Source organism: Orcinus orca, chromosome 15 (assembly GCF_937001465.1).
Source record: "Orcinus orca chromosome 15, mOrcOrc1.1, whole genome shotgun sequence".
Taxonomy (NCBI): Eukaryota; Metazoa; Chordata; class Mammalia; order Artiodactyla; family Delphinidae; genus Orcinus; species Orcinus orca.
Genome location: NC_064573.1, coordinates 89417339 through 89561517, shown reverse-complemented (window position 1 = coordinate 89561517; position 144179 = coordinate 89417339). Strand labels below are relative to the sequence as shown.

Below are 144179 nucleotides of genomic sequence, written 5' to 3'. Positions count from 1 at the left end.
CATACAGTAATTGTCTTTCTGTGACTGGCTTATCTCCCTTGACATAAGGTTCATCCTTGTTATAGCATACTGCAGAACTCTCTTCCTTTTAAGGCTGAGTAATAATTTGTATGTATGTATCACATTTTGCTTCTCCATTCATCCATCCATGGACACTTGGATTGCTTTCACGTTTTGGCTACTGTGAATAATAATGCTGCTGTGAACATGGATGTAGAAATATCTCTTTTAGACCCTTCTTTCACTTCCTTTGGGTATATATTCAGAAGTGGAATTGCTGGACCATATGGTAATTCTAATTTTTAATTTTTTGAGGAGCCATGAAACTGTTTTCCATAGCAGCTACACCACGTTATATCCCCACCAGCATTGTACGTGTTCCATTTATTCCACATCCTCGCCAACCCTTGTTATTTTCATGCTTTTTTGATAGCCATCCTAGTGAGTGTGAGGTGGAATCTCATAGTTTTGATTTGCATTTTCCTTATGATTAGTGATGTTCACCACCTTCATGTGCTATTGGCCATTTGTATCTTCTTTGGAGAAATGTCTATTCAAGTCCTTTGACCACTTTTGAATAGGTTGTTTTGTTGTTGTTGAGTTTTAGTTCTCTATATATTCTGGATATTCATACCTTTTAAGATATATGCCTTTCAGATATTTTCTCCCGTTCTGTGAGTTGCCTTTTTACCCTGTTGATCTTGTGTTTTGATGCAAAAAAAATTTTTTTTGGTTGCGGTAGGCAGGCTCCTTAGTTGCGGCATGCATGTGGGATCTAGTTCCCTGACCAGGGATCAAACCCTGGCCCCCTGCATTGGGAGCCCAGAGTCTTCACCACTGTGCCACCAGGGAAGTCCCTGATGCAAAATTTTTTTTTAATTTTCATGAAGTCCAATAGGTTGACTTTTTTCTTTTGTGTCATATTCAAGAAATCACTGCCGAATCTAACATCGTAAAGCTTTTGCCCTGTTTTCTTCTACGAGCTTTATGTAGTTTAAGGTTTTACATTTAGGTCTTTGATCCATTTTGAGTTAAGTTTTATATATGGTGTTAGGTACAGGGCCAACTTAATTCTTTTTCATGTGTATATCCAGTTTTTGCAGCAGCGTTTGTTAGAAAGAGTTTTATTTCCCCATAAATGGCCTTGGAACGATTGTCAACAATCATTTGACCATATACACAAGGGTTTATTTCTGGACTCTGTTCTATTTTGTTGTCACTTTTATGCCAGTACCACATTGTTGCATGTCAGTACCACATTGTTTTGGTTACTGTAGTTTTGTAGTACGTTTTGAAATCAGGAAGTATGAGTCTTCCAGCTTTGTTCTTTTTCGAGATTATTTTGGCTATTCAGGGTCCCTTGAGCTTCCATATGAATTTTAGGATGGGTTTTTCTATTTCTGCAAAAAACGTCATTGGGATTTTATTAGAGATTGCTTTGAATATGTAGATCACTTTGGGTAGTATTAACATCTTAATATTAAGGAACATAGGATATGTTTCTATTTATTTATGTCTTCTTTAATTTCTTTCAGCAAGGCTTTTAGTTTTCATTCTACAAGTCATTTACCTCCTTGGTTAAGTTATTACTTCTTTTTGATGCTATTATAAGTGGAATCTTTTTCATAATTTGCTTTTTAGATTGATCATTGTTACTGTATAGAAATGCAACTGGGGACTTCCCTGGTTGCTCAGTGGTTAAGAATCCACCTGACAATGCAGGGGACACAGGTTCGGTCCGTGGTCTGGGAAGATCCCACATGCCACAGAGCAACTAATCCCGTGTGCCACAACTACTGAGCCTGCGCTCTAGAGCCCACGCACCACCACTACTGAGCCCGTGTGCCACAACTACTGAAGTCCACACACCTAAAGGCCGAGCTCTGCAACAAGAGAAGCCACTGCAATGAGAAGCCCGTGCACCACAACGAAGAGTAGCCCCCACTCGCCGCAACTAGAGAAAGCCCACGTGCAGCACCAAAGACCCAATGCAGCCAGAAAGGAAGGGAGGGAGGGAGGGAGGGAGGGAGGGAGGGAGGGAGGGAGGGAGGGAGGGAGGGAAGAAAGGCAGGCAGATGATTTTCATGCTTTGACTTTGTATCCTGCTATTTGCTGAACTCATCTGTTTTTGTTGGATTGCTTTGTTTTTTGAATCTTTAAGGTTTTCTACATATAGGATCATATTGGCCGTGAATAGAGATAAATTTACTCCTACTGCTCTGGCTAGAACTTCCAGTGCTATGTTGAATAGAAGTGGTGAAAGCCAACATCCTTGCCTTGTTCCTCATCTTAGAGGAAAAGTTTCAGTCTTTGACCATTGACAATGATGTTCACCGTGGGTTGTTAAGATACAGCTTTTATGTTGAGATACTTTCCTACTATTCCTACTTTGTCGAGTGTTTTTTATCATGAAAGGGTGTTGAATTTTATCAAATGCTTTTTCTGCATCGAGATAATCATTTTTAAATGTCATTCTGTTAACGTGATGCACTACATTGAGCAGTTTTCAAATGTGGAACCATCCTTGCATTCCAAGAATAAATCCCATTGGTCATGGTGTATAATCTTTGTAATAAGCTGCTGAATTTGACTTCCTATTAGTTTATTGAGGATTTTTGCATCTCTGTTTATAAGGGATACTAGTCTGTAGTTTTCTTATAGTGTTTTTGTATGGCTTTGGTAACAGAGTAATGCTGGCCTTATAGAATGAGTTAGGAAGTGTTCCCTCCTCTTCAGGTTTTTGGAAAAACTTGAGAAAGATTGATGTTATAACTCCTTTAAATATTTGGTAAAATTCACCAGTGAAGCCTGGGCTTTTCTTTTTGGGGGAGACTTTTGATTACAGACTCAATCTCCTTATTAGTTATAGATCTTTTCAAATTTTCTATTTCTTTGTGATTTAATCTTGATACAAATGAAGATGGAATTGTATCCATTTCAACTAGGTCATCCAATTTGTTGGCATACAGTTGTTCATAGTATTTTCCAATAATCATTTTTGTCTCTGTAGAATCAGTACTAATTTCCCCACTTTCATTTCTGAGTTTGGTAATTCAAGTCTTCTTTTTTTTCTTAGTCCATCTACCTAAAGCTTTATCCATTTTGTTGATCTTTTCAAAGAACCAAGCTTTGGTTTCATTGATTTTTTTTTCTATTGTTTTACTAGTCTCTATTTTGTTTATCTGTGTTCTAATCTTTTTATTTCCTTCTTTTTGCTATCTTTGTGTTTAGTTTGTTCTTTTTCTATTCCCTTAAGTTGTAAAGTTAGATTGTTGATGTTTCTTGTGTTTGATTTGTTTTGTTTTGTTTTGTGGTACGTAGGCCTCTCACTATTGTGGCCTCTCCCGTTGCGGAGCACAGGCTCTGGACGTGCAGGCTCAGCAGTCATGGCTCACAGGCCCAGCCGCTCCGCAGCATGTGGGATCTTCCTGGACCGGGGCATGAACCCGTGTCCCCTGCATCAGCAGGCAGACTCTCAACCACTGCGCCACCAGGGAAGCCCGATGTTTCTTGTTTTAAATATAAGTGTTTATAATTGTCAATTTTACCCTCAACACTGCTTTTGCTGCATCCCATCGGTTTTATGATGTGTTTTGTTTCCATTCAAGTCTAAGTATTTACTAATTTCCCTTTTGTTTTCTTTGATCCATTGGTTGTTTTGGACTGTGTTGTTTTAATTCCCACAAATTTGTGCATTTTTCATTTTTTCCCCTTTTATAGTGATTTTTAGCTTCATCCTGTGTAGTCAGAGAAGATATTTTGAATGATATTTGTCTTTTGAATCTATTGAGACTTAATTTGTGGATTGCCCTGGAAATGTCTCATGTGTACTTGAGAAGAATGGTAAAGTTGCAGGATACAAAATGCACAGAAATCTCTTGCATTCCTATACACTAAAAAGAATACAAATTGGAAAAGAAAAAGTAAAACTCACTATTTACAGATATCATGATACTATACATAGATAATTTGATGAAAGACATGAATATAAACATCAAAGAAGCTCAACAGACTCCAAAAACGATGAACTCAAAGAAACACACACACTCAAATTTTCAATAGACAGAGACAAAGAGAGAACCTTGAGAGCATCAAGAAAGAAATGACTTGTTTCATACAAGGGCTCCTCAGTAAGATGATAAGCAGATTTCTCATCAGAACCTTTGGAGACCAAAAGGCAATGAACCCATATATTCAAAGAGCTAAAATAAAAAAAACAAACTACCAGCCAAGAATCCTATATCTGACGAAACTGTGCTTCAAAAGTGAGGTAGAAATGAAGACATTCACAGAAAACAAAAGGGAGTTTGCTACCACTACACCTTGCTTGGCAAGAGATGTTCAAGGGAGTCATGCAGGTGAAATAAAAGAACACTAGGTAATATCTTGAAGCAATCTTGAGAAAGAAAAACGGAGTAGGGAGAATCAGGCTCCCCAACTTCCGACTACACTACAAAGCTACAGCCAACAAGACAGTATGGTACTCGCACAAAAACAGAAATATAGATTGATGGAACAGGAGAGAAAGCCTACATCTAAACCCACACACCTGTGGTCACCTTACTCTATGACAAAGGAAGCAAGAACATACAGTGGAGAAAAAGAGAGTCTCTTCAATAAGTGGTGCTGGGAAAACTGGACAGCTAAAAGAATGTAATTAGAACACTACCTAACACCATACACAAAAATAAACTCAAAATGGATTAAAGACCTAAATGTAAGACCAGACGCTATAAAACTCTTAGAGTAAAACAGGAAGAACACTCTTTGACATCAATCACAGCAAGATCTTTTTTGACCCACCTCCTAGAGTAATGAAAATAAAAACAAAAGTAAACAAGTGGGACCTGATTAAACTTAAAAGTTTTTGCACACCAAAGGAAACCATAAACAAAACGAAAAGACAAACCTCAGAATGAGAGAAAATATTTGCAAATGAAGCAAGGTACAAAGGATTAATCTCTAAAATATACGAACAGCTCATGAGCTCAATATCGAAAAAACAAACAACGCAGTCAAAAAATGGGTAGGAGACTTAAATAGACATTTCTCCAAAAAAGACATACACATGGCCAAGAGACACATGAAAAGATGCTTAACGTCACTAATTATTAGAGAAATGCAAATCAGGACTACAATAACGTATCACCTCACACCAGTCAGAATGCCATCATCAAAAAATCTACAAACAATAAATGCTGGAGAGAGTGTGGAGAAAAGAGAACCCTCTTGAACTGTTGATGGGAATGTAAGTTGATACAGCCACTATGGAGAAGAACAGTATGGAGGTCCCTTAAAAAACTAGAAATAGAACTACCATATGGCCCAGCAATCCCACTACTGGGCATATACCCTGAGAAAACCATAATTCAAAAAGAGACACGTACCACAATGTTCATTGCAGCACTAGTTACAATAGCCAGGACATGGAAGCAACCTAAGTGTCCAACGACAGATAAATGGATAAGGAAGATGTGGCACATATATACAATGGAATATTACTCAGCCATGAAAAAGAACGAAATTGGGTCATTTGTAGAGATGTGGATGGACCTAGAGTCTGTCATACAGAGTGAAGTAAGTCAGAAACAGAAAAACAAATAACGTATATTAACGCATGTATTGATATGTGGAATCTAGAAAAATGGTACACATGAACCTAGTCCCAGGGCAGAACAGAGATGTAAACATAGAGAATGGATGTGTGCACATGGGAGAAAAGGGAGGGTAGGATGAATTGGGAGATCAGGTTTGACATAAATACACTACCATGTGTAAAACAGATAGCTCGTGGGGACATGCTATAAAGCACAGGAGCTCAGCTCAGTGCTCTGTGGTGACCTAGCTGGGTGGAAGGGGGTGGCAGTTGGAGGGAGCTCCAAGAGGGAGGGGGTATATGTATACATATGGTTGATTCACTTCGTTGTACAGCAGAAACTACACAACATTGTGAAGCAATTATACTCCAAATTTTAAAAATAGAAATAAGTAAATTAAAAAAAAATAAATTTGAAATTTCATTTTCAAGTTTGGTGTCCATTTTTGAAAATTGTAGCCATTCTAGATGTGTAATGGTATCTCACTATTTTAATTTGCAATTCACTAATGATATATGATGTTGAGCATCTTTACATATGCTGATTTACCACCTGTGTATCTTCATGGTCAGATCCATCACCCACAAAGTCGCTGCTACTTAGAGCTGTTGCCTTTTTTATTTCACCAAATGTTAATGTCTTCTCCTCAGTGGTACCTCCTGGTGCATTCAAGCAGCATTGCTTGCTTCCCCCTTTGTGCCCATGTTCTCTGCATGTTCTTTTCTCATAGCATCTTTGACTGCCTGTTACATTTTTATGGGTTTAATCTTTGCTGTTCTCTGCAATGCTGAACACTTCTGTCTTTCATCCATTTTATATTACCTGCTCCTAGTTGAATACTTGGCACATGGTATTCTTATATGCTGAAAGACAGGTTAACTGATTTAATGCATATTGATGGGATATTTTCAGTAAACGTTTGCTTTTCTCTCAAAGTAGAATGTAAATAATGGACACCCTTAGCAGCCTTTTGTTTACTACAAACTCAGTAAAATGATTTGCAATTGAATGGAGATATGCTGTTTCAGGGACCATTGTCATTCATGGATGTGTTTGTGGACTTTACCTGGGAGGAGTGGCAGCTGCTGGACCCAGCTCAGAAGCACCTGTACAGGAGTGTGATGTTGGAGAACTATAGCAACCTGGTGTCCCTGGGTATGTACCACCTCCCTGAAAGGAGTGTGTGTCATCTCCAGGCTTCCCCTTCTTGGGTGCTGAAAGCTGGGGCACTTTCGTAAAATGCTTGGTGATTTGCGGCTTATATTTAGAGGCCAGATTTTCTTATTCTCCCTTTGGCATCAGAAGCTGCTGGTTGAATGGTGTTTACTTTGCCAAAGTGCAAAAGGGCAGCTTCATCACGCCGCCTCTAAACAGAGTCTTCCCCATTCTGCTGAATCCCTGGATCCTAGGCAGTTTTGGGCCAGGTTGCCTGTGATTTTCCGTTCACGGGGTATCAACTCACCAAACTAAATATCATTTTCCAGTTGGAACAAGAAGAGCTGTGGATGATGCAAATCCCAACTCAGGGCCATCTGGGTGAGTCGTCAGGACATTTAGATCTTTTCCTCCTTACTCAGAATTGGTGTGAGTTCTGATGGGATGTTCCCTTTGTGTTTGTACTTTTGGGTCATTTGTAACCATTGTCTCTTAGTTAATCTCCTCTGTGGCATTCTCAGCTTCCTTCTTACTTTCCCGTGGTGATAGATTCATTTCATTACGCATTTAAGCAAGCTTTTCCTCTTTACCTCTTTTCATGTGACTTTCACACCCCTTCTACTTTTTTTCTATTTTTCTAAAATTACTTACATTCATATTCAACACAGTTCCAATTTCCTTCTCCTTGAAACCTACGTGTTAGGAGATTCTACCCTTTCTGCTTCTCCTTCCTAATGGCTTTGTCATCACTGTTCTTTCTGAGTGTATTCCTGCATCATTTGATAATATCAGTTCTCTTGCCTGAAGCCTTTCCCCCACGCCTTACCCAAGTGAACCCCATGGAACCCACTCTCACACTGCACGACACAGTGCTTATTCTCCTCATGCTTTACTGCCCTCGCATGCTGTTTCCTCTGAGTCCAAAGGGGTCTTTCTTATATTCCCCACTTTCCTCGTATATTGTAAGTTTTAAAAGACTTCCACTCTGAAGATTTACGCTTTTTCTTTCTCTATTGGTGACTGACAGCCCCATCCCTCTTTCATGTGCCCTTTGGTACTGGGTTTGATTGTTCCACCGGGCATCTTCCCTGCATGGGCCACTCCCTTGTCTCATTTTTCAGAAACTGGAATTGGAATGTCTCTTCTGCTGCCCCATAGCTGTATGATAACTTCTCACCTTCCTGGTTGTTAGTTCTGTTATGCTCCTGGATCTTCTTCCTGGCACTGGGGCGTGAACCTAAATATCCTTTTTATGCAGTTCTCGTCACTAGTCTTGCTATAATCTGTTAGTATTTTGGTCCTTCAAAAATAAGTCTTTTAAGGCCTCCATCTTCTCAATTCCCACCTCCTTCTCATTGGGAATGAGATCATTCCCAATATTATCTTTTTTTTTCTTTTCTTTTCTTTTTTTTTTTTTTTTTTGGCTACACCACACGGCTTATGGAATCTTAGTTCCTGACCAGAGATTGAACCCGGACCCTTGGCAGTAAAAGCATGGAGTCCTAACTACTCAACCGCCAGGGAATTCCATTATTTCATTTCTTGCTTATTCTACTTATTAGCCAAATTTATACCTTTTACTCTTTTTATACTGTTAGTTCATCCTGATGTTACTGTCAGCTATATTTCCCTAAGCAACTACATATTCTGTCATAAGTGTGGCAGGATGAATCAACAGTTAATCTTTGTATTATTAGGATTGTTTCAGCTACAATTTTTGATTAGTCCAAAATCAAACTATTTAGGCAGAAGTGATTTATTACCACACATCACAAAATGTCCTGATGTGGGACTGCTTGACTTACTAAATCCCCAAACGGCTATCTCTGCCTCGCCATTCTAACTATGTCAGTATTTCTCAGATTTCCTCCCCTCATGGTCACCAGATGCCTCTTACAGTTCCAGCCAACACCTGCAGATATACCAGTGGGCAGTGGAATAAGAAAGACTGTTTCTTCCCACATGGCCCTTTTAATCAGGCATTAAAATCTATTTCAGGAAGCCCCAGCAGACTTAACATGTTGAGCAGGCTAGATTTTTATCACATATCCCTGTGTAAAGAAGACTCTGGTGAGGGAAACGGGGCCATCACTGTCGGCTCAGCTATATCATGCTTCACTCTCGGCAGGGGTATGGAAGTGGGTCCCATTTTCCTAACTGCAGCACATGGCCTTACAAATGGAAGTAGGAAATAAGATCAGGTTTCTGCCAGCCAGGAAAAGGGCAGCAGAACGCCTGGGTAGGCAGCACTGTCCACCTCCATCTACCTCTCTGGTTAGGCATCATCCAGTCGCACCCTTCTTTCCATCCATTCATCTTCAAAAATATTCTGTCACCCCTCTTGTCATTCTTCTAGTATATTAATGCAAGTCTAGGATCCTTGTTTCTAATCAGACGTGGTGGTTCCTCATGTTCTGGTGATCTATAATTAAAGATAAGTTATCCACGTACAACCAGCCAGACAGGTAGAGTGGCAGAGAGAAGTACAGCGTGGGTACAACAGGAACCTCGTTCTGGGAGAGCAGCAGGAGTGGCACAACAGAGAAGCATTGGAACCCGGGCTGGGCAGGCTGTGCCGGGGCTTCCTGCTGTGGCCGTGGCCTGGTGAGCCCGGGTTCTGCTGGCTTAGCATGATTTCCTCTTCCATTGTCTTCTGTGGCTAAACTCAAGATGGGCCACAGCCAGTAATCATGTTTAATACAGTCTTGAATCATATTTAAATAATCTTTAATCTTGTGAATTCCTCTCTTCTACTCACTGACTCTGGTATTCTGTCCTTATTTCTTGAATTCTTTGTGCTCTTCCTTGAGATACCAGCAATGATCTAATTTTTTGCAATTATTTTTGCAAAGAAAATTCTCAACAGCAAATTCATTAGATTTCCTGGGAAATCAAATGAAGGAAGCCAGAGATGTGGGAACCAAGGGAAAATCAGCAGGAGTGTGGTGCCAGCAACAGAAGGATTGGAAGGGTGAAGTACAGAAACTGACAGATTCAGTACCCATGAACTTTCAGAGTCTACAGGGACAACACTGACAGCCAAACATGAGCAAATATGATTTGAGGGCAAAGGTTAATTACTCACTGGCCTGTTTTCTTCTTGATGGAAACACTTCTGACTTTAAGACCATGTATTGGGTTGGCCAAAGGTTCATTCAGTTTTTTCCATAAGATGGCTCTAGTAGCACTTAGTTGTCTTTAACTTCATTCAAAACAGTTCTGTTAGATTGTATTGTGACAGCTGTCGTATCAGCATGCATTAAAAAAAAATCAAAATTGGTGAATTATTGTGTAGCCCTTTTAATATTGAAGATGGAAGAAAGCAACACTTTTGGCCTATTATACTGTATTATTTCAAGAAAGGCAAAACTGCAACTGAAATGCAGAAAGGGATTTGTGCAGTATATGGAGAAGGGGCTGTGACTGATCTAACATGTCAAAAGTGGTTTGTGAAGTTTCATGCTGAAAATTTCTCTCTGGATGATGCTCCACTGCCAGGTAGACCAGTTGAAGTTGATAGCAATCAAATTGAGACATTAATTGAGAAAATTAATGTTATATCACAAGGGAGATAGCCGAAATACTCAAAATATCCAAATCAAACATTGAAAACCATTTGCACCAGCTTGATTACGTTAATTGCTTTGATGTTTGTGTTCCATATAAGTTAAGGGAAAAAAACCTTCTTGACTATATTTCCAAATGCGATTCTCTACTTAAATGTAATGAAAACGTTCCAGTTTTAAAACGAATTGTGACGGGCGAATGAAAAGTGGATACTGTACAATAATGTGGAAAGGGAGAGATCGTGGAGCAAGCGAAATGAACCACCACCAACCACACCAAAGGCTGGTCTTCATCCAAAGAAGATAATGTTGTGTATATGGTGGGATTGGAAGGGAGGCCTCTATTATGAGCTTCTTCTTCTTCAAACCAAATGATTACTTCCAACAAGTACTCCTCCCAATTAGACCAACTGAAAGCAGCACTCGACAAAAAGCATCCAGAATTAGTCAACAGAAAACACATAATCTTCCATCAGGATAATGCAAGACCATATGTTTTTTTTGATGACCAGGCAAAAACTGTTACATCTTGGCTGGGAAGTTCTGATTCATCTGCCATATTCACCAGACACTGCACCTTTGGATTTCCATTTATTTCGGTCTTTACAAGATTCTCTTAATGGAAAAAAATTCAATTACCTGGAAGACTGTAAAAGGCACCTGGAACAGTTCTTTGCTCAAAAAGATAAAAAGTTTTGGGAAGATGGAATTATGAAGTTGCCTGAAAAATGGCAGAAGGTAGTGGAACAAAATGGTGAATATGTTGTTCAGTAAAGTTCTTGGTGAAAATGAAAAATGTATCTTCTATATTTACTTTAAAACCGAAGGAACTTTTTGGCCAATCCAGTAATAGCCAGTAATACTCCCTCCAAAGCCATTGTAATGGTCAGACATGCTCATGTTCATTTCTCACTGCATGGGTGTGGGTACTGTCCCAGTTGGGAATTGATGTTTGGGAAAATATAATTTGGAGGTTGTGTACAAAATGAATAAGACGGTTCAGATTTAGGATATAGGGAAACCTGAAATGAGGTATTAAGATCCTGTGATGTTGCTATCTTCAAACCTGACCTGCTTCTATGTTCTCTTAATACCCTTTTCTGTCCATTGCCTTGGTCAGCATATTACTTTGGGACACCTAGGCCAAGTCTACCCATTCTCTCTTCTATTCAACCTCCAAATATTTGTGATTATGACTGAGGACTTAGTCCTCTGTCTAGTTCCCTATTCACTTTGTATTTTTGGATTTTGGAGATTTTTTATGTTTAAACAGCATTCTGTCCACCCTGCCCCTTCTGTTTTTCATTTCTCCCCACCCCGAGAAAAACAATTTCATCTCTTTTAGCTCTTTCTTATGGTATTTACCTCCATGTTTTCTAAATAAACGACTTATTCTCTTACACCTTGATTTTCTCCTCTAATTATTTAGTATGAAGGGTAAAGATTTCCTCTTCTCCAATATACACACACTCTCTTCCCATACCTCCATCATCCTAATCAAGCTATTTCATACTTAGATCAGTCTTCAGTTTTTATATCTTTACGACCATGTAATTTCTTTTCCTGGGCAAATCGTGCGAGTATACAATGGTTAGTTTTGTTCATAACTCGTTTTTTCTCGAGTTGTTTTATTGTCCTACAAAGTTTTCTATGTTATCATTAATGTATTTATAATTAATTTAACCCCAGACTCGTCTTCACATGTCTAAATATTCTTTTGGTACATTCAGCTAAATTAGTGACTCTGTCAATTTCATCTTCCTAGTGACATCACTCCCACGTTATTTGACTTGCCCCAGTGTAACCTGATTTTTCTCAAGAACTGGTTGTACAGTTTTTAACCTGGAATCTCCTTTTAGATTTTCTTTTCTATTTTTATTGTGTCACCTTTTTTCTTGGTTTCTTTTGTTGGAACACCTCTCACGGTAGCTTCCTTTGAAAGGGTGCATTTGATATAGATTTTGCGACCTGTGCCTCTAATTTACTCCTGAATCCTCTGTTTTTTCTCTTCTAGTGATGCTACTGAGAAGTCAGATCCATTCTAAATTTTGATCCATTATGTGAAACTTTTTTCGTTTCTCTGGAAGCTTTATTAGCTGGTGCTGTCAGTGTACTGAAACATCTCAGTGGTATTTCTTGTGAATTTATTTTCATCTCTTTAAGTATTCAGTGGAACTTTATTCCCAGGAGGACTGTAAACAAATCTGCAATGGTTCTGCTCTTTCTCCTGAGCTTAGACAGTGTTTGGCACATAATAGGTATTTAACAATTATTTGTCAAATGAAGCCTATGCTCAGAGATCCCTTCCCACTTCTTTAGATTTTGCTCATTTTTCCTTGTTCTTTCTAAAGAAAACATTATGCAAAATTTTGAAACTCAAGACTACCTTTATTTATTGCCAGTTCCCTTTGCCTATTTTCATGTTTTGTTTTCCTTTGTTTTCCCCAGAGCCCAGGAGTCTGGGTATATTTACATTTGAGATTTTATTTACATTCAGAATTGATTTCAGAAACTAAGAAAAACATCAGGACATGACATTTATAAGGCAATTTTATGCTGTACTAGGATCATGTTACTATTTATATCGTGAGTATTTTCATTTCTAGATGAAGTCTGGGAAATTGATGGTTGTATGGAATGGCATCAGGAAAATCAAGGCAAGCTGAGAAGTATGTCAAAACGCTATCAGTGTACTGCATTTGGAAAACTATGTCTTCTTCGTACAGATTATGTTTCTTCAAGACAAAAACTTTAGGGCTTCCCTGGTGGTGCAGTGGTTAAGAGTCTGCCTGCCAATGCAGGGGACATGGGTTCGAGCCCTGGCCTGGGAAGATCCCACATGCCGTGGAGCAACTAAGCCTGTGCACCACAACTACTGAGCCTGAGCTCTAGACCCTGCAAGCCACAACTACTGAGCACATGTGCCACAACTTCTGAAGCCTGCGTGCCTAGAGCCCAAGCTCTGCAACAAGAGAAGCCACAACAATGAGAAGCCCATGCACCACAACTAGAGAAAGTCCATGCACAGCAGCGAAGATCAAACACAACCAAAAAAAGAAATTTTTTAAAGACAAAAACTTCATAAATGTGTCACAAATGGAAAGAGTTTGAAATATAATATAGATTTTAGTAATAATAATGTTGGAAAGAATCCTAATGGGTTTCATGCACATAGGGAATCATCCTTCCATTCTAAACATGAGCAAGCTCTTACTGGAATAAAATAGTGTGAAAGTAATGAATCTGGAAAAACTGCCAACAGAATGTCACAGCTCATATGCCAACAAATACGTATGGGAGGAAAACCCTTTGAATGCAGTTACTGTGGGAAGGCCTTCAGCAGCAAGTCATACCCTGTGGTGCATCAGCAAACTCATTCAGAAGAAAAACGCTACAAAAGTAGTAGATGTGGAAAAGACTTCAGCAGCAAGTCCTACCTCATTGTTCATCAAAGAGCTCACACAGGAGAGAAACTACATGAATGCAGTGTTTGCCAGAAAACTTTCAGTTTCAATTCACAACTTGTTACACGTTAGAGAATTCACATGCGGGAGAATACCTGTGAATGCTGTTAATGTGGGAAAGTCTTCAGTAGGAAAGACCAGCTTGTTTCACACCAGAGAACTCATTCAGGTCAGAAACCCTATTGGTGTCATGAACGTGGGAAAGCTTTTGGTTTGAAATCACCACAACTCATTATACATCAAAGAATTCATACAGGAGAGAAACCTATGAATGCAGTGATTGTCAAAAAGCCTTTAATACAAACTCAAACCTCATGGTACATCAGAGAACCTATATGGGAGAGAAACCTTATGGTTATAGTGAATGTGGGAAAGCCTTTACTTTCAAGTAAAGTACATCAGGGAGCACACACTGGGGTAAAACCCTATGGCTGTAATCAGTGTGTGTAAAAGCGTTCAATTTGAAGTCACAGCTCATTGTACATCAGATAAGTCACATAGGAGGGAAACCCTATGGATGCAATGAATGTGGGAAAGCTTTTAGGATAAAGTCCTACCTCATTATACATCAGAGGACTCACACAGGAGAGAAACTCCATGAATGCAGTGAATGTCGGAGAGCCTTCAGTTTTAATTCACAACTTGTTATACATCAGAGAGTTCACACAGGGGAGAATCCGTATGAATGCAGTGAATGTGGAAAAGCCTTCAGTCGGAAATACCAGCTCATTTCACCGCAGAGAACTCACGTAGGGGAGAAGCCCTATGAATACAGTGACTGTGGGAAAACTTTTGGTTTGAAGTCACAGTTCGTGATACATCAGAAAACTCATACAGGAGAGAAACACTTTGTATGTAGTGAATGTTGGAAAGCGTTTAATACAAAGTCAAGCCTTATTGTACATCAGAGAACCCACATAGGAGAGAAACTCTGTGGTTGTAGTTAATGTGGGAAGGCCTTCAGTCGGAAATATCATCTCATCTCACACCAGAGAACTCATGCAGGGGAGAAGCCCTATGAATGCAATGACTGTGGGAAAACTTGTGGTTGGAAGTCACAGCTCCTGATACATCAGAGGACTCATACAGGAGAGAAACCCTTTGAATGTATTGAATGTCAGAAAGCGTTTAATACAAAGTCAAATCTTATTGTACATCAGAGAACCCACACAGGAGAGGATCCCTATGAATGCAGTGAATGTGAGAAAGCCTTTAACAGAAAAGATCAGCTCATCTCACATCAGCGAACTCATGTTGGGGAAAAGCCTTATAGGTGCAGTGAGCGTAGGAAAGTCTTTAGTAGCAAGTCATACCTCATTATACACATGAGAACTCATTCAGGAGACAAACCATACGCATGTCACAAATGCGCGAAAGCCTTCATTTGGAAGTCACTTCTCATTGTACATGAGTGAACTCATGCAGGGGAAAACCCTTATAAATGCAGTCGATGTCAGAAATCCTTCAGTGAAAAATTACGGCTCATTATACATCAGAATGAACACAAGAGAGAAGCCCTCTCAATGCAATGAGTATGAAAAATCCTTCATTAGGAAATCTCAGCTCATTGTACATCAGAGGACTGATTAGGGGAGAAACCTTATGGGTGCAGTGAATGTGGAAAAACCTCTCAGAAATCAATTCTCAGTGCACATCAGAGAACTCATACAGGAGAAAAACCCTGTAAGTGCAGCGAATGTGGGAAAGCCTTTTGTTGCAAGTCACAGCTCATTATGCATCAGAGAACTCATACAGATGAGAAACATATTGGTGAAGTAAATGTAAGAAACTTTCTCTCAAAAGTCAATTCAGGGCTTTCCTGGTGGCACAGTGGTTAAGAATCCGTCTGCCAATGCAGGGGATACGGGTTCGAGCCCTGGTCCAGGAAGATCACACATGCTGTGGAGCAACTAAGCCCGTGCACCACAACTACTGAGCCTGTGCTCTAGAGCCCGTAAGCCACAACTGTTGAGCTCATGTGTCACGACTACTGAAGTCCACGTGCCTAGAGCCCACCCTCTGCAACATGAGAAGCCACCACAATGAGAAGTCCACGCACCACAATGAAGAGCAGCCCCCACTTGATGCAACTAGAGAAAGCCCGCGCATAGCAATGACGACCCAATGCAGCCAAAAATAAATAAATAAATAATTTTTTTTTAAAAAGTCAATTCACAGGAATTCCCAGAAAATTCGTACAGGAGAGAAACTCTATAAATGGAAAAATCTCATGGTACACCGTGTATGTATAGCATGTGGAGGGGCATCCAAAGAACACTGTTTTTTATGTACACCAAAAAATATCAGTAAATGTACACAGGAACCCTATCAATTCAGTGAACCCTATGAAAGTTCTCAGCAAGAAGTCATACCATTTCATTAAGTTTGCGCAGGTGAGGAACAATATGAATGAAATGAATGTCAGGAAGTCATTTTCTAATATGCTAACATCCACAAAGAGGAATCCCATAATGCAAATGAATATAGAATACAATCCTTTGAAATTCATAATTTAATAAGAATTAGGATTTTAATGAGAGAAAATATAAAACGAATGAATTGCACGTATTGGAAGCTCATATCTTGGAGAAACCAAGCTAGAAAAAAAAAATACAAGAAAAGAAGATTTTATGAATGTTTCAAATGGGATAAGCCTCAGCAGAAAAGTTTACTTCACTATTATTTTGGTTCACTTAGAAAAAATAATTTCCTTTACAAATTACTTAAAAGTTGTAAAGATGGGGCTTCCCTGGTGGCGCAGTGGTTGAGAGTCTGCCTGCTGATGCAGGGGACACGGGTTCGTGCCCCGGTCTGGGAAGATCCCACATGCCGCGGAGCGGCTGGGCCCGTGAGCCATGGCCGCTGAGCCTGCGCGTCCGGAGCCTGTGCTCCGCAATGGGAGAGGCCACAACAGTGAGAGGCCCGCGTACCACAAAAAAAAAAAAAAAAAAAAAAAGTTGTAAAGATGTTCCAAACTTTTAGGAAAAGATGGAGAAAATGTTTAAATGTCAATGATATGCATGTTCATAATAGAACATAAAGATTTTTTAAAGTGTGTAAGTAAATGTAATAACCAGGAAAACAATAAGGATTATATCATAAGACCTAGGATGTTTAGGTGTTATCTTTCTCTGTACTGTAAAATATGCTTTGTGTAGTCTGCTGCCATTATTAATTAGTTCCTTCTACATAGATTACCCAGAATAGCTTTAGTTATTGCCACTTTTTAATCAAATTATCAAATTACAGAATTCTCATCATTTTAATTATAGCAGTGTAATGGCAATTCTAGCCAATGTGTGAGAAGAAAAAGTTGTAAGGACTTGGGGGTTGGGGCTGAAACAAAAATCCTTTTGTTTGGAGATGTGATTGTCTATTTAGAAAAACCAAAATAAGCTACAGGCTGTAAGGCAAGGAGATGTTTTGCACAGCTCTGAGAGCTGGCAGCTTGGCTGTGAGCACAAGCAAATCTTTACAACGTCTCCACACTCAGATTCCAGGCCCTGCCGAGGGAAACATTCTGATTTGCCCTCAAAATATCTGAAGGCAGTTTTGCACTAAATCAACCAAAAGCTTCAGCAAAGCTCAGACAGCTGAAATACAGATCAAATTGATTCAGCCCCACCCTATCTCCCAGCCTAAGAGCTGACATTAGAAAATATGTGCCCTTTTATGGAAGAAAATATATATTCAGAGCAAAGAAAATTATCAGGAATGTATAGGTACCTTATATAATGAAAAGCATCATTTTACCAAAAAGACAATTCTAAATGTACATGCACTTAACAAGAAAGCTTCAAAATCATGCAAAAACAGAGGTGAAATGAGAAATATACTCTACCATTTTAGTTGGACACTTCAACAGTTATTTCTCAGTAATATAAGTTGGAGACCAAAAATCAGCAAGGCTATAGAAGCACTGAATAATGCCATCAACAAGCTGGACCTGGTAGACATGTCTAGAACATCCAACAGCAGAATACACATTCTTTTCAATTACATGTGAAGCATTCACCATTACAGATCATGTCCTAAGTCATTAATCCTAAAATTTTTTTAATAATTGAAACCATGCAAAATTTCTCCCATCTATAGTACAGTTTAACAAGAAACCAATTGCAGCAAGAACAGAGAAGTCTCCAAACACTTGGAAATTAAGCAACACAATTCTAAATAACTCATGGGTCCAAGAAATTTCAAGCATAATATGGAAAATATTTTGAATTATTATTATATATGATGTGTACAAATTAAAATACAACATATATCAAAATTTTTGAGATGCAGAAAAAGCAGTGTGTAGAGGGAAATTAATAGCATGAAATGCTTATGTTAGAAAAGAATAAGGGTCTCACATCAATAATATAAAGTCCTACCTTAAGGAACTAGGAAAAGAAGAGTAAAGCCCAATGTAAATAGGAATGAAATAGTAAGGATAAGACCAGAAACCAGTGAAACAAAAACAGTGGAAGGGGTAAGCATCACAAAACACAGATTTGACAATTTTGATGGACTAAATTCTTGAAAGACACAAACTACCAAAGCTTACTCAAGAAAGGGTAACCTATTACAGTTCTTAAAGAAATTAAATTCAGTTAAAAATCTCCAAACAAAGAAAAATCCAGGCTCAGATAATTTCACTGATGATTTCTAGCAAATATTTAAGAAAGAAGTAATACCGATTCTATACAAACTCTTCCAGAAAATAGATGACAAATTCTTAACTCATGAAGTCAGTATTACCCTGATTTTTTTTTAAAAAAAGGATTACAAATTGTTTAAAAAACTACAAATGTTCCTCATGAACATAGATGTAAAAGTCCTCAAAACTAGTTAATTTAATCCAGCAATATATAAAAGGGTAATACATGAAGGCAAATTGGAGTTTATCTTGGGAATACAAAGCTGAGGCTGATTTGATATTCAAAATCCAATCACTAATTCATACCTGACCAACTAAAAAACAAAAATCATATGGTCACATCAACAGGCATAGTAAAAGCATTTGTTCAAATTCCATAACATTCATGATTAAAAACCTCAGCAAACTAGGAATAGGAAGTATCTTCCTGAAACTAATAAAGCACATCTGAAAAATGTCTACAGTTAATGTCGTAACGGTCAAAGAGTGAATAGATTCCCCTAAGATTGAGAACAAGTGAAATATATCCACTCTCACAACTCTCTTTCAACACTGTACTGGAAGATTTAGCTGACTACATAAGGCAAGACAAAGAAATCAAAAAGATAGAGATTGGTGGGAATTCCGTGGCAGTCCAGTGGTTAGGACTCCGTGCTGTCACTGCTGAGGGCGAGGGTTCAGTCCCTGGTTGGGGAGCTAAGATCCCGCAAGCCACGTGGCATGGCCAAAATAAAAAAGGATACAGATTGGAAAGGAAGAATGACAACTTTATTCAGAGACAGCATGATTGCCTTCACTGAAACTCCTTTTAAAACTTTACCCCCAAAAAAGGCACCTTGGGGAGGGCGGCTGGAGGAAAAATTGGGAGATTGGGATTGACATATATACCATACTATGTATAAAATAGGTAACTAATAAGGACCTACTGTATAGCACAGGGAACTCTACTCAATACTGTGTAATGACCTATATGGCAAAAGACTCTAAAAAGAGTGGATATATGTATAACTGATTCACTTTGCTGTACAGCAGAAACTAACACAATACTGTAAATCAACTGTGCTCCAATAAAAAGAATTTTTAAAGCCACTTAACAAGTCAATTTAGCAAGATAGCAAAATACAATTTTTAACTAATAGTGTTACTTTTTAAAAAAATATTTATTTATTTGGCTGCACTAGGTCTTAGTTGCAGCATACAGGATCTAGTTCCCTGACCAGGGATCAAACCTGGGCCCCCTGCATTGGGAGCGTGGAGTCTTAACCACTGGACCACCAGGGAAGTCCCAACTATTATCTCTTTAATTCAACACTGAATATTGGTGGTCCTAACCAGTGCAGTAAGTTTTTTTTTAAGTGTGAAGATTAGAAAGAATGAAAGAAAACTTGTCATTCCTACACAATATGTTTATGTACCTAGAAACCCAAAAAGAATCTACAGGATCTGTTAGAATTATGTGAATTTAGCAGAGTTGCTAGATACTGATAAAATGTCAATATACAAAAGTCAATGGTATTTCCATATATTACAAAAAAATTAGATAATGGAATTAAAGTATCATTGACAATAGCATCATAAATATCAGAAATAAGACTAAAGAAAAGTCTCTATACAGAAAACTACAAAATACTGCTTGATATTAAATAAATGAGATCTATTTTATATTTGAGAATTGGGAGACTCAATATTGTTCTCAAACGTTTCCCAAGTTGATGTATAAATTCAGTGTCATCTCAGAGTCCTAGTATGCACTTTTGTCAAAATTAACCAGCTGATTCTGAAATTCATGTAAAAGTGCAAAGGGTGAAGTATACCAAAGACAAAGAGGAGGAAAACTGAAGGATACACACTGAATATCAACTTATCCCATGATTAAAATAGTATGGTTTTGTGTAAAGTTGGACAAACAGACCAATGAAACAACAGATCAGAGAGCCCAGAAGCAGACCCACACATGTACCATCATCTGATTTAAGACAAAAAGTGCCACTGCAATGCAATGGTGAAGATTCTTCAATAAATCAGATAAATTGGATGTCCTATGGGGTGTGTGGGGGGTTGACACACCCATACCTCGTACCATAAGTTAAAATTATTTCCAGATTAATTGTACACCTAAATGTAAAGGGGGAAAAAATAGACCTTCTAGGGTTACATGGGGGAAATTTTGTAGCATTTGAGAAGGCAGATCAAGTGCCAAAACAGGCAAAGCTAACATTTGGTGACAAGTCCAGGGTGGTCACCGTGGGGGGATAGTGACTGGAAACCAGCATGAGAGAGCCTTGAAGCGTGCTGGAAACGGTGAGGACACAGTATCTGCATGTATGGGAAAATCAGAGGTAAACCCTAAAATCTGTGCACTTTATGTAACTTACAAGGACAGAAAATCAAATTCATCAAGAACTTACACAATGTGCTTTCATTTTCTTGGACTTGTATGTTTGTTCAAGTTTTCACATGTAATATTATGTTAATTTAAAATGCTCTTGGTTAAGTATCTATTTAGGCTTGTTTCAACGACAAAATAGATTGATTTTTTCCAGCTCTTCACAGAGTAGGCAATCAACAGGTCCTGAGAGGATGGATCCCTCAAACGGAGGGACACTCACTCATCTGTGATGTCAGTGTGCAGCCTGGGCCTGGAGTGTAACAAGCATGCTTACTGAGTAACGAGAATGTAGTGCGCAGCGAGACCTCCCTCCTCTCCCACCCTCCGAGTCAGTGTGCTGCTGGGTGACGTGAAAACCAACACTTGGGGGCCAGATGGGAGCGGGCTAACCTCAAACCCACCCTCTACCAGTTCTGTGACTAGACCAGTGACTTAACCTCTCTGATGGGCATCTTGTCATATGGGAATGATGGCAAGATACCCACCTCACAGAGTGCCGCATGCTCAGTAAATAGACCCTGGGCTTTGAGTCCCTGTCCCCCTCCCTGCACCTGACCTACCACCAGAGGGAACGAAGGTTTGTAGCAGGTGAAATGGGCCTTGTTTGGGCACAGCACCACTGCCCAGCCACCTTTGAGCCTGAAGCAGAAGGAAAAATCGATAATACTCATTTCATCTTTAAAAAAATTTTTAAAACATTTTCTCTAGCAAAAAAAAAAAAAAAAACATTCCTAGTGCCTCTGGGTCAGTATGTTGGGAGGGTTTTCCTGTGCCCTGCCCCACCTGCATCTGCCATCTTCCAAGAAAGGAAGGACAGCTGAGCCACTCTTTCCAGCTCTTGTTTACGTTCCCTCTGTCCTTCTCATCACTCTACCCAAGACGTCACACATCCCCTCTCTTTTTCTGTCAGGCATCGGTTTCCCAAGGGTGTTCCCCAGACGGCCTGCTCCCCGTAGTTCTGTGAACCCACGAACGGCCCAAAGGACTGGTCTCCCATGGCTACAAGCACCCCAATATACAGACAGATTGGGCTTCGAGAAGGCTTCCTGGGGCAGTGCAGGTGGGCAAGCAGCTCCCTCAGGGGGACCTCTGGGAACGAAGGTAGTTCCCTGGAGGGAAGAGGGGTTCAGGGTGAAGTAGAGGTTCTTAGGAGGCTGTATCTAGATGGGCTTGCAGCCTTCCGTGGATCAGGGATTTTTAAAAATGTGTTCAGCTACTCATTATGGGGGAAAGTACATGAGTGGCCAGGACATTTCTGAAAAGGAGAAGTCCTAAGGGGGAAGTTCCCAGATTTTGAACGTGTTAAAAGTGAACAACGCCGGTAAGAAACAAAATGGTAAAGAAGACAGCGCGTGCAGGGCACGGGCTCATTTAATGACCTCAAACCAAAGGGGAAAGAGGGCCTGTTATTATTACAAATCATAAACTTTACCAAGAGGAGAGAAGGTACAGGATCAGTACCTTGGCCAAAGTCACACAGCTATTAAGCAATTAAACTGGGAGTCCGCCCCAGGTAGCCTGGGTCCAGAGAGAATAGAAAATCCGGAAATAGCAGGTAAGTATGCCTTAGGGTGCTTTATGTGGTAATGATTGCATTTCAGACTAGTGAGCATGGAAGAGAGAGGCAGCCTCTATTTACAGTGCGTGTTGGATAATTACCTTTTGGCCTACCTTTTGTTGGAAGATCAGACCTCTATTAAAAATGAAGCTTATGGGGCTTACCTGGTGGCGCAGTGGTTGAGAGTCCGCCTGCCGATTCAGGGGACACGGGTTCCTGCCCAGGTCTGGGAAGATCCCACATGCCACGGAGCTTCTGGGCCCGTGGGCCATGGCTGCTGGGCCTGCGTGTTCGGAGCCTGTGCTCCACAACGGGAGGGGCCGTGGCGGTGAGAGGCCCGCATACTGCAAAAAAAAAAAAAAATGAAGCTTATGAAGAGTTTCTCGATTTAGAATACTTGAAATTATTATGTGCTTACGTTAAGAACGTATGCTTTTGAGTCTGACAGTTAAAGGAGGCCACTTATTGGTTGGAAGTGTTTTAAATGCACTTGGACCTATTTCCTTTTTAGTAACAAGGGAACATAACTCGCTCAGAGGCGGCTTGGGAGGCTCAAATAAGACAATGTGTGTAAACAGTGACTTCTCACCTGGCAGCCAAAAAAAGTAACTGATTTTATAACAATGAACTAGAATCATAAAATTTGTTGAATTACATTTAAATTTAATAACGTAGGTACTTGGACATTTTGGTTTCCATTGAGGTTTTAACTTCATTGATGCTTCATGGGTGGAGTGCAACCAGGAATATTCTCACTGAGCACCAGCCGGTCCTGGAGAAAGGGCCTGTGATCACATTCCCACAACAGGAGGGTTTCCTGCAGCAAATCTCCAATTTCCTCTCTGTTCACCCATATCCGCCTTAGTATACTTGGACGGTGGGGACTGCTTCCCCCAACCCTGTTGTCAATGTTTTTTCTCTCACTTCTTGAAAAGAACCTTAAAACGAGAAAAACAGAAGATTGTCTTTTTATAAAAATTAGGAAACATGGATAAGCAAAAGAAGAAAATTTTAAAGCCAAATAAAAGTAATACAACAATAATTTTGTCACCCGGTGGCAACCAGGGTTTAACGATGTGGCATACATCATTTTGTGTCTGTACTTTTCAAACGGGCTCGTCTCACTCACATTGCTTTGTAACAGCCGTTTTCATTGTACAATGTATCACTAGTCCGGTCAGGAAGCATTCTTTCTCCCGGCAACTACTAATTACCCTCCAGGAGCCCATCCTGTTTCTGAAGTGTGATGTGTTAACCAATATTCCACCGGACTCTTGGGTCGTTTCCAGATTTTCAAGTGAACAAACGCTGAAATGTTTCTCTTTCTGCCTAAGTCTTTTGCATACGTTCAGGCATGAGCTTTGACGTCAGAGAATTTTTGCCCTGACCACCCTTTCAAAAGCAACTCGAAACCCTCCTGGTCTCCTCTCTAGAGCGCCTTCCGGCTCGCTGTGTGCAACATCTCCCCAAACTAAACTGCACAGGGGAGAGGCCAGACCGTGTCCGAGCCAGGACGGTGGCACTTCAGAGGCTTCCCCCGCGTGGCTGACCAGGGTCACCGAGAACTCGGGTCCCCAGGCCTCCACCGTCGCGAAGGCCTCTCCGCCGCGCGCAGCTGCGCCCCAGGGTCAGGCGGGGGTGGGATCACCGGGGGCCTCCGGCTGGGGCTGCGGGGGCACGGGAGGGGCGGGGGTGTCTGCCCCCTGGGCTACGACCCCAGCCGGGCTTTGTCTCCGCAGAGCTCCAGGGCGGTGGCGTGGGGTTAATCCAGGGTCACAGCTTCCTCCTACTGCAGGGGCGGGGGTCGTGGCGCCCTCTCCTCCACCCCAGCCCAGGACCCCCAGGACCCCGGCTCTGCTCCTTCTGGGGCCTGAGGACACGCAGAACCAGGCTGCATGGCGCCTCTGACGCCCCGCCCTCGCCCCCCAACCTGTCGGCTCCCGTGCAGCCCCCCGAATGCCACGGACCCCCGAGAACCTCTCGGCTCCCCAAGAACCACCGGAATGCCCCGAACCCAGGTGGGCGGAACCGCAGGCCCCGGGACTTAGGGGGTGCAGGGCACGGGCGGGGGTCATCGGGCGGGGCCCTTGCAGGGATTGGCGGAGGCCTGGATACTCTGTATCAACCGCGCCTTCCCGCCGCCTCCCCGGACGTGCGGGCGGAGCACGTGCGCGCCGAGCGCGGAAGCGGCCCCGGGCGCCTGGCTGGGGTGTGTTGGTGGCGTGCGGATGAAGGTGAGTGAACGAGGGGGTCGTCCGGGCGACGGTGACTGAGTCCGGCGTCCGCGGCCGGCCGCCGGGGAGGCTTCTCGGGCCCCGCGGGGAGAAGGGCGCCGGGAGAGGTCCGGCGGCGCAGGGCCACGGCCAGACGGAGGTGTCCGGGCAGGACGCAGGGCATAGCCGCCTGCCCCCCGCCCCCTCTGTCCCCGCCGGGCCGGGTCCCCTCAGTGTTCGGGGTGCCCCCCGAACCCACTTCCTTCCCGAACTCCAGGACCCTCTCCATGAGCTCGGCCCTTGGCCTCCTTCCCGCCCTTCCTGGAGCAGCGTGGGGCGGGGCTGTCGGCGCTGGGGGACACCCGGGTCGCTCGAAGGGTGCGGGGTCGCGGGCCTCCTGCCAGTCGCGACGGGAAGAAACGTGGGGCCCCGAGGCAGGAGCCCGTGACGAGGCGCTGAGGCTCGGAAGCGGCGGCGAGAGCGCGTCCCCTGGCGGGCGCCCTGGAAGCCCTGCCGGGAGGAAAGAGCTAGAAGCAGGCCAGACCCTCCGCCGGGAGCGCGGCAGTTCTACGCAGGTTGTCTCAACCCTTGCGGACGGCGGTTTGGCAGCATCGACTGAAAACGCGCCCTAACCCTCGCCTCCAGGATCCTGTTCCACAGAAGTGAGGTAGTTGTGGACACAGGTCTGCACGTGCTGTTTGAAAAAGCGATCGCCAGCCGCCTCAGCGGCCGCGGCTGGCAAGCTGCCGGCGCCCGTTATGGCCGCGCCTCGCACGGGTGCTTTGCAGGACCCGGCGCAGACCGGGAGTCATGCCTGCGGTGCTGGGCCGACTGAGTATCGCCATAAAAAAAACTCCCTCTGCTGTTAAAACTTGGTGTCTGTTTGCATAGTTAGACGGTAATTTTTTAGAACACTGCAAAGCCTTCGGTCCAGCTTGCCGTGGCTCACCTGTTTGTGTCGGGGTGGGAGGGCGGCAGAGCGGGCTTTGGGGGTGCAACGGGCCGCACGGAAGCCAGTCTGGCCAGGCCCCCGCCCTCGGGCCTTTGCAGGTTACCTCAGCACTCAGCCTGTGCCCTCACCGGGCAGAGCGGGAAGCTTGGTGCCTGTCCTGCCCGCCGCCTGCTGCACACGGAGGGGTGTCGCTCCCGGACTTTGCTTTGCACGTGTGAGGTCCCCCAGCCAGTAAACCACTGAGGTCTCCGCGGCGGTCGCTGACTCCAGGCTCGCTCTTTGGTCTTGAGGCTGGGCAGGCCCAGGGCTTGCAGGCCTGCGGAGTACAGCCCAGCGGTTTGTTTACAAAGCGTTTGCTTTTCTATCTCCGTGTGAATTGCCTTCCTCCCTTTCGAGGTCGCGAATCACCCTCTCCCACGGGCTCTCTGGTCTTTAGCCGAGGATGGTATTTAGGGTGAGGGCCTGGGCCTGGGCCACCGCTGGAGGAAATCAGGAGGGATGTGTTTGCGCATCATGTGTTGCGTCAGGTGTGGTTCCAGCGTGTAGGCCCGGCTGCAGACTGCGCAGGTGTATACCTTGCTTCACGGTGTGCGTGGACGGGGGCGTCTCCAGCAAGGCTGTGTCTGAGCGCGCCCGGTGACAGCTGTGGCCCTGGCAGGGTTTACCTTTGTCGCGCCGCGGCCCATGGGACTGCAGGTTCGAGCTGTGTGGAGGTGTTCTCACATCCTGGCAGTGCACACCTGGGTGTGCACACCTGCGGGCGTGCGGCTGGAGTGAGAGGGCTGCGGGAAGGACTTCTCACGGAAGTGACACCCCTGGGCTTGGTCCCTGAGTGGATACACGCGTGCTGAGCCAGGTAGCAGCTCCTGGCGAGGGGCTGCAACAGCATGGGCACTTGTGGGGCTTGGTCTCGGTGTGTGACTTGGAGGGCACCCGCATCTCTGCCTTCGAGTAGAACGTCGGGGAGCACATCCGGCTGTCTCTGACGGTCGTCATCATCGTCCGGGGAGAGGACAGAGGGAGCCCTGGTTCCAGCATCCGCTTCTTTTCTCGGCCCCAGGGGTTCTTAGTGGCCACGGTGCCACCTCAATACCCACCACCACCTCCTTCCTCTGTGAGGGTCAATGCTGTCTTCTCAGAGAGGTCAGGGACCACCTGCAGGGCTTGTGAGCGGGGCAAGAGCTGAGACACTCACGGGAGCTGAAGCTCGGGAGGTCTGAGCTGACGAGGCTTTTGTCGCAGGGATCCTGAGAGGGACGTGATGACCAAACCGGGAGCCCTTGATTGACCCCCTTCTCTCCTCCACCTCTGAGAACAGAAGACTCCAGCAGTCCGCAGTCCTGTCCACGGCACGGGTACCACCGTGATATTCTGGGTAACGGACGCCTGGCTCTGTGGGGTCAGCTGCTCTGACTTGGACTCTGTCCACGCTGATGCCCGAGGGCAGGCGCGCCGAGGCCGCACAGCCAGCGAGGTGGGGCAGGGAGTGGAGCCAGCCCCTCAGCCCTTCTCCGGGGACAGCTGACCTCGCCCTTGTTGATGCACATCTGTTCTCGCCCTGCCCTGAGGCCCAGGCCCCCCAGGCTTCGCAGCGCCGCAGCCCCCCAACCCTCCCCGCAGTGTTCCTTTGACCCAACCCCCTAAAGACGGCGGAGCGTCACGAGGACCTCTGCCTCATTGTCACCAGCAGCACCGTCCAGCTGGAGCACCTGGCCAGCTCGTGGAGACCTGTGCTGCGTCCGCCAGGTAGAGGGGAAAGCCATTCTGGTCCCCTCTTTCTGCAGCTCCTCTCGGTGGGAAAAGTCCTCTTCTTCCTTGACAGGCCACGGCTCCATCTCCTTGGGCCTCAGGCACGGCCTTCCCCCACAGGATACCATCCTTATTCTCAGCCTCTCAGAAGGAACGTCAGCCCTCCTGAATGGCTGTGGAGTACTGAGCTGGTAGGGAAATCCGGCAGCCTCCCCGCCCAAGCATGGCTTTTAACATTGGGGTTGGTGCTCAGGGGAGGGGTTTGCTGTGACCTCATAGAGACTTTTCCAGCGTGGGCACTTTCTCTCTCCTCACCCTCGTAATCCTCCAAGCTCGGGCTGATGGGAGGACTAGAGGCTGGCACTCCCAGACGTCAGAGAGGAGGGAGCCCTAAATGCAAGCAGCCTCCTGTTGTGTTCTTGCTGTGCCCGTCCCTGGGAGCCGCTTCCTTCCCCTCGTGATCTCCAGTCACTTCCTACCTAATGCTGGAAGGACATGGGGGCAGTCAGACTGCCTTTATTCTTAAAGGGGCAAGGGCTGAGATGTGGTCCCCAAGGGCTGGAGATCCCCAAATTGGTCAAGGGTGGCTTAGAAGTGTGGGTGACGGTTCTCCTTGGAGCTCCTCCCCTTCTCTGCCAGCCGAGGCCCTGTGCTAAGTGTCCCCGTCCCCAGCCTGAGGAGCTGCGGGTTCTTTGTGAAACCCCACAACCGGGGGGGCTGCAGAGAAGGGAGGGTTCGGGGCAAATGCAAGGACTGGACTTACCTCCTTAGGTGCCACAGTCAGTTGCTGGACAAGGATTTATTTATAAATATATATATATATATAAAAATATATACGTACCCACTCGTCACGGCCATCTTTGTTGTAACCATTTCTGTGTTTATAAATACATTATTTCTGGGGGAAAAAAAAAGGTGATGGTTTCCAGCATTTTGGAGAGTTACTCAGTTTTCTTGGGTCTCTCCCAAGCATACGTTTTATTAAACTTTTGTGTGACTTTCTCCTGTTAATCTGTCTCATGTCAGTTTAAATCTTAGACCAGCCAGAAGAACCTAGAAGCGTAGAGGGAAATTCCTCCCTCCACAACATCAGCGAAGCTTTCAGATTCTCCTCCTTAGTTCTCCAAGGTCTTACCTGCAAAAGTTCTTCTCCCACTACCAGAACCCTGGGTCTCCCTCTGTCTTCCCCTGCAGTCCCCCTTCATCTCTGTTCTCACAAGCAGCTCTCTGTGAAACCAAGTCCCCCTAAAACCGAGCTCCCCTGCCATGCTGATGATAAGCCTCTCTGTCCAAAACTTTACTCCCTTTCTTGTCCCCTCTGACCTAATCCTTTGCTCACTGAGCACTCACCCCCAGAGTCAGATGAGGTCTCATCATCAACATACAAAGTCGTGGTTGTTTTTCTCCAGGGCAAGATGAGCTCACGGACGGCCAAGCCATGGATCTCCAGAGTGGCAAACCAGAGACATCCTGAGCCCCGAAACTACGACTAAGAACTGTCACAAGGGGACTTCCTTGGTAGTCCAGTGGTTAAGACTCCACACTCCCAGTGCAGGGGGCTCAGGTTCGGTCCTTGGTTAGGGAACTAGAGCCCGCAGGCCGCAACTAAGGATCCCGCAGGCCGCAACGAAGATCCCGTGTGCTGCAACTAAGATCCAGCGCAGCTAAATAAAAAATATTTTTTAAAAAATGTGTCACAAGATGATAATTAACCCCCTTTCTTCCCCTTTAAAAATGGTCAAGTTGGAGTGGATCCGAGGCTTGTCGCCCACTCTCTTGCTTGGTGCCATAAGCCCTTACTTTGCTGCAAACTCCCGCTGCAGGGGTTGGGCTTTCTGTGCCACAGACGTACGAGCCCAGTGCTGGGCCACGTCAACTCCACTCAACAAAACAAAGCCCTCTGTGGCTGGCCTTCCTCATGCCCTTGCTTCAAAGACAGCTGCTCTGGGATTATCAGCATTTGGGGGGTCGTGTGCACCAAGAGAAGGTTCTCGCCCTTCTGTCCCCAAACAATTGATCAAAGATTTCACCGGGCAGATCCTTTGCGGGCAGAGTGAGCGAAGTGGGGTAACGGTGCTAAGGGTCAGGAAGAGATTCTGCTTAAAAGAAAGCAAAGCACGACATCTGCCAAAGGGACCTGCCCAATCTGTCCTCTTGGTCTCTGGCCTATCAGACGTGCTCCATGCCCTTGGATTATGACATGAGAAAAGCGTGCCATCTCCTAGTCAAAAGCCACTGACCCAGAAGTGTTGGACCCAACTTTGTGTGCCTGACGCACAAATGAGGCCAAACAAAGGGAAACACCCGCGTTTGGAGCAGAGAGAGTTCTGTTAACCTTAAGCAGCTTTTGTCAGGAAAGAGCTCTGCAGGAGGCCCCATTTGTCCTACCACTTCAGCAAAGCTATATTCTAACTAACCCAAGCACATCTTCCAAATGTTTTGATCACATAATACTTTGCCTAACCTGTTGGTTCTTTCCTTAGATTAAAGAAATATAAATAAGTAATCAACAGATGATTGGACCTTTTCCCCAGCTTGGCCTTCAGTAACCTCACGAGCAAACTGAGCAGGATAGCATCTAAAGAAAGGTCACAAGGAGTCCACACGCCTGCACACAGTGGGGTGTGGGATGACTCGGACCCCCTACCTCAGTGATTAACTGAGATCACTTCACCTTTTTTGTGGCTGAGCAAACTCTTTGGAGTTGGTTTTGGATATGAGTTTGCCTTCTCCCTAGACTGCCGGCTTTCTTATTAAAGCAACTTTTCTGTTCCGACCAGCACTTGCCTCTGGAATATTGACAAGCGGCCAGACCTGGGCTGTGCACCAGTCCAGAAGATGGGGGATGCAGGTTTGTCTCAGGTCCATCTTGCTGGCTAGCCAGGTGCAAGGTCTTTAAAGGCAAAAAGGGTAAATGAGAGGGGGTCTTGGTGATTTCAGCTTCCTGATGAGACCTCAGTTGCAGGCTTCCCGGCGCCATCCTATGACTCGATGTGTCATTGGTGATTGTGATTGAGCTTCATGTCCCTGAAAAGCAAACTAGAAAATCATGGTCTCGTCATTCTTTAACCTGTTTCTAGGAGAGAACAAAGGCCACGGTTGAGGCATTTTATTATTTACTTAGAGCCTATGTGATGGGTTAGCAATTTTAATTCCTGGTTGGCCCCTGGTGTTTCCTCTGACACCATCTGGGCCTGCTTTAACTTCGTTTCTGCATTCCCTATCTTCCCTAATTAGTAACTACATGTGTCCACTCTTCAGAACTCAGGAAAGGCCTAGGAGAGTAAAGCCTTTCTCTGCAAACAAGAAATGGGGGACATGGAGGGTCTTTTGAACCCAGAAGGGCTCTGCAGGGTCCTGACCAGTTCCTGCCCCCCGCCCCTTTTCTTTGATACTCCTCAATCCTGAGGGGAACAGGGGCAGGACAAGAAAAGGGATACACTTTTGTAAAGAAAGGTTAATCATAAACTCAGCAGGGGAACTTGGTATCAGAAGCTTGATTTAAATACATCACCTTCCTACCATGAGTCCAGTACCGAGCTAGGGACAGGAGGGTACAGCAGAATATTCTCTCCTCCTGAAAACTGTCAACTTTCTGGAGACTCCCAGCCATGGGATTCCAAGAGAACAGATACTACAGGAAGGAAGCAGACCAGCAACATGTGACTTGAAGATCAGAGCTACAGAAACTCAGAGAGGGGAGTGGTCAGGATTGGCTGGAGCTGTCAGGAAAGGCTCCAAAACGCAGCGGGAACCTGACAAACTACCTCAGCCAGGTGACCAAGGTTAACAGTAACAGTGATACGTGTCTCGAGAGCCTACTGCCTTGATATAAAGTGATGGGAAAGCCCCTGACCTCTGTGATCTGCTTCCACAAAACCCATAACCCCTCTCTAACCATGAGAAAAACACTAAGTAAATCCCAGTGCGGGACAGCCTACAGAGTACCTGCCCAGCCCTCCTCCACCCTGTCATGGTCATCGAAACAAGGAGGGTCTCAGAACCTGTCCAAGCCCAGAAGAGCCTAAACAGACATGATGATCACATGTCATGTGGTGCCTGGATGGGATTCTGGAACAGAAAAAGGTAGAAGGAAGGGAACTTGAATAGAATAAAATATGGATTGCAGTTAATAATAATGTTTCAGTAGTGCTCATTAATTGTGACAATTCTGTAGAAAACTAGAAAGAGAGGGAAAATTAAAGTTAAATAAAAGAAATGTTGCTTCAGATTGGAAACCTAAAAGAAATTGGTGATTTCCTAGTAAAAATACACAGTAACAAAATGGACCCAAAAATAAGAACAATGTAAACAGACCAATTAGCATAGAAAAGCTAGGAATGGTGCTTAGAAATCTCCCACTAGAAAAGACCCTGGACCATTTGGGTTCACAGTTAATAGCTGAGTGTTAAGTGACCTTTAACAAATTCTGATTTTAATAACAAAGTCTGATATGCTTACGTATTTCATTTAGTGTAGGATGTCACTGTTTACAGAACAGACATACTTTATGTAATATTACAAATATGCTGCCTATTAAACTGACTTTCTCAACAAAAGGAAAAAGTTGTCAATGAGCTTACTTCCATTAAAGCCAGAAAGGAAAAATGTTCATATATTCTCGTTTTGGTGTAAAGACTGTATTTAAACTTAATGTTGTGAGTTTTAACACACCTCCTTTTCAACGTGTCGATTAACGTGTTCAATGGCATCAACACTGTAACAAGAAAGGGCCATCAGAACACTCACGAGGGCAAGAACACAGGGGTGCTGGCCCTCGGGTGGCTGGTGGGGCCGGCCGGTCCCTGGAGCACGCACCGCCCTTCGGAAGTACCACCATGACCCTCTTCTGTACGAAAAATGCTGTGTGCCCTGAGTGACAGTGCCTTAATGCGGGGATGCTTTCGTAAAATACCGTTGAACCTTGAACAACTCGGGTTTGAACCACTTGGATCTACTCACGTGTGGATTTTTTTAAATAGAAAATGGTGCAGACCGGATCCACCAACGCGAAACCAGGGTGATGGAGGGCGACCGTCAGTCATACTCCATTCTGACGGCAGAGGGTCGGCACCCCAGCCCCGCTGGCTCAAGGGTCGACTGGAGCCCTGATGAAATTCTAGTGAGAAAATAAAGAGAAACCCTGGGGCAAAGCCCCGAGGACGAGATTCCGTGCCCGTGTCCAAGACAGACGCCCGCTCTCTGCTTTCCCGGACCCTGTCCCCCGAGTCCCGGCTGGGGACAGCACGGGCTCCGCAGGCCACCAGAGGGTGGCATCTTGCTCAGGGGAAGGACACTGCGGTGTCGTCGGGACCACGAATGAGGGCAGGCATGGCTCACCCACAACGACACAGCCTTGGAGTGGCGTGGCGCTCAGGCGCCACCAGCACCAAGTGCGTGACTCAGATGAACACGGTCCGGCCACACAGAAGGGCTCCCAGCTGTGTAATCCCGCAGGGGCCCAGGTCAAGCCGCACGAGCCCCGCGGATGCTGTTACAGACACACAGGCCCGGGCTCCCCAGGGGTCGGCTCCAGAAGCGGATCCACACTACACTCGCGCACACAAACACACACACACAGAAAATGCCTTGTGAGTGAGGACCGCAGCTATGCTGTCCCAAGACAAGAGCTACCAGAAGCTGGAGGGAGCCCTGAATCAGATCCTGCCCCTGGTGCCCTCAAGGCCTTGCCAACACCCAGATGTCACACTTCCATTCTGCAGGGCCATGAGACGACAGATTTCTGTTCTGAGCCACCTAGTTTGTGACACCTCGTTGTTTGTTTTGTGGCTGCACCGCACGGCTTGTGGGATCTTAGTTCCCCGACCAGGGATTGAACACGCACCCTCAGCAGTCAGAGTGTGGAGTCCTAAGCACTGGACCGCGAGGAAGTCCCTTGTGGTACTTTGTTACAACAGCCCTAAGGGACGGATACAGGCACCCTCTGCTCTGTCCCTTTCTCTCCAGACCATGGTGGGTGAGGGTAGAGGCAGGGCCCTTCACAGACAGACCAAGGCCACCGCTGGCTGGTCACTCTGGCCCTGTCTGGGAGCTCTGGACACAGCTCTCGGCCTCCGGGGGCCATGGGAGGATGAGGGGGCTCCCTGGAGCTGGTCGCGCCCCCCCCACCCCGTTCCTGGAGCCCAGAAAGCCCGGGAGTAGCCAGATCCCATCCCTCACCGTCCTCTGGGCCCCTCCCCCAGCCATCAGCAGGTTGGAATGGCCGCTATCTGCGTCTTCATCTCAGTAGGGGAGACACAGAAAGAGGCACTCTTGCCTGGTCACTGCATCTCACCAATGTCCCCTGGCTTAGGCTGGCCCTTTCAGGAAGGGCAAGCAGGACAGACTGTGGGACAACACCCTCTTCTCAGAAGGGCCTGGGGTCAAGCCAGGAAGCAGGAAGGGAAGTGGTGGGCAGGAGGCCTGATTGGCAGGACGCGGAGGGCAGAGCTCCCTCCCTCCAGGTGCTCTGTGGAGGAGGGGCGAGCCTCTTGCCTCCTTCCCTACATCTGACGCAGCATGGGTGGCCCTCCGCAGGAGGTCCGCTCTGTCAAGGGTCAGCTCCAGAGACTTTAGTCCATTTCCTCCAAAGCAGACCTGATGCAGCTGGCTGAGTCAGGACTCTGGGACTTTCAGGATGGAGCCCAGTGTCTGCCAAGGGTAGGAGGGAGGAAAATGCCCTGGGGGTCCTCATGAGACCCGTTCACCAGAGTCCCGCCTCTGACTGTGACCAGTCCCCACCCAGGGAAACCAGGGTCTGCTGGCCACAGGACACCAGGACAGGCCCAGAGCTCTACATGTTTCCTGGGAAGGTCGAGGAGGGCACACCCTATAGCAGCCCAGGGCATTATAACCCCTAACCCCTAACCCTAAAGCACGTTCACTAATTGTGCCGACATGTTGTGCAGAATTTGAATGAGGGTGAGTGCGTTTGAAGAGCGTGCTTCACGCGGGGACAGGTTGTGTGGGTAAAGAGTGGGTACAACGCATTGTGGAACTCAGTTATTTACATCAATCACCGTTTGGGTGAAGGGTAAGTCATAAAGTTGAAGAGTGACTCTTGGTGGCGAGGTGTACACTGTGTGCATGTGCGGGGAACGTCGGTGACGTCTGAGATCCCACACCTGGGGTAAAAGGGAGAGTAAAGTGTTCACGAATTCTGAGAATTAGGTAAGCACATGAGGGAAACTAATGAATTAGTTAATAGAAAATTTGATGAGAAACAGGCTATTTACATAGCTTCAAAGAACCACCCCCTAAAATACTTACACAAAAAGAGGAACTTTACAGTGGAGAAACTTGGTCGGCAACACCCTAACCAGGTGATGGAGATGCGCACCATCAGCAGTGGGGTGAATGACAAGGACACGTGCCGCCCAGAAGACGCAGTAAGGACCAAGCGTCACTTCTGGGATCTTCCGTCCAAATGCAAACCCCAAATCACAAGGAAACGTCAGACATGGCCACTTTGGGGGACGTTCTGCAGAGTAACCAGCTTGCAATACTCAAGCCGAGGTCATGGAAGGCCAGGAAAACCCAGGGACTGTCCCAGGCTGAAGGGCACTGAAAGCCCTGTTGAGTAGAGGCAGCCAGTGCTATGGGGCAGATTTGGATTCTCTCACATCCAGGGCATTACTGGGATGACGACCTGAACTCTCATGGGGTCTGGCAAATTAGGAGGCAGTAAAGCACCAGGACTGATTCCCTGATTTCCATGGAGGTGCTGTGCACGTGTAGAATTCCTTATCTGAAGGAAGCACATAAAAGTATTAGGGGAATATGATGGGGCAGCAGGTCAGTAACTTGTTCTCAAATGGCTCAAGGGAAAAAAGATCTTTGTACCCCATTTTCAACTTCTGGCCAGTTTTCAATTGTTTCAAAATAAGAAAATGTTCTCAAACTGAAAGGTCCGAGTTTCCGGGAACCTGGAATGTGAGTGGCCGTCCACGTGGCACCCCTGTCACTCGTGATGCTCAGCCCTGCTTGTGGTTCTGGCAAGGAAGGTGGGACGTGACGGGATGCAGGAGTGCTGGTGGTCTCAGCTGAGACACCGCTCCCGGGGAGCTCTCAGTGTCCGCTCAGGCGTCCCAGGCTCTCAGCTGCTCCCACTTCATCCCACTCCCCAGCAAGCACCTGGAAGCGCCCCCGTGGTCCTCTGCCCCTCCCCACTCTCCTGTGAGCCCCAAGGGCACAAACCTGACTTTGCTCCCCACTGTACCACTTCTGTCGACCAACAGGATGGGGAGGTGAGGGTCAAGGGCCCATCCCCGGGGAGGACAGTCCCGGGTGCCAAAGCTCAGCCCCTGGCCTGTGCGCTCAGCACACCGCTTCCACCTTGGGGGCAATTCCTCGTTCCCGGGGCAAAATGACCAGGCAAGGGGCAGAGCGCAGAGATGCCCACGGGACGCTGCTTATAACATGGAGCTGGTGGAAAGGATCCGAATATCCCTCACCAGGTCCTGATGCATGGAGTAGTGCCCTCGCGCTGTGCAATGGGGGCCAGGCCTGGCAGGGGCAGGTATCCGGGACAGTTAAGTGAATGGGGGAGGGGCGCGTCAGAACATTAAACTTTAATTGAACAGAACACTTGGTCGGCAAACACAACGGATCACAACAGCGAGGGGAAGGCGCCTCGCCCCACCCAGCACTCTCCTGCGGTGCATGTGCCTGTGGGCCGCACTCACCACGGGGCTGGGCGGGAGGGTGGCTGCAGTGCCACACCCTCCTCTCTGGAGAGGGGCCTGCCTGCCCAGGAGCTTGACTGCAAACTGCTGCTGCCTGAGTAGAACAGACCCACCTTGGACTTCTGACTTCACAAATGTTCCTCAGATGCTTCTTGCAGTACAGGGAGTTGCCAACCAAACTATTCAAACATGGCAGCCCTTAGTGCTTCTCAGCAGAACCCCCAGGGAACTCTGGGGACCTCCTTCTTCTGTAGGGACAGAGCTCTGCAACTTGTGTTACCAGATTCCACACTTGCTCCCCTGGAGCGCTGGCCAGGCTCCCGAGGGGCAGCTCAGCCCAGGCTGCCCCCTGAAAGCTCAAGGAGCATCCTGGCTCCCCAGAAGGCGTCGCTGGAGGTCTGGCCATCGGGCCACTGCACCTGGAATGCCAACACAGCATCACACATGGAGGTGCCCTCTGTGGGCTCTGCCTTCCCATCCGGGTCACCCTGATCCTGGGACCCGCCCCCTCTGGACTCCGCCCCATGACACCTGCCTCCAGTTCTCATTCCACCGAAGTCCAGCCTCGAGGAATCCCTGCCCCATGTTCAACTCTGTCCATTTTATTCACTCCAAAGTCCCAAGCTGAGGACCCAGGAGTTAGGAGGGAAACCCACGGTACCTCATAGGAAGGCCTCACCTGGCTGGAGGGCATGGGCTGGCCCAGGTCCATGGCCGGCACGGGGCCAGGGAAGGCAGGCAGGGCCGGGGCCAGCTCCGGGGGGCTGGAAAAGGGACAGTGTCAGGACAGGCCCTTTTCCAGGCCCTGTTTGAGGCTCACACTGTTTACTGTGAGCGCCACACCCTGCGAGCTTTCTGCCCATCAGAAGCCCTTCCTGGTGCCGGACTCTCTTTTGGGAACGGCCTCCTCCTGCAGGGCCCTCAGGTGTGCAGGGTGCTGGAGGGGCCTGTGTGACACCTTGAGCAGGTGGCTCAGGTAGTCAGAGAGCACATCAGCACAGGCTCACGGAGGACGGGATGGTAAGCAGAGATGTGAAGGAAGAAAAGGAACAGGCCTGAGGTGTGACGGAGCCCAGAGGTCCTTAGGACCAAATCCGGGGAGGCGGCAGGGGACGCAGATGCAGCTGCTCGGGACAATATCATGCGGTCCCTCAAAGTCAGACCACACTCACCCTGTGACCTACTCATCCCACCGCCACGTGCACACCCCCCAGAGACACGAGGGCAAACACGCAGGCCACCACGCGTCGGGAACGTGCACAGCAGTCCCAAACCAGGAGCTCCCAGATGCCCGCCAACAGGTGACGACAATCCACACCAAGGGCTCGGCCTCCGCCATGAAGAGGAGGGGTGCGGACACACACGGCAGCGGAAGCAGGTCTCACAGGAGTCAGGCTGAGTGGAAGAAGCCATACCCCAAAAAAGAGTCTACGCTGTATGAGTTCACTTATATGGAACTCTAGAAAACGCAGCTAAAGAAAGCAGGCCCTCGGTCCTGAGGTGGCAAGGGTGGGAACAGCCCCGTGACCCATGACTAGCAGCACAGCTATGGTTTGTAGGATACGTAAGTCACGCTTGGAAAACTGTCCTGTGCACCATCTAAACATGTTGGTTTACTTTATGCCAACTACATGAAGCAGTTTTTAAACAAGGAATCAAGGTTACCAGATCAAAGCAAGGATGAGCTGGGGCACTGGAGTCCCAGGGTGATACAGCCAGTGGAGGGGCCCAGCAGGCCATCAGCGGCCCTGTGGCTGCTCTGTGTGGCTCCCGGTCATAAATGGAAAAGTGAGTCCATCAGCATGGTCTGAATTTTCCCACCATCTGGCTGTTTCCACAAGCAGAGCCTCTGACTTGGGAGGCTCCTCCCCTTCTCTCCCATGTCCCCCAGTAATTCTTCCCTCACTGGGCACCTGGCCTTCTGCTCCCAGACTTGGGAGACCCCGAACCCTGGGGACCCTGTCCTGCGGTCCCCATCATAGATTCCCTCTCCACCGGAGGACCCCTGGCCCGACATCGCCTCCTGTGAAGCCTCTGGACGCTGCCATGGCCGTCCCAAGCCCCTTTAAAACTCCAATTTGGAATATACAATCAGGATCTTGATGCTGTCCAGAAGCTAAAAGCCTTTGGGGAAAAGAAAATGCCTGAAAGAGGCTGCTGGGGCCCAGGGAGAGCTCTGGGGACGCGTGAAGGCCTAAGCACCACCCCAGAACGGATGCCCGTATCTGCTCCAATGCTTGTCTGAGGGAGAGAGTACCACCTTCTTTCAGTAGATGTAGGATGGGGGACTGTTGAGGTTTCCAGAAATCCATAAGGAAAGGACGCACTCTGCACCGTTGGAGATGGTGAGTGTGCACCAGGCACCCTGCCCACGGCCCGTAGGAAGTGTCACCTGAGCCCTGTGGCTCTGCAGCTTACCTCTGGGTGAGGGTGAACTCGGGAGCCTGCAGTGGAAGCCGGGGCACCAGGAAGCCGCTCGCCTGTGGCTCCGCTTGGCCACCGCTGGTACCTGGACCCTCCTCCAGGTATGTGCTCCGGGCGTTGCTGCTGGGAGGGTCAGCTAATCCTGCACGGGAAGCAATCCCACAACCCAGTGCTGGGGGAAGGGAGCACAGTCTACGTGCAGCACAACACAGGCCTCCGTGGAGAGGCAGCCCCCAGCCTCGGCTCCTGCGCTGAGGGAAAACAGCCACCACTGCTGATCTCAGTGGCCTCTGCAGGCTCCCAAAATCCAAAACAAGGTCAAGTTTTGCTGACCTCAAATTTCTCTTTGTCATTCTAGATCTCATGCCAGCCCCAGTGCCAAACAAAGACTCAGCACCCCAGTCCGCCCTACGCCCACCACGGCTGTCTGAGGAGAGACCCCGCGGTGTCCCCCGTTCACCACAGGCTGGCCCAGCCCACGGCCATTGCCCCCCCCTTTCACCTTGGGTTTCACCATGATTTCACTGCAGTGCCAGGTGTTACTACCTTACCTTGCCTTTTCTCTCTACTTAAAATATTGTAGAAAATCTCTCAGCGTGTCTGTCTTTCACCCTAAAAGGCAAGCCCCTGTGGACGTGATCAATTCTGGGTCGACAGACGTTTAGGAGCAAAGTGAGGTAAGAAGGAAGGTCCATTGCTGCCCTAAGTCTATCCAGGTGGTAAAACTAGCATGCATCCCCGATCTCAGACCCCAAACAACAGTCCTCCCTCCTGTCTGCCAGAGCCGAGATCTTCCTAACCATTTGGTGCATGACTCTACCTCCGCCTTCTGCTGTTTCCCCTTTCCTGCAGAACTTTACAGATAGTCTGAGGTCCAGGAAATATGGTTAACTGCTAATTTGAACATTTCCAGTTTACACAGAATAAATCAGTGGGTTTTATCTTCTTCCTCCAAGAAAAACAGAAATAAAAAGCCCGAAGCCTAGAACAAAGGGAGTGTCATGGGAAGGGTAATTGGCAGGTGGGAGATGTCCATGTTCTGCAGATGCAGGGCACAGGTCTGATCCCATGGTGGGGGCTGTCTGAAGGGAAGCTGGGGCATAAGCAGGGGCCAAGGACCCTGAGAGGTTTGCAGGGAGGGAGGGAAAGCAAGGTGCTCAGGCAACCAGCAGGGAGCTCTCCAATTCCCAGAGAACACACCCCTCACATAGGCTGGACGCGGTGTGAAGACCAGCTTCCCTCCTCCCAGTATGAGGCTGGCCACTGCCCATCCCAGCTCCAGCCTTGTTAGTAAACATGGACAGGAAAAGGTCTCTGAAATCAAAGACCAAAGATCAGATGGAAAAGCTGCCTCAGAGAAATGAGTCTCCAGGCTCTTCCTCTTTGGGGCACCTCTTCCTCCTCTGTTCAAGGAAGGGCCTGAATCCACAACCCCAACATTCCCCCCTTCAGGCAAGAAAGCACATTTTCTGAAACTACTAACTAGGATACTCGGAGAAATATAAGATACTGCATCTATAAAAAGTAATACAATCGGGGCTTCCCTGGTGGTGCAGTGGTTAAGAATCCACCTGCCAATGCAGGGGACACAGGTTCGAGCCCTGGTCCCGGAAGATCCCACATGCTGCAGAGCAACTAAGCCCGTGCGCCACAACTACTGAGCCTGTGCTCTAGAGCCTGCGAGCCACAACTACTGAAGCCCATGCACCGAGAGCAGATGCTCTGCAACCTCAACGAGAAGCCCGCACACCACAACGAAGAGTAGCCCCCACTTGCCACAACTAGATAAAGCCCGTGTGCAGCAACGAAGACCCAACACAGCCAAAACTAAATAAATAAATTTATTTTAAAAAACTTATTAAAAAAACAAAAACAAGTAACATGATCTATGAAGAAAGGAAAATCAGAAATAAGAAAAGAGAGCTTGGGGAACTTCCCTGGTGGTCCAGTGATTAAGACTCCATGCTCCCAATACAGGGGGCCCAGGTTCAATCCCTGGTCAGGGAACTAGATCCCTCATGCCTCAACTAAGAGCCTGTACGCAACAACTAGAGACCCCACGTGCCACAACTAAGACACGGCACAGCCAAATAAATAAATAAATAAAATTTAAAAAAAAAGAAAAGAGAGGTTGGAGTTCTCTTAAAATGTATAATTGTCAAAATATCAGAAGACAAAGTTTAAGACAAAAGCACATACAATAAAAAAGAAATTTTTTAAAAAAGGTAAGCATTTTGGGAGATTGGTCCAGGATTTCCAACATCCAAATAACATTTGTGCTCTAAAGAGAGAACTGGAAGGAGGAAACTATCAAAGAAAATCACAAAAAGTGCCCAGAGCTTAAAGAATACCTTGTTCTCTGGTTCTTTAAATTGAAAAGCTTAACAACAAAGTGAATTCAAAAGACTCACACCTGGGACCATCACTGTGAAATTTCAGAACACCAAGACTTCAAAAATAAAAAGCTCCAATAAAGGAAAAATACGTGAACATCAGAATGACATCTAACTTAAAATGACAACATTGGATGCTATAATTGGATGCTATGTTGCTTTCAAATTTCTAAGGTAAAAAGTATTTTAAACTCAGAATTCTGTCCCTGACAAGTCATTAATCAAACTTGAGGGCGGATTAAAGACAATTTCAGAAGATGCAAGGAAACAGACACTACCTTGCAGGCACCCTTTCTTATAGAGTTAATTAAAGACATTCTCTAACATAACAAGAGTCAAGAAAGAAAGAACAAGACTTGCAATTAAGGAAACGCTGAAGCAAACCCAGGGAAGCAGTTAAAGGTGCTCCTGGGATGACGGCTCCACACCAGACTGGGAGCAGGAAGGAGGCCCTGGCAACAAGTCTTCAAAGGGGATGCTTAAGACACTGCAAGAACTTAGGAATGTGATAAAAGCAGACAATGTAAGAAAAAAGGGAGGCAATGACAAACTACAAGACGATCTGTATGGGACCACAGAAGACTAAGAAATTTAGGTGACAAGCTGAGTTCAGCGCCAACATCCTCCTTAGAAGCTGGGATGTCACAAGATGCTATCGTGTTTGGTGCACGAAATATATACCTGAATACGTATTCTTTAAAGGTATTTATAGCGACAGTTACAACTAAGGAAGAAACTAGGAAGAGAGAGCTAGAGGTCTGAACAGCTCAGCCCTCCTCCGTTGTAGCAGATGTTGACTGGTTAGTTACAGGGACTGGAGTACAGGGATGGCAGCCATTTCATTTCATTTTAACTCTTTCCTCACCATCTTATTTTTTTAGTCACGTGCACATTTTATTTTGAAAACAAAAATAAAATGAAAACTATCCAGGCTGTTGGTGGGAAGAGCCTGTTCCAACTGCACTGGTTTGGGGTCTAATCAAATATAAGAGATTCAAGCAGAAAGTCCTGGCCCCTCAAAATTCTTCCCCGTCAAATAACATACAAGCAGTTGAAGCATCTGATGTAGAAACACATAGTCTGTCTAGCGTAGACCCACCTGTGGGGCTGGCCTCACCAAGGGCGGTGATGGACACAGCCAGAGGAGCATCTGCAGGGCGCATCGTGAGGTCCAGCCCGTGACTGTGGATCAGTGGCCTAGTCTGGAAGGAAACTTCCTTGGAGGATTCCAGTGCAAGAGATGTCAGCCACGACACGGGGGCACCCAGAGAGGGGTCCAGCATGTCGCTGCCAGCAGCCAGAGGGCAGAAACCAGAGCCAGGGAAGACGGGAGGAAGAGTGGCAGGATCGTGGCTAGGCCCCTCCTGGTACATCTCACCACCCTGCAGAGACCTGGGGAGCAAAGTGAACACCATCCCTCAGGCTGGGGTAGTGGGGCCTGGGAGGAGATTCCAGCCCAGTTTGGGAATCTGGGCTCCGGACTCAACGCAGCCACAGATGGCTGTGGGGTCCACCCCAATCACGCTGCCTCCACAGTTCTCCCTGGGGCTACAAGGGTTCCAGAGACACAAAGAATACTACCCCTGGAAACCTAAGATACATTAGCAGTTTATTTACAAAGCCCTTCAATGAAACATTGCTCCACAATATTGAAGGCTGAAAATGATTAGCAAGAACCTAACAGGTGAATGATTAAATGAAGGTGGATCTTAAAGGAGTGTTAGGCAGCAGTCAATAATTTAAAGAATTAAAATATTCCCCAAATGCTCCCTGTGTCTCAGATGGTGCTCCTGGGCTTTTGTTAACAACCCCCCGCCCCTGTAATCTGTGTGATGACATGCGTGGCAGGGTCCATCACTATCCCCATTTCACAGGTGAGAAAAAGCAACACTGAGAGGTCACGGGAACCTGCCTAAGGCCACACACCTGGGTAGTGCCAGCCTGGACGTGAGGTGCCAGCCCAGGTAGTGTCAGGAGAGATGCTTAAAACACAAGTGTAAATGGAAAAAGTGGGCACCACTTGATGTTTACGCAGACGTGGACCTGGTCCCACACTCAGACTCAGTCCCGCTGCTGCCGGCACTTTCTTCACAGCAGTTTGTGCGGCACCACAGGGGCAACAGGGTGAGGGAAAGCGGTTAGGCAGGGCCTGGTCTGTAGCAGGAACTCAAGAAATGTTGGCTGTTCCTAACCTAATGATATACCAACCATACCAAACGCTAGAGAGAAACAGACCGCGAGGACAGCGGGTTTGCCTTTAGGAGATAGGTCTGCACGTTTTTCTTTCTGTTTTCCCCAGTCACCAAAATTTACGTGAAGTCAGGCTGTGAGTCAGGCTCCAGGGAACAAGTTTGGAGTCCATGATGTGGGCTCCTTGCCAGTGGCTCCCCTGTACCTGGGGTCTCAGCTGAATCTGCCCTCCGCCATCACTGAGCTGGTCCCAGTGCCCGGCAGGCATTCCTACGCCCACTCCAGGCCTGGTCTCCCACTGAAGATGGGGAATTGAACAGGGAACGGTCCCATGGCCCACGTGGGTGGCAGTACCTGGGAGCCAGTGACTTTGGCATGGTCTCGTCTCCAGAGAAGTCTGGGGCCAGGACCAGTGGCTCCCACGGCCCTTGGGTGGTCTCCTGGGTCTGTACAGACCCACTTTCCTCAGGTCCTGCTAAAAGCCGATCAGACAGGAGGAGAAGCTGGGTGATGCTCAGGGTCCCAGCTTCCTTCCCAGCAGGTTAAGAACAGCCACGCTGGCTGCCCAGTATTCTTTGTTTGTCCCCTGATCTGTCTTTGGTCTGAACCAACACCCGTAATTAGGAACCCAGAACACCCTAAATTCTAGTGCTTGGCTCCCTTCCCACTGACTCCTGGCCCTGGCCGCAAAGTAACCTCTCAACGCAAAACGCTGCTGCAGCCCCACCTGGGCCCATCCTGAGTCCAACCTGACCCTCAGCTTCAGCGATCTCGCTTCCCACAGGGTGAAGTACCAAACGTGCAGGCGGGGGCTGGCGGAGAGGACCCTGTCCTGTAACCAGTGACCCTACCTCGGCCTAGCCCTAGACACAGGTTTTGGGAGAGGGGTCACTCACCCGACCACTGAGGCCTGTCCACGCACCCAGAGCCAAGGTGGGGCTGGCCTGTGGGCCGCGGGGGGCTCGGGCCGGCCTCCCTCGCGGTGCGGTCCTCCGCCGAGTCCCGGGCTAGCGCCGCGCGCTGCACAAGGGCCCTCTGGCGCCGCCGGTAATTGGCGAACCAGTTGTAGATCTGCTCAGTGGTCAAGCGCGTCTCCGAGGCCAGGTCCTCCTGCGCCGAAACAACACGCCGCTTGCCCAGCCCGCTCCTGAGACGCGGGGCCGGGACCAGCGGGCCGGGACACAGGGCGGCCGGGGCATCATGCGGGCCGGCGCCGTGGCCTCTGGCCTTGTTCCTCCTCAAGCCGCCGCCCGGCCGACGGCCACTCGCAGCCGGGAGGGCTCGGCAGGGCTTGCAAACCGGACCCTCCCGAGGCGCCACCAAACCACTGACCGCCCGCCCGCCGGGCCTGTGCGAGAGCGCGTCGGCCTCGACCGACCCTGTGATCAGGCACCTGTCTTTCCTCAGGAGCCAGTTCCGAACCACCACGGGCCACAGCACGGAGCTCCAGTAGGGCTCCGCTGATTGGACTCGGAGAGAAGGGGCGGGGCGATCACTGGGAGAGCCCTGCTGATGATTGGACCCGGGAGAGAAGGGGCGGGACGATCATTGGGAGAGCCCCGCTGATTGGACCGGGAGAGAAGGGAGCACGCCAGCTTTATGAGCGGCAAGGCTCTTACTGCTGCCCCCTCCACCTGCTCCCGAGAGCTCACCCGTGCATCCCTCCTGCTGGAGTCCCGGCCGCGGTAAGTGTTCAGTGAGCACCTGCTGAAGCCACACTGGATGACGGGGTATTAAGACTCCCGTGATGAAACTAACCCCGCCACGTGTGCAGGCGGCTGCCAGCCAAAGAGCGCCGTCCCCAGGGCAGTTCAGGGCAGGCGGAGAGCGCCAGCGCCCTGGCAGATAGGCCACTGGGGAGGCGGGGAGGTGCGGCTGAGGATGCGGGTCAATCCCCTAAGGGTGGTGATGTCACCTAAGGGTGGGAGTCCCCTAAGGACCGGGGAGGGTAGGCTAAGGGGAGGGTTGCCGGGCCTCGCTCTCATCTGCTCTTACCCGCTCGGCCTTGCTGGGGTTGGTGCTCACACCCGAAGCAAACTCCTGCAGCTTCTGGCGAACTTCTCTGGGGAAGTTCCGGCTCTTGAGGCCGTCAGGGCAGAGGGAGGCGGGCGGTGGGTTCCTGGATGAGAACAGTGAGACCCCTGGCTTCTTCTGTTGTACCTGCTGTGCTCCCCTGGACTTCCTGTCCTTTCACTGGCCACCCGCCTCCCCTGCAGGACTCTGTGCTGCAGTCCCCGGGTCCATCCCCTGAACAAGGGTGGGGTCTCGTGTTGCCTGGGCCCACACCCCACACGTTCACCAGGGTTTCCAGTACCACTCACTGACCAGTGGCCATGACTGTTAAAGTTGGGGGATGAGGGTACTGAGGTTGGTTATGCTACCCTCTTTACTGAGTGTATACTGGAATTTTTCCAAAAGAAAAAAGTGACATATAAGCAAACAGCACCGGTCTATACAAGATTTGCTAGCCAAATGCCAATTGAACAAACCCCCATGAACATCGAAAACATACCCCACACATCCCAGTGGAGCTCAATCTCCTGCTCCCCACACCGTCCCCCAGCCCATCCTGCGCATCCCAGTGAGAGACCACCACGTCCCTGCCAATCAGGCCAAGAGCCCTGCAGCCAGGTTTATTCTCTTTACCTTCTCCAGTACATTCAACCTATCGTTAAATCCTCTAGAGTCAATCCTGACACAACCCTTTCCCCAGCCATGGCCACTCCCAGAAACTCCAAGAACCTCCCACCTCTGCTCCTGCACTAACCACCTGCTGTGACTCCAGTGTCACCCCTCCTTATGCCCAGAGCACGCCTTCCCTGTGCTCAGGCCTCCCCCAGGCTCAGCCCTGTGCTGCAGCCCGACCACAAGCAGAGGACCAGTGAGTCACAGCCCTCTACTGAACGAGTTCCGTCTAGCATTCCTTGCTCTGAATTACAGGATCTGCTTTGTTTCCTGGTCTACTGTCCATCATCCACACCCGCAGGCAGCTCCAGGACAGCAGGGCCCCAGCACCTCTAGTAACGCGCAGCAACCAGGGGCCTCTTCACAAACACTGCATGCTGGTCCCCAAGGCATTTACTTTGCTGAGCCACCCTCTGGCAGGCTGTCAGAGCCTATATGGAGGGACCTGACTGCATCCCTGAAGACCTCAAGGCTGACTAACTGCTGGGCTTTGAGGGCATATCTGGCGCGCACCGTGAGAAAAATTCCGTCTGATCCAAAAGGAATCCATCTCTTCTTCCATCAACCAGGCCCATGGCTCAGAAACTCCTGTCACTTGGGCTTTCAGGAGCTCAGAGCAAGACCTGCAGCTCCTCCTGGCCAATGGGGGACACCCAAGGTCAAGAACAAAGGCTCTCCAGTCTCGATGTCTAGGCTGGAATCCTGCCTTTGCATCTCTGTAGTGTGTAACCAGGCAAGTGACTAACTTTTCTGTGCTTTGGTGTCCTCATCCACGAACGGTGATGATGGTAATGATGATAACTAGTAGTCGTAACGTGTACTTAGTGCTGATAATGGTCATGGTGGTAATTATTATCAACAGCCATCCAGCAGCCACCGTGTACCAGACGGCCTTCTAAGCGCTATGTGTATCTCATGTGGTGCTTGCAGACCCTCACATTTCTCTCTCTTTTAACAGTCCTGCAGCCCTGAGGGGCCGTGCTGGGATCCGGGCCAGGCACCTGCAGAGCCTGACCATGGGCATTAGCTGAGCTGAGGGGCACCCATCCTGCAGGAAGCGAGCGAGGTCAGGGTGCCCACCTGCCGCCTCCCTCACTGCAGGGCCCTCACCGACAGGCAGTGGCTCCTGCTGCAGCTACAGCTTTCAGCCTGGGTCCTGGGAACAGCTCCCCGTCCTCGCCCTGTGGGCACAGGTCGGAAAGCGTCCCCACAGCCAGCCGAGCGGTGGAGAGGAGGGCACCTGCTGCTGTGGAGCTTATTACCCTCTGTCTATCACTGCTTCCTCTTATCTCCCTGCCTCTACTTCACCTAAGTTCTTCTGTGGTCTTGGAGGGCAAATCCCTTGGGAGCCCCGGGGAATAAGCACCAGTAAAGGCTGGTGCATACCTCTTCCTGCACCGGAACTTCTGCACCGGGGTCAGCGTGGCCACGCCGAGCCTCTTCATGACCAGACGGTAGTGGATGTCATTCCAGAGCTGCACCAGCTTCAGGCTGCCACCCGGCACCCGGCATCCCTGTGGACAAGAGCCTGCTGAGACCCGGCACACTCGCCTGCCCCGGAGCCCCGCCGTAGACCCAGACTGACCGCTAAGAACATCCGCTCGCTGGTGCCCCGCGGCGAGGGCATGAGCCCCATGGCCGGGCTCCTGTCCCCAGCAGGCCCTCCCACGAATGGGAGGTGGGCACAGCTCTCCCTCGCCCCCCAGGTGAGGGCCAGGCAAGGGGAAGGCCAACTCCGGGCTGTGGCCATAGCACCCAGAGGCCGAGCCGTGCTGAGAACCACATGGTCAGGTCTGAGCGGCCTGAGGCTTGATCCCCGTCCTGCGTGAAAGGCCTTTCTCTCCCACCAGCAGGGCGGGCCCCTGGGGCTCAGTGAGTTCAATCTGAGCTGAGGGGGACGAAGGGGTCCTGGTCTATGCCAGTGACAGCTCCCCAACCCAGTGTGGCTTGGTCATGTAACCAGACGTTAGAGATGGCCAAGGACGCTGAGTGTGGGCCTCCCCTGGACACAGCCCCTGTGGTCAGTATGTGGTTCGTGCCTCTAACCCCAGTGTTCTCAGGCCCATCTTGGTGAGGGAGGTGCTGAGAATCATTTAGCTTCCTCTCAACAGCATCAGAAAAAGCCCATTTTGCTGGGCTGAGAGGCCTGCAGTCTCCTGCCAGGATGCAGACGTCAGCACAACTGTCAGACAGGGAACCCACTTGGAGCCTCCCCACCTGCAGGAGTGGCCCTTGGCGGGAAATGCCCTTTCTTGATGTGGTAGCCCCATCCTTTCTCTCAGGTCTCAGAACACATCACTTCCTCAGAGACATTTCTGGACCATCCTGAGTTATTCCCATCCCGGGAGTTTTTCATCACTGATGTCACGCTCACATTCCATCACTGACTGCCTTCACGGCAGCTACTTCAACTCTGTGTGTTCACCCATTTATTCTGACATTTGGAAGGCTGAGCCCTCTTATGTTCCAGGTGTTATGCTGGGTGCTGGGGATCCTTTAATGGGCAGAACTAACACGCCCCTGCTCCTGGGGCTTGCAGTGCAGGAGGGGAGGCGGATCACAGATCGAGAAATAGACAGGTTTCTAACCGTGAGCTGAGGAAGGAGCCACAGAGGGGGATGAGGGCTCCCTTAAGTCCTAGCTCGACGGGGTGACGTTTAAAGCAGAAACCAGACAGGTAGGAAGGCACCAGCCACACAGAGTGGTGTCCAGCCTCTGGCAGAGGGAACGGCACGCGCAAAGGTCAAAAGACAAAGATCTCGGGAGCTCCAGGAGAACGGCAAGCAGCCAGCACAGCCACTGTGCGGGAGCCAGGACGGGATGGCAGGCTCTGGGCCCGCGCCTCGGTGCATACCGTGGTCCCATCTGCAGTTTTAAAACTGCCTCTGGCTGCTACGTGAAGACTAATAGAGGGGGCAGGAGAGGACACGGTGGCGGGGCGTGAGCGCCAGGAGGGTGCCGCAGGGCTTGGGGGAGAGGGAGCAAAAACAAAGAACTGGGCAGAGTTTAGTATCTTGAAGGTAAACTCAGCATGAGTTATGCATGGACTGTATTATGGAGTGAAAAAGGGAAACACAGGCCCCCAAATCTCTTATTAAAACCTTTTGAGCCAGATGTATTTTGGAATTCAGAATTCCTCACACTTTAGGAAGTAACACAGGCATATACTACATAATTTGCACTATCCCAGTACGATCTAGGGCAGGAAGCATCCTGCAAGCAAACACCCCAGGATTTGGGTAGCAAAACGTACTGCAGTAACATTAAGTGGATAAATAAAGACAAAAATCGTTTCCCATCAATGCAGCTCAGGTTTGATGCCAACTGAGTTGAGGTTCAAAGTACCACCGGAGGAGTGACAAAGATACTTGTGGTCTCAGAGTTCCCGGATGCAGACCCGCAGCTAAGGGACTGCGGTCCTGGGTCTGTTTGATTGCTTGCCTCACTAACCGGAGTGCCAACTTTCCAAGCCAGGACCACTGGTCTAGGACCAGAGGGATCCGACAGATGGTCAGTTCTGTCTCGGGTTAGCAGGGAAGTTAGAACTTAGTACAGTGAGAGTGAACGGCCCTGGCTCGGCTTATAGCAGCTCTCCCCAGGCTCCTGCTGACTCCTGGGCACTTCTGTCGTCTTCAGGCTGCTGTGGGCTGCTGCCCCTCTCCCCGCCCCACCCCGGTCCTACCTCTAGCAGCTGGCAGGCAGCCCGGTTCTGCTCCTGCTGGGCCAGCATGCTGGCGCACACCAGGGCCACATCCGCGTTGTCCAAGAGGTACAGGCGGAGCTGGCTGTCCAGCACGGCCGTGACCAAGGTCTGCACCTGGGCGGGATCGTCCTGGACCTCCCGGCACAGCCTGCCTGCGAGGGTCACCAGGTCCGCCAAGGGCAGGCCAGCACCTCCGCTTCCCCTCAGCAGCTGCAGGAAGCTCTGCATCCCGAGTCGGGTTGGACTCCTCTGCAAACAAGACGAAAGTCAGGACCACCACCAGCGCTGATGGGCTGACTGCACATCAATCCTCAGACCAACAACGCGAGGCCTCTCCCGCCACAGGTACTTGTATCGTGGCAGCAGTGAGAGAGGGCGGCGCGTCAGGGCCCGCCAGACCTTCCTTGTAGTCCCCACAACAGCGTAGACCCTGGCGGTGCACCAAGGCCCAGCTCGCTGCTCTCGCTGCCAGACTTCTCACTCCGCACGCCTGGAACCTCTATCTGGTGCCCTCGTGCCCCTCACCCGCCGCGCCACCTCTCTGTTTCCCCCACTTCTCACACCGCTTGTCACTGCATTTCCTCCTTCCTTCTCCGGGGTCTATGGGGGACAGGCCCACCTGCACTGGGGTCATCAGATCCCCCCAGCATCTGCCAGACGGAGAGCAAGGCCTCTCAGAGCGGATGGGCAGAGCCGCGGGCCAGGGGTTGTGCAGACGCCCTAGGCGCTCCTTCGGAGGGGAGTCAGAGGCCCGCTGAGGCGGGACCAGCAAAATTCGCTTTTAACTATTTTAATTTTGGGGGAAAAAAACCCTAATATTTGAAAACCACAAACATTTAAGGGTTGCTCTAGTCTGAAAAATTAATAAAATTAGAAAGGGAAGGGAGGAAGGAAAGAAGGAGGGACGAAGACAAGGAAACAGAGAAAGAGAAAAGGATGGAGGGAGGGAAGGCACCGAGACAAAGAAATGAACACGTGCCGGCCTCCGGCACAGTCCTGCTGGAGTTTGGGCTCCCTGCCCTCACATCGCCTCGGGCACCAAGCTTCCCGCTCTGCCCGGTGAGGGCACAGGCTGAGAGCTGAGGTAACCTGCAAAGGCCCGAGGGCGGGGGCCTGGCCAGACTGGCTTCCGTGCGGCCCGTTGCACCCCCAAAGCCCGCTCTGCCGCCCTCCCACCCCGACACAAACAGGTGAGCCACGGCAAGCTGGACCGAAGGCTTTGCAGTGTTCTAAAAAATTACCGTCTAACTATGCAAACAGACACCAAGTTTTAACAGCAGAGGGAGTTTTTTTTATGGCGATACTCAGTCGGCCCAGCACCGCAGGCATGACTCCCGGTCTGCGCCGGGTCCTGCAAAGCACCCGTGCGAGGCGCGGCCATAACGGGCGCCGGCAGCTTGCCAGCCGCGGCCGCTGAGGCGGCTGGCGATCGCTTTTTCAAACAGCACGTGCAGACCTGTGTCCACAACTACCTCACTTCTGTGGAACAGGATCCTGGAGGCGAGGGTTAGGGCGCGTTTTCAGTCGATGCTGCCAAACCGCCGTCCGCAAGGGTTGAGACAACCTGCGTAGAACTGCCGCGCTCCCGGCGGAGGGTCTGGCCTGCTTCTAGCTCTTTCCTCCCGGCAGGGCTTCCAGGGCGCCCGCCAGGGGACGCGCTCTCGCCGCCGCTTCCGAGCCTCAGCGCCTCGTCACGGGCTCCTGCCTCGGGGCCCCACGTTTCTTCCCGTCGCGACTGGCAGGAGGCCCGCGACCCCGCACCCTTCGAGCGACCCGGGTGTCCCCCAGCGCCGACAGCCCCGCCCCACGCTGCTCCAGGAAGGGCGGGAAGGAGGCCAAGGGCCGAGCTCATGGAGAGGGTCCTGGAGTTCGGGAAGGAAGTGGGTTCGGGGGGCACCCCGAACACTGAGGGGACCCGGCCCGGCGGGGACAGAGGGGGCGGGGGGCAGGCGGCTATGCCCTGCGTCCTGCCCGGACACCTCCGTCTGGCCGTGGCCCTGCGCCGCCGGACCTCTCCCGGCGCCCTTCTCCCCGCGGGGCCCGAGAAGCCTCCCCGGCGGCCGGCCGCGGACGCCGGACTCAGTCACCGTCGCCCGGACGACCCCCTCGTTCACTCACCTTCATCCGCACGCCACCAACACACCCCAGCCAGGCGCCCGGGGCCGCTTCCGCGCTCGGCGCGCACGTGCTCCGCCCGCACGTCCGGGGAGGCGGCGGGAAGGCGCGGTTGATACAGAGTATCCAGGCCTCCGCCAATCCCTGCAAGGGCCCCGCCCGATGACCCCCGCCCGTGCCCTGCACCCCCTAAGTCCCGGGGCCTGCGGTTCCGCCCACCTGGGTTCGGGGCATTCCGGTGGTTCTTGGGGAGCCGAGAGGTTCTCGGGGGTCCGTGGCATTCGGGGGGCTGCACGGGAGCCGACAGGTTGGGGGGCGAGGGCGGGGCGTCAGAGGCGCCATGCAGCCTGGTTCTGCGTGTCCTCAGGCCCCAGAAGGAGCAGAGCCGGGGTCCTGGGGGTCCTGGGCTGGGGTGGAGGAGAGGGCGCCACGACCCCCGCCCCTGCAGTAGGAGGAAGCTGTGACCCTGGATTAACCCCACGCCACCGCCCTGGAGCTCTGCGGAGACAAAGCCCGGCTGGGGTCGTAGCCCAGGGGGCAGACACCCCCGCCCCTCCCGTGCCCCCGCAGCCCCAGCCGGAGGCCCCCGGTGATCCCACCCCCGCCTGACCCTGGGGCGCAGCTGCGCGCGGCGGAGAGGCCTTCGCGACGGTGGAGGCCTGGGGACCCGAGTTCTCGGTGACCCTGGTCAGCCACGCGGGGGAAGCCTCTGAAGTGCCACCGTCCTGGCTCGGACACGGTCTGGCCTCTCCCCTGTGCAGTTTAGTTTGGGGAGATGTTGCACACAGCGAGCCGGAAGGCGCTCTAGAGAGGAGACCAGGAGGGTTTCGAGTTGCTTTTGAAAGGGTGGTCAGGGCAAAAATTCTCTGACGTCAAAGCTCATGCCTGAACGTATGCAAAAGACTTAGGCAGAAAGAGAAACATTTCAGCGTTTGTTCACTTGAAAATCTGGAAACGACCCAAGAGTCCGGTGGAATATTGGTTAACACATCACACTTCAGAAACAGGATGGGCTCCTGGAGGGTAATTAGTAGTTGCCGGGAGAAAGAATGCTTCCTGACCGGACTAGTGATACATTGTACAATGAAAACGGCTGTTACAAAGCAATGTGAGTGAGACGAGCCCGTTTGAAAAGTACAGACACAAAATGATGTATGCCACATCGTTAAACCCTGGTTGCCACCGGGGTGACAAAATTATTGTTGTATTACTTTTATTTGGCTTTAAAATTTTCTTCTTTTGCTTATCCATGTTTCCTAATTTTTATAAAAAGACAATCTTCTGTTTTTCTCGTTTTAAGGTTCTTTTCAAGAAGTGAGAGAAAAAACATTGACAACAGGGTTGGGGGAAGCAGTCCCCACCGTCCAAGTATACTAAGGCGGATATGGGTGAACAGAGAGGAAATTGGAGATTTGCTGCAGGAAACCCTCCTGTTGTGGGAATGTGATCACAGGCCCTTTCTCCAGGACCGGCTGGTGCTCAGTGAGAATATTCCTGGTTGCACTCCACCCATGAAGCATCAATGAAGTTAAAACCTCAATGGAAACCAAAATGTCCAAGTACCTACGTTATTAAATTTAAATGTAATTCAACAAATTTTATGATTCTAGTTCATTGTTATAAAATCAGTTACTTTTTTTGGCTGCCAGGTGAGAAGTCACTGTTTACACACATTGTCTTATTTGAGCCTCCCAAGCCGCCTCTGAGCGAGTTATGTTCCCTTGTTACTAAAAAGGAAATAGGTCCAAGTGCATTTAAAACACTTCCAACCAATAAGTGGCCTCCTTTAACTGTCAGACTCAAAAGCATACGTTCTTAACGTAAGCACATAATAATTTCAAGTATTCTAAATCGAGAAACTCTTCATAAGCTTCATTTTTTTTTTTTTTTGCAGTATGCGGGCCTCTCACCGCCACGGCCCCTCCCGTTGTGGAGCACAGGCTCCGAACACGCAGGCCCAGCAGCCATGGCCCACGGGCCCAGAAGCTCCGTGGCATGTGGGATCTTCCCAGACCTGGGCAGGAACCCGTGTCCCCTGAATCGGCAGGCGGACTCTCAACCACTGCGCCACCAGGTAAGCCCCATAAGCTTCATTTTTAATAGAGGTCTGATCTTCCAACAAAAGGTAGGCCAAAAGGTAATTATCCAACACGCACTGTAAATAGAGGCTGCCTCTCTCTTCCATGCTCACTAGTCTGAAATGCAATCATTACCACATAAAGCACCCTAAGGCATACTTACCTGCTATTTCCGGATTTTCTATTCTCTCTGGACCCAGGCTACCTGGGGCGGACTCCCAGTTTAATTGCTTAATAGCTGTGTGACTTTGGCCAAGGTACTGATCCTGTACCTTCTCTCCTCTTGGTAAAGTTTATGATTTGTAATAATAACAGGCCCTCTTTCCCCTTTGGTTTGAGGTCATTAAATGAGCCCGTGCCCTGCACGCGCTGTCTTCTTTACCATTTTGTTTCTTACCGGCGTTGTTCACTTTTAACACGTTCAAAATCTGGGAACTTCCCCCTTAGGACTTCTCCTTTTCAGAAATGTCCTGGCCACTCATGTACTTTCCCCCATAATGAGTAGCTGAACACATTTTTAAAAATCCCTGATCCACGGAAGGCTGCAAGCCCATCTAGATACAGCCTCCTAAGAACCTCTACTTCACCCTGAACCCCTCTTCCCTCCAGGGAACTACCTTCGTTCCCAGAGGTCCCCCTGAGGGAGCTGCTTGCCCACCTGCACTGCCCCAGGAAGCCTTCTCGAAGCCCAATCTGTCTGTATATTGGGGTGCTTGTAGCCATGGGAGACCAGTCCTTTGGGCCGTTCGTGGGTTCACAGAACTACGGGGAGCAGGCCGTCTGGGGAACACCCTTGGGAAACCGATGCCTGACAGAAAAAGAGAGGGGATGTGTGACGTCTTGGGTAGAGTGATGAGAAGGACAGAGGGAACGTAAACAAGAGCTGGAAAGAGTGGCTCAGCTGTCCTTCCTTTCTTGGAAGATGGCAGATGCAGGTGGGGCAGGGCACAGGAAAACCCTCCCAACATACTGACCCAGAGGCACTAGGAATGTTTTTTTTTTTTTTTTTGCTAGAGAAAATGTTTTAAAAATTTTTTTAAAGATGAAATGAGTATTATCGATTTTTCCTTCTGCTTCAGGCTCAAAGGTGGCTGGGCAGTGGTGCTGTGCCCAAACAAGGCCCATTTCACCTGCTACAAACCTTCGTTCCCTCTGGTGGTAGGTCAGGTGCAGGGAGGGGGACAGGGACTCAAAGCCCAGGGTCTATTTACTGAGCATGCGGCACTCTGTGAGGTGGGTATCTTGCCATCATTCCCATATGACAAGATGCCCATCAGAGAGGTTAAGTCACTGGTCTAGTCACAGAACTGGTAGAGGGTGGGTTTGAGGTTAGCCCGCTCCCATCTGGCCCCCAAGTGTTGGTTTTCACGTCACCCAGCAGCACACTGACTCGGAGGGTGGGAGAGGAGGGAGGTCTCGCTGCGCACTACATTCTCGTTACTCAGTAAGCATGCTTGTTACACTCCAGGCCCAGGCTGCACACTGACATCACAGATGAGTGAGTGTCCCTCCGTTTGAGGGATCCATCCTCTCAGGACCTGTTGATTGCCTACTCTGTGAAGAGCTGGAAAAAATCAATCTATTTTGTCGTTGAAACAAGCCTAAATAGATACTTAACCAAGAGCATTTTAAATTAACATAATATTACATGTGAAAACTTGAACAAACATACAAGTCCAAGAAAATGAAAGCACATTGTGTAAGTTCTTGATGAATTTGATTTTCTGTCCTTGTAAGTTACATAAAGTGCACAGATTTTAGGGTTTACCTCTGATTTTCCCATACATGCAGATACTGTGTCCTCACCATTTCCAGCACGCTTCAAGGCTCTCTCACGCTGGTTTCCAGTCACTATCCCCCCACGGTGACCACCCTGGACTTAAGTCACCAAATGTTAGCTTTGCCTTTTTTGCATTTGATCTGCCTTCTCAAATGCTACCAAGTTTCCCCCATGTAACCTTCTAGAATGTCTATTTTTTCCCCCTTTACATTTAGGTGTACAATTAATCTGGAAATAATTTTAACTTATGGTACAAGGTATGGGTGTGTTAACCCCACACACACCCCATAGGACATCCAATTTATCTGATTTATTGAAGAGTCTTCACCATTGCATTGCAGTGGCACTTTTTGTCTTAAATCAGATGATGGTACATGTGTGGGTCTGCTTCTCGGCTCTCTGATCTGTTGTTCCATTGTTCTGTTTGTCTTGCTTTACATAAAACCATACTATTTTAATCATGGGATAAGTCGATATTCAGTGTGTATCCTTCAATTTTCCTCCTCTTTGTCTTTGCTATGCTTCACCCTTTGCATCTTCACAGGAATTTCAGAATTGGCTCGTTAATTTTGACAAAAATGCATATACTAGGACTTTGAGATGGCACTGAATTTATAGGTCAATTTGGGAATTTTTTTAAATATAAATTTAGTTAGTTAGTTTTGGCTGCCTTGGTTCTTCGTTGTTGTGCGCGGGCCTTCTCTAGTTGCAGCGAGCGTGAGCTACTCTTCGTTGTGCTCTGCGGGCTTCTCATTGTGGTGTTTCTCTTGTGGAGCACGGGTTCTAGGCACGTGGGCTTCAGTAGTTGTGGCACGTGTGCTCAGTAGTTGTGGCTCGTGGGCTGTAGAGCACAGGTTCAGTAGTTGTGGTGCATGGGCTTAGTTGCTCTGCAGCATGTGGGATTTCCCCAGATCAGGGCTCAAACTGTGTCCCCTGCAGTGGCAGGCAGATTCTCAACCACTGCACTGGGAAGTCCCTGGGAAATGTTTGAGAACAATATTGAGTCTCCCAATCCACAAATACAAAATAGATCTCATTTATGAAATTTCAAGCAATATTTTGCAGTTTTCTGTATAGAGGCTTTTCACACCTTTCTTTAGACTTATTTCTAATCATTCAATATTTTTGATGCTATTGTCAATGGTACTTTTAGTTCAATTATCTAATTGTTTTGTAATATACAGAAATACAGTTGACTTTTGTATACTGACATTCTACCTAGCAACTCTGCTAAATTCACTTAATTCTAACAGTTTATCTTCAGGGGTTTTTTTTTTTGGTTTTCTAAGTACATAAACATATTGTATAGGAATGGATAAGTTTTCTTTCTTTCTTTCCAATGGTGAATTAAAGAAGTAATAGTGTAATTTTTTCTATTCTTATATGCAAGGAGAGAGCATTATTTCACCTGAAATGAAATCATGATGTGTCTGCAACATGAAGTGTCTGTGATAGATTTCTTTTGTAAATATGCTTTATCAGATTAAGGAGTTCCTCTCTATTACTAGATTTAAGAGCTTTTGCTATAAATACCTGTTTAATTTCATCACTTACTTTTATTCTGCGTCTCGGGTTGGTTTTTCTCCCTTATTCTGTAACTGTGATGGATCTCAGTGTGTGTGGGTTGTTTGTTTGTTTGTTTGTTTTAGCTGCACCACGCAGCATGTGGGATCTTAGTTCCCTGACCAGGGATCAAACCCGTGCCCCCTACACTGGAAGCGTGGAGTCTTAACCACTGGACCACCAGGGAAATCCCCTGTTTTTTGGGTTTGTTTGTTTTTGTAACATTAAACCATCCTTGCATGGATACAATAAACCATACTTGATCATGATATAATTTTTATATATCACTAGATTCCATCTGTTAATTCATTGTTTAGGATTTTTGCATCTCTGTTCATGAGAAATAAATGTCTACATTTTCTTTTTTTCTAGTGTGTTTGTTGAATTTTGGCACCAAAGTTATGCAGGTCTCAAAAAAAGTATTGGGAAGCATTCTCTTACTTTTTCTATTCCCTGGAAAATTTTATAGAATTGGAATTATTTCTTCTTTACATTTCGGAAGAATTCACTAGGGAAGACATCTAGACTTCAAGCTTTCTTTGTGGAAAGGTTTTTAATTTTGGATTCAATTTCTTCAATAGATTTAGGACTGATTTGTTTTTTTATTTCTTATTTTATCGAATTTAAGTTGTGATTTCTAAGGAATTTGTCCTTACTATCTAAACTGTCAAATGTGTTTGCCTATTACATAACCTTCTTTTACGTTTACTTTATTTACTTTCATGTAAAATCTGTTGTGATATCCCATTTCATATTGGATACTGGCAATGTATTTTTTTTCCTCTTTCTTGCTTTTTCTTTTTTTTCCCAGTATTTTATTTTAACATCTTTATTGGAGTAAAATTGCTTTACAATGGTGTGTTAGCTTCTGCTTTATATCAAAGTGCATCAGCTATACATATACATATATCCCCATATCGCCCTCTTGCATCTCCCTCCCATCCTCCCTATCCCACCCCTCTAGGTGGTCACAAAGCACCGAGCTGATCTCCCTGTGCTATGCGGCTGCTTCCCTGTCTTGCTTTGTCTTGATCAGAAGTGAATTTTATTAATCAAAGAATCAACTTTCAGTGGCAATTTCTCTTTTGTACATTTGGTTCCTATTTAATCAATTTCTGCTCTCCATTATTGCCTTCCTGCTATTTTCTCTGAGTTTAATTTGCTTTTCTTTTGTGGCTTCCTGAAATAGAAGGCTAGATAATTGGTTTTCAACCTTTTTCTTATTACATTAAAACTACACATTTTCCTTCACTTTTTACCATTGTATTTTACCATCATTTATGTAAAAATATCTCCTAATTTCTGAAATTTCTCAAGCTAACATTACTATTTTTGTAATTAAGAAGTATCTGAGCTTTGAGACTAATATTTGTTCCTCATAATACTTTTGCTTACAAGTTTTAGTATTAATTCCTGCCTGAAACAATCTTTACTATAGTGGCTGTCTAATGACAATTTTCTAATTTCATCATTTCTTCTACATTTATCAGTTGGAATTCACCTGCCATAAGTGGTTTTTCTCCGGCCCCCTCCATCATTTCAGTGTAACCTATTTATATTTACTTTTTTCTTCTGTGTGGTTCTTTGTTCTTTCAAATAATTTCTTTGTAATTTAGGCTTCATATTGTTCCAGTTGTTACTTTTATATCTTCTTATAGTGCCCTGAATCTCCATCTGTTATTATCAGCCTAAGAGTTAAAGTGGTATCCTTTGCTTTCCTCCTAATATCAATGGCAGTATCTTACTTCCCCCAACCCTCTTTCTTCTTATGCTCACTTCATATTCTTACTTTACCAGAAAATATCTTTATATAGTATTCTTCATCTTTGCTCAACCCTCATTTTAGTCTTAGATGTAAAATTAAATATATTAAATGCTCACCATCAGCCCTTTAGCTGGAAGCTCAACCTCTAGTATATTCCTCAAAAAATTAATTTTTGTATATGGTGTAAGTATAGACCAAGACACATATTTTTCTCAAACAGATGTGCAAGTGTTTCAGCACCATTTTCTTTGTAAAGACTATTCTCTTTCCAATGAATTGATTTTGTAATTTTGACAAAAATCGGTTCACTATGTAGTGTGTAGTTTTAGTCAGGAGTCTCTTCTGTTTCACTAATCTGTATGTCTGTCCTTTCACAATACCACTCTGTCATAGCTGTTGTAGCTTAATGACAGGCCTGGAAATCAAAGAGTATATGTCTTGCAACTTTGTTTTTCCTTTTCAAAATTGTGAGTATTCTAGTTCCTTTGCTATTCCACATAAATTTTAGAATCAGTTTGTCAGTTTTCACAGAAAATCTTCCTGGGAATTTTATTGGAATGGGATTGAGTCTAAAAATCCGTGTGGAGAACACTGACACTTTAACGACATTGAATCTTCCAATCCATTAACAGGGCACCTCCTCCCATTGTCCAGGTCATTATTATTCCCTTCTTCATTGTTGTTCTCAGCATACATTTCATGTCACTCACATTTAACTATTCCATGGTTTTTGGTGCTATCATAAATAGCTGTGCATTTTAACCCTAATTTTCCATTTTATATTGCAAGTATGTAAAAATAGAACTGATTTTTGAATGTTGGTTTTATATTTTGCTGTCTTGCTAAATTGACTTGTTATGGTGGCTTTTTTAGTGTGTGTGTAAAGTTTTAAATGGAGTTTGAGTGAAGGCAGTCATGCTGTCTCTGAATAGTTGTCATTCTTTCTTTCCAATCTGTATCTTTTAAATTTCTTTTTCTTGCCTTATGCAGTCAGCTAAGTCTTCCAGTACAATGCTGAAATAGAGTGGTGAGAGTGGATATAATTGACTTGTCCTCAATCTTAAGGGAAGCTATTCACTCTTTCACCATTATGACATTAATTGTAGACCAGCGGTCCCCAACCTTTTTGGCAACAGGGACCAGTTCCATGCATGACAATTTTTCCATGGACCAGGGGGCGGGGGGGATGCTTCAGGAGGTAATGCGATTGATGGGGAGTGATGGGGAGCAGCAGATGAAGCCACGCTCACTCGCCTGCTACTCACCTCTTGTTGTGTGGTCCAGTTCCTAACATGCCGCAGACCAGTACTAGTACTGTGGTGCCCCCTGGGGGTTGGGGATCCCTGCTGTAGACATTTTTCAGATGTGCTTTATTAGTTTGAGGAAGCTACTTCCTATTCCCAGTTTTCTCAGGTTTTTTTTATCATGAGTGCTGTGGAATTTGAACAAATGCTTTTACTACACCTGTTGATGTGACCATATGATTTTTATTTTTTAGTTGGTCAGGTATGAATTAGTGATTGGATTTTGACTATTGAGTCAGCCTCAGCTTTGTATTCCCAAGATAAACTCAAATTTGCCTTCATGTGTTACCCTTTTATATATTACTGGATTTAATTAACTAATATTGAGGCTTTTTACATCTATGTTCATGAAGAACATTTGTAGTTTTTTAAGAAATTGTAGTTTTTTCTTTTAATCAGTGTGACACTGGTTTCATAAAATCGGTTAAGAAGTATTTGTCATCTATTTTCTTGAAGAGTTAGTATAGAATGGCTATTACTTCTTTCTTAAATGTTTGATAGAAATCACCAGTGAAATGATCTGAGCCTGGATTTTTCTTTCTTGGGAGAATTTTAACTATGAATTTAATTTCTTTAATAAATGTAGCACTATTCAGGTTACCCATTTCATATTAAGCTTTGGTGGTTTGTGTCTTTCAAGAATTTAGTCCATCAAAGTTGTCAATTTGTTTTGTGTTGCTTACCCCTTCCACTGTTTTAGTTTCACTGGTTTCTGATCTTATCCTTACTATTTCATTCCTATTTACACTGGGCTTTATTCTTATTTTCCTAGTTCCTTAAGGTAGGACTTTAGATTATTGATGTGAGACCTTTATTCTTTTCTAATGTAAGTATTTAGTGCCATTAATTTCCCTCTATACACTGCTTTTTCTGCATCTCAAAAAATTTGATATGTTATATTTTAATCTGTACATGTTGTATATAATAATTCAAAATATTTCCCATATTTTTCTTGAAATTTCTTGGAGCCATGAATTACTTAGAATTGTGCTGCTTAATTTCCAAGTGTTTGTTGATTTTTCTGTTCTTGTTGCAATTGGTTTCTTGTTAAACTGCACTATAGATGGAAGAAATTTTGAAAGGTTTCAATTATTTAAAAAATGTTAAGATTAATGACTTAGTACATGACCTGTATTGATGAATGCTTCACATGTAATTGAAAAGAATACATACTCTGCTGTTGGATATTCTAGACATGTCTACCAGGTCTAGTTTATTGATGGCATTATTCAGTGCTTCTATAGCCTTGCTGATTTTTGGTCTCCAACTTATGTTACTGAGAAATAACTGTTGAAGTGTCCAACTAAAATGGTAGAGTATATTTCTCATTTCACCTCTGTTTTTGCATGATTTTGAAGCTTTCTTGTTAAGTGCATGCACATTTAGGATTGTCTTTTTGGCAAAATGATGCTTTTCATTATATAAGGTACCTATATATTCCTGATAATTTTCTTTGCTCTTTGAATATATATTTACTTCCAGAAAAGGGTACATATTTTCTAATGACAGCTCTTAGGCTGGGAGATAAGGTGGGGCTGAATCAATCTGATCTGTATTTCAACTGACTGAGCTTGGTTGAAGCTTTTGGTTGAGTTAGTGCAAAACTGCCTTCAGATATTTTGAGGGCAAATCAGAATGTTTCCCTCAGCAGGGCCTGGAATCTGAGCATGGAGACATTGTAGAGATTTGCTTGTGCTCACAGCCAAGCTGCCAGCTCTCAGAGCTATGCGAAACAACTCCTTGCCTTACAGCCTGTAGTTTAAATATTTGCCTGTAGTTTATTTTGGTTTTTCTAAATAGACAATCACATGTGCAAACAATACGATTTTTGTTTCTGCCCCAAACCCCAATTCCTTACAACTTTGTTCTCACATATTGGCTAGAACTGTCATTATATTGCTCAATAAAATTGATGGGCATTCTTTTTCTTAATTTAAAGGTATACATTTACTGTTTTATCATTAAATATGACATTTGTCAGTTTTTGGAACATACTCCTTGCAAAGTTAAAGGAGTTAATTTCTATCTCTAATTTAATAACATTTTAAAATAATCTATGGGTATTATAGCCCATCAAATGATTTATCTACACATACTGAGATACTCATATGGCTTCTTTCTGGTAGTGTGATTAATTTTACAAAAAGAATTTTTAATATTAAATCTTCCAAACACCCTAATGAGTTTTAATTAGGATCAGGTTCAGGTGCACATAACAGAACCAACTCTCCTCCCAACGAAAAAAGAAAAGATGCCATGAACAAGACAGTTCATCTCTCTTTTGTGTAAAAATATGCCCAGACTTGGTGGTCTAGGGCTGGCACAGCAGCTCCATCATTACCAGAGAGCCACATCACTCTTATCTCTCTACTGCACTCAAGCAGACAGCTTCCACCCTCAAGAGGAATTCAGGCTCTAAGATGGCTGCTGAGTCTGCAAACATCCAGCATGTTGCATATTAAAAAGAAAAGATGAAAGCACACTAGGGGGCTTTCCCCACTTGTTTTCCTTTTGAAAAACCTTCCCATTATCCCTCTCGGTAACTTCTATGTCCATTTCATTACTCAGAATTAGCAGCAGGATCACACTTAGCTACAAAAAGAATGGAAAAATGCAGCTTTTTAACTGAGCACATCACCATTATGAAAAATACAATGATACTGCTGGTAATAAAGAAATATTGGATTCACTACTAACAGTCTGCTACACTTAATAATGTCATGACTTAAAAAAATAAAAACTCTACATTACTAGATGCATTTTTGCTATAATTCCATTTAGAATTTTTAAATCTATGTTCACAAATGACTTTGTCATTTCCCCCCAAAATGTCTACTTCCTGTGAAATATTGTAAAATGTTAGAATTATCTTTCCTTTAACTTTCCTGAAAATTATCAACTATTACTGAAAGTCTCTGGAACCTCTTTCTTTTCTGGGGCTGGGGCAGAGTTAGAGGAACTAGGTAGATTTTCAAGCCAGAAATTCAATTTTTAACTTTCCTATTGTTTTTTACTGGTTGCTGATCTACTGATTTTTGTTAAGTTTCATTTATCTGGAAAATTTTCCATTTCATTTAAAATCAGACCCAATCCATCATTATCCTTTCACACAGTATTTGATTTATACCTTCAACATTATGCTGACATCTCTGGCTTCTACTGGGAGAGGCTGAATGTGGATTTGCATCACACAATACAGAACCTTTAAAATCTAATTGACCCTGGATAGTAGGAAACAGAATATGTGTTTATTCTTTATTTTGTGTATATATCTTCCTTGGAACATCAATGACAAAATACATATTCATATTTTCCAGGTTTATGGGATAGACTGTAGCAGATATCTGAAATTCTTTCCTTATGCAAGCCTTCTCTTCCCTTCTGTTAATCATCATTCTTCACCCCAGGTCTATTGACATTGGATAATAATAATGAGCTGAACACATAAGGACTTGGGATTCAGAAATCATTGACTGCGTCCTTCAAGGAAGATGCAGTTTCATTGGGTAAGAGATGGGATTCCCCACTGAAGTAAAGAGCACAAAGTAGTGGTTGTTTCAGAAATATTTGCAGTTTTGAATCCTCATATTCCTCCAAGATAGCGTAACCTAATTTTCAGATTAATGCTCATTCACATAAGGTAATTGGTGAGGCTGTGAAAAAAACTGACTTTGTAAGTAAGCAACTGGTAGAATGACTTTTCACCATCCTGAATCTATAGCTATACATACACATTTCAGCAGCATCACTTAAAGGTATCACTTAAATGTACTAAGAGGATACAAGATAGTTCAAATTAACAGAGAAGTGAACTAGGATTAAAAAGGGACAATAACTAAAGCTATTCTGTGTAATCTATATAGAAGGAACTAATTAATACTAGCAGTAAGATGCTACCTGAGAACAAAAGCTAAGGTTGATTTTCTGTACTAAGGAGTCCATTAAAAATTTATATTCTGAACTCTCTCAGCCAACTCCTGGCAGGGCACCTTGAATGATGATCCCATCATGACTGCATACACTGTGAATTCTCTTAAAGGAAATCAAGGTGTTCTAACCAGAGAAGGTAGAACAGATTGCAGATACACAATCACATGAAACTATATTGCACTATATTGATTATATAACTAAAGAGGTAGCTTTCAGGACCATTTACAAAGGGTACAAAATAAAAGGTTTAAAGTATGGAAATGCATTTTAATGCCATATTATTCTAGTAAGAAGTCGTATTTTTAAATAAGAATGTCTCTATGCAGAGTAGAAACCCCTAGAAAATGGTATTGTCATCTAGCTAATTTATCTACCAAATGTGGCATTCACAAGAATATGCAAAACTACACAAAACATATTTTATAGTACAGAAACGAAGATAACACCTAAATATCCCTGCAGGTCTTATGATGTCATCCTTATTCTTATCCTGATTATTACATTTATTTACACAGATTAAAAAATCTTTATGTTCTACTATGAACATACCTATCATTGACAGTTGAATACTTTCTCCAATCGTTTCCTAAACGTTTGGAACATTTGGAACATAATTTCCCTTAATTTGTAAAGGAAATTATTTTTTTCCAAATGAATCAAAATAATAGTAAGTAAACCTTCCTGCTGAGGCTTTACCCCATCTGAAATATTCATAGAACTTCATTCATTCAAATTTTTTTTTTTTTTTTACTAGAAGTTTGTCCTTCTAGATGAAGAATTTCCCTAACTTATAGCATGGTTTCTCCAAGGTATGAGCTTATGATACCTGCAATTCATTCATTTATGTTTTCTCTCATTAAAATCCTAATTCTTAATAAACTATGAATTTCAAAGGACTGTATTCTATATTCATTTGCATTATGGAATTTCCTCTTTGTGGATGTTAGCATATAAAAAAATGGCTGCGGCTGACATTCATTTCATTCATAATGTTCCTCACCTGCACAAACTTACAAGACTTCCTGCTAAGAACTTTCATAGGGTTCACTGAATTCATAGAGTCCCTTGTGCACATGTACTGATATTTTTTGTGTGTATAAAAAACAGCGTTCCACATGCCACATATACATGGTGTACAATGAGATGATTCCATTTACAGAGTTTCTCTCCTGTACAAATTTTCTGGGAATTCCTGTGACTTGACTTTTGAGAGAAAGTTTCTTACATTTACTTCACCAGTATGTTTCTCATCTGTGTGAGTTCTCTGATGCATAATGAGCTGTGACTTCCAACAAAAGGCCTTCCCACATTCACTGCACTTACAGGGTTTCTCTCCTGTATGAGTCCTCTGATGTGCACTGAGAATTGATTTCTGAGAGAAGGTTTTTCCACATTCACTGCATCCATAGGGTTTCTCCCCTGAATGAGTCCTCTGATGTACAATGAGCTGAGACTTCCTAATGAAGGCTTTTTCACATTCGTTGCATTCATAGGGCTTCTCTCTTGTGTGCATTCTCTGATGTACAATGAGCCGTAATTTTCCACTGAAGGACTTCTCACATTGACTGCATTTATAAGGGTTTTCCCCTGTATGAGTGCGCTCGTGTACAATGAGTAGTGACTTCCAAATGAAGGCTTTCCCGCATTTGTGGCATTCATATGGTTTCTCTCCAGAATGAGTTCTCATGTGTATAATGAGGTATGACTTGCTACTAAAGGCTTTCCCACACTCACTGCACCCATAAGGTTTTTCCCCAGCATGAGTTCGCTGATGTGAGATGAGCTGATCTTTTCTATTAAAGGCTTTCCCACATTCACTGCATTCATACGGATTCTCCCCCGTGTGAATTCTCTGATGTACAATAAGTTGTGAATTGAAACTGAAGGATTTCCCGCATTCACTGCATTCATGTGGTTTCTCTCCTGTGTGAGTCCTCATATGTATGATGAGGTAGGACTTGCTCCTAAAAGCTTTCCCACATTCAATGCATCCATAGGGTTTCAACCCTGTGTGACTTCTCTGATGTACAATGAGCTGTGACTTCAAACTGAAGGCTTTTCCACACTGATTACACCCATAGGGTTTCACCCCAGTGTGTGCTCCCTGATGTACAATAAGCTGTGACTTGAAAGTAAAGGATTTCCCACATTCACTACAACCATAGGGTTTCTCTCCTGTGTGGGTTCTCTGATGAACAATAAGATTCGACTTTGTGTTAAAGGCTTTCTGACATTCACTGCATTCAAAGGGTTTCTCTCCTGTATGAGTTCTCTGATGTATCACGAGCTGTGACTTCAAACCAAAAGTTTTCCCACAGTCACTGCATTCATAGGGCTTCTCCCCTGCATGAGTTCTCTGGTGTGAAATGAGCTGGTATTTCCGACTGAAGGCTTTTCCACATTCACTGCATTCATACGGATTCTCCCCCGTGTGAATTCTCTGATGTACAATAAGTTGTGAATTGAAACTGAAGGATTTCCCGCATTCACTGCACTCATGTGGTTTCTCTCCTGTGTGAGTCCTCATATGTATGATGAGGTAGGACTTGCTCCTAAAAGCTTTCCCACATTCAATGCATCCATAGGGTTTCACTCCTGTGTGACTTCTCTGATGTACAATGAGTTGTGACTTCAAACTGAACGCTTTTCCACACTGATTACATGCATAGGGTTTTACCCCAGTGTGTGCTCCCTGATGTACAATGAGTTGTGACTTGAAAGTAAAGGCTTTCCCACATTCACTACAACCATAGGGTTTCTCCCCCGTGTGGGTTCTCTGATGTACCATGAGGTTAGACTTTGTATTAAAAGCTTTCCGACAATCACTGCATTCATAGGGTTTCTCCCCTGTGTGAATTCTTTGATGTATAATGAGTTGTGATTTCAAACCAAAAGCTTTCCCACAGTCATGACACCCATAGGGTTTCTGTCCTGAATGAGTTCTCTGGTGTGAAACAAGCTGGTCTTTCCTACTGAAGACTTTCCCACATTCACAGCATTCATAGGGATTCTCCCGCGTGTGAATTCTCTGATGTATAACAAGTTGTGAATTGAAACTGAAAGTTTTCTGACAAACACTGCATTCATGTAGTTTCTCTCCTGTGTGAACTCTCTGATGAACAATGAGGTAGGACTTGCTGCTGAAGTCTTTCCCACATCCATTACATTTGTAGGGTTTTTCTTTTGCATGAGTTCGCTGATGCACCACAAGGTATGACTTGCTACTGAAGGCCTTCCCACAGTAACTGCATTCAAAGGGCTTTCCTCCCATATGTATTTGCTGGCATATGAGCTGTGACTTTCTGTTGGCAGTTTTTCCAGATTTATTACTTTCACAGTATTTTATCCCAATAACAGCTTGCTCATGTTTAGAATGGAAGGATGATTCCCTATGTGCATGAAACCCATTAGGATTCTTTCTGGAAAAATTATTACCGAAATCTGTACTATATTTCAAACTCTTTCCATTTGTGACACATTTATGAAGTTTTTGTCTTGAAGAAACATAATCTGTACTAAGAAGACATAGTTTTCCAAATGCAGTACACTGATAGCCTTTTGACATACTTCTTAGCTTGCCTTGATTTTCCTTATGCCATTCCATATGACCATCAATTTCCCAGACTTCGTCTAGAAATGAAAATACTCATATGTTATAAATAGTAACATGATCCTAGTATAGCATAAAATTGCCTTAAAAATGCCATATCATGAGGTTTTTCTTAGTTTCAGATATCAGTTCTGAATGTAAATAAAATCTCAAGTGTAAATGTACCCAAACTCCTGGGCACTCGGGAAAACAAAGCAAATCAAAACACGTATGAGGCAAAGGGAACTGACAATAAAGGTAGTCTTGAGTTACAAAATTTTGCAAAATGCCTTCTTTAGAAAGCAAAAGAGAAATGAGCAAAACAGAAAGAGGTGGGGTCTTCCCTGGTGGCACAGTGGATAAGAATCCGCCTGCCAATGCAGGGGACATGGGTTCAAGCCCTGGTCCAAGAAGATCCCACATGCTGCAGAGCAACTAAGCCCATGAGCCACAACTACTGAAGCCCATGTGCCACAACTACTGAAGCCCGTGCACCTAGAGCCCATGCTCCACAAAAGGAGAAGCTACTGCAATGAGAAGCCTGCGCACCATAAGGAAGAGTAGCCCCCGCTCGCTACAACTAGAGAAAGCCCGTGTGCAGAAATGAAGATGCAATGCAGCCAAAAATAAATAAATTTATTTATTTAAAAATATATATATATAAAGAGGTGGGAAAGGATCTCTGAGCATTAGCTTCATTCGACAAATAATCATTAAATATCTATTATGTGCCAAACACTGTGCTAAGCTCAGGAGAAAGAGCAGAACCACTGCAGATTGGTTTACAGTCTTCTTGGGAATAAAGTTCCACTGAATACCCAAATAGATGAAAATAAACTCACAAGAAACATCATCGAGATGTTTCAGAACGCTGACAATCAGCAGCTAATAAAGCTTCCAGAAAAACCAAAAAAGTTTCATATAATGGGTCAAAATTTAGAATGGATCTGACTACTCATTAGCATCGCTAGGAGAGAAAAAACAGAGCATTCAGGAGTAAAGTATAAACATTTTCAGTGGCACATGTCTCAAATTTTATATCAAATGCACCCTTTCACAGGAAGCTACTATGAAAGGTGTTCCTTTCACAGGAAACTACTATGAAAACAAACCAAGAAAAAAGATGACACAAAAAAATAGAAAAGAAAATCTGAAAGGAGATTCCAGGTTAAAAACTGTACAACCAGGTCTTGAGAAAAATCAGCTTACACTGGAGCAAGTCAAAAGACATGGGAGTGATGTCACCAGGAAGATGAAATTGACAGAATCACTAATTTAGCTGAATGTACCAAAAGAATATTTAGACATGTGAAGAAGAGTCTGGGGTTAAATTAATTATAAATACATTAATGATAACACAGAAAACTGGGCACGGAAGTAAAACAACTCAAGAGAAAAAATGATTTATGAACGAAAACTAGCCATTGTACACTTGCATGATTTACCTGTGAACAGAAATTACATGGTCGTAAAGATATAAAAACTGAAGACTGATCTAAGTATGAAACAGCTTGATTAGGATGATGGAGGTATGGAAAGAGACAGTGTGTATATCATGGGGAGTATGAGGGAAGTAGGATGAAAGAGAAATCTTTACCCTTCACACTAAGTAATTAGGAGGAAATCAAGGTGCAAGGGAATAAGTTGGTTATTTAGAAAAACATGGACGTAAATACCATAAGGAAGAGCTAAAGAGATGAAATTGGTTTTCTCTGAGGGGAATGAAAAACAGACGGGGCAGGGTGGCCAGAATGCTTTTAAACATAAACCCAACCCAACTCCCACCCCCCAACCAAATTCCAAAAATACAAAGTGGATAGGGAACTAGACACAAGACTAAGTCCTCAGTCATAATCAGAAATATCTGGAGGTTGAACAGAAGAGAGAATGGGTAGAGTTGACCTAGATGTCCCAAAGTTATTGCTGACCAAGGCAATGGACAGAAAAGGGTATTAAGAGAACACAGAAGCAGGACAGGTTTGAAGACAGCAATATCACAGGATCTTAACACCCCATTTCAGGTTTCCCTACATCTTAAATCTGAACCCTCTTATTCATTTTGTACACAACCTCCAAATTATATTTTCCCAAACATCAATTCCCAACTGGGACAGTACCCACCCCCATGCAGTGAGAAATGAACAGAAGCATGTTTGACTGTTACAGTGGCTTTGGAGGGAACATTACTGGCTATTACTGGGTTGGCCAAAAAGTTCCTTTGGTTTTTAAGTAAACATAAAAGATACATTTTCCATTTTCACCAAGAACTTTACTGAACAACATATTAGCCATTTTGGGCTTTTTTGTTTGCGGTACACGGGCCTCTCACTGTTGTGGCCTCTCCCGTTACGGAGCACAGGCTCCAGACGTGCAGGCCCAGCGGCCATGGCTCATGGGCCCAGCCACTCCGTGGCATGTGGGACCTTCCCGGACTGGGGCACGAACCCATGTCCCCTGCATCAGCAGGCAGACTCTCAACCACTGCAACACCTGGGAAGCCCTCGCCATTTTGTTCCACTACCTTCTGCCATATTTCAGGCAACTTCATAATTCCATCCTACCAAAAGGTTTTATCTTTTTGAGCAAAGAACTGTTCCAGGTGCCTTTTACAGTCTTCCAGGGAATTAAAATTTTTTCCACTAAGAGAATTTTGTAAAGACTGAAATAAATGGAAATCCAAAGGTGCATTGTCTCGTGAATATGGCAGATGAATCAGAACTTCCCAGCCAAGCTGTAACGGTTTTTGCCTGGTCATCAAAAAAACATGTGGTCTTGCATTATCCTGATGGAAGATTATGTGTTTTCCGTTGAGTAATTCTGGATGTTTTTTCTCGAGTGCTGCTTAGAGCTGGTCTAATTGGGAGCAGTACTTGTTGGAAGTAATCATTTGGTTTTCCAGAAGAAGCTCATAATAGAGGACTCCCTTCCAATCCCACCTTATACACAACATCATCTTCTTTGGATGAAGACCAGCCTTTGGTGTGGTTGGTGGTGGTTCATTTCACTTGCCCCACGATCTCTTCCGTTCCACATTATTGTACAGTATCCACTTTTCATTCGCCCATCACAATTCGTCTTAAAAACTGAAAGTTTTCATTACATTTAAGTAAAGAATCGCATTTGAAAATATGATCAAGAAGGTTTTCTTCGCTTAACTTACATGGAACCCAAACGTCAAAGCAATTAACATAATCAAGCTGGTGCAAATGATTTTCAACCCTTGACTTGGATCTGGATTTTGCATATATCAGCTATCTCCCTTGTGATATAACGTTAATTGTCCTCAATTAAGGTCTCAATTTGACTGCTATCAACTTCAACTGGTCTACCTGACAGTGGAGCATCATCCAGAGAGAAATCTTCAGCATGAAACTTCACAAACCACTTTTGACATGTTAGATCAGTCACAGCCCCTTCTCTATATACTGCACAAATCCCTTTCTGCATTTCAGTTGCAGTTTTGCCTTTCTTGAAATAATACAGTATAATAGGCCAAAAATGTTGCTTTCTTCCATCTTCAATATTAAAATGGCTACACAAATATTCACCAATTTTGATAATTTTTTTTTTAATGCACACCGATACAAAAGCTGTCACAATACAATCTAACAAAACTGTTTCAAATGAAGTTAAAGACAACTAAGTGCTACTAGAGCCATCTTATGGAAAAAACTGAATGAACCTTTGGCCAACCCAATACATGGTCTTAAAGTCAGAAGTGTTTCCATCAAGAAGAAAACAGGCCAGTGAGTAATTAACCTTTGCCCTCAAATCATATTTGCTCATGTTTGGCTGTCAGTGTTGTCCCTGTAGACTCTGAAAGTTCATGGGTACTGAATCTGTCAGTTTCTGTACTTCACCCTTCCAATCCTTCTGTTGCTGGCACCACACTCCTGCTGATTTTCCCTTGGTTCCCACATCTCTGGCTTCCTTCATTTGATTTCCCAGGAAATCTAATGAATTTGCTGTTGAGCATTTTCTTTACAACAATAATTGCGGGAAATTAATCATTGCTGGTATCTCAAGGAAGAGCACAAAGAATTCAAGAAATAAGGACAGAATACCAGAGCCAGTGAGTAGAAGAGAGGAATTCACAAGATTAAAGATTATTTAAATATGATTCAAGACTGTATTAAACATGATTACTGGCTGTGGCCCATCTTGAGTTTAGCCACAGAAGACAATGGAAGAGGAAATCATGCTAAGCCAGCAGAACCCGGACTCACCAGGACACGGCCACAGCAGGAAGCCCCGGCACAGCCTGCCCAGCCTGGGTTCCAATGCTTCTCTGTTGTGCCACTCCTGCTGCTCTCCCAGAACGAGGTTCCTGTTGTACCCACCCTGTACTTCTCTCTGCCACTCTACCTGTCTGGCTGGTTGTACGTGGATAACTTATCTTTAATTATAGATCACCAGACCATGAAGAACCACCACGTCTGATTAGAAACAAGGATCCTAGACTTGCATTAATATACTAGAAGAATGACAAGAGGGGTGACAGAATATTTTTGAAGATGAATGGATGGAAAGAAAGGTGTGACTGGATGATGCCTAACCAGAGAGGTAGATGGAGGTGGACAGTGCTGCCTACCCAGCCGTTCTGCTGCCCTTTTCCTGGCTGGCAGAAACCTGATCTTATTTCCTACTTCCATTTGTAAGGCCATGTGCGGCAGTTAGGAAAATGGGACCCACTTCCATACCCCTGCCGAGAGTGAAGCATGATATAGCTGAGCCGACAGTGATGGCCCCATTTCCCTCACCAGAGTCTTCTTTACACAGGGATATGTGATAAAAATCTAGCCTGCTCAACATGGTAAGTCTGCTGGGGTTTCCTGAAAGAGATTTTAATGCCTAATTAAAAGGACCATGTGGGAAGAAACAGTCTTTCTTATTCCACTGCCCACTGGTATACCTGCAGGTGTTGGCTGGAACTGTAAGAGGCATCTGGTGACCATGAGGGGAGGAAATCTGAGAAATACTGACATAGTTAGAATGGCGAGGCAGAGATAGACGTTTGGGGATTTAGTAAGTCAAGCAGTCCCACATCAGGACATTTTGTGATGTGTGGTAATAAATCACTTCTGCCTAAATAGTTTGATTTAGGACTAATCAAAAATTGCAGCTGAAACCATCCTAATAATACAAAGATTAACTGTTGATTTATCCTGCCACACTTATGATGGAATACATAGTTGCTTAGGGAAATATATCTGACAGTAACATCAGGATGAACAGTATAAAAAGAGTAAAAGGTATAAATTTTGCTAATAAGTAGAATAAGCAAGAAATGAAATAATGGAATTCCCTGGTGGTCCAGTGGTTAGGACACCATGCTTTCACTAACAAGGGACCGGGTTCAATCCCTGGTCAGGGAACTAAGGTTCCATAAGCCGTGTGGTATACCCAATAAAAAAAAGAAAAACAAGATAATATTGGGAATTATCTCATTCCCAATGAGAAGGAGGTGGGAATTGAGAAGATGGAGGCCTTAAAAGACTTATTTTTGAAGGACCAAAATACTAACAGATTATAGCAAGACTAGTGACGAGAACAGCATAAAAAGGATATTTAGGCTCACGTCCCAGTGCCAGGAAGAAGAACCAGGAGCACAGCAGAACTAACAAACAGGAAGGTGAGAAGAAGATATCATACAGCTATGGGGCAGCAGAAGAGACATTCCAATTCCAGTTTCTGAAAAATGAGACAAGGGAGTGGCCCATGCAGGGAAGATGCCCGGTGGAACAATCAAACCCAGTACCAAAGGGCAGATGAAAGAGGGATGGGGCTGTCAGTCACCAATACAGAAAGAAAAAGCGTAAATCTTCAGAGTGGAAGTCTTTTAAAACTTACAATATACGAGGAAAGTGGGGAATACAAGAAAGACCCCTTTGGACTCAGAGGAAAGAGCATGCGAGGGCAGTAAAGCATGAGGAGAATAAGCACTGTGTCGTGCAGTGTGAGAGTGGGTTCCATGGGGTTCACTTGGGTAAGGCGTGGGGGAAAGGCTTCAGGCAAGAGAACTGATATTATCAAATGATGCAGGAATACACTCAGAAAGAACAGTGATGACAAAGCCATTAGGAAGGAGAAGCAGAAAGGGTAGAATCTCCTAACACGTAGGTTTCAAGGAGAAGGAAATTGGAACTGTGTTGAATATGAATGTAAGTAATTTTAGAAAAATAGAAAAAAAGTAGAAGGGGTGTGAAAGTCACATGAAAAGAGGTAAAGAGGAAAAGCTTGCTTAAATGCGTAATGAAATGCATCTATCACCACGGGAAAGTAAGAAGGAAGCTGAGAATGCCACAGAGGAGATTAACTAAGAGACAATGGTTACAAATGACCCAAAAGTACAAACACAAAGGGAACATCATGTCAGAACTCACCAATTCTAAGGAGGAAAAGATCTAAATGTTCTGACGACTCACCCATATGGCCCTCACTTGGAATTTGCATCATCCACAGCTCTTCTTGTTCCAACTGGAAAATGATATTTGGTTTGGTGTGTTGATACCCTGTGAATAGAAAATTACAGACAACCTGGCCCAAAACTGCCTAGGACCCAGGGATTCAGCAGAATGGGGAAGACTCGGTTTAGAGGCGGCGTGATGAAGCTGCCCTTTTGCACTTTGGCAAAGTGAACATCATTCAACCAGCAGCTTCTGATGCCAAAGGGAGAATAAGAAAATCTGGCCTCTAAATATAAGCCGCAAATCACCAAGCATTTTACGAAAGTGCCCCAGCTTTCAGCACCCAAGAAGGGGAAGCCTGGAGATGACACACACTCCTTTCAGGGAAGTGGTACTTACCCAGGGACACCAGGTTGCTATAGTTCTCCAACATCACACTCCTGTACAGGTGCTTCTGAGCTGGGTCCAGCAGCTGCCACTCCTCCCAGGTAAAGTCCACAAACACATCCATGAATGACAATGGTCCCTGAAACAGCATATCTCCATTCAGTTGCAAATCATTTTACTGAGTTTGTAGTAAACAAAAGGCTGCTAAGGGTGTCCATTATTTACATTCTACTTTGGGAGAAAAGCAAACGTTTACTGAAAATATCCCATCAATATGCATTAAATCAGTTAACCTGTCTTTCAGCATATAAGAATACCATGTGCCAGGTATTCAACTAGGAGCAGGTAATATAAAATGGATGAAAGACAGAAGTGTTCAGCATTGCAGAGAACAGCAAAGATTAAACCCATAAAAATGTAACAGGCAGTCAAAGATGCTATGAGAAAAGAACATGCAGAGAACATGGGCACAAAGGGGGAAGCAAGCAATGCTGCTTGAATGCACCAGGAGGTACCACTGAAGAGAAGACGTTAAAATTTCGTGAAATAAAAAAGGCAACAGCTGTAAGTAGCAACCACAGTGTGGGGCGACAGATCTGAACATGAAGATACACCGATGGTAAATCAGCGTATGAGAAGATGCTCAACATCATATATCATTAGGGAATTGCAAATTAAAACAGTGAGACACCATTACACATCTAGAATGGCTAAGATTTTCAAAAATGGACACCAAATTTGAAAATGAAATTCCCAATTTGATGAAGACATGAATATAAACATCCAAGAATCTAAACAAACTCCAAAAACAATGAACTCAAAGAAACACACATGCTCAAATTTTCAATAGACAAAGAGAGAACCCTGAAAGCATCAAGAAAGCAATGACTTGTTTCCTACAAGGGCTCCTCAGTAAGATTATAAATAGATTTCTCATCAGAACCTTTGGAGACCAAAAGGCAATAAACCCATATATTCAAAGAGCTAAAAGAAAAATAAACTACCAGCCAAGAATCCTGTATCTGACAAAACTGTGCTTCAAAAGTGAGGTAGAGGGCTTCCCTGGTGGCGCCGTGGTTAAGAATCCACCTGCCAATGCAGGGGGCACGGGATCGAGCCCTGGCCCAGGAAGATCCCACATGCCATGGAGCAACTAAGCCTGTGGGCCCCAACTACTGAGCCTGCACTCTAGAACCCATGCTCTGCAACAAGAGAAGCCACAGTAATGAGAAGCATGTGCACTGTAATGAAGAGTAGATCCCACTCGCCAGAACTAGAGAAAGCCCACATGTATCAATGAAGACCCAACGCAGCCAAAAATAAATTAATTAAGTAAGTAAAAAGTGAGGTAGAAATGAAGACATTCCCAGAAGAACAAAAGGTAGTTTGCTACCACTAGACCTGCTTGTCAAGAGATGCTCAAGGGAGTCATGTATGTGAAATAGAAGAACACTAGACAATATTTTGAAGCTGTTTGAAGAAATAAAGATCTGAATAAAGGTAAATATCTGGGTAATTATAATGGTAGTATATTTGTGCCTCTACATTTCATTCTCTACATAATTATAAGAGACAAATGCATTTGAAATAATTATTAGTTTACATTTCGGGGCACACAATGTATAAAGATGTAACTCTGAGACATCAGCAATCAAAAGCGGTGGGACAGAGCTGTAAAAGAGCATAGTGTTTGTATGTTATTGAAGTTAAGCTGGTATAAATTCAAATCAGAATGCTATAACTTTAGGAAGTTAAATGTAATCCCATGGCCACCACAAAGAAAATAGTTATAAAACTTACACAAAAAGCAAATGAGAAAGGAATTTAGACATTTCACTATAAAAATTCAACTAATCACAAAAGACAGTGATTGCAGGAACTGAAGGACCAAAAAGCTATAAGGTATAAAGAAAACAGCAAAATGACAGAAATAAATCCCTCCTTAGGAGTAATTACTATAAGTGTAAATCAATAAAACTCTCCAGTGAAAAGACAGAGTTTGGCAAAATGGATTAAGAAACATGATTCAAATATGCTGTCTATGAGAAACTCACTTTAGATCCAAAGACACAAACAGATCAAAAGTGAAAAGATGGATAAAGATATTCCATGCAAGTAGTAACCGAAGTAGAGCAGGGGTGGATATACTAACATCAGACAAATCAAAAAGGTTGTAAGAGACAAAGAAGGAAATTACATATTATTAAAGTTTCAGCACAGCTAGAAGATAGAAAATTATAAACAGTTGCACCTAATAACAAATCATCAAAATACATGAAACAAAAACTGACATAATTGAAGGGATAAATAGTTTTATAATAATAGTTGGAAACTTCAATATCCCACTCCCGATAATGCATAGAACAATCAGAAAGAAAATAAGTAAGGAAACAGAATTTAAATAAACTACCTCTAACAGACATATACAGAATATTCTACCCAAGAACAAAATATACATTCTTCTCAAGTACACATGAGACATTTTCCAGGACAGACCATATGTTAGGCCACAAATTAAATCTCAATAGATTTAAAAGATAAATATCATACAAAGTATCTTCTCTGACCACATAGGATGAAGTTAAAAATCACTAAAAGCAGCAGAAAAAAAGGGAAAATTCACAAATTTGTGGGAATTAAACAACATGGTCTTAAACAACCAATGGATCAAACAAATCAAAAGGGAAATTAGTAAATACTTAGACATGAATGAAAACAAAACACAACATAAAGTTGTTGGGATGCAGCAAAAGCAGTGTTAAGGGAAAATTTTACAGTTAAAAACACATATTTAGGGGCTTCCCTGGTGGCGCAGTGGTTGAGAATCTGCCTGCTAATGCAGGGAACACGGGCTCGAGCCCTGGTCTGGGAGGATCCCACATGCCGCGGAGCAACTAGGCCCGTGAGCCACAACTACTGAGCCGGCGCGTCTGGAGCCTGTGCTCCGCAACAAGAGAGACCGCGATAGTTAGAGGCCCGTGCACCGCGATGAAGAGTGACCCCTGCTTGCCACAACTAGAGAAAGCCCTCACACAGAAATGAAGACCCAACACAGCAAAAATAAATAAATTAATAAACTCCTACCCCCAACATCTTCAAAAAAACCAAACATATTTAAAACAAGAAACATCTCAAATCAATAATCTAACTTTACAACTTAAGGAAACAGAAAAAGAACAAATTAAACACAAAGGTAGCAAAAAGAAGGAAATAAGATTAGAATACAAACAAAATAGAAACTAGAAAAACAATAGGAAAAAAAATCAATGAAACCAGAGCTTAGTTCTTTGAAAAGATAAACAAATTTTGATAAACCTTCAGGTAGCTAGACTGAGGGAAAAAAAAAAAAAAAGAGAGAAGACTAGAATTACTAAAATCAAGAATGAAAGTGGGGAAATTAGTACTGATTCTACAAAAATAAAAATGATTATTGGCAAGTACTATGAACAATTATATGTCAACAAATTGGATAACATAGTGGAAAGGAATGAATTCCATTTGTGTTTCTATTAAGATCAAATCACAAAGAAATAGGAAATCTGAACAGATCTATAACTAGTAAGGAGATTGGGTCTGTAATCAAAAATCTTCCCCCAAAGAAGAAAAGCCCAGGCTTCACTGGTGAATTTTAACAAATATTTAAAGAAGTAATAACATCAATCTTTCTCAAGCTTTTCCAAAAACCTAGAGGAGGGAACACTTCCTAAGGCTCTGATACCAAATCCAGACAAAGCCACTGTAAGAAAACTATAAACTAATATTCCTCATGAACATAGATGCAAAAATCTTCAAAATAATAGCAAATCAAATTCAACAGCTTATTAAAAAGATCATACACCATGACCAATGGGATTTATTTTCGGAATGCAAGGATGGTTCAACATTTGAAAATTGCTCAATGCAATACATCACACTAACAGAATGAAGTTAAAAAAATGATTATCTCGATGCAGATTACCTCAATTGAAGGATCTGACAAAATTCAACACTCTTTCATAATCAAAACACTCAACAAAGTAGAAATAGAAGGAAAGTACTTCAACATAATAAAACCTACATCTTAAAAACACACAGTGAACATCATACTCAATGATGAAAGACTAAAAGCTTTTCTTCTAAGATCAGGAATGATGCAAGGATGCCTGCTTTCAAGACTTCCCTCGTGGTCCAGTGGTTAAGAATCTGCCTTCCAATGAAGGGGACATGGGTTCAATCCCTGTTCAGGGAACTAAGATCCTGCATGCTGCAGGGTAACTAAGCCCACACACTCTAGAGTCCACACACCACAACTAGAGAGAAGGCTGCACACCACAATGAAAGATCCCATGTGCTGCAACTAAGACCCGATGCAGCCAAATAAATATTTTTTTTTTAAAAAAGGAATGCCTTCTTTCTCCACTTCTATTCAACATAGTGCTTCAAGTTCTTGCCAGAGCCATTGGGCAAGAAAAAGAAATAAAAGGCATCTAAATTAGAAAAGGAGTAAAATTATCTCTGTTCATGGACAATGTCTTCCTATATATAGAAAATCTTAAAGATTACACACACACACACACACACACACACACACACACACACAACCTAGTTAGAACAAATGAATTCAGCAAATAACAGGATACAAAGTCACACACCAAAATCAGGTGCATTTCTATACACTAACAATGACCAATCTGAAAAGCAAATTATGAAAATGATTCCATTTATAGCATCATCAAAAAGTAATAACTGAACCTAGGAGGTAAATGACTTGTAGAATGAAAACTGAAAACCTTACTGAGAGAAATTAAAGAACACATAAATAAACAGAAACATACCCTATGTTCCTTAATATTAAAATGTTAACACTACCCAAAGTGATCTACATATTCAATGCAATCCCTAATAAAATTCCGACGATGTTTTTTGCAAAAATAGAAAAACCCACCCTAAAATGCATATGGAAGCTCAAGGGACCCTGAATAGCCAAAGCAATCTTGAAAAAGAACAAAGCTGGAGGACTCATACTTCCTGATTTTAAAACTTACTACACAGGATTTCCCTGGTGGTGCAGTGGTTAAGAATCCTTCTTCCAATGCAGGGGATGAGGGTTCGATCCCTGGTCAGGGAACTAAGATCCAACATGCTGTGGGGCAACAAGGCCAGCACACCACAACTACTGAGCCCGCACACTCTGAAGCCTGCGCACCACAACTAGAGAGAAGCCTGTACACTGCAACTGGAGAAGACTGCATGCCACAACAAAAAGATCCTGCATGTCACAATGAAGATCCTGCATGCCGCAACTAAGATCCAATGCAGCCAAATAAATAAATAAACATTTAAAAAAAACTTACTACAAAGCTACAGTAATCAAAACAATGTGGTACTGACATAAAGGTGACAATGGAATAGAACAGAGCCCAGAAATAACCCCCTGCATATATGGTCAAATGATTTTTGGCAATGGTTCCAAGACCATTTATGGGGAAAGTCTTTCCAACAAATACTACTGGGAAAACTGGATATCCACATGAAAAAAAAATGAAGTTGGACCCTCATCTAACACTACATAAAAATTAACTCAGAATGGATCAAAGATGTAAATGTAAGACCTAAAACTATATAAGAAGGAAACATAGGGCAAAAGCTTCACAATGTTAGATTTGGCAATGATTTCTTGAAAATGACACAAAAGGTACAAGCAACAAAAGAAAAACCAACCAATTGAACTTCATGAAAATTAAAAAAATTTTTGCATCAAAACACAACATCAACATAGTAAAAAGGCAACTCCCAAAATGGGAGAAAATATCTGCAAGTCATGTATCTTATAAGGGATTAATATCTAGAATATATAAAGAACTAAAACTCAACAAAAAACAACCTATTCAAAAGTAATCAAAGGACTTGAATAGACATTTCCCCAAAGAAGATATACAAATGGCCAATAAGCACATGAAGATGCTGAACATCACTAATCATAACAAAAATGCAAATCAAAACTACAATGAGGGACTTCCCTGGCAGCGCAGTGGTTAAGAATCTGCCTGCCAATGCAGGGGACACAGGTTCAAGCCCTGGGCCAGGAAGATCCCACATGGCACAGAGCAACTAAGCCTGTGCACCACAACTACTGAGCCTGTGTTCTAGAGCCCAGGAACCACAACTACTGAGCCCATGTGCCACAATTACTGAAGCCCGCGCACCTAAAGCCCACTCTCTGAACGAGAGAGGCCACTGCAGTGAGAAGCCCGTGCACTGCAACGAGGAGTGACCCCCGCTCATCACAACTAGAGAAAGCCCATGCAGCAGCGAAGACCCAACACAGCCAAATAAATTAATTTAAAAAAAAAACTATAATGAGTTTCTGCTCACACTTATTAGGATGGCTATCAAAAACCATAAAAATAACAAAGGTTGGCGAGGATGTGGAATAATGGGAACACTTGTACACCGCTGGTTGGGGATACAACATGGTGTAGCTGCTGTGGAAAACAGTTTGGTGGCTCCTCAAAAAATTAAAAATTATTATTACCATATGGTCCAGCAATTTCATCTCTGGGTATATCCCCAAAGGAAGTGAAAGCAGGGTCTTAAAGAGGTATTTCTACATCCATGTTCATAGCAACGTTAATATTCACAGTAGCTAAAACATGAAAGCAATCCAAGTGTCCATGGATGGATGAATGGATAAGCAAAATGAGGTATATACATACAACAAATTATTATTCAGCTTTAAAAAGGAAGAAAATTCGCAGTATGCTATAACAAGGATGAACCTTGTGAACATTATGTCAAGGGAGATAAGCCAGTCACAAAAAGACAATTACTGTATGATTCCACTTATATGAGGTAACTAGCGTAGTCAAAATCAGAGACAGAAAGTAGAGTGGCGCTTGCCAGGGGTTATGGGGAGTGGGGAATTGGGAGTTATTGTTTAATGGTATAGAGCTTCAGTTTTTCAAGAGGAAGAGTGCTGTGGAGACGGATATGGTGATTATGACTGCCAATGTTATGAATGTATTTAATACCACTGAATTGTCACTTAAAATGGTTAAGATGATAAAAGAAAATATGTGTGCAGAAATACGTATGCTCCAAAATACAAACAGTGGTTAAAAAAATCAAAGATCTAAAACATGGAAAGCTATAGTGTGTTCATGGATTGGAAAACTCAGTATTGTTAAGATGTAAGTTTTCCCTAATTTGACTCATAGATTCACTGTAATTCCAATCAAAGTCCTAACAAGCTTTTTTTGTAGCTATCCACAAGGTATTCTATAATTAATACAGAAAGGCAAAAAACTAGAACAGCCAAAACAATTCTGAAGAACAAAGGTGCAGCACTCCCACTAGCCCACTTTAAGACTTCCTATAAAAGCAAGAAAGCATGATACTGGTAAAAGATCAGACATAAAAATCAATGGAACAGAAAAGAGAGCCTAGAAATAGACCCATATAAACACTGTCTCTTGAAAAAAAAATTTTTTTTTCATAAAAACACAAAAGCAATTCAATGGAGAAAGGATCACCTTTTTCAACAAAGGGTGCTGGAACCCTTGCACATCCATACACATAAAAAATGAACCTTAACACATACCCCACACTGTATACAAAAATTAACTAAAAATGGATCACAGACTTAAATGTGAAAACTAAAACTTTACAAATTCCAGAGAAAAATTTTTTTTAATTTGTGCACTTTTGTTTGGGCAATTAAATTTTAGATATGACACCAAAAGCAAAACTCATTTTAAAAAATTAAAATTCAGAAAATAAACTTTATCAAAATTAAAACATTGTGCTCTGTGAAAGTTGGTGTCATGGAAATGAAAACACAAACCAGACACTGGGAGAAAATATTTTCAAATCACTTTTCTTATAAAGGATTTAAATCTAGAATAACAAAGAATTCTTAAAAATCCATGACAACAGATGGCCAAAAAGCACATGAAAAGATGCTCAACATCACTAATTACTAGAGAATACAAATTAAAACTGCAATGAGGTATCACCTCCCACCAGTCACAGAATGGCCATCATCAAAAAATCTATAAACAAACAACAACAACAAAAAAATCTATAAACAATAAATGCTGGAGAAGATGTGGAGAAAAGGGAACCCTCCTACACTGTTGGTGGGAATGGAAATTGGTACAACCACTATGGAGAACAGTATGGAGATTCCTTAAAAAACTAAAAATAGAACTACCATATGACCCAGCAATCCCACTCCTAGGCATATACCCACAGAAAACCACAATTTGAAAAGATACATGCACCCTAATGTTCACTGCAGCACTATTTACAATAGCCAGGATGTGGAAGCAACCTATGTGTCCATCAACAGAGGAATGGATAAAGAAGATGTGGTATCTCTATGACATAAATCACAGCAATATCCTTTTTGACCCACCTCCTAGAGTAATGGAAATAAGAACGAAAATAAACAAATGGGACCTAATGAAACTTAAAAGCTTTTGCACAGCAAAGGAAACCATAAACAAGACGAAAAGACGACCCTCAGAGTGGGAGAAAATATCTGCAAACAAAGCAACTGACAAAGGATTAGTCTCCAAAATATACAAGCAGCTCATGCAGCTCAATATCAAAAAAACAAACAACCCAATCCAAAAATGGGCAGAAGACCTAAATAGACATTTCTCCAAAGAAGACATACACATTGCCATCAAACACATAAAAAGATGCTCAACATCACTAATCATTAGAGAAATGCAAATCAAAACCACAGTGATGTATCACCTCGCACTGGTCAGAATGGCCATCATCAAAAAATCTACAAACAATAAATGCTCGAGAGGGTGTGGAGAAAAGGGAACCCTCCTGCACTGTTGGTGGGAATGTAAATTGATACAGCCACTATGGAGAACACTATGGAGGTTCCTTAAAAAACTGAAAACAGAACTACCATATGACCCAGCAATCCCACTACTGGGCATATACCCTGAGAAAACCATAATTCAAAAAGACATATGTACCACAATGTTCACTACAGCACTACTTACAAGAGCCAGGACATGGAAGCAACCTAAATGTCTACTGACAGATGAATGGATAAAGAAGATGTGGCACATATATACAATGAAATATTACTTGGCCATAAAAAGGAACAAATTCAGTTATTTGCAGTGAGGTGGATGGACCTAGACACTGTTATACAGAGTGAAGTAAGTCAGAAAGAGAAAAACAAATACCGCATGCTAACGCACATATATGGAATCTCAAAAAATGGTATCGATGAACCTAGTGGCAGGGCAGGAATAAAGACGCAGACAGAGAATGGACTTGAGGACACAGCGGGGGTAAGGGGAAGCTGGGATGAAGTGAGAGAGTAGCACTGACATATATACACTACCAAATGTAAAATGGATGGCTAGTGGGAAGCTGCTACATAGCACAGGGAGATCAGCTCGATGTTTTGTGACGACCTAGATGGGTGGGATAGGGAGGGAGGCTCAAGAGGGAGGGGATATGGGGATATATGTAAACATATAGCTGATTCACTTTGTTATACAGCAGAAACTAACACCACATTGTAAAGCAATTATACTTCAATAATGATATTTTTTTAAAAAAAGAATAAGAAAGCATGATTTTGTAGCCCCAAATTCTGAAAAGCCGTATGTAATATCTTAATGTCATGCCCATCAAACTCAGTAAGTTTGGCTTCTGCCCTCTCAAGAAAAAATAAATAAGATAAAGAATTAAAAAAATTTTTTTTTAATGATACGGTACATATATACAATGGAATATTACTCAGCCATAAAGAAGAACAAAATAATGCCATTTGAAGCAACATGGATGGATCCAGAGATTGTCATACTCAGTGAAGTAAGAAAGACAAATATCATATGATATTGCTTATACGTGGAATCTAAAAAAATGGTACTAATGAACTTATCTACAAAACAGAGACAGAGTCACAGATGTAGAAAACAAAGTTATGGTACCAGGGGATGGGAGGAAGGATAAACTGGGAGATTGGGATTGACATATACACACTAGTATATATAAAATAGATAACTAATAAGAACCTACTGCACAGGGAACTCTACTTAATACTCTGTAGTGGCCCATATGTGAAAAGAATCTAAAAAAGAATGGAGGGACTTCCCTGGGGGTCCAGTGGTTAAGACTTCACCTTCTAATGCAGGGGGTGCGGATTCAATCCCCGGTTGGGGAGCTAAGATCCCACATGCCTAGGGCCAAAAAAAAAAAAAAAAATCAAAACATAAAACAGAAGCAATATTGTAACAAATTCAACAGACTTAAAAAAAAATGGTCCACATCAAAAAAAAATCTTAAAAAAAAATTAAATTAAAAAGAGTAGATATATGTATAACTGATTCACTTTGCTGTACACCTGAAACTAACACAACATTGTAAATCAACTATACGCCAATAAAATTTTTGTTTAATATTAAATTTAAAAAAAATCAATGACAAGAAAACAGATACTTCACCAAAGATATAGAAAGAATAAAACACATAGAAATATACTCAATACCACTACCTAGCCATTAGGGAAATGCAACTTAAAACTACAGTGAAATATCACCTCACATCTATTAGAATGGCAAAATTTTTAACAACTTGACAACACCAACAACTGGTCAGGATGAGGAACAGAGACGCTCATTCACTGCAAGTGGGAATGCAAAACTGCAAGGCACTCTGGAAGACAGTCTCTTACAAAGCTAAACATAGAATCGCCATACAATCCAGCAATCATGCTCCTAGGTATTTACCCAACTGATATGAAAACTCATGTCCACACAAAAACACACACGTGAGTGTTGACAGCATTCATAATCACCAAAAACTGGAAGCATCCAGATATCAAGACTTATTATAAATCAAGACAGTGTGAAACTGGCATAAGGATGGAAAAGTAGGCCAATGAAACAGAATAAAGAGTTGTGAAACCAAACTATATTTATGGACGCCTGATATATGACAAGGTGGCACCGCAGAGCCATAGGTAGAGGTCAATCACTTCAGTGGCACTGGGGCAATTAGGCAACTTGATGAAAAAAATAAAGCTTGACTCCTACTAACACTAAACATAAATATTAATTCTAGATGTATTGTGAATCTACATGTGAAAGGTAAATGTGAGCAAAGAAAACTGTCTTCATGAGCTCTGGATAACAAAAAACGTTCTTAGATTGGACACAAAAAACACCAGTAATAAAAGAAAAAATTTAGAAACTAAATTAAGTAAAAATTAGAAGTAGCTGTTCATCAAAAGGCAGCATTAATTAACAGAATGAAAAGGCAAGACAGGGGAAAAAAAACCCAGCTTGTAAACAAACACTGAACAACAGTTAATGCTGTGCATACTGAAGTATTTAGAGGGAAGCATGCTGATGTCTAAAATATATTAAGAAATACAGCAAAAATAAGATGGGGTAAGAGATGCAGAGGGATGGAAAGATGGATAATGTGATAAAGCAAGTACAGTAAAATGTTAAAGGTAAATTCAAGGTGATGAGTATACAGATGTTCACTGCAAAATCCTTTCGATTTTGCCCTGCGTTTGAAAACTGTCATAACAAAATACTGGAGGTGAGAGAAGCACCCCAGGTAAATATGGATTTGGTATCAAGTTTGCTTTAAACTTCAATGTGCATGAATCACTGAATCTTGTTAAGATGAAAAGTCTTGATATAACAGGACTGAGGTGCAGCCTGAAACAGCATTTCTGGTAAGCTTCCAGAAAATAAATAACTCCTTTCTGTCAATAAGAAACAGACAGAAAACACCCACAAAAGGTAACAAAATGTCCAAAAAGCATGCTAGCAGGAAATGCAAAGTAAGCCCATACAGAGACACCACCATACCTGAATGGCTCAAACAAAAAGAACAACAGTAATTAAGAGCTGGCAGAGAACGTGAGGCAAGTGGACACCAAGACACTGCTGACGGCCATACAAGAGGACGGTGCTTAACGAAAAATATAAGCAATACAGCAGGATACACATGCGTATACGCCACCAACATAAATTAAAAATGCATTCACACCAGAAACAATACACAGTTTGTAAACACATTTAAACAGAACAATATCCATTAAAAAAAATTGGGGGGTGTGTGTGGAAAAGGAGCTGAAAATTGAGTCTGGGGAAACCAGGAAACAGGGATCTCAGGGACCTTACACGACCTCCCACCTGAGGACCTCCATCCCTCTCCCCACCAAAAAAATGAAAAAGAAATAAAGAAAAGAAGTGGAAATGAACAAACCAGTAACTCACCCAGGTCTTCTTCGCTTTCGGCTGCTCCTGGGAAATAAACAGCCACTCTAGGATCTGCTCTGTCCCGGGACTCTTGTGCCTCTGCCGGGGTCCTCCAGGGAGAGGCCTCTGGTCAGGGGTTTCTTGACCCAGGATGGATTCCTCCCCCTGGAGCTTTCTGGTGCCATCGCATGTGCTCTCTTGCTCCTGCAGAGGTGGGACCTGCAGACCCAAGAGCAAGCTCACTTTTGCGAGCACTTTTCCTCTGGGCCCCAACCTCGGTCTCCTTTGCTGGTGAACGTGCTCACCCAGGCTGGACTGGGGGCTCTGCGGACTGTGGTCAGGGCGGCTTGGGGGGCACAAGTGAGAGGAAACGAAGTGGGGAACCCAGCACACAACCACAGCCCCCCGCCCCGCCCAGACTCTGCACAGGCCCCCAGGATCCCCGAAAGTGCGGTAACCACCCAGAGATTTAAACAACTCCGGGCAGACACTCAAGAAGAACATGACGCCAGATGGTAAGGAGGGAACGACCCTGCTGGAGGCGACGTACACGAGAAATGGGCTGTGGACAAAACAGTCTGTCTCAGTAGAGCTTCTTCTCTCAATATCTGGATGTCCGTGAACAATTCACTTCATCTCTCTCGCTGAGTCTTACTTTTGTTGTTAAACATTGAGAGTAGGATGAGATCAGGGGAACAGTGTAGTCTTTTAATCTCCAAATAAAAACAAAAGTGGCCTACCAGAATAGCAAAAGAAGAAGCCCAGAGATGTCCACAGACAGACAAATGGACCCAGGTGACAGGGTTCCTCACAAACCCAGGATCCAGGCAGATGTGACCTAACTGCAGAACTGGGACGGGGGACCGGGGGCCACATGCTGCCGATCTCCAAAGTCACCCCCAATAGGAGAGCACCTCCCGAGGGGAATCTGAGCGTCTCAGGCTCAGAGTTGCAGGTGACTAAAAAAGACATTCCCAAAGTCGCTAAGTGACCTAACAGCACTGTGGTCACCTAGGAACACGAGGGTCTGAGAAATAATGGGCAAACCGCCCCTTCTACAAGGACGGGCCTTCACTGCGAGGGGAAGCTGCTGGAAATGGAGCCCAAATTGATCAGCACAAGAAGTGAGAAAACAAAGATTCAGGCAAAGAGAGGGACAAGAGAAAAGAGATTCTGAGAATGAGAGGGGAAGGAGAGAAAAGGGAAGAGAGAAAGGCACTCGGCAGTCAGGGGGAAGGGTCCAGAGGATGCTCATTCCAGAAGCTATTATAACAACAAAATACAAGGGGTAAAACTGAGAGAAGCATGTTAGGATACAGGCATGCTGAGCTCCAGGAAACACAGGGCTAGAGGCAGAAGAAAGGCTTCCTGACAAGGCTTAGCGTTGGGTCGGGTCAGGTATGTGTGTGTGTGTGTTTGCTTGTATTTCCAAAAGAATCACTGAGAGGATGAACTAGGAACTGTAAAATGGCTCCCTCCGGGGGCGGGAAGGGACAGAGCAGGAGGGATGGAGGCTTGTCTGAATGACGCTACACACTTTCTACTTTGAATCACGTAAATATTTCACATGATCTAAAAGAGGAGGGAGGGCAATCCCTAACATTGAAAATAAATGTCAACAAATACATTTATTTATACAATTGGAAACAAAACTACAACAATCATTTTACCAACTGACTTAACATGCGGTATTTAACTGTGCATTCTTTGGATAAAATGGGCTACAAAGACAGACTGAACCTCATTTAGCACCCTTGTTAATGGTAACAAATTGTTATTTTAAAACCGTCTTATGTATGCTATAGGACATGACAGTTATATCACTCTTTTTAAGAACAAAGATATCTAGCACATGACAAAAAGTTGCAAGAGTAAAGCTTTTAACCCTCATGCAGAGCTGGTGGGAATGTAAAATGGAGCAGCCACTTTGGACCCAGCTTGGCAGCTCCTCAGTGTTAAAGCCAGAATTACTGTATTAGCCGGCGATCCCATTCTTATCTATCTGCTCAACAGAATTAAAAGCCTACATCCACAGAAACGCTTGCACACAAATGGCTCTAACAGCCTGATTCCTAATAGCCAAATACCCATCAATGGATGAAGGGATAAATCATATGTGATCTATACATACAAAGGCATGTTATTTAGCCATAAGAAAGAATGAAGCACCGAAAAATGCTACATGATGAACTTTTGTACTATAGGTACCTGACAATTAGCTTTTGTTGACTGTAATGCAAGTGCCTGATCGTACTGAAAGCTTCTGATTTCTGAGGCACCACTTCAAAGTCATCCGTCTTAGATAAACGCACTGCCAGCCACACAGCTAGATAAGGAGACAGGCCGCCCCACCTGACGTTCTCCTCCCAGAAAGCCCTGGGTGACCTAGATAACTGCTCACTTGAGTGACCCTGCTCTTCCCTTCCAGTGCCTGAATTCTCAGCCTTATTTTAAATTCACCAATAAAGAATGAACCTGCAACCCCCCCTTGACCCCAATAATAAAGGCAGAACCTCACCCCCCCTTGACCCCAGTAAAGGCAGAACCCCAGGTCCGCATTCTCGTCCTCTCCTTCTCTCTGCTGTGTGGCCCCCGGTGTGCCACGTACCCCGCAGGGTCTGTGAGTAGTAAACCTTATGTTTTCAGAGTTCCCCGATGGTTGCTGATGAGAGGCGCCTTGCAGTCACAGTAAGAACCACAAGGGCTGGTCCAGCCGTGACGCTGGCTCCAGTCAGGGAAATGTCTGTGGGGCTGCCACAAGCAGCACGGGTCCCGGCGAGCCCCACCCCAGGCGCTCTGTGTCACAGCATCATTCCTGCCAGGCTGAGACCAACACAAAACTACCTTGAAAACACTACGCTAAATGAAAGAAGCCAGATACACAGGGCCACCTCTGACATGATTCTGTTTATATAAATGTCTAGGATAGGGAAATTCTTGAACACCCCAAGTAGATTAAATGGCTGTCAGGGGATAGGGGAAGGCGGGGATGGAGAGTGGCTTGTGAATGGGGACAGGGTTTCTTCTGGAAGTAATGATAATGTTCCGAAATTGGATACGGTGATATTTAGGCAACACTGTGAATACTAAAAATGACTGAAGGTACACCTTAAAAGGGTAAATTTTATGGTATATAAATTATACCTCAATAATGCTTCTATATAGAGTAATTTTTTTAACTTCAATGATTTTTAATTAATTGAAAGTTCTGCAACAGTCCACACATCCAGGTTTACAGCGTTCCTACTGCCTCAGACAGATTCCTCTGGAGCCAAGGCCCACGCTCACCCCCGACCCCCAGACAACCACTGCTCTGCTCCTGTGCACAGATCTGCCTGTTCCAGACATTTCACACGACTGGGACCACACTAGGTACTGCGTCTGGCTTCTTCCGCTCAGCACAACACTTTGGAGGTTTATTCTTGTTACAGCACACACCAGCGGTTTGCCCCTTAATTGCTGAATAGTGTTCCATTTCGTCTATACGTTCACCACTTAATCCACATTTAGATTCTTTTTAGTTTTGAGCTACTATACAAGTCTTTGTGTGAACATGTCTTCCTTTATCTTGGGTAAATTCCTAGAAGTAAAACTGCTGCTCTGTACAGTAAATTTACATTTAACCCTTTAAAGAAACTGCCGAAACCTTTACAAGGCGACTGTACTTTATATTCCCACCAGCAGTCTACAGTGGTTCCAATTTCTCTACATCCTTGTCAACACTTACTGTCTGCCTTTTTGGTTATAGCCATTGGGTATAAAGTGGGACTTCATTATGATATGAATTTTATTTCCCTAGTGACTCATGATGTTAAACATCTTTTCCGGTGCTTACTTGCCATCTATACATCTTCTTTGGTGAAGTGTCTGTTCAAATCCTTTGCCCATGTTTTAAATTGGGTTGTCTGTCTTCTTACTGAGTTGTAAGCATTCTTCATATATTCTGAATATATCCCTGTTATCAGGTACATGATTTGCAAATACTATCTCCCGGACTTTAAATACTTGAAGTCCCGGTCTGGGACTGTGTTTTCATTTTCTGAATGGTGACTTTGAAGTTCAAAAGTTTTAATCTTGATGTGGCCCAATTTCTATCTCAAAAAGCACAACCTATGAAAGAGCTCTCTAAGAACTTTAGCCTAAGAGAAGGTCATGAATATTTTCCTCTATGATTTCTTCCAGAAATTTTATAGCTTTTGCTCTTAAAGTCTATGTTCCATTTTGAGGTAATCTTTTGGTATTGGGTGAGGTAAGAGTCACAGCTCATCTTAGAAAATTTTTCCTTGTGATAACATAAAATACGTAACATAAACTTAGTATCTTAACCATTTTAAAGTTTACAGTTCATTGGAATTCAGTACCTTCGCAGTGCTGTGTAACCATTCCCAGCAGTCACATTCATCTCCAGAACTCTTCATCTTGCAGAACTGAAACTCTATATCCTCTGAGCAGTAACTTCCCATCCTCCTCCTACCACGACTCCCTGACAACCAGCATGGACCACACTTTCTATGATCTTGACTACTCTAGGAACGGAAACCATGTTCCATAGGGTTAGCAGACAGTGTTGACTAACAGGAATTCTCGAGCTCGTCTTACAGAGCAGCAGCCCAGGGACAGCCTGGTAAACCCCTGCCTGAACCCGCCCTCAGTGACCAAGCTTTGCCTGAGTTACTAACTGTCCCCTATAGGTTACACCTCGGACGTATGGGTCACTATATCAATGGGCACTTAAGCTGATTTCCAGAAACCTAGAGTCAGCTCTTGTCCAGTTCAAGGCAGTCAAGACCGGTTGGGACCGCTGACCCTAAAAACTGGGCCTGCACACGTGTCTGATGAATGACCGCCTGATGTCAGAGGGCCAAAACCTCCACCCTCGGATCATGCTAAGTGTCTCCATTTTTGAACACATATCCCACGAAGAAGCATGTACCCTGATACGCCTGCACAGAACACTGATTACCTCACCTTTTCCCTACTTCCAATCACTTCCCCACACCTTAGACCTCCCTGCTTCTTTATCCCGTGAATATGTCAAGTCCCTCACCTGCGAGGAGACAGATCCGACATTTGTTCTCCCATCTCCTCACTTGGCTGTCTCGTGAATAAACTCTTTCTCCGCTACAAACTGCAGCGTCTCAGCATTTGGCTTGCTGCGCGTTGGGTGAACAAACCTGGTTCAGTAACAGAACCTCACGTAAGTAGAACCTTACAGGATCTGTCCTTTTGTGACGGGCTTATTTCACTGAAAATAATGTCCTCAAGGTTCACCCATGTTGTAGCTTGTGTCAGAATTCATTTCTTTTTAAGATTGAATATATACATACACACCCACACCCCATTTTGTTTATCCATTCATCTCTTAGTGAACAACTGGGTTACTTCCACCCAAAAAAGAGTAATTTCAAAAAAATAAATCTTTTAAACTCTGTAATTTGAATTGGAAATATCAACATGAATAATAAATTTTTTTCCTTTCCGAAGATCCCTAGGTCTGCCTGCTGAAACAGCCCAGAAGTAATGACATTCCAGTATCAACTGTGGTCCCTGAGCACACTCCCTACGAAAAGATACAGGCTCCTGGAGAAAAGGTTGATTCCAGATCTGGGACGGGAAATACTCAAATGAGCAGAGACTATCTTCTTGGGCCCTGAAGCAAGGAAGCCAGGAAGCCAGCTAAGACTAACAGAGTCTTTCCAAAAAGCCTCAGAGCCAAGCTGAAAGGCTCCCTTTGGCTAAGGCTGGGACAATGAAACCCTCTAAAAGAATACTGACTGCAAATGATTGAAACTAACTGTAAACAGTATTAAGATTTACGAGTTTTTTAATCATACTCAAATTAGCAAAAAGAAAAAAAATCAAATGAAAACTCACTGCTGTCACCAATGGATGTAACTAGGGCATCATCTCCTTAGTGAAAACTGGCAATTAAAGAGAAAGAGTTAAGCATGGACCTGCCATCCCTAAACAAATTGTGTCTCTGGGTAACCAAATGGTTCTGTTGATAAAGAAATGTTCTTTTTTAGAGAAGGATTCTGTAAATTCTTTCAGAGAATTCCTGCTACAAAAATGGAAAGAATGATAGGGTTAGAAAGTCACCACTTTGTAGATGCTGTGAAATAACTGGCCGAGGGGAAGGTCATAATTGATGAAACCATTAGAAGGACTGATGGGAAACTTCACAATACCACACTGCCACCCCTGACCCCACCAATCGATCTTTGCATCACCTAGAGCGAGTCAATGAGACATACGTGCCTCCTGAGGTGACAAGACAAAGCACTATCAAGTATTCTTGCCAAAAACATTAATAAATCAATCTAAAGTCTCTAAAGATAAATTTCAGTTTACCAGAAATACTGGTGACAGAAAACATGTTAAATGTGACCACAAGGAAACAGAGATAAATCTAAAATGAAGGACATTCTAAAGGACAAATGGCTCCACATCTTTAAAAAGTCAATGGGGGAAAAAAAAGAAAGAAGGATGGGTTACTCTGGATTAAAAGAGACTTAAAGTATGTAACAGTAAGAAGTGTGTACCTTGTTTGGATTTTGATTTTAACTTGCCAATGTTAAAAAGGAAAATGAAATCTGAACATGGAATAATTCCATGATACCAAAGAATTATTCTGTTAGGTGTAATAGTGGTATTATAATTATATTAGAAAATGTATGTTTTTAATGCCTAGTGATGTACGGATGAAATAACATGAGAACTGAATCTGCTTCAAAATACTTCAGAGTATTTTGGAGTAAGGTACCTTTATCCTACGCCTTAAATTTTTCCTTTGAAGAATTTTTCAAGAACAGTGACCACCACACAAGAAAATAAAGCTTTCAGAAAACAAGACAACATGAACAAGAACCAATGAAAATCAACAAACAACAGAAAGAAAACCTTGTAGCCAACAGACAGTGCAATTGATGGACACTCATTATAAATCAAATATTATATTCAAGGAGAGAAAGGCAAGCCTTATGACTTGCCAAGGACTTGGACACATAACTTAGCAAGCATATTTGAAAAAGAACTAGAAAGAATTTATAGGAATGATAAAAACACATCAACTGAAGTCTCTTTAACAGCAGGTTAGGAAGAATTAGTAAACGAAAGGACAAACCGGAAGAAATTATCTAGAAAGTAGTATGGAGAGACAGATGGGCAAGAGAGGAGAGCAGTGACACACAGACTGAGAAGGTCTATCATAAGCTGCACTAGAGTCTAAAAGGAAACAACAGAGCACATTTAAAAATGGGGGGTGGGGCACAGCTTTCCGACAGCAGGCAGGTATCTAATGAACATAGAAAGAATAATGAAATTAGATAAAACTCATTTGTCAACTAGCATAATAAAAACGCACACAAGAATCACCCATGCAGGCTAAATGAGTGGGTGAAAGTTTGAGGACTAAAAGGTATTTATTTCATCTCAGTATCTCCCAACAGATACTGACTTACAAAGGGAAGAGAGAGTGACTATAGGGGAGAGAACACAGACACCACCTTCACCAAGTGAGGCAAGTTCACATCAGCAGCCACGAGTGCCCCGGATGTGATGCAGGGAAGAATGCAGCACTTCTGAAATGAATCAGGAGGAGGAGCAAACAACTGGAAACTGAGGAATATTCCACAGAACGCCCTGGGCTCCGAAAACACCACGTCATGACAAAGAAGACTGAGGAACTGTTCCGGGTTAGATGAAAGAGCCAGCACAGCCCATCGCAACACATGATTCAAGTTACTCTTCTCCCATAAAGGACGGTATTTCCAAACTTTCTATAAAGGAACAATTGGCAAAATCACAGTAAGACCTGTAAATGAAATAACAGCATTGTATTGATGTCAATTTCCTGATTCAGTGGTTACGTAAAAAACTGTTCTTGTTTGTGAGATGTACTGCAGTATTTAGGGGTAAAGGAACATCATGTCTGCAAATTGGTTTCAGTTAAGGAAAAAAAAATGTGTATGGAGAGAGAAAGAGGAGAGGAGCTGGGAACAGAGAGTGAGAGAGAAACTGATAAAGCAAGTGCAGCAAAATATTACTATTTGAGGAATCTGGATGAAGGTATAGAAGAACTTTTGTATTATTCCTGCAACTATTTTAAGATCTAAAATTATGTCAAAATAAGTGAAATTAAAAAAATTTACAGCATAAATAATGTGTATAATGCCCAAACATCTTTACAGAAAGAAAAAGAATAAAAATTATCAGTCCAAAAAAAGCCAAGAGAGGAGAAAAAAAAAAAACAACAGATCAGGTACAGCAAACACAGTATAGAAAAACACAGTAAGATGGTAGATTTAAACTCAAATATAACAGTAATTACGTCAATCATAACAGACCAAGTGTCTGAGTTAAGTACAAAGACTGACAGACTGATTTAAAAAAATGATGCTATTTAAAAAAACACATCTAAAAGATAAAGATACAAAAAAGTCAAAAGTTAAAGAAAAATATACGACAAGCAATTAACCAAAAGGAGGCTCCTACAGCTATAAGAATACAAAACAGACTTTAAGACAAAAAAAGGATTCCTGGACATAAGGTGACTCCACAATCATCAAAGGCTCGAGTCACAAGGACAATGTAGTTTTCAGCTTGTCTGGAAGGGGTGAGCAGCCTGCTCCAAGTCAGCCAAGCGGGTGACAGGCCGCCACGTTACCTGACACCCCTCCCCCCCAGACCCTACAGCTGAGTGCTGAGCCAGCTCCAGAGGGCTGATGGCGGCCGGCCACTCCCGGCCCACTGCTGGCAGCACACAGGGGCTCCCTCTGCCCGCAGCCTCCTTCTCCTTCGCCTTCACACGGCTGATTCCACAGGTCCTTTGAGAGCAGCTGCCAAGGTCACTTCCTGGGCTTCCCTCTGCCCCAGCGCGAATCCCGTGGCCACCCGGCCTGCCCTCTGTCCCCTGTCTCAACTCCCAGGGCTGCCTTTGACCCGTGTATCCTCCGTGCCTAACCGGTACCTGGAATATATAAACAAGGGTGCGCGAGGGTTGTTAGTTTTGAAAGACTAATTCATGAACACTGCCACATTTTAACAGGAAATTATCGGGGCTTCCTTGGTAGTGCCGTGGTTAAGAATCTGCCTGCCAGTGCAGGGGACACGGGTACAATCCCTGGTCTGGGAGTATCCCACATGCCGCGGAGCAACTGGGCCCGTGAGCCACAACTACTGAGCCTGCGCGTCTGTGCTCTGCAACAAGAGAGGCCGCGACAGTGAGAGGCCCGCGCACCGCAATGAAGAGTGGCCCCCGCTTGCCACAACTAGAGAAAGCCCATGCACAGAAACGAAGACCCAACACAGCCATAAATAAATAAATTATAAATAAATAAATAAATAAAATAAGTCAACTCCTACAGAAGAGGAGGACACAGAAAATCTTTCCAAGCCCCTAGGAATGGAGACTCCCTGAAGTGAATTTGTAATGACACATTTAAGGGAGGAAGTGTCAACAGCAGAAGGTAGCTAAACTGAAAAAAGAAAACCTGCCAGTACGTGCCCAGCATCCTCTGAGGAAAGAAACAGAGACTTAGGGGCTCACAGGCCTCAGTGCAACATACGTCACCGCCGAGGACCACCTCCCTCTGCTCTGAATTCACACTCGTCTACAGCCTTCTAATTACTAGGTATCACCCTGGATACCCAGGAGGGGACACCCAGAATATGGGTCGAGGATGTCACCGGCCACAGGAAAGGGACCCCTATGTTGCACAGTTTTAAAATGTCTTGCATATGATATCCTTTCCGCTTTCAGCGCATCCCTGAGTGGGGTCATCCACATCTCTCATTCCCCAGGGACTGGGCCACACACACGCACTGCGACCAGGGCACGGCAAGGGACTTAACTACTCTTGAGTCCAAGGAGCAGCTGATCAGTGACCCATTGTGGGTAAACAATAACTACTCCTAGGGCCCAGGAGGCTAAAATCTCTGTCTCTTGAGAAATTCTCAGGCTATACCCTGAGGCAGTAGAGTACACTGGCCAGGGAAATGGGTGTAGGGCCACCCCACGCAGGTTCAAATCCTGGCTCTACACAAACCAGCAGTGTAACCTGGTCCCAAGAAGAGGTACTGATGAATGCCTGCACCAGATGCAGCACAGAACCCCACGCACAGTGAGCTCTGAGCATTCACACTGGGCTGGAATGGTAAGAAATACAGGACTACTTACACAAGATAAACCACTCTAAAAAGTGACAATGGACTAGGTGAAAAGCATAAGCTGGTTGTCAGAAAAGAGGACTCACGTTTCAAACACCCCCAATTCTGTCTAGTCTCTCCGTTTCCACTGCTCCAGACAACACCTCCTCCACCTCTCGTCTGCACCCCTGCAGTCGACCATTCTCCACTGAGCAGCCAGAGGGGCTCTGAAAAGCCCAACCCCCTTTCCTAACACAACAGCTTCCCAGCCTGATCGGGCCTCTGGCCCCCTCCGTGTCTGTCTGCTCCCCTCCCCTCCCCGCCAACCCGGGCCACACAGGCCTTCCTTCCCTGCTACAAAGGCACGGACCCTCCCCCACCTCGGGTCCTTGGCGATGGCTGTTCCCACCCTGCATGTTCATGCACCTGCTCTTCCCAAGTCTGGCTACTCTGGTAACTCACACCTGCAAACGTCACCTCCTCCATGGGATCTTCCCCAAACACCCAATCTTTCACATCAACCAATGTTAATTCCATGTACAACACGACAACGACGTTTCCTGTTCACTTGTAAGTAGTTTCTCCATCATTTACATGGCATCTGCCTTCCTCCACCAGAGTGCAAACTCCCCAAAGCATGGATCCTGTCAATCTCGTTCACCACCACATGCCTGGACCTGGAAGGGGGCCTGGCACAGAGTGGGTGCTCAATAAAGACCTGGAGACTGGAAACATGATGAACACTTCAAAGACCAAAGCCTGGGATTTGTATCTATCAGTTCACTCTTTCGCCTGAGACGGTACATGTTGCCCTGTTAAGAACTCAGAGGAGGGAGGGCTTCCCTGGTGGCGCAGTGGTTAAGAATCTGCCTGCCAATGCAGGGGACACGGGTTCCAGCCCTGGGCCAGGAAGATCCCACGTGCCGAGGAGCAACTAAGCCCGTGTGCCACAACTACTGAGCCTGCGCTCTAGAGCCCTCAAGCCACAACTACTGAGCCCATGTGCCACAAGTACTGAGCCAGAGCTCTAGAGCCCGTGAGGCACAACTACTGAGCCCACGTGCCACAACTATTGAAGCCCACACGCCTAGAGCCCGTGCACCGCCACGAAGAGTAGCCCCCCCTCACCACAACTAGAGAAAGCCCATGTGCAGCAACAAAGACCCAACGCAGCCATTCTGGGTTTGAATTCCGTCTGCCTGCCTCTCTTTGTCACCTTTCCTTGTCTTTAAATGGGGCTAAGAGTCCTACCTTCCTATGAGGCTGCTGTGAGGATCAGTTTGTATCTGTAAAGTGCTGAGACCCATGGCTAGGAAGAGGAGACACTGTAGAAATGTTAACTAGTATTACTGAAGGTGTAAAGTTTTCCTTATACAAGTCCTCTGCATTGCTCAGGTTTTTAGTACTTTCACCTGCTTTACTGCCATTTGTAAATAGGCTAATTTCCCTCATTATAACTTCTAAACAGATACAATTTATAAACAGGAAACGCACTGACTTTTAGACTGATTTTGTACCAAGGAATCTTCCTGGATTCTCCTCAGGCTACCACTCTCTTCCCGCAACCACAGGGCACACTGACTCAGCCCACATGGCTGGCTTCCTGCCTCACTCCCATATCTGCGACGGACCGCTGCTCCCTCTACCCCACTCCTTCCTCTCCTGCCCAGCAAACACCTACTCACACTCTGCTCTGGAAACATCACAGCAAAACCCACCACTACCATCACCACCAAGTCCGATTTGGACTTCTGTGACGCAACAGTACTTGACCTCCCTGGGGCATCTCACATGGCAACCATTTTTGAGGTTTCTTTTTCTTTGACTCTGACACACAAGTCTCTCCATTTCTCTCATTCCTATGGGGCTGCCCAACCTCCAGCCCCTCCTCCGCCACCTTCCCTTGCCCACCCCCGAGCACTGCCCTCGGTGCTCTTCCCAGGGCACATGTGCTCCTTGAGCTAATCTGGCTCTACCCACTCAGTGATACCTGTCCAGACCATTCTCTCGAGACAGATGCCTACCCACGTGCCCACCAGCACCCGCAGGGTCCCACCGTATCTAAAGGAAATGTCCACCCAGCCCTCCGTAACAACTCTGACGGTCTTCCCTAACTCAGGGAATGGTACCACTCCCAACCCAGGCCCACAGGGCAGACCTCCAGCACTTATGCCTGGCTCTGCTGGCTTGCTCACCACCAGCACCCAACTAGTTACCAAGTCCAGTTGCTTCTGACCCTTTATTCTCCCTAGAGGATAAAATCCAAGTGTTTTTTTTTTTTGGCCGTGCCGTGCAGCTTGCGGGATTTAAGTTCCCCGACCAGGGATTGAACCCGGGGCCATGGCAGTGAAAGCACCGAGTCCTAACCACTGGACAACCAGGGAAGTCCCCAAATCCAAGTTTTTCATGTGATCCTCAAAGCCCTCTACGATCCAATCTCTGCCTATGGCTCTGGCCTCATTTTTTAATACACACTCCACCACCACCATCACCTACAAAACCATAAACTCTACATTTCAGCAACTGTAAAGTGTTCCAAGGTCACCAACATACTACATCACTTTAAGCCTCTCAAATTTGCACATTGCTTCCTTTTCCTAGGCTGACCTTCAGTCCCTTGTTCACCTCATTCACCTTTCAAATCTCAGTTTAAGACTCCCTTATTAATCCCTAAAGCATTTCTTGGGGTGTCCTTACTTCCAAAACTGGCCCTGTGCTGTGTGTCTCCATACACTTCCACGGCCGACTCTCGGAGGACCCCTAACGTGCCATTGTGCTCATACATTTTCTTGCCCACAATTCCCACCAGACCATGGCTCTTCCAAAGCAGGAACGACCTACCTTCGCACCTTTAGCACCTGCCCCAGGGTGCTCAACAAAAGACAATAAACAAAACTGTTGAATAACCGAAGGGACAAATGCATAACTTCCCAAATGAGGCCCCAAAATCTTAAGACACGGAAAAAAAAACTAAGAAAATGTGTCGAAGAAATTGGAAAATGCATCATGACCCCTCGTTTAACTCAAGGCTCAAGGTACAGAATTGGCAGAAAAGAGACTGAAAGAAGGAGTAAAGTAACAGTCTGACGACAAGAAGCACTTCTGGACGGCTCAACGTCATCTTAAAGGAGGCGCAGTGGCTTGGAAGCCCCACGCAAGCTCCGACCCTGGAAAAGATGGATGAGCACACGTCGGTGTTCAGGGCGCTCTTCATAAACGAGAGAAAACCCCCCGACTCACCCAGACGGCAGCCGTCCGGACCCTGGTGGCCATCCTCACGGCCAGTTTTGTGCGCCCTGCGGGGGGTGGCAGGACCCGACGGCTGCGCGAGAAGAGAACCGTGAGGGAACCAGTCTCCCCGCCACTCCCACGCCCACGCGGGACCCTCCTGCCACCCCCCGAGGACCCGCCCCTCCCTTCCCACGGCCGGGCCTCCTTCCCTCACGCAGCGGCGGGGTTCCCCAGCTCCGCCCCCACCTACACACACGCGATCGGCTCAGGGCAGGCGCGGGGGCGGCCAGACAAGTCTGCACGGTCCCGCCGCCCTGACACGGGAGGGACTCGGCGCGCGCGGCTCCCCCAAGCCCTGAATCGGCAGCGGGAGATGCGGGGGAGACCGGCTCCGCAGCCGACCTCCCGGATCTGCAGCCAGAGCCGCTCAATCCTCGCTCTCGACTGTGCGGCGCCCGCTCTGGGTGCTTCGGCGACGGGCCTCGGGCAGACGAGGTCGGCACGCTCCAGCTCAGGTCCCCACTACGGGCAGGGGACGCAAACCACCCACCACGACTCTCCCGGCCGAGCCGACGGCGGCCGCTAGGGACGCACAGGAAATGCGTCAGGGCCACCCGAGGGCAGGACGAACTACAACTCCCGGAAGCCTCTGCGGGCGTTCCTCCCGCGCGGGGCGGCTCCAGCCGAGGGCCGCCGGGAGGGGACGCTGCGGCCGCGAAGCGCAGGCCCTTCCCGCCCCACCTCTGGGCGCGGGCGCGCAGACTTTCAGTGATACAGAGGATTAAAATAATGGACAGCAATAGCGCAAAGGCTGGAGGCGTATAAATTCAGTTAAAAGTGTTATAAGGTTCCTGCTTTTCCAAATGGTAAAAGTCCTAATTTATAATTTAATAACGCAAAGATTCGTTCCGTTGTATAAGTGACATTTATTTTCCAGGAAAATTAGGAGTGGCATTGTCTTCCTTTGGGGATGGGGGTGGGGGAATCCTTTAAATGTCTGGCTTAATATAAAACAGCTGCAGTCTCATATGTGCTTCTGCATTCACTCTGTTGCATGTGTTTCTTATGTGTATCAATATATAAAAAAATCTGGCCTCACATAGGTATGTATCAATAGTTGGAAAAGGACAGGGTATTTTAATATACTTAGATAACTGCATATTCTTTGCAGTAAAAGCTGAACAAGGAATAGGTCAGTTTCAGTGTATGATCTGAAACCAGAGAGGTGAGCTTTTTCTACTCTATTATATTAAAACCCATTGGTCTGTCTTGCACTTTGAATGCATAGTTTTATCAGGCATGATTTTGTAACAACATGCATTGGTCATTTGGAAAATATTTGATCACTGACTAATGCAGATCTTCCAAACACTGACACCTCTCCTTATACAACATGAAAGCTCGTATTCATCAATATCATTATTGATCTTAAGTACTGGGAATCTGTGAAGTTCACAGTGGCAGATACAAGATTTCCAGAATTCTGTTTGCACTTGAAAACTCTAGCTTTGTATTGGCAGACAATGCTGGCTGGCACTTGTTCCCCTTGTGTGACAGCTTACTTGGTTGGCAGTTGAGAATGTGTCTGCCTCACCCACGTCTGCCTCATATTTCAGTCCTGCTTTCACGCAAAGTTCAGCTCCCAACTCACATAATCACAGAAGTACATTTTCTGGAGACAGATATGGAACTTCAGGATGCAGCACAGAATATTTGTTGCATAGATACTAAAAAGATATGGACTCAAGAGTTAAGATTTAATAAAGTTAGTTTTCACTGCTCCATCAAGGACATCCAGAAGCAAAATTGGTCCTTTTCTCTTCTTTTTTTAACTGTGAATGTGATGATGAAGAACATAATGACGACTAATAAATGTCTTTGATGCCACTTCCTGGATGCATGGGGAGTGCCCATAGTGGTACCCCTATGGCTTTTGCACCATCAGAGCAAGTTCAACACAGTAGGCAACATCTTGAGTTTGGAATATCAGTACTCGCTGTAAAACTCTTTCAACTTTTCTGTATGTTTGAAAATTTTCATAATAAAATATTGGAGGAAAATATTGTGGAAGAGACAAACTTTTCAATAAATTGTGCAAGCCAAAAATAAATAAATAAATAAATAAATAAATAAAAATTGTGCAGGAACAATGAGATAGCTATACAAGAATAGAAAAAAAACTGCTGTCTCACAATATATTTAAAATAAATTCTAAATAGATTAAATATGGGACTTCCCTGGTGGTGCAGTGGTTAAGAATCCTCCTGCCAATGCAGGGGACATGGGTTCGAGCCCTGGTCTAGGAAGATCCCACACACGGTGGAGCAACTAAGCCCCTGAGCCACAACTACTGAGCCCGTGTGCCACAACTACTGAAGCCTGAGCACCTAGAGCCCATGCTCCACAACAAGAGAAGCCACCGCAATGAGAAGTCCGCACACCACAACAGAGAATAGCCCCAGCTCCCCGCAGCTAGAGAAAGCCCGCATACACCAACAAAGACCCAACGCAGCCAAAAATAAAAATAAATAAATTTATTTTTAAAAAATAGATTAAATATTAAACGTGGAAAGGAAGGCTCTACAGGTTTTAGGTTGAAATGTAGAGTTAGCATCCTTTGCCCACTGATTTGTTAACCAATCCCTGTTATCTGCTAAGTTCTCATGTTGTGTTAGTTTTCTGTGCTGCTGTAACAAAACAAACTTGGTGGCTTAAAACCACACACATTTATTATCTTACAGTTCTGAAGGTCGAAGGTCCGACACAGGTCTTCCCGGGCTAAAGCAAAGCGTTGGCAGGGCTGCATGCCCTTCTGGAGGCTGCTGGGGAAAACCCTCTCCTTGCCTTTTCCAGACTTTAGAGGCCAAGAGCATTTCTTGGCTCAGGCCCCCGTCTTCCACCTTCAGAACCAGCAACAGAGGGCTGAGTCCTCCTCGCGCTGCGTCGCTCTGGTCTCCTTTTCTGTCTCCCTCTTCCACCTTTAAGGACTTGTGTGATGACATTAGGCCCACACAACAATCCAGGATAATCTTTCTATTTTAAGATCTGCCGGTTGTTTTTCTTTCTTTTTTTGTTGTTTGGCTGCATTGGGTCTTTGTTGCTGCACGCGGGCTTTCACTAGCTGTGGTGAGCAGGGTCTACTCTTTGTTGCAGTGTGCGGGCTTCTCATTGCAGTGGCTTCTCTTGTTGCAGAGCACGGGCTCTAGGCACGTGGGCTTCAGTAGTTGTGGCACACGGGCTCAGTAGTTGTGGCATGCGGGCTCTAGAGCACAGGCTCAGTAGTTGTGGCTCGTGGGCTCTAGAGCGCAGGCTCAGTAGTTGTGGCGCACGGGCTTAGTTGCTCCACGGCATGTGGGATCTTCCTGGACCAGGGCTCGAACCTGTGTTCCCTGCAGTGGCAGGTGGATTCTTAGCCACTGAGCCACCAGGGAAGTCCCTGCTGGCTGTTTTTCAAATGAAGCTCTACCGTTTACTAGCTACATGATTTGGGGCAAATTACTTAAAATTTCCAAACTCTAGTGCCCTTAACTGTAGGGGAATAATATTATGCTCCTCATAGGGCTATAGACAGAGAAAAACCTAATGCATTAAGGGGCTTCGCAGATTGGCTATCTCATATCAAGCTGTCTATGATGAAGATGCGTTACAAAAATAAAAACCACCATACATTCGTTATTAGCGTTCGCTTCGAGATGCAGATTTTCTTGTTTCCCAGAAATCCTTGGTTTTCCGATTTTTTAAAAACAACTTTATTGAGGTTAAAAGTTACACACAACAACCTGGATCCAGCTAAAGTGTCCAGTTCAATGAGTTTAACAAATGAAGACAGTCATGGAACCACTACCACAACCAAGACACAGGTCACTCCCAGTGGTCCCCTTATGGTCCTGTTTGCAGTCAATTGCTCTCCCACCCGGGCCACAGGTGACCCCCGACCTCTCTCCTTTATCTATTACGCTTTCTAGAACTTTATACATGGGAGTCATATAGTATGTACTCCTTTGTGTCTGAATTCTTAGAATGCTTTTAAGATTTAACCATTTAGCCTTGCAGGGCTAGACTACAATGTGTTTTATCTACTCACATGCTGTGAATTATTATACATGACATCTATTGAGTTTACTGTATTTGTGTTTGTTCTGGTTTTAGGCGATCACAATGCTTAACATTCAGGCACACATTTTTGCATGGACATATTTTCACTTCTCTTGGTTATTTACCTAGGAATGGAATTGATGGGTCACGTGGTAACTGTATGTTTAGCCTTTTGAAGACATGCCAAACTGTCCTCCAAAGTGGCTGTACTATTCTATAATCCCACCAGCAACGTGTGAGGGTTCCAATCCTCAATAACTAGCCTTATCTTTTTTATCTTAGTCATGCTACTAGATATGAAGTCCTATATCCTCCTGGTTTTGACTTGCATTTCCCTAATGACTGATGCTGTCGAGCATTTTTACAAGGGTTTACTGGCCATCTATACACATTCTTTTGTGAAGCATCTGGCAAATCATTTTGCACATTTTTTTGTTCACCTTCTTACTGTATAATTTATGAGTTAGTTATGAGCATCCTTTGTATTCTGGATACAAGCCCTTGTCAGATATACATATTGTTAATATACCAGCCTATGGATTGCCTTTTCATGTTCTTTTCAAAAGAGCAGAAGTTTTAAAATTTTTATTAAGTCCAATTTATCATTTTTCTTTTATGATTCATGCATTTTGTTCTATCTTTTCTTATACACATAAACATTTTCTCCTATGTTTTCTTCCAGATATTGAAAATTTCTAGCTTTTGCATTTAGGTTTGCAATGCATTTTGAGTTATTTCTGGATGTGATGTGAGATAAGGGGAGGGTTTTTTCCATACAAATATCCAGTTGTCACACCACCCCTCATTTAAAAGAATGTCTTTTCCACATTGAGTTATTTTGGCTCTCATGTCAAAATTTAATTGACAATATATGTGTAGGTCAATTTCTGAACTCTCTGTCCTGTTTTATTGATCTATATCCACCCTCATGCCATCATTTTATTAGTATAGTTCTATAGTAAACTTTGAAATTAGGTATTGTAGGCCCTACAACCTTATCCTTTTAAAAAAATTTCTTTGGTTATTCTAGGTCATTTGCATTTCCATATAACTTCCTGATTAGCTTGTCAGTTTCCACACAAATGCCCCTGAACTTAAAGATTAGTTTGCGGAGAATTGCACTCCTACTATATTGAGTTTGTCCATCCTTGACCATGGTGTATTTCTTCACTTATAATATTTATTACATGCTCTCTATTATGTGTTCTTGAATTTCTTTCAACAATGTTTTATACCTTCACTGTACAGATCTTGTTCAATTCATTAAACATATCTAAGTATTTCATATTTTTGTATCATTGTGAGATAGTATTTCTGATTTCATTTACAAATTGTTCACTGCTTGTACATATCAATTTTTGTATATTGATCTTGTATCCTGCAACCTTGCCAAATTCCCTTATTAAAGTTCCAGTAGCTTATTTGTAGATAAGAACTTTTGAAGAGAAAACACTCCATCACTGAAAAGATTGTTTTCCTGATCCTAAAAGTAATATATATTCTCTGAAGAGACTTTGAAAAGTATAAAAAAAAAAAAAAAAAGAAAGAAAGAAAGAAAAGCAAACACCAATTCTCCCAATATGTAGGTTAATTGCTATTGATCTTTTGACAAATCTCCTTAGAGTTTTGAGCAAGATTCATTTCCGTTTTTTGAAATTCATTTATTTTTACATATCTGAGCTAACTTGGTATTGACAATTATTTATCATGCATTTTTTGTACATCACAAGGACATTTTTTATGTTACCAAGCTTTCTGTTTGTGTAACCTTAATGTCTATAAATAAAAATTTTTCTATTATACATTTTTAATATTACAAATTTTGCAGTATTATAAGTACTGTTTCAGTGATCATCCACAGAAATACATTCCTTAGAGTGTGAATAATAGTAATATTATTATTATTAATAGCTAAGACATACAGTACTTCCTATGTGCCAGGCACTGTTTCAAGTACTTTACACAGTATCTCACTTAATCCACACAACTATCCTCGGACATAGGTACCAGCAGTAGTATCTCCACTACACAGTTCAGGAAAACTGAGCCATACGTTATCGGAAATTCTAAGAGGCCCAGCTACGGGGCTCGTCTTTTACGCCCAGAGAGAACCACTGCTTTTAATGAAAACCACTTCTGGTAGGAGTACGTTACATACATGAATGGTGTGTAATCAATGAGGAGTTACTCAGCCATAACTGAGGCACCAGGAGGTTCTCAAAACGTGAGGCCTTCATCCCAACTGTGCCAGAAGAGTGAGCTGTGGCCTCTTGCTCCTGCAGTTCTCAGGTCTCTTGAGTCTAACAAGCATTTCTAGATTAGTCCTGGGAGAGACAGCAAGGTCATCGTCCTGTTATTCTCAACAATCTTTATATCATTCAACAATCAGTGAGTATCTAACATATACACATTGTTTGCTGGAAAGTGGCAAATAATGGTCAGTTCCTACACACACAAGATCCATTTACAGAATGAAACAGAGGAGTAAAACAGATTCTCATTCTAAATCTTTTTTGGGTCATGGACTTACCAGAGAATCTGAAGATTAGGTTCCTCTCTCTTAAAGGGAAAACCTCTGTACAAAGAGAATGCTTTTGAATGCAATATTAAAAGCTGTTTACTGATCCTCAGAAATGCATCCATATACCCACTATGGGTCAGTGATTTCCTTGGTTGGTAAGTTCTGATGCAGGTAAAGGGGAAGACATGTGTGACTGGAAGCGAAGTGAGAACTCCATCAGTTCTTACTGGCAATCAAGCAGTTTAAAGTGAATGACAGACACTAGGGTGGGGCAATAATGTAATGTTAACAATCACACCTAATGTAATAAAGCACTTCATACACATGAGGCATGTTCTAAGCTCTTTATATGTTTACTTGTTTGCTCCTCACCACGATCCCATGAGGTAAGTAATGTTATCCCTAATTTGCAGAGGAGGACATCTGTTAGTTAGGTACAGAGCAGCTAGGCAACATGCCCAATTTCACCCAGCAAGGGAAGGACAGAGGTGGGAGTTCAACTTGGGGAGCCCAGCTCAGACGCATACTCTTAACCACTGTTTTCTTCATAAAGATACAAGCAGTGCTGTGTCTATTTTAGGAGCATACTTGCTCCAAGTATTGCCCGGGTACATGCTCCCGCTCAAATGGAGCCTCTCCCTGGCATGTTCAAGTATCCAATGCTCCTTTAGGTCCCAACATCCAGAGGATCATTGTGTTTAACCTCCCAAGAGTCTTTAGCAGCCTGTCCCAAGGAGCGCAACTCTATGACCCCAAACAACTTAGAATTAATGGGAAAGTTTGCTAGCAGGAGGTTCTCAAACTTCCTTCATGGTAGAATAGGAGAAACCATATATCCTTTTTTAATATTTAAAAGCGTCTTCAAATAATTATTACAGTGACACCTAATAGACTATAAAACTCACTCATAATTCCCTTATCTAACAAGTCAATTCTGTTCATTTATCCATAGATACATTTTCAATTGTTACCCACATGCAAATATATTTAAACTGGATACTAATAGTAGTAAATGTGTTCTTCCTTCTCTGCCTCACATGATAAGATTTTCCCTGCTGCTAGCCAAAATGTGGTTTATATCAGACACATAAAACAGACTAAACACTACGAAGTGTCCCAGGAGAGAGGGACAATCAAGTAAAAAATGGCATCTTAATTCACTGGAATATCATTTTCCATTGTTTGTTACAATAACTATACCCATTTTTTATTCCCCTCAGCAGCAACTCTCATTTATTTGCCTTTTTGAGGTAGCACTCTCATTTATTTTTTTGAAGGAAACAAAGCTGGATCATCTATCAATAACTCACTTACTTAATCGTTCCTTCTCAGATTTTAGCATTTAATGCTGGGGGAAGAATGCTCCCAGTCCAACTACTTTTGTGGGAATTTGGGAAAAGAAGACAATCTGATATACTAAAGTGAAATTTGTGTGTTTTTCCCACTCCAGGACCAATTCTCTAGTGCACGAAAGGGTAGTAACAAGACTGAAAGCAGCTCCTCTCCAGAAGGAGTTCTCCAATGCTAAATAAAGTTATTGCTCTTTGTGAAGAATTCCATATTTATTACATTAATATGCATTTTCTCTAATATGATTTGTCTGGTATCTAATAAGATTAGGGCTATTAACAAGTGCTGTCCCACACTGATTACATGTTAGGAACTGCTCTCCGGTGTGAGCTATTTGATATACTATACGTGGAGAGTTCTGGCTGAAGATGATCCCACACTGATTACATTTATAGGTCTCTTCTCCAATGTGAACCCTCTGGTGCTTAATAAGGTCATTCTTCCGAATGAAGGCTTTCCCACACTGACAGCATTCATATGGTTTCTCTCCAGTATGAATTCTCTGGTGCACAATGAGGGCAGAACTCTGGCTGAAGGATTTTCCACAGTCATGGCATGCATATGGTTTCTCCCCCGTATGGGTTCTCTGATGTGAGAAAAGGTGAGAGCTTCGACTAAAGCATTTTCCGCAATCTTTGCACTCAAAGGGCTTCAGCCCAGTGTGAGTTCTGTGATGGACAACAAGGTGAGACCTCTGGCTGTAAGACTTCCCGCAGTCACTGCATTCGTAGGGCCGCACCCTAACATGGGTTCTCTGGTGCAGAATGAGATGCGTGCTCTGTCTGAAAGACTTCCCACATTCGGCACACTCATAAGGTTTCTCTCCAGTATGAGTTCTCTGGTGCCGAATAAGCCTGGAGCTGTGAACAAAAGACTTTCCACACTGATTACACGTGTACAGTTTATCTCCTGTGTGAGTCCTCTGATGGGTAACAAGGTGAGAGAACCAGCTGAAGGACTTTCCACATTCTTTACATTCATAGGGTTCCTCACCAGTATGAGTCTTTTGATGTCCAATAAGGTGAGAACTCCGGCTGAAAGATTTTCCACATTCTTTACACTCATAGGGTTTTTCTCCAGTATGAATAAGCCGGTGCCTGGTAAGATTAGAGCGCCAGCTGAAGAATTTTCCACATTCCTTACATTCATAGGGTTTCTCTCTATGTGTACCCTTTGATATACCAAGGGATGTACCATGAGTAAGAGAGTTGTTATCAGGGCATCTGTATGATTTATCCCCTGCTTGAGTTCTTGCAAATTGAAGAAGGTGAATGTTTTGACAGAAGGTTTGACCAGAGTCATTACTGTTGCTTGCATAACTTTCCTGATGACCACTGAAAACCAAATCATGTTTCAAACTTTTAGGATGTGAGTCATGTTTATGGAAATACTCTCGCAGTACTAGCTGAGCAGGAAGAAGACAGTTTCCCCCGTATTTCCCATTTTCACAGACTCTCTCCTGAGGAAGTGCTTTCTTTTGGGTGAATGCCACTTGCCTCAGATGTCTCTCCTGGCTGCCCTGGGGCCTGTCCAACTGACCTTCATGTGTCCAGACTTCTTCCAGTGACAAATACCAGAGATCACTCTTTGCCATTCTTTTCATTTTAACATCACAGGAGTGTTTATCTTTAGAAATGCTCTTACTGGAAGCTGATGATTTAACTTCCACTGCAGTCTCCAAATCTGAAAGAAATGGAAAAGCTTTACATAACTAAAAAAAAGTATTAAGGTCAGAATGGTAGGATATATGTAGAAAAAAGTATGTAAGTCATGCAGAGTTGCTTTTAAATATGGTTTTGTAACCTTGACAGAGAGTGAGAAAGGGAAGGAAGGTCCATTAACAGGAAATGGGCCGGGCTATAATATGCACATAAAAGGAGCAAAGAGGATAAGAGAAGCCACAGGACTGGCTATGACACATGGGATCAGGATATTCAGTGCTGGGGTGGCAATTAAGGAAACCCAGAAAGCGCTGCACTGCCACGATCTAACCTGACTATTAATGATAAAAGAACCTGACGTGTCTCCTTGCTGCCAGGCCCTTCCCTGACATGAACTCTTCACATTCCTAAACCATGAAAGCAGCCACGTGGCAGGAAATGGCTTCTATCTATGCCACCAAAGCGGTACAGAATGATTACATGTGACTGACAGAGCAAACCTCTCAGAAAGGCCATGGGGTCGGCTGGCAGGGTGACTGCACAGAAGGGACCCAGATACAGGTTCTAACCTACACTTTGCTACTACTAGTGGTGAATTTAGACAAGTTGCTAAAGTTTTCAAAAATCATATTGCTTCTCTGTCATTTAAGGACCTATAAGGTTATCCTAAGTATCATATAAGGTGGGAGCTCATCACCGAAGCAGTACGGTTTGTAATGCTCACTGGTATCATCATCCCCATCTTCTACTTTGATTCCTTTGCTCTGAGACACCAAGACTTAATTAAAATTGACAGGACTAATGCAGGACACTAACTCAGAACCTGAACCCTAACTCACATTCTCCTGGACTTTTCACCCTTCTGTTTATATGCATGCGTATTACTGCAAATTATTTTCCCTGGTTCAGAGCCTGTGTTTGTTTCTCAATGCCTTTCAGCTAAAATGTTTGGTTCTGAAATCTAGAAAAAAATCCACTATTTACCCAATACCACCTCTTCCTACATAAGTGGGGCAATACTCTACTCCTACTTGGTGTATGGGGTGAATTGTGTTCCCCAGAGGAGATATGCTGAAGTCTTAACCCCCAATATCACAGGTTATGACCTTATTTGGAAATAGGATCATTGCAGATGTAATTAGTTAAGATGCAGTAGTACTGGTGTAGGAGGGCCCTAATCCAATCTGACTGGTGTCCTTACAAGAAAAGGAGAGAAGATACAGAGGCAGACACACAGGGGAGGCAGCCATGTGAAGATGGAGGCTGGGTGAGGTGATGTGTCTACAAGCCAAGGGGCACCTGGGGCACCAGAGCTGGAAGAGGCGGGAAGGACCCTCCCCTGGAGCCCCAGAGGGCACACGGCCTGCCCACACAGTTCTAGAGACTTCTGACCTCTAGAACTGTGAGACAATAAATGTGTTGATTTAAGCCACCCAGTTTGTGGAACTTTGTTTTGGCTGCCACAGGAAACAATCCCTGGTAAACAATCCCTGTGCCAGGCTCCTAACTGCCTCCTTTGTACAACCCAAACCCCTTTCCCAGTCCTCATTTTCATTCCCAGCTCTGTTAGTTGCTAGTTTCTTCCCCACCCTGATTTCTTTTTTAAAAAATTGTGATTAAAACAATACATATAACATAAAATGCACCATCTTAACCATTTTTAAGTACACAATTCAAGTATTAAGTGTATTCACATTGTTGTACAGCCATCACCACCATCCATTTTCATCTTATAAAACTGAAACTCCATACCTATTAAACAATAAGGACCCAATCTCCTCTCAACCCAGCTCCCAGCAATCACCATCATACTTTGCCTTTGTAATTTTGGCTACTTCAAGTACCTTACATACGTGGAATCATACACTGTCTGTCCTTCTGAGACTGGCTTATTTCACCCAGCATAATGTCCTCAAGGTTCATCTACGTTGTAGCAAACTGCAGTATTTCCTTCCTTTTTAAGGATAAATAATACTCCATTACATATACACACACCTCTACCTTGATGAGTTTTGACAGGACATATGCCATCTTTTCCCTCTCCTCCACCCAGTGCATCAGAATCCCATGGAGAAGTTTTTCAAACTACTAATGCCAACTGGAAAATTCTAGAATGAACATGTGTGATGAGGGGTAGGGCTGGGTATGGAAAGACAAGTCTGGAGAAAGCGACAGAAAACACGGACGCATTAAAGTCCTAAAAATCTTCCATGTGTTCTGTAATGTGGAAGATAACTCAGGTGCGTTATCTTCAAAATCTGCAGCATCCATTAATCAATTCATCAACTGAGTTTTTAAAGCCATCACCCATTATACTTTTCATTTTGATAATGAAGTTCCCAGAACTTGTAGATTCCCTTAAATTCCAGTCGATTAAGCACATACATGGAATTTCAGTATTTCTTTTGACAACAAATTTCCCACTAAAAATTTAAACTGCTGGTTATAGTCAGTTATTTTTGGATACTTGTCAACAGACATCCAGGAAAGCCTGCTAAACTGAACACATGAATGGAAAAAATAAGGACAGGAAGAAATAGGGAAATGAAAGGAAACAGAGAACAGTCTTTCCTGCCATGGCCCCAAAGCAGCTGACTGATCAAGTACTTCCCAGTGTCTGAGGGACCTGCCCTGAGACAGGTACTGGCTACAGTCACCTACGAGGCCCAATGTAAAAAAAGTCAAAAACAAAATTTATGACATTTAAAAGTAGAAACAAAGTGGAAGCTCAGAAAAAGAAGGAACCTGTACTTAATAAGCCAAAAGGTTTCACAAAAAAGGACTGGAGGCGAAACATAGAGGACGACTGAGACGCTAACGACTTCATTCACATCACACTCACAGCCTGAGGTTCAGGGAAATGCCTGACATGAGTGGACGTGAGTGCCAGAGGATTACGAGGTGCCTAGACTGCACCGGGCCTGGGAGGCCATGTGTCCCCAGGAGTCAACGTGGGTCACTAGCACATGGAGTTGGCCATCAGCAGCAAGGTCCAGACAGCAACGCCCCAGATGGCTGGGCTAAGGAGAAAGACATCAGAGCACTGAGCTTAGAGACAGGGGTCAGAGACAGCATTGCTCAGAGAGAACAGAACAGGAGGAAGATGAAGCACTGCCTTCATTTCTTAACCCAGAAGGCTGATCTTCTCTACACAGGGGAGCTGGGGAAAGGACTGATGCTAGAAATCCACACAGTGGTCTGCATTTTACAGATATTAATATTAAAATGAAAAAAAAATTAAATAAAGAGCTAGATTATGAGAAAACAGGTGTTTTTGAGAGCAGCAATTCTGGAAAGGAAGGAGGGTTAAGTCAACAGGGATTGGTGACGCCTCTGCTGCAATTTGCTAACCGGCAAAAAACAAACTCAGAGCAGGGGCAGGCGATGGGGTCCCATGGCAGAGCTTACACAGAGCAGCAGATCAAAGGCTGTGGGAAGGGACACAGGACAGGGAAAAGACAGGCAAAGATAATAGAATAATTCTATGAAAGATAAGAGGACACAGATGCTTGAGTTAGTAGTAATAATCAGGAAAGCAAAATGAACAGGGCTGGAACCAAGCACTGAAACAGAAAGATAATTTTTTTTAACATCTTTATTGGGGTATAATTGCTTTACAATGGTGTGTTAGTTTCTGCTTTATAACAAAGTGAATCAGTTATACATATACATATGTTCCCATATCTCTTCCCTCTTGCGTCTCCCTCCCTCCCACCCTCTCTATCCCACCCATCCAGGCGGTCACAAAGCACCGAGCCGATATCCCTGTGCCATGCGGCTGCTTCCCGCTAGCTATCTACCTTACGTTTGTTAGTGTGTATATATCCATGACTCTCTCTCGCCCTGTCACAGCTCACCCTTCCCCCTCCCCATACCCTCAAGTCCGTTCTCCAGTAGGTCTGCGTCTTTATTCCTGTCTTACCCCTAGGTTCTTCATGACATTTTTTTTTCTTCTTAAATTCCATATATATGTGTTAGCATACGGTATTTGTCTTTTTCTTTCTGACTTACTTCACTCTGTATGACAGACTCTAGGTCTATCCACCTCATTACAAATAGCTCAATTTCGTTTCTTTTTATGGCTGAGTAATATTCCATTGTATATATGTGCCACATCTTCTTTATACAATAGCCCGGAGATGGAAACATCAGAAAGATAATTTTAATGAATGCAAATGGAAGTGTGACAAGACTAGAAAGCAGACTAGCAGTGGGGAAACCGAAGCTAAATAAACCCAGTCCTCACCTTCGAAATGCAGAGAACTAGTGACCACTCTCGCCAGGGACTCCTCCCCCAAACGGGTGGTCTGGTTCTCACCTGGATAGGTCTCTTGGTGAATCCCTCTCTCCAACAGCCATGGCTCCTCCCCCTTCTCCAACTGCAGGATCACCTCTGGCTTGGGAAGCTGATGCCCTGTTCCCAGTGAAAGATAAAGAACTGGGCGAGGGTTGGGAGCTCTGGGCTGGACACAAAGAAGCATCCCAGTTCACCCCCAACCCCGGGCCCCTTCAATAGTCCTGGGGGGCTCTGAAGAGTAGACAAGGTAGGGCTACAGAGGCAGCAAAATACACATTTCTTAAAATTCAACAAACCAAAACAATTTTTTTTTCATAAAAGCAGAAGGAGTACGAAAACCCTGTTCCATGCCCCAAAGAAATTAGGTCCCTGGCCCCAAGCTCACACTCCAATGTATGCTTCAGGCTCTCCATACCTTTTGATCAATGAGGAACCCAAAACCCCCAAACAGAGGTCCATCTCACCCAAGGACACCAGGTTTCTGTAGTTCTCCAACATCACATCTTTGTACATGAGCTGCTGAGCAGGGTCCAGCAGCTTCCACTCCTCCCTCGTGAAGTTCACAAGTATGTCCTTGAAGGTCACCAGTGTCTACAACACAAAGCAAATTTGAACCTGATGTATATCTCTGCCCTCCCTTTCCCGAATATTGACAGAAAGAGAGATTAGGCAGATAGCACTTGGGTAGGGAAACAGGACAGAATAGAACTCATTCTAGGAGTGAGTAGTATTTACGTTGAATTCTGGACAAGTCCTAAAAGGAATGGTATTAAGTACGTACTGTCTAGAAACCTGTTCCATGTTATGCTTTCAGTTTAGAAACTGTCAGAAACACTTTCATTTAAATCAAGTATGTTGTAAACAGCTAAAGCAAGGAGAATCAGTTAATCTACACTTATGTAAAATAATTAGAACCTAATACAAGGCGGGAGAAGAAGGGAAAAACAGTCTTGAGCTCAAGTGCAACTTTATGCTTAAGAGACCAACCTAGCCATGTTTTATGACCTAAAATAAATTTCCAAAACATTTTTCCTAAATATTGGTAGGCATTTAAAAAATAGAGAAGAGATTATATTTTAATAGTAATAAAACAATAGATACAGAAGCAAGGCCTTTATTAGACACATCAAAGGGATCTATAGATGACACAGAAAAAAACCCATTTGAATAACTGAGCGTTTCTCATCAAAGACTGTGAAGGTAAAACGACAGTGGAATAGTGGGGATTTTTTAATGCCGAAAGAAAAGAACTGTCATGCCAGAATTTCAATTATTGGGTGAAAATATCTTTCAGGAATGATGAAAAATACATTCTCAAAGAAAGTTAAACAAACAGGATTTGTTACCAGCAGACCTGCTCTAAAAGTATGCTAAAGGTAATTCGTCAGGCAGAAGGGAAATGACACAAGAGAGAAACTTTAAATCTCAGGAATGATGGATGAGAAAGAAAAAGGGTAAATATCTGGGTAAATACAATAGACTACTTTTCTTCCCGTAAATCCTTCAAAATATGTAGGACAGCCAAAAGCAAAGACTATGCTTTCTGGTGGGGTTTTGAATACGTAGAAGTAAAGTATGAGGGATCACCTAGGGGCGAAGCTGAGTGAGGCTGAAGGAGGGTTCCCCACCCATCTCTCTGTCCCCAGAGGACCCACCCTCTCCCGGGGCTCTTCCTGTCTTGGTTGCAGTTACTCCTGGATAATTACCTAACTTGTCCCCAAGCTCCTCCACAGGCAGTCCCCAGGGAGGAATTAACACACCAGCCCCACACCCAAGACCACCAGGGACCAGAGAATCCCTCAGAAAGGCACCAACATCCTAGTTCTGTCATCATCTTGAAGGGAGAAAGCTTGCTGTGTGCTCAGTCATTCCTCATTGTAGACGAAAGAGCATCTCATCAGAGTCCTCAGTATTTCACACATTTCTGTTCAAGTTTTGTTTCTTTGATATGAAAGGAAATAAAACTACAGCTATAAATAAAGCAAACAAACAGTGCTAGTCTATTGGAGGAAGTGTCTGAGATACGGATCCCTTAAGAACCCTTAACTAAAAAGGGATTCTCAGTCGGAAAACAAAAAAGAATGAAGGCAGCCCAACTTACGTGGGACCGGGCAGTTAGCAACTCGGCCTCCATGCCCTCCTCGTTCCTGACGCTTCCTGAGTAACAGGAGATCCCAAGCAGGTGAAGCTGCGGAAAAGGCAGAAACTTGAGGAGAGATGCTGTGACCTGGTTCTCATTAATCGCGAGTCTAGATTCCCTCAGACCAACTGCTGTACCTATATATCCACACAACCAGACGACATCTGACTGTTCCAGAAATACACCTATAGTGCCCGAAATCCCCAAGAGTAGGAAGAAAAGAGCTCCGAAGACTGCCTCTCCCACACCCTGCAACCTCTAGAGTTCCATGCTAAATTTCATTTGGAACTGAATGTTTCTAATACTACATCAAATCCTCTTATTTTTTAAAAATCCCTTTTATTACCGAAGTATGGCTGATTTACAATGTTGTGGTAGTTCCAGGTGTACAGCAAAGTGACTCAGTTTTACATATATATATATATATATATATGTGTATATATATATATATATATATATATATATATTCTTTTTCAGATTCTTTTCCCTTATAGGTTAAAAGGAAATCATACGATATTTGCCCTTTCATGTCAGGCTTATTTCACTCAGCATCATGTTTTCAAGATTCATGCATGTTGTAGCCTGTATCAGTAGTTCACTCTAATGGCTGAATAATAATCCGCTGTATGGACCCACCACATTTTGTTTATCCACTCATCTGCTGACGGGTATACCTAGGAGTGGAATTGCTGGCTCATACGGTAATTTTATGTTTAGCTTTTTGAGGACCCACCAAACTGTTTTCCATAGTGGCTGCGTCATTTTACTTTCACACAAGTAATGTACAAGGGTTCCAACTTCCCCCCATGCTTGCCAACACTTGTGCCATCTTTTAAATTATATAGCCATCTTAGTAGGGGTGAAGTGGTATCTCACTGTGCTTTTCATTTGCATTATTTTCATGTGCTTACTGGCCATTTGTGTATCTTCTTTGGAGAAATGTATGTTCAAGTACCTTACCTATTTTTAAATTGGGTCATTGTCTTTTTTTTTTTTTTTTTGTGGTACGCGGTCCTCTCGCTGTTGTGGCCTCTCCCGTTGCGGAGCACAGGCTCCGGAGGCGCAGGCTCAGCGGCCATGGCTCACGGGCCCAGCCGCTCCGCGGCATGTGGGATCTTCCCGGACCGGGGCTCGAACCCGTGTCCCCTGCATTGGCAGGCGGACTCTCAATCACTGCACCACCAGGGAAGCCCGGGACATTTGTCTTTTAGTTGTTGAACTGTAGTTCCTTATCTATTCTGGATAGTAAACACTTATCAGATAATATAACTTCCAAATATTTTCTCCCATTCTGGAGGTTGTCTTGCCTTTGTTGTTGAAATATACTTTTGCCAAATATAGGATACTAAGCAGACAGGTATTTTTCTTTTCAGTGCTTCATAGAGCTCCACTCCCAATGCTCCAGGAATCAGAAGAGCTTTCCAGCCTGGCCAGCAGTAATGGCCATAACCCCCATGTGAACGCCACATGCTGTTCCCTGCAGCTTCCTCCCCCGTGTGTGCTTTGTGTGATCACTCGAGGGCACCCTCTGCACTCTGTGAAGGCTGCTGCCCTGCCCTCCCCAGCCTCAGCTCTGCATTCTGGACTCAGGGTCTGCTCAGCCCCTCTCAGCTTCCCCTACCTCTGCTGTAACCTGGAAACCCTCTCAAGGCAATAAACCGGGGCAGTCAGAGGGCTAACCTGCTTGGTTTTCCATCTCTCAGGGATAACTGTCCTTTGTGGTCTGATATCGAATGTCTTTAAACGTTTGTTTCATGTATTTTGTCTTTTTGTTGTTGTTGCTGTTTGTTTGGGCAAGAGGATAGGTAAATCCCCTCCCTGTTACTCCATCTTGGACAGAAGTAGACGTCTATAAACACTGCACTTTTAACTTGTTTTAAATTTAGATTGTATCTTTAATTTCCACCTTTTGAATACTAGGTCTGAATATTTTCCATATGTTTATGTTGATGGCTCTTTTGTATTTGCTTTCTTTTACACTGTTTGCCCCCTTTGTCTTCTGGAGATCTTAAGGATTTCCATTTCAATTCTACCCATACTTATTGTACATGAATAAAAGCACTACGGTTTCTGACCCCCTCACCAGTGCTAAACTGGTTTTCACCAATGACACCTGTTATAGAGGCACTGCTGGCCTCTCAATTGTTCTTGAACCTCTTTACTGACTTTGGTAGCCCCTCACCTAGTTTTCCTCTATACAGCTTGGTACTTCTTAGTCTTCTCTAATGACTTAAAAAATTATGATTAGATACAACTAGAGATTATCATACTAAGTGAAGTAAGTCAGAAAAAGAAAGACAAATACCATACGATATCACTTATGTGTGGAATCTAAAATATGACACAAATGAACTTAGCTATGAAACAGAAAAAGACCCACAGACATAGAAAACAGACTTTCAGTGGCCGAGGGGGAGGGGAGGATTGGGAGTCTGGGGTCAGCAGATGCAAACTGTTATATATAGAATGGACAGACAACAAGGTCCTACTGTAGAGCACAGGGAATTATACTCAATAGCCTATGATAAACCATAATGGAAAAGAATATGAAAAGAGAGAATGTACACACACACATACATAACTGAATCACTTTGCTGTACAGCAGTAACTTTTTTTTTGTCTTTTAGCCACGTCGCACGGCTTGCGGGATCTTAGTTCCCCGACCAGGGATTGAACCCACATCTTCATCAATGAAAGCACAGAGTCCTAGCCACTGGACCAGCAGGGAAGTCCCTGTTCAGCAGTAATTAACACAACACTGTAAATCAACTATACATCCACTTTTAAAAATTAAAAATACTAATAAAAATTTAAAATTATGATTAGCTTAAATGTAGGTCACCCTTTTTTGCTTCTCTGTCTTTCCCAGTCTCCGCCCTTTCAATGGCCCCCTGGGCACTTACAGAGCACAGAGCACACCTACTCGTTTTACCCCATGGTCCATCCCATTGTTGGCTCACGACAGGCTCAGTGCTGGGCTGGAATGAATAGATCACTCTGTCCTCTGCCCCTATGTCTTCCCCAACCTCAACTGAATATTCCCAACTGTGGTTAACAGCATGGCTTCTGCAGCCAGACTGCCTAGGTTCAGACCCCACTCCACTGCTCACAGGTGGCTTCTTAACCTTTCAGTATCTCGGTCTCTTCATCTGTACAGTGGGGACTAAATAGTGCCTACCATAGGTTATTACGAGAGTTAAATGAGTCCATATTTGTGAAACACAGAAAACAGTGCCTGACACACGGTAAGGATTATCTGCTTGTTAATTAAAAACATACACGATATCTAGGGACAAGTAACACAAGTATCTTTCTAGACCCTGTCCTCTTAACATCCAATCAGTTACTACAGCCTGTAAATCCCCTCCTAGACGTTTCTCTAGCCCCCACCCCTCCAGATCCCACGGCCTTGGCTCGGGCTTGGCTTCTCCGCCTCCGGACTTTCTCACTCCGATGAGTGTCCACATCAGCATCATCTCTGTAAAACACGTAAGCTGCGCTTCTTGATTAGAATTCTCTGCTGATCTCCCAGTACTCACAGGAAAATGGACCAAGTCCTCAGCATGGATATAGGGTTCTTTGTGGCGGGCCCTTTTCTCCCTCACTAGCCCTAAATGTCCCATCAAACTACAACCCCCCCACCCACCCATCCATGCTGCACCACCTGAACAGCCCAACCTCTTCACACGCCCTAGTCCTAGGCCAGGAAGGCTCTGCCCTTTCGTGCCGCTTGGTAAAATCCTACCCATCCTGCAAGATCAAACATCACCCTTTCCTGTGTCATTCCCTAACTTCTCCAGGAAGGTTTAGTGTTCTTTCACCTCTGTGCTCCCACAGTCCCTAGAACAGGAAGCAACATGAACTGAACAAAAGTACAGCCAGAGAGCACAGCTACCTGCCCAAGGTCATGTCTGCTTGGGGTGAGGTCTCTGATGCCAGGCACAGATCCGTCCTTACTTCTTTTAACCCTTCCCCAGAAACTTGAGTAATTTTAGCTGAACACACCAGCTGTGGGAGTTAAGACACAGAAGCAGACACGTGTTCTCTGTGGGGTATCATCAGAGGAGCACAGGCTCATTTCCAGGAGTCAGAATCCAGTCAGCAGGATGGAAAGGTGGGATGAACGCCTTCTTGATCCAGATGTTAACCAAGGGCTCACGAACCACATGCCAAGTACTATTCCAGGGGCTGAGCCCAGAGCAACGGCTGTTCAGACAGGCCCCTCCCTCACTGAGCTCAGGTGAGTAAAGGCTGAAATAACCACGGACGTCCAGCCTGCATAAGAAATTACTTGGGTGAAGCAAGAGAATGGTCTTTACACATTTACAGGTCCTGTGGAACAGGGATAATATATGTATATTTAAACATTTTATGTTTTCTTTTTTTGGCTACGTTGGGTCTTTGTTGCTGTGTGTGGGCTTTCTCTAGTTGTGGCGAGCAGGGGCTACTCTTCGTTGCGGTGCACAGGCTTCTCACTGCGGTGGCTTCTCTTGTTGCGGAACACAGGCTCTAGGTGCGCGGGCTTCAGTAGTTGTGACACACGGGCTCAGTAGTTGTGGCTCGTGGGCTCTACAGCACAGGCTCAGTAGTTGTGGTTTGCAGGCTCAGTAGTAGTGGCTCGCGGGCTCTAGAACTCAGGCTCAGTAGTTGTGGTGCACGGGCTTAGTTGCTCTGCAGCATGTGGGATGTTCCCAGACCAAGGATCAAACTCGTGTTCCCTGCATTGGCAGGCAGATTCCTAACCACTGCACCACCAGGGAAGTCCACAGGGATAATATTTATTCTGAGTTGTTCCAGAGGGCAGAATTAGGAGAAATGTGTGGAGTCACAAAGAAGTCAATTACAAGTCAATAATAGTAAGACACCATTAATCAAACAACACCTGGTAACAGATCAGGTCACGGAAAGAGGCAGGAAATTTCTGGTCACTGATAAACTTTGAATAGGATCTTATTTAAAAAGAAAAAAAAAAAAACTATATACAGCCTCCAGTTTACATGGACATCTAAGGTTCATTCCAGTGACTCTCCTGTTTTATGATTTAAAGCAAATAGTCTTATGTCACCCTAATTTCCCTTAACGCCCACTTCTAGATAATTTACTTAAAACTTTATCTAAACTGACAGTTTATAGCCCTGATTGCACACTGGCCTTTCCCCCTATATTAATAAGTTATTAATACCTGGGTCCCACGCCACCCTCCCCCACCAAGAGCTTCTCATTTAACTCCCTGGGGAGGGAGCACTGCAGGTGCTTCTGACGTGCGACGTGCACCACGGTTGGCAGCCACTGACCCCAGCTGTCATGGAGTCTATTTAATTCTCAGTTTCTACCATTTCTTGGGGGTAATCAGATCCTTCCATCAGACACCAGATTTACAAAGGATATTCTTATGCAACTGAACAAAACTGACTTCTCTAACGTAACAACAGATATTGCCAGGGGAGGGACACCAGGATGGGTTTTCATTTGTATTTAGGGAAACAGCAGGTAAGCTGATAACTATTGTGATCTTCTGTCATTTTTCTAAATCATTGCTGAACACTTTACTATGATCCCGGCTGTGTCCCACGCCCAGGGGATAAAATGTGAGCGAAGCATTTATCCCTGCCCTCAGCAGCTAAGGCAAGCTGAAGAAACCAACCTCCATGGAACATAGACAGCAGCCAGCACGAGCTGGGGGTCTAAGGCTGAGTCCAGAACGCGTCTGAGTTCAGGCAGATAAGCGAGGGTGGGGAACCATGAACAAAAGCAGGGCCTTCGACGGTGACGTAGGGGGAGAAGCTCAGTGTGGCCGTCGAATGTGGTGCAGGGCAGGGAGCAGCCAGAAACAGGCCAGGTCGAGGCCACAGAGGCCCAAAGTGCCGTCCTCAGAAACAGGCTCTTGCCCACATGCTGTCAGCTGGGCAATGACAACAGATGTGTCTGCCTTTGAGGTAGTTGTGTGATGGACTAGAGGGGGATGAAACACCTGCAAAGAAACCAGGCAGGAGGGAAACTGTGATCCAGAATACAGGAGCACAAAGGAGCGCAGCAATGGAATTGATTAGATGTGAATGGGAATACAGGTTAAGGGTTCAAGGTGACCCCAGGTTTCTGGGTGACAGAATGGACAATAATGTCTGGGGGTAGGATTGGCTGTGCACACGGTGCGTGAGCCAGAGAAGGGAGAGGGAGAAGGACACGTTTAGCTGTGAGGGTTATCCAGCTGTATCAGCCGCCATCCACATTTCTGCTCTACCTGGATCTACTCAAGCTGCACAGCTATATTCTCAAACAGAACAACTTCTTGCGGGGAGTGGGGGTGGATCTTTAGTCACAGATTTGGGGGTGACGTATTCATCTACTCTGATGCAGGTGAAGGAGACAGATGGGGTCTAAGGGAGATTATACATCCCTGCGCCATGATTCCTATAAAGCTCACCAGGAGACAGAACATCTGGTAAAGCTGGGTAACAGCATTATCATATGACACCATGGCAGTGTATAAAATCAACCAAAGATACCATGGAGAGTAAAATAAACTGTAGGACCAGAAAATTGTGGGATAGGACTTCCCTGGTGATGCAGTGGTTAAGAATCCTCCTGCCAATGCAGGGGACATGGGTTCGAGCCCTGGTCCAGGAAGATCCCACATGCCGTGGAGCAACTAAGCCCGTGCACCACAACTACTGAGCCTGTGCTCTAGAGCCTGCGAGCCACAACTACTGAAGCCCGCGTGCCACAACTCCTGAAGCCCGTGCGCCTAGAGCCCGTGCTCCGCAACAAGAGAAGACACTACAATGAGAAGCCCGCACACCACAACGAAGAGCAGCACCTGCTCGCCGCAACTAGAGAAAGCCCGCGCGCAGCAACAGAGACTTGGCGCAGCCAAAAATAAATTAATTAATCTTAAAAAATCATGGGGATCTAAAAGGGAAAAAAATTGTGGGATAAATTAGTATCTAGGAAGAAAACAGAGGAGAAAAGGATGCCCAAAAAGGAAGCAGAGAAAGATCCACCAGAGAATGAGAAGATCTACAGACAGATCTGTAGAAGAGCTGTAGAGATGTATATCAGAAGCCAGAAGGGATAACTTCAAGGAAGGGAGGATTAACAGAGTTCAGATGAATTAGGGATTCTAGTGCCCTGACTGGCTAGATGAAGGTTCGCTAAAGCGGGAACAGCAGACAAATTCCACAATAGGGCTGAAAAGTTTGGAGGCGAGAACAGCAGTGAAAGGGCGGAGCTAGAAGAGGCCGTAGGATCAAATGCGGACCTGGGCGTGTCTGTAGGCGTGAAGCAGGGCAGGGGTGGGCTCAACAGCTCGGAGGGAGGGACCAGACTTGCAGGCAGGAAGCCCGCAGCAGCAAGGTCACTGCCCCCTGTGCCCTGCTGCCTCCGATGTCACAAGTCCTCCGACCCTCACCCTCTGCCCCCCTGTCCCACCCACATAACCCAGGGCAGGCTCCCCGTTCCAAGGTGCTCAGCTGAATCACATCTACACGGTTCCTGTTGCCAATAAGCTGATACAGCCACAGCTTCTGGCAGTTAGGACTCAGATGTCTTTTGAGAGCTGCTATTCTGCAAACCACCAGGGCAGAGATGGCCTGAAAGAAGCTTCCAGCACCAGCAAGAAGGCTATGGAAGTTACCATATGAGGCACAGAGGTTCCAGGCACAGCTCTGATCACAACCATCCACATTCTGGGCCCTGACAACCTTTCAACCTTCAATCCTACTGCACTTGCCCCATGTTCTCTAAGCCTCATTCACATGCCACCTTTTCCAAAAGCCTTCCCATCGTCCCAGAGAAAATCCCTGGAGCCTTTTGCCCACGCTCCTAGCACTTCAACGCCCGGCTCATTTGCCCACCTCCCTGTAAGATGAAGAACTACTTGAGAACTGGGATAACCTCACTCTAAAACCTGGAAAGAGGCCAGCACAGTGCTTTGTATTTGTTCACTCCGGCACTTGTCAAACACTTGGCGATAACCTGTGGTTTGTACAGATGTCTGCCCTCAGGGCAGGCAATGGAGACTGGAAGACCCAGTGCTTGAGGACCAGAGCCCAGGGACCGGCGAGACCTTCTAGGGGATAGCGTTTTGCTTGGGCATATGGAGTGTGTAATTCTTAATAAAAGAGAACAGATCTCTTAAGGTTCTGAATAAGTTCACTGGTATTTGGCATCTGTGAAGGACAAGGGATCATCAGCAAAAGGACCCAGCAGCAGAGACAGCAAAGCCATACTCCGCAAAGATTGTGCATCTGTGAAAACTCAACAAACGGACACTCTCAGGTTGTGCATTTCATTTTATGTAAATTTCACATCAAAAGCATAAGTGAAACAAACATTAAATTCTGGTTAACAATGCACATGCATTCAGAAGTATTTCAGGAAAGCATACTGATGGCTGCAATTTACTTTGAAATGCATCCCAAAAAAGAGGGACTGATGAAGAAAGGGGCAGACAGATATATGTTCAAATTAGTATAGTAAAATGTTAATGGTAGAGTCTAGGAGGGGAGGTATTCACTGTAAACTTCTTTCAGTTTAGCTGTATGTTCAAACTTTTTCATAATAAAATACTGACCAGAAAAGGTAAGGATGAGACAGCAGAAAGGTATTGTGTGGAAAGAGGCAAAAATTATGCTCCTGGTGTCGGTTCTAAGCCAGAGATGCATATACAGCCGGTGACACACCAGTCCTGACCTTGCTTCAGAGCCAGAAGATTTAAGACCCTGGCTGATCTGAGTCATGCTATAAGGAAAACTACAGGTGAAAGTCTATTGTAAGCAAAACGGAGATATCACACAATGAAACGTCTTTTTCCTTAAAACAAAAATTTTTTAAAACTAAAATGTTTTTTAAACTATATGCTACTAAGCTTTCAGTGCTTGAATTATGTGATGAAAACCAAGGGAACTCATCATTTCTAGGAGTATTTTTCGTTTAACAGAAACATTTTCTCATCTAATTAAAAGGAAAAGGAGTCACTTTCATGACATTTTTAAGAAGATGGAGACATAAAAGAAAGAACAAATTGCATGGGGTTCTTTAAAAAAACAATCCCAATAATATTTTCTTGACAAGTGCATTTAATCCATAAACAGAACTGCTCTCATTCCTACTCATCCTTTATTCTTATTTATGACTCTAGGATTATATTAAAGTTTTCTCTTATTATTCAGATACATTTCTAGTTAAAATTACTAGGTATCTTCTTCCTGTTGTGAACAGACTTTCTTCTACAAAGGTATTTGCAAATTTGTTACTGAGGACAGTTAAGCAATCTGTTAATATATATGCTCTTTCCAGTCCCTTTACTAAACTCATTGATATTAACTAAATCTCTTGTACATGCTGGCGATGCAGTTAATTAATAAGATACTTTGTCATCTCTTTTCCAGAAGGTACACCTTGTATCTATGTAAATACTATTAATATCTTGTCCTAAACAAAAGTTTGCGATGTTTATATAAAATACTGATAAGCAGACTTAATCATTTAACTTATGATATATATCTCAAATACTGGCCCTGTGACTGGCACATGCTAAGAGCTCAAGAAATATGTGTTGAGAGAGGGAATGAAAGAACAAATGAACAATTTTCAAGAAGGACAGGAATGTGTGCCATCCACTTGTCCAGGAGGCTTTGCAAGACAGAGGGACAATTTTAATGAAACAAGAGAAGAGGAGATTAGTTAGGTCGCCGAAGAAAATTACTGCAGTATTGAGGTAGTTTAAAAAGGGGCAGGAAGGGGTTGTGCTACTTATGTCCCAGGTTAACTTTAGTCAACACTGGTAAGGTGACTAATATTTTTTAGCTAGCACTGTGGATGACAACCTGTCTTCCCTTTTACTTCTTATTTTTTTCTTTAACAGTATATTCTGTATATGAAGTAAAGATAGAACTTAAATTCTTCTGCTTCTCCATATACTTTGGGTGGGATCTAGGTAATTTTGATGTCAACCTCATCTTTCACATTCATACCAGGTGTTAGATTATGTACAAATTTGATTCGTTTAACTGTCAAGAGAAAATAAAAATATAATAATTATGAGCTATCTCTGAAAAGTCAAACTGGTTAAACACACACACACCCTCAATTAATCTATTTGATTAAAAAAGAAAACCCAACAACTGAAGATCAGGAAGCCAGGAGCTAGAGATGCCGAACCTGCTGGATCTTAAACACTGAAAATATTGATAAGACAGGCAATTCTGAGGAAAATAACTGCCAAAATAAGTCTCAATAAGTAAAAAGTTTTTTTAATGAATATTTTTAGACTGGAGCCAGAAATAGAAATCGATCCAGCCCTTTCTGCCACCAAACTTCTTAAAAGTATACCCACTTCATCAATGTCTGCAGCATATAACTTCTATAATATCCAGGAATAGAATCCAGAAGTATATATTTTTTAAAACCAGTATAACCACGTTGGATGTCTTTTAGGAACGTTAGGACATTTACTGTAAAGAAATTTCCTACTCTAACGAAAAAGAGCATGATCACGTTTAGCAGATGCTGGAAAGGCCATATGCAAAGTTTTAAACATCTGGCCCCAGTTGGGAAGGAAAAAAAAAAAAAACAGGAACAGAAGAAATCTTATTTTGCATCGCTGAGAATATGTGGTTCAAACTCCCCACCACCGCCCGGCGCGTACGGGCGTCAGGGTCCCGTCCCACCAACGCGAAGGCGAGCGAATCCAAGTGGCAGTGGGGATCACTCAGGCCGGGAGACCACAGGGAAGAAAAACCATTTGTTGGTGAAAACCGTCCGCCTCGGCGAGGAGACGAGGAAACGGCGGCGCCGCCTCCCGCTAGGAAGAAACCACATCCAGCCCTCTCGCGTGTACCTGCGATCGGCACCTGCAGGCGCAGCACCGGGAGCGTCGCCGACGGGGCGGCACCGTCACAAAGGCAGCGGCTCGGCGAGCGCGCCCACATCCGGGCCTCCGCGTCCCGCGCGGGTCCGCAGGGCGGGCGGCGACAGCTCGGTCCCCGCCCGGCCTCCTGCGCCCACCCGGTCCCCACAGCCCACGCCGCGCCCCGGGCCCTCGCGCACGCGCACGCGCTCCACGTCCACTCACGACCCGCCGAGAAGCGCAGCCGGACGCAAAGCCCAGAATCGCTCCGCGGGGCGGCGCGGAGGCTCCTGGGAAGTGGAGTCCCGGCCCTGGCTCCGCGGGCCGGGGGAGCGCGCGGCTCTGCTCTTCGCCTCCCAGCTGAGGGCCCTCGGCGCCGCCGCCTGCTCCGCGCGCTCTCGCCTCCCTTCCCGCTGCAGCGCGGTCGTTCCCACGCGAGAGGCAGGCACCCCGAGGACAGGTGAGCGCGCAGGCGCGCGGACGTTGAGGAGACGCGGGAGGGGGGAGGGCGAGGGGAGCGTGCACCCGAGCGGTGGGTCCTCCTCGGAGTTCTCCCCAGCTGGGGGTGGGTGTTAGCGGGCGGGGGCGGGAGGCTGTGTTCCTGGGGCCGTGGGTTCCCTGGGGCGAAGCGGGCGCCGGGGGGTGAGCAGGCCAGGCGCAGGTAGGGAATCTGACTCTACCCCGTGAGTGAGAGGAGGAGGGATGTCCTGCTTGTACGTCTTACTTTATCCAGGACCTGTTCTTGCATCTGTCTTAACCCCGGTCAACTGAAAAAAAAAAAGCACAAGCCAGAAGTTGACGATTCCATTACGTTGTGCGTACTTTCTGAGGCCGTAGCCCGGGCTCAGCCTCTCCCAGAGCTCTGAGGGACCGCTCCCCAGAGGTAAAGGGGGAGCAGGGTATACAGGAGGCTTGCAACAGAAGCCAGGTAATCAGAACCTCGGAAGATTTCTGTCAATTAAAGAGAACCAAACACCTCAAGTTAATGACCTTAGCACTTTTCTGTGTGTGGGAAGATGCAAGAGTCTGGGCTCATTGAAGTCATTCCTTTGATAAGGATCTTAACTCTCCTGGGCCAGTATCCTGCCTGTCTCCACCCTGAATCCCCTCAGGGTGTAGTCGGGAAGGCTGCGGTGGCTGATGACTTGAAGGCTGCAAACATCCTTTGTTTGCTGATGTGGCAGGTGACATTCTTGTTCCACAGTGCCTCCTCTTGGTCATAAATTTGGCTAATATTTGGGAGGCATTTCATAACAAGTTTTTGGTTTGGGGGTTTCTTTTTGGCTGCGCTGCAGCATACGGGATCTTAGTTCCCCAACCAGGGATTGAACCCGTGCCCTATGCAGTGGAAGCGCGGAGTCTTAACCACTGGACCACCAGGGAAGTGCCCATGACCAGTTTTGTCCCATGGCACTAGGAAGGCTCGTTCCTAGATCAGGCAAAGTTTCTGTTGATAGGCCATTCGATGCGCTGGGTTTTTTGTGTTTGTTTTTTGTTTGTTTGTTGGATTAGGCCCTGTTGAGAATCTAAAATTCTCTGGATCGCTTGTCTTACTAGTTTATATGATCCAGTAGATGTTTTTCCTTGTTGCTTCTAACCGTATTTAGAGTTGTACTATTACAATTATTCTATGTAGAGTTAAGTATATGGTTAACTTCTTGGGACATCATTAATTTTGTTGGAGGCCTGCTAACACATTGGGTAATTCAAGAGCCAACAATCTTAGAAAACAGACAGAATATGACAGCTGGTAACATTAATAAAGTTATAGTGTAGCGGAGAGAGAAACGAGGCATAAATAATTTGAAAATGAGAGAGAGCAAATTAAAATAATGATTAGTATAACTAGTTGTAATCTGGTCACAGGCCATCAAGTCCACAGTGCAGCCAGCTGGAGAAGCCAAAATCTGGAAGGATCAGGTAGAAAGAAAAAGATAAATGTTTCATCTTTGTCTACAAAGGCATACTTATCAACTTGTAGGGCATAGAATAGAAGGAAAGTTTTTTTCTGGAAAACGAAGATTAAAAGCCAGTATATTTCATTAAAATGTCATAAAATTATGAATCATATTTATCAGTTCATTCAGCCATGTAATTAATTCCTGTTATTCTGGATGAAGTCATCAGGTTTTCCATTAGAGTTTTGTAATTTCTTACCCATTTCAGTGGTATGATTTAAAAGTTATACTTGCATTTGTCAAAAATCCTTTTTATGAATCTTCTTGAAGATCTTCATTTTATGAAAGCATCAGTATAAAATAATGATTGTCTATAAATGACAAAAGACTTAAAATGACATGGTCAAAGATCTGATTCCAAGGCAGTTGACAAGAAACTTGGATATTTCTGTGACATACAACATTTTAAGATAATAACTAGAATTATGACTGATAACATTATACAAGGACAGATCACATTTTTTAGGAATTCTGTATAAAATTTGGAATATCTATATTAATGACATTTATCCATACAATATAACCTAAGGTTTATCTCCAAACACTTGACAATGTTTCTGAAGTAATTTAACATACCAAATAAGACTAATTAGTTTAATATTCCTCTCTGAGTTGTTTCAGGGCTCCTTTGAAGCATCCCAGAGTTGGCTGAAGGTCAAAAGAACTTTAGTTAGAATTTGATATTTGGGAAGTTTGTCAAAAATATCAAAAAGGTTTCAAAGCACTTGGTCAAATAGGATCATAGGACACTGTGAAACAATACTTATTCACTTAACCAAAGTGACAAAAGATTACAAAAACAAATAAAGATCACTTAAAGGCAAAGAAATTCACGCAATGTGTTACCAAAAGCACTATTCCAAGAAAACTTTGTTCTCTTAACAGAGAGGAACCAAATCAAGTCTTGCACCAGCCTATTTTTAATAACAAAATCCATTTACCTAATTAAATTTAATCCAATCCTAACCATGTACAAAACTACTTTTTCAGGGCTCCCTTTCTACAAACTTACAAAACTTTCTGTATCCATATTAGTTTGTCCCTTATTTTTAATCTGGAAATAGCCAGCTCTAGGACAAAAATCACCCTTATTTTCCCAACAAATTCACTTCTATTCTGCATACCTTCTTTTACTGAAAACATGCATCCTACCTTCCTTGCACATTAAAATATTTCCCTTAATATTTTTAGTAGCTTTAATTACATATTACAGTTTTAACCCTTAAAACCTTAATCTCTAGTGAAAACTGACAAGCAGCAAGTAGTTGTGAACTGTTTGTCATACCAGCATTTCCTGGTTGGCAAACTTAGGATATTCCATAACCCCTTGTAACATACACCTTCTGACTTCTTTCTTCATTGTGGTGCAAGACGTGTGTCTAATAAACCCACACATCTTTAGTTTCCCTCTTGTAAGGGGACAAAAGGAGATAAATTTAGACCTGTTTAGCAATTAATGTTCCAGTATTTTATCTTATTTGAAATAACCTGGATGTTCAATGAATTCCCATAATTTAACTTAACTTAGCAAAACTCAAGTTACCAAAAATCTAGAGAACCTATATTTTTTAAAGAATTTTTTTTTGATGTAGACCATTTTAAAAATCTTTATTGAATTTGTTACAATATTGCTTCTGATTTATGTCTTGGTTTTTTTGGCCATGAGGCATGTGGGATCTTAGCTCCCTGACCAGGGATCGAACCCACACCCCCTGCATTGGAAGGTGAAGTCTTAACCACTGGACCACCAGGGAAGTCCCTGGAGAACCTATTTTAGATAGACGTACCCAACACATAATTATTCCTAAAGAGTTCACCTGAAAACTCTTATCTCATTTACCTTTATTTTATAAGTTATGAAAATATCATCATACCAAGTTAATTTTTTGCTGACAAACTGCAACAGAAATAACGTGAACACACTGACCTTCGGTAAAGCAAGTACAATAAAACTACGACATCTGGGACTTCCCTGGTGGCGTAGTGGTTAAGAATCTGCCTGCCAATGAAGGGGACACAGGTTCAATCCCTGATCCGGGAAGATCCCACATACCGCAGAGCAACTAAGCCCGTGCACCACAACCACTGAGCCCGTGCACCACAACCACTGAGCCCGTGTGCCACAACTACTGAAGCCCGTGTGCCCTAGAGCCCACACACCGCAGCTACTGAGCCCATACGCCACAACTACTGAAGGCTGCATGCGTAGAGCCCATGCTCCACAACAAGAGAAGCCACCGCAATGAGAAGCCCGCGCACCACAACGAACAGTAGCCCCTGCTCGCTGCAACTAGAGAAAGCCTGCGTGCAGCAATGAACACCCAATGCAGCCAAAAATAAATAAATAAATAAATTTATTTTTTTAAAAAATTTTCTATTTGTCCTTAAGTAGGTTATGAATTAGATTTTGGGTGAGGGAGCCTTTCCAGTGGTTTGAGTTTAAAAAGGCCATTCTTCTGTTTTGTTTATTCACTTGTTTCAGGTTTTACCTGAGTGAGTTAATTGGGCTCAGTCTCAGGTCACTGTGGGCTGTATTTATATTTCTGATTTGTAGAGATTTGCAAGACAAAGACAGCTGCTTTTAATTCTCAAAAAAACTGGTTTGTCAGTTAAACGATATTAAAAGATTGATTTGCCCAACTATATTTTCTTTAATTTGCTTTTTTATATCAGAGAAGATTTCCAACTAAACTGAAAATTAAGAGTTCTATGTACCAGAAGTTTAGGGTTCAGTTTATCATATCTTCAAAGGCTTGTATAAGGCATTCAACAAAGGCCCTTTTTCTGATTGCACAGATTAGACCCAGAGCAAAATCTCGGTTATTAGTTTTATTAGCCCCTGAATATTGTTCCCAGATTTTACTTTATATTGTACGGCTCTATTGGTTTCCTTTTGTTTTTTTTTTTTTTTTTAAGATTTAATTTTATTTATTTTTGGCTACGTTGGGTCTTCATTGCTGTGTGCAGGCTTTCTCCAGTTGCGGTGAGTGAGGGCTACTCTTCGTTGCGGTGCGCGGGCTTCCCATCATGGTGGCTTCTCTTGCTGCGGAGCACGGGCTCTAGGCGCATGGGCTTCAATAATTGTGGCACATGAGCTCAGTAGTTGTGGCACACAGGCTTAGTTGCTCCGCAGCATTTGGGATCTTCCTGGACCAGAGCTTGAAGCTGTGTCCCCTGCATTGGCAGGTGGATTCTTAACCACTGCGCCACTAGGGAAGCCCTCCTTTTGTATGTTTAATTAATATTTCCTGAGGGGCACATCTACATGCTTAGTCTTATAATACCAATACCAAGCAGGGGAAGCATTACTCATTGGTTACCAACATTAAAGGACTCCTATCAACAAGTCTTGGTCTTATAAGGAGTCCTAGAAAGTTTCCTTTCATTTATCCCTCAACCATTTTATCTATTTTGTATAAAATGCTCTGGGGTCCCCAGTGAGGGGTTGAACCAAGGGACTCAGGCCCTTTTGTCAGTCTTTTAACTTGATTAATTGGCCTAACTGTTGCCCCAAGTAATTGTTGGTCAGCTATCTCAGTGTAATTTTCTTCCACCCCTTTATTTTATTTTTTTAAACAAAAATTTTTTAATTAATTTATTTGTTTTTGGCTGCATTGGGTCTTCGTTGCTGTGCACAAGCTTTTCTCTAGTCGCGGCAAGTGGGGGCTACTCTTCGTTGAGGTGCACGGGCTTCTCACTGCGGTGGCTTCTCTTGTTGCAGAGCATGGGCTCTAGGCACACAGGCTTCTGTAGTTGTCGCACACGGGCTCAGTAGTTGTGGCTTCCGGGTTCTAGAGCACAAGCTCAGTAGTTGTGGCACATGGGCTTAGTTGCTCCATGGCATGTGGGATCTTCCTGGACCAGGGTTCAAACCCATGTCTCCTGCACTGTCAGGCAGATTCTTAACCACTGCGCCACCAGGGATGGCTTAGCCCTTTAAACATATATATTTTAACTCGGGTAAATAGGGTGGACTTGTATGGGTCCCTTTGGCCCATCCAACCTTAGGTAGTATTGTACCAAAACCTTTTGTTTTAATCCTATTAACATCTGTTTTATTTATCCCATTTCTTAATAACCATCTAGAGATTTCTTTATCTTTTGGGGATGAGTCACTTTAAAATTTCCACCTGGTTGGGAAAAAATCTCTAGACTTTCCCTTCAGTTTTTTTTTTTTAATTTCCCTGCTAATCAACCTAATTAACATTAATTATTCTAATGTTTTTATTAGCATCTGTAAGACCCATTGAGGGGAAGCATAGACCACAAATAAGACTTCCCAAGCCAGTTTTTTGTTTGTTTTAAATTAAAGGAGTTCTTAGATTAACCATTATATATATATTTTTTCCACTGTTTAATGTGTTTTCCCCCCCATAGGTACCAACAAAACAGCTGTTTATAATGAATGCTCTCTAAAAATTTACCAATTTAGAAGTTTCTCCCATTTGAAGGATCCATCATCTGGCCATTAATGAGATATATCATACTAGTGACTCAAACCAATAAGATGCAAGAGGCTTCCCCACAAGACAGTGCAAAGGATGCCACCTAAACAAGACCCAGAAAGTTTACTCCCAAGAATAGTTTAAGAAAGTAAAGGCCTTCGTTGTACAGGCTGACACAATGAAGGTTAAGGTGGCAAAAAGCCCCTGCGAATTGGTATAGTCAGACAAATGACTGCTCAGAATCCCAGTCTATTCGATTGCGTCCAAATGTACACAATATGTGTACCTTTTGGATGGCAGAGACCAAGTTCTCAAAACACACACACACACACACACACACACACACACACACACACACACACACACACACACACACACACACACACACACACACACACACACACACACACACACACAAAATACCCAAGGAGATCAGGTAGAACATTTACATTTCAAAGGCACAGGAAGAGAAATGCAAGTTCCCCCAGAAGGGCTTTTGTTTCTTTAAGATCAGAATTCTGAAAAGATGTTTTATCAAGCTAGTTTTCTCTAACTTAACTGTGTATGCAGTGAAAGAGCCCCATCTTTGTCATTTTCAGGGTGAGATTTCCTTTAATTCCCAATTAAGTAGATCCTTGCAAGTATGAGCTCTATACGTACATGCATCTGGCTGGGGTGTTCGTCGGAGGTTGGCTTTCTGATGCCCCTAGTTTATCTGAGAGAATCTATTTCCGATTTTAAAGTTGAATTCGTTGGGGATAAAATTTACTAGTGAAATTGCATGGTGGCCCAGTGTGCTGCTTGTGAGCTTGACTTCTCTAGGTTTTTACCCTAGAGTCTTTTCAGCTCGTCTTATGTGTCTAGGTTCTCCCTCTGGTAGTATAAGACCATCGTGGGTGCTTGGATCACAGAGTGGCCAGTTCTTATTTGTGTCCCAAGCAGAGCAAGTTTTTTTAAGTTAAATTGAGTGGGATTCCTTATAGGGATGGCTGCATGTTATGAGGACTTGCCTTTACCACTCCTGCAAGTTTCTGAGAAACTTGAGAAAAAAGCCGTTGCTGGCCATGAGATTCCCTTCTTCAGTGCTGAAAGCTCTCATATAATATTTTCACTTTTATCCCGACAAATTCTTGTTAAGATAGCCATTTGAGGAAGAATGCCAGGTCAGCCTCCTACCTAACCACTCAGCCCAGACCGCTCAGTGTCTTTCAACTGTTGTGAGGGGGTTCTTTTTCCCAGAATCTGTCACCTGGGGAGCCAAGCACCTGTTATACACCACCAAATAAAACACAGGATCATCCATCAATAGTTGGGAGATCCAAGATCCAGGAGAGACTCACCCAAATTCATCTGAACTGTCTGAGGAGGCAGACGGATGCAGGAGGCCTCTACCAAGGCTCTGGTTCGTTGTAGATTTCATGTGAAGGAGCGAAGTCAGCTCTGGGTCCCTTCGTTGTTTGCCAAAACTGTCGACTGAAAAAAAATACACAACCTGAAAGTTGAGAATTGTGTTTTATTCAGTGGACTTTCTGAATAGCTCTGAAGGACGGCTCTGAAACCATAATGGGGGAGCCAGGATATACAGGAGTTTTTGCAGCAAAGACCTGGTGGTCAGAACGTCAAGAGATGACTGTTCATTAAAGAGAACCAGGCATCTCAGATTAATGAGTTTAGCACTTTTCTATGTGTGGGAAAATGCAAGAGTCTGGGCTCATTGAAATCATTCCTTTGATACACATCTTAACTATCTAGGGCCATATTCTGCTTTTCTGCATCCTGAATCCCCTCAGGGTGCACAGTCCGGAGTGGCTGCAGTGGCTGATGGCTTGAAGGCCACAACATCCTTTACTGATATGGCAGGCGACATTCTTGGTCTGCACCCCTTAATCTGTTAATGGATTGCATCACAGTAATGAGATATCATTTCTCTAAGGCTAACCTTAATACATCATTCCCAGATCTGTTTCAAAATAGAGTGATGGATACAAGAGTGTTCATTATACCATGACATTATAATAACAGTAATAGTTTTTCTGCTTTTTAACCATCCTGCGTTCCTGGTTAAACCTTGCTTGAATATGACATTGTATTATTACTTTAATACGCTGCCATACTCAATTTACTAATATTTTACTTAGGACTTTTTCAGTGTTCAGACTTAAGATTGCATCTTAATCTTTCTTTGTACTATCCTTGCAAGATTTTACAAGTCTCATGAGTAATTCGAGAAGCATAACTGTTTTTCTTCTACCTGGTAAAATAATTTTTCCCTTGAAAGTTTTGGGCTCAAAATCTTTTGGGGGTGGATATTTGACTTCTGATTCCATTTTAAATGGTAGTGATTAATTTCAGTTTGTAGTTCTTAATTGAGTCAATTTGGGGCACATTTTTTTCTAGAAAATTGTTCATCTCATCTAAGTTTTCAAGTTTGTTGACATAAAGTTGTTCATACAATTCTTTTTTAGTGATTTTTTTTGGTGTTTTTTTTTTTTGTTTTTGCTTTTTTTGGCCTCACTGTGCAGCATGTGGGAACTTAGTTCCCCGACCAGGGATTGAACCCATGCCCCCTGCAGTGGAAGCGCAGAATTGTAACCACTGGACCACCAGGGAATTCCCTTCTGGTGATTCTTTAAATTGCTGTTTGTTAGTGATATTTTAAAATCACTGCTCTAATTGTAGCTATTCTTTTCTTTTTTGAGTTTAATATTTATTAGGGCCATCTTTTTTCTTGATTGGCTCTGCAAGATATACATCTACATTAATCTTTTCAAAGAAGCAGATTTGGGTTGTTTTGGTAATCTGTGCTGTGTTTTGGTTTTGTCTTATGTTACTTGTTTTTGGTTTTCAATTAGAGTAACATTTGCTCTCTTTTTTTTTTTTTTTTTTGCGGTACGCGGGCCTCTCACTGTTGTGGCCTATCCCGTTGCGGAGCACAGGCTCCAGACGCACAGGCTCAGCGGCCATGGCTCACAGGTCCAGCCGCTCTGCTGCATGTGGGATCTTCCCGGTCCGGGGCACGAACCCGTGTCCCCTGCATCGGCAGGCGAACTCTCAGCCACTGCGCCACCAGGGAAGCCCTGCTCTCTATTTTTAAATTTTCCTTTCCTTTTTGCTATTTTTCTACTTGATTTGATTGCTTTATTTACTTTCTCTGTAACTTATTTACTTTTTGAAAAATGTGTACATACATTTTTAAAAAGTCTTAGATATTAAAAGCCTCATAATAAAAACAGGAGTGTTTCTTCTCCGTAGTGTTGACCTGAAATAAATAGACTGCCATGTATTTCTCCAGCAAAAATGGCTTTTTGGGGATCAGCAGAGAATTGCAATTCAAGGTCAGCTACCATGGAAATCCCCCACAGCAAGGGAAGAATAGCGCTTTTATAGAGAGGAAAAAGGAAGTTGGGAGGGTGATAGTAAATAATCAGTCTGTGGCTTTTCATTGGCTGAGTCCTCGCCAGGAAAGAAGAGGAGTCTGTCTTCTTCCTGTTGGGCTCTTCTATGATCACAGGACGTGAGAGCTCCCCATTCTGGTCTCCCAACTCTATTGAATTCATGTTTCTGTTTATTAATTTCATGGTGGCAACCAGTTTAAAATTTTTAAGCAGTTAATCAATTTGAGACGTTTTTTAGTTTCTTAGGTGTTAAATAAGAATCTTGACTATTATACCTGCCTGCCTTCCTACATCCTTAAATCAATGTGATTATGTTGCAAGTATTGTAATGTAGTTCCTCTCAAAAATTTTGGCTAAATTCATGTTCAGTGTTTCCATTGTGATGACTATTTAAGTATTCTCTATTGCTGAGTCGTAATAAGTTCCTTTCTTGTATACATTTTACTCTTCCTGTTTTGAATAATTGCCTTTTTATTTATTTGCTTTGTTTTCCCTAAACCTATGTAAAATGTCTCTCAATTCCATTTTCCTCAAGATCAAACCTGTCACACAATCTAATCATTTTTCTCTTTTCCTGAACACACATCCCCAGGAGCCCTCCATCATGCTGCAGTGTAGACTGATCAGTTATTCTCTAGGCTGCAGCACACTGGCATGCTGGGACTTCCCTTTCTCCTCACCAATTCCCTCATCTCATCTCTGTGTTGGACCTCCTGTTTCCTGGAAACTTCTATTTTCCCTTTTTAATGGATGATAACCTTATTATCTTTCCGAAAAGGGGTGTATATTAAGGTTGTGTACGACTAGAAATTATTTTACTTTGTCCTCATATTTGCATGGTACTGTGGACTAGTATAATTTCCTGGATAGGAAATTATTTTCCCTCAGAACTTTGAAAGCTGGCAGAGCTAGGTAGAAAATGGAGCAGTGTTACTGTTGAGAAATCCTATTCCATTGTTCTTTTGTATGTAACCTGTTTATCATCATTGAAACCTTTACATTCATCAGTTTATCTTTGGTATTCAAATTTTTCATGATGTTATGTTTATTCCCAGTCTTTTTAAGAAATTACCCATTTGATGGATCAGTACCTGGATAGTGTTATTTTTAAGAATTTTCTCTGTGTTTGATTCTGTCTTCTTCCCATTTTCTCTTTTCTTTCTTGAGCTCTGAATAATCTGGTGTTGAACCTTTGAAATTGTTCATATAGTTTTCTTATCCTTTCTGTCTCATTGCTTATCTTTTTTGGGGGAGGGAAGGTCAGCTTTCTGGAAAAGTTCTTTATCCTTAAACCTTCAACATTTTTTGGGTTTTGTTATTAAAATTTTAAATTTCTGGGACTTCCCTGGTGGCATAGTAGTTAAGAATCCTCCTGCCAATGCAGGGGGCATGGGTTCGATCCCTAGTCCGGGAAAATCCCACGTACCATGGAGGAACTAAGCCCGTGTGTCACAACGACTGGAGCCCACGCACCTGGAGCCCGTGCTCCACAACAAGAAAAGCCACCGTAATAGAAGCCCGGGCACTGCAATGAAGAGTAGCCCCCGCTCACCGCAACTAGAGAAAGCCTGCATGCAGCAACGGAGACCCAACACAGCCAAAAAATAAATAAATAATTTTTAAATTTTCTAAAATTTCCTAAGAACTCTCATTTTGTGATTTAAAAAACTGGAACATCCTAAAACATCATGTTTTACAAATGAAATACCTCTCTGGTGATTTTAAAATTTATATTATGAAAGTTTCAAAACATAGAAAATCAGAATAGTATAATGACCTCATTTGTACCTGTCACTGTATGTTGAAGTAAATCTAGGACATGATTCATTATTTGTAAATATTTCAGAATTTATTTCTGAATGATAAGTACTCCTTTAAAAGTCATAACCAGGATATCATTATCACACCTACAAAATTAGGATTAATTCCTTAATATCAAATATATAGATAGTGTTCAAATTTTTCTATTATTTCAACAAAGCTATTTTTTTAAAACAATTTCTTTACATCATGGTCCAAATAAGACTTATGCAAGTTTAGGCCTCTTTTAATTTAAGGTGTGCCTTAGATTATGTCTCAGTGTTTCAGTTTGCATTTCTCTTATTATGACCATCTTTTGAGGATGCTATTGTTACTTTGAAATATGTCAGTGTCTTTTTATTGCTCTCTTTAGCACACTATTGAATTCTGGGTTTATATTGTTTTCCTTTAGTACTTTGAATATATTACTGTGTGGTCTTCTGGCCTGTATCGTTGTAGCTTAGAAGTCTGTAGTCAGTATAATTGGTATTCCTTTGTAGGTAATTTGCCTTTTCTTTCCAGTAACTTTAAATATTTACTCATTATCCCTGGTATTCTGCAGCTTTTGCTCGTGTATCTGGTGGATTTAAAACATTTATTCAGTGTGACATGTGGTGTATACACTTGCAGATCAAGGACTTCTATCTTTCAGCTTTGGATAAAAATAACCATTTTCTCTAATTTTTTTTTTTTTTTTTTTGTATTCTCTCTACCTTCCTCTTCTAGAATTCCTATCAGGTACATATTTATGTCTTTCATCCACCTGGGAATGTGAGTGTGTGAAGTAGGATTTATGCTTTTCCCTGACAGCCATTTGTCCTGATGCCATTTAATGACTAGTTTATCCTTTCCCCCACTGATTAATAGTGCTGCCTTTATCATGCACTAAATGTCTAGCTACACATGAATCTGTTTCTGAATTTATTCTGGATTTTTTGTTTGTTTGCACTGGGTCTTAGTTGTGGCTTGCTGACTCCTTTGTTGTGGCATGCAGGCTCTTTAGTTGTGGCATGTGAACTCTTAGTTGCAGCATGCATGTGGGATCTGGCTCCCTGACCAGGGATCAAATCAAGGCCCCCTGCACTGGGAGTGTGGAGTCTTAACCACTGTGCCACCAGGGAAGTACATGAAGTTATTCTGTTTTATTTTCTCTTTTTGCCCTATTATCATTCTGTTTAAATTAATAGAGATTTATAATGCATTTTGAAGTAATATAGTAGAGCAAAGCATTACTTTAATAACTGCCTTGTTATTCATGTCTTAATTTTTCTATAAAACTTATAAAACAAATTGTCATGTTTCAAGAAGTTCCTATTGAACATGAAGGAATGAATTTAATGAAAATCCCAATGCAATTCTAGTTTGAGAAAAATTGAAATCTTTTAATACTGAATGGTATTAAAATGGTGAATCTCTCCATTTATTCAGATATTTTTTCCTGTTGTTTGGTAAAGTTGTTCAGTTTTTTTATTAGTTCTGTAACTAAGAAAGAAATAAAACTATGGGGAATGAAGAAATGAACCCAGAGTACAATTCTCAGCTTAATAATTTTAACCAGAAGGCAAACTAATGTTCTTTTTTGAAGAGGAAGCCTAACTTTCTGATTTTGTGGGGTTTTGTTTTCTATAAGTACAGTATAGATGTGAAAAAAGTACTTCTTCCACAAAACCTTAATTGCCATAGATTCATTCAGTTTATTCAACAAACATTTTTTGGGTGTCTGCCATGTGCTGGGGAGTGTTCTAGGTATTCAGAATACATGCAGTGGACAAATCAGACAAATATTTCCATCTGATTTACACTAAAGTGGCAGGCTTATATACATTTCTGGATTAGGGGCATAAAATCTACCTGTTGAAGATCTTTGTCTAAATAAAAATGCCATTTCTCTAATTTTGTCCATTAAACCTGAACTCTACTGAAGTATAATACTGAGATAGAAGTCTTATATTTGAAGGTATCAACTAATCTTAAAAAATTGAGATCTGTAAAAATATTAGTGTAATACATTATTGCATGATTTGTTGTGGTCCTTAAAGTCTCCAAGCATACCTCTTTTGTTTCACACTGTGTCAATTGTTTTGATATTTATATTAAGGCCATTATGAAAATTATTCAGGAAAGTATTATACCATCTAAAATTGTAAAGGCCTCAGTCTCAAAGCTTAGAACATAGCTCATGCCTCTTTGTTGATCCCATTCAAGTTTTAGATAGAATGAATCATCATAAGGAAATACAGACTTTGAGGATAGAGTTTAAATTGCAGGTAATCAAATGAACGTTTGTTTCAAAGTCACATATTTATTTTTAACAACTCCAATAAAATTTCTAAGTAGGGTAGCAGCCAAATCATCAGTCCTATTAATTATATGTGAGGTTATTTGGGTAAATACCAAGTTACATATACAACAAATAAATTTACCTAAAACAATTGTAATTAGAAAAAAATTCTTTATTCTAAAAACTAAACTAAAAAGTAGCAAAGTATGCATGAAATTCAAACAACTATGTCTTTTTAAACTGGTTCTTTGACTTTAGTATTTTAAAATAATGCATGCTTTTTCTACCCAGAGCTGAGTAGTAGTCTACAGGAGAAGCCAGTATGAATAACCAAGATAACAGTAGAGGGCCAAGGATGACTATATTGCATGTCAGTACAAATCCCAATAAATATTTTAAGCAGGTGAGACCTTGCTGGAAGGTAAAAGAGAGGGTCTACAATTTTTTTTAACCTTGCCTCCAATGGGGCCCTATTTTCACCTTTCTTCTTTTACCTGAACCTTCCTCTTTGGCTACAGGAAGGACACCCAGTGAAATGCATCCCTGACTTGATTGGATCAGAAAAACAAGAAAAGAAGTATCCAGCTCTCTCAGCCCTATTGTGCAGGCGGATGTCACATTCAGGCTCTCAAGATGGCAGCCATTGACCTATGCCCGATATGGGCTCTGCCTACACAGGACTCTGCCTGTTTCTATGTGAGAAGTACTGAGGGGGAAAGGATAGTGCCTGGATTCCCAGCAACCTGGTTACAGGGACCAGTGTCCTTTGAGGATGTGACTGTGGAGTTCACCCAGGAGGAGTGGGTGATGCTGGACTCTGCTCAGAGAAGTATGTACAGAGATGTAATGTTGGAAAACTATATGAATCTCACCTTAGTGGAATATCAGTTATGCAAGCCTGTGATCTCCCTGTCGGGTCAAGAAGACATAAGAACTGTGAAAAGGAGAATTCCCCAAGGCACCTGTCTAGACTGGGAGATTCAACTGAAAACCAAAGAATCAACTTCTAACCAGAATATTTTTGGGGGAAAATCATCTAGTGGCAAGAAAATGATAAGATTCACAACAGATGATTGGTCTCCCACATTAAGAGCAGACTGGGAATGCCGTAAAATCAGAAAACAGCACAAGATCCCAGAGGGGATTTTGAGGCAAGTGACATTTACTCAAAAGAAGGCAGCATCTCAGGAGGGATTGTATGACTATCATGAATTAAAGAAGGACTCTAAACTCAGATCAAAACTTGTTTTTTCAAAGAGAGTTTCCATCAGTAAACATTGCCATAAGTGTTACTTAGATATTGAGTGTTGGAAGCATAATTCAATCCTAAACAGTTATGAAAAAAACTCTGTAAGTGAGAGGGTCTGTGAAAGTCATGACTATGACAGAGCTCTGTGGCATCTTGAAAGAACTCAAACAGCACAAAAAGAGTACACATGCTCCGAACATGGCATACACTTTAAACATAATAATATGCTTCCTATATGCAACAATTGTCACATGGGGGAGAATTCCTATGAGTGTAATAAAAACAAAACCTTTTGTCATCATTCATCCCATAAGCAACAGGAGCAAACTCCTACTGAAGAGAATCATGAACATAATCAGCATGGGAAAGCCTTCAAAAGGATTTCTAATCTTATTTTGCACAAGAGAAGTCACATGGGTGAGAAACAATATGAATGTAAAGAATGTAGGAAAGTCTTCAATGATTCCTCAACCCTAAGAAGACATATAAGAACTCACACTGGTGAGAAACCCTATGAATGTAATCAATGTGGAAAAGCTTTCAGTCAAAAAACATCTCTTAAGGTTCATGTGAGAACTCACACTGGAGAGAAACCTTATGAGTGTAATCATTGTGGAAAATCCTTTGGCACAAGTTCTTACCTTATAGTGCACAAGAGAATACACAGTGGGGAGAAACTCTATGAATGCAATGACTGTGGAAAAGCCTTCAACACAAGCTCTCACCTTAAAGTTCACAAGAAAACACACACTGGAGAGAACCTTTATGAATGCACTGACTGTGGGAAGGTTTTTAGTGGTCTCTCATCTCTTAGAATGCATGTGAGAACTCATACTGGGGAGAAACCCTATGAATGTAAGGAATGCAGGAAAACCTTCAGTGTTTCCTCTTCCCTTAGGAGACATGTGAGAACTCACACTGGAGAGAAACCCTATGGCTGTATTCAATGTGGAAAAACCTTCAGTCAGAATTCTTCACTTACTATACACAAGAGAATTCATACTGGGAGAGAAACCTTGTAACTATTAAGAACATGGAGTTGCATTTTTCAGTGTCTTAAGGTGGATTCCAGGCTCATTATTTCAGTCTTTGTTCTCTAAAATAAGCATTTAAGCCTATAAATAGTCCTATAAACACCCCTTTAGTTATATAACACATTTGGTGTATGATAATTTATTTTGTTTTAACTCTGTTGTCTAATATTTATTATGACTTTATGACTTTCAGATCCATAGCTGTTTAGAGTTATTTTAAATATGTTTTCAGTTACCTTATGGATTTCTAAGTTAATTGCATTATCTTCAAGGTATCTGGACAATATGATACTACTTTATTGTTATTTTCTTGAGAGTTGCTTTCTGGTCTGGTGTGACAGGTATTGTTAGTAGCCAATCGAACATCCAGTTCATCCCTCCCTGTAGGGAGTGGATAGTATCACTGGGGACAGACCTATCTAGTGTTCTCTCTTTGCCTTTTGCACTTTGTCTTTCTGCCTTCCCCAGTCTTCTCCCTTTGGATTTTGCATTCATGGAGCTGAATGAGCCATCTTGTGACCATGAGGATGACAAGGATGGTGTCAAAGAGATCCTGGTTTCCCAAAGATATCTTCAAATAACTGTACCAGCACTGCGCTGCTTATATCTGTGCATCTTTTTATGTGAGAAAAATAAGCTTATTGATTTTTTAAAAACAGTATGTAAATACAGTCAATACAGTAACCTCGTTTTAAAAAAGAAAAAGATCACAAGATATGTAGACTTAAATATTTTACGTTGGGTGTACAAATTTGGATAAGAACATAGAAAAGAGAGGAATGGAAGAGGAATATTGATAGAACTTTTGTGCTTAGGCTAGAGAGGATGGAGCTGAGGTCATTGAAAGCAGGTGTCAGAGAAGCAGGAGGAAAATCCCAACATTTCAGCATGAGAAAACCAAAGAGTCTTCAAGTAGAGGGGAATTACCAATTTTAAATGCTGAATGAAGCCCTTGAGATTTTGCTACTTGGTTTTACAGATACTGATGAGATTAGCTCTAATTTATTAAGAAACAAAATATGGAAGGAAGAAACTGTGATGGAAGAAAAAGGCAATAGTCACAGTTTTAGTCCTGTTTATAGAGTTGTGAGATATCTAGATGAACGGGCTGATGTGTAGTTCTGAACCTGAAGAGGTGTCTAGGACAGAGATATAATTTTAGCAACATCAGGAGATAGACTGTACTGGGTTGTGTGGAGGTGAGTAAGA

At 43.9% G+C, this 144179-nt stretch overlaps 3 protein-coding genes and 1 pseudogene across 18 annotated transcripts; 1 reads left to right on the top strand and 3 right to left on the bottom strand.

Annotated features, from left to right (window-relative positions):
- Window positions 1–25985: 25985 nt before the first annotated feature.
- On the bottom strand, window positions 25986–27371 carry LOC101273133 (zinc finger protein 384-like; annotated as a pseudogene).
- An 8930-nt stretch (window positions 27372–36301) lies between these two features.
- Window positions 36302–49593, bottom strand: ANHX (anomalous homeobox). 2 transcript variants are annotated; one of them, XM_033440578.2, is made up of 9 exons: window positions 49344–49593; window positions 47048–47175; window positions 44972–45095; window positions 43873–44086; window positions 43331–43451; window positions 41886–42178; window positions 38388–38535; window positions 36649–36733; window positions 36302–36388 (listed from the first exon to the last, which is right to left on the bottom strand). In XM_033440578.2, the coding sequence occupies exons 1-9, from the start codon at window positions 49590–49592 to the stop codon at window positions 36302–36304; spliced, it is 1449 nt and encodes a 482-aa protein (XP_033296469.1). In that variant the 5' UTR covers window position 49593. The 2 variants fall into 2 exon arrangements, with proteins under 2 accessions (XP_033296469.1, XP_004276657.1); XM_004276609.2 differs by lacking the exon at window positions 41886–42178 and having other exon boundaries at window positions 38388–38516.
- Window positions 49594–56590: 6997 nt separating this feature from the next.
- On the bottom strand, window positions 56591–126943 carry ZNF10 (zinc finger protein 10). 15 transcript variants are annotated; one of them, XM_049698541.1, is made up of 7 exons: window positions 99905–100454; window positions 90880–95486; window positions 87069–87172; window positions 86537–86737; window positions 74295–74421; window positions 73914–74000; window positions 56591–67529 (listed from the first exon to the last, which is right to left on the bottom strand). In XM_049698541.1, exons 5-7 carry the CDS (start codon window positions 74404–74406, stop codon window positions 65053–65055), a joined length of 2676 nt encoding a protein of 891 aa, XP_049554498.1. In that variant the 5' UTR covers window positions 74407–74421; window positions 86537–86737; window positions 87069–87172; window positions 90880–95486; window positions 99905–100454; the 3' UTR covers window positions 56591–65052. The 15 variants fall into 15 exon arrangements, with proteins under 15 accessions (XP_049554498.1, XP_049554497.1, XP_049554493.1 ...); XM_049698540.1 differs by lacking the exons at window positions 87069–87172; window positions 90880–95486 and having other exon boundaries at window positions 99905–99986; window positions 100446–100461; XM_049698536.1 differs by having other exon boundaries at window positions 86537–87172; window positions 99905–100460.
- Window positions 126944–127128: 185 nt separating this feature from the next.
- ZNF891 (zinc finger protein 891) lies at window positions 127129–143086 on the top strand. The gene is made up of 2 exons (XM_033440593.2): window positions 127129–127268; window positions 141206–143086. Exon 2 carries the CDS (start codon window positions 141321–141323, stop codon window positions 142956–142958), a length of 1638 nt encoding a protein of 545 aa, XP_033296484.1. The 5' UTR covers window positions 127129–127268; window positions 141206–141320; the 3' UTR covers window positions 142959–143086.
- Window positions 143087–144179: the final 1093 nt, after the last annotated feature.

Excerpts from the sequence above, each read along its gene's own strand:
- ANHX (XM_033440578.2), bottom strand. The coding sequence starts at position 49,592 with ATGCAGAGCTTCCTGCAGCTGCTGAGGGGAAGCGGAGGTGCTGGCCTG. Across the intron at positions 45,096-47,047 it reads AAGTTCCGGTGCAGGAAGAG|GAACCCACCGCCCGCCTCCC; the intron begins GTATGCACCAGC and ends GTTCTCATCCAG. Across the intron at positions 42,179-43,330 it reads CCAAAGTCACTGGCTCCCAG|GTCTCTGCAGGGTGGTGAGA; the intron begins GTACTGCCACCC and ends TTTGCTCCCCAG.
- ZNF10 (XM_049698536.1), bottom strand. The coding sequence starts at position 87,022 with ATGTTCTTCTTGAGTGTCTGCCCGGAGTTGTTTAAATCTCTGGGTGGT. Across the intron at positions 74,001-74,294 it reads TAGCAACCTGGTGTCCCTGG|GGTATCAACACACCAAACCA; the intron begins GTAAGTACCACT and ends TTCTATTCACAG. Across the intron at positions 67,530-73,913 it reads TCCAAGTGAGGGCCATATGG|ACGAAGTCTGGGAAATTGAT; the intron begins GTGAGTCGTCAG and ends TTTCATTTCTAG.
- ZNF891 (XM_033440593.2), top strand. The coding sequence starts at position 141,321 with ATGGCAGCCATTGACCTATGCCCGATATGGGCTCTGCCTACACAGGAC.